We start from the raw sequence: 143,528 nt of genomic DNA on the forward strand, positions 1-143,528 counted from the left end.
CTTAAATGATCATGAAGACTCTTTATTCTTGTATCTTTTGTATTTCAGATAGGATAAAAAGAACATTCTTGGCCATGCACGGTGGCTCATGCCTGTAATCCCAGCACTTTGGGAGGCTGAGGCAGGTGTGGATCACAAGGTCAGGAGTTCCAGACCAGCCTGGCTAACATGGTGAAACCCCATTTGTACTGAAAATACAAAAAGTTAGCCCGGCATGGTGGCATGCACCTGTAATCCCAGCTATTCAGGAGGCTGAGGCAGGAGAGTCACTTGAACCCAGGAGGTGGAAGTTGCAGTGAGCCGAGATCGTGCCACTGCACTCCAGCTTGAACAACAAGAGCAAAACTCTGTCTCAAAAAAAAAAAAAAAAAAAAAAAAAGGAATATTCTTATGGCTTAAATTATCAACCACACTGAATAGTAAGATGTCAATAAGAAAATGTACATTGTCCAACTCATTGAAATATGAACATTTGTGCATATTTAAGAAGTAAAGTGATTGTGAGGATTAGGCGGCATTCAAGTGACACTTGGTATTATAGTACTTATAGCAAATACTGATATACATACATTTATTATATCTCAGGTATTGTACCAGGCCTGGGAGTACAAAGATAAACAAAATGAAGTTTCTATCCTGAAGAAGCCAACAGACTTGTGGAGGGAGGGAGGAAACAAACAGATTAACAGTCATAATATTCTGTGACAGAAAAGAATGATAGAAGAAAGCACAAAAAGCTATTGGAGGCTGGGCACAGTGGCTCACGCCGGTAATGCCAGCACTTTGGGAGGCCAAGGCAGGCAGACCACCTGAGGTCAGGAATACAGGACAAGCCTAGCCAACATGGTGAAACCCTGTCTCTAGTAAAAATACAAAAAATTAGCGGGGTGTGGTGGCAGGCACCTGCAATCATAGCTAATCAGGAGGCTCAGGCATGAGAATTGCTTAAATCTGGGAGGTGGATGTTGAAGTGAGCAGAGATCGCACCACTGCACCCCAGCAGCCTGGGCGACAGAGCAAGACCTTGTCTTACACACACACAAAAAAGGGTAGGAGAAAGCACAGTATTCACCCAAGTAATTCACTGTACTCATGGATTGTGTGTGTGTGTGGAGGAGGGGGGTGTCCTCAAAGTTAGACTGGGCAAACAGAGATTGGATAATGACTTGCTTTTCAGAAAGATGATTCTAGCAGTAATGTGAAGAATGGCATGGAGAAGAAGCTGAAGTCCTTGAAACCATTTAGGAGACTGCTATAGTTCTCCAGGTAAAAGCTGGTGAATGGGCGGTGGGAGGGAGAGGAGGGGACATTTAACAGCTACTCAGTTTAGGAGGTTGAATCAGGGAAACTTAATGATATCAAAGACAAAATGTACCAGACAATTACAGAGGTGGTTTTATTTGGGCCTTTGCAATGAAGAGCATGCTCATTACTTAATAATATCTCAGAGAAAATGAAGAGGACCTGAGGTTTTATAGAGGCACATTGGTCAGGCTGGTCTCAAACTCCTGACCTCATAATCTGCCCACCTCGGCCTCTCAAAGTGCTGGAATTACAGGCATGAGCCACTGAGCCGGGCCATGAAGATGCTTTTTGTCATGCTTGAAAAGGCGTTCTCTCTTCTGCCTGGAGGACTTACACTAGTCTTACAAGGAATGGCCTCCAAGGTGTGTTTCCTACTCTGGCAAATCTTCCCTAAGAGTTCTCTGTTCTTACATCACCTGTGCTTCCAGCGGAGGATTTACCAAGCTGGGCTCACATTTTCTGTTGACCCTCCCACCTCCCCCATCAGAATGTCAGATGTCTGGAAGCTGGGACCTGTGCTGGGTGCTTCCAACTTCCCACCACCACGCCCCATTATCTATTATCTTTATCACTGACAAAAAGTACAATTTTATGTGGAGCAGCAACGTGCCCAACTAAAATTGGCACCTTCTCAGAATTGCTTGCAGTTAGAGTTGGCCATGTGACAGAATTCCAGCCTATAAAAAGTAACCAGAAGTCCCTGGAAAGTATTTCCTTCTTGAATAAAATGACAAAGCCTCACAAAGGAAAAACTTGGTTCTTCCACCTCTTTACTGGGGCAAAGACAAGATACCTGGAGGAAGAGTAGCCATTTTGCGCCGGCGCTGGTAAAAACCATGCTGAAAGCCGGGCATGGTGGCTCGCACCTGTAATTCCAACACTTTGGGAGGCCAAGATGAAAGGGTTGCTTGAGATCTGGAGTTCGAGACCAGCCTGGGCAACGTAGCAAAACCCCATCTCTACAAAAAATAAAAAGTTAGCTGGGTGTGGTGGTGCGCTTGTGGTCCCAGTTACTCGGGAGGTTGTGTTGGGAGAATCGTTTTGAGCCTGGGAGGTTGATGCTGCAGTGAGATTGTGCCACTGCACTCCAGCCTGGGCGACAGAGCCAAACCCTGTCACGAGCAAAAAACCAAACAAACCTCCCAAGACCAAAAAAGCCATACACCAAAGATGAGAGGGCAGAGATCAGTGGAGCCTGGCTGCTTGAGGACCTCACGGATTCAGCCTGGCTGTGCACCTTTGGACATCCTGGATGACCAATGAGAAAAATAAATGGTTTACTTTTTTTTTAACCTTTTTATTGAAGTATAATAAACAGAATATATATATATATATATATACACACATTAGATTTGCCTGTACTTTTTGCCTATAAAAACAGGCATATGTAGGCCTGGCGCAGTGGCTGACACCTGTAATCGCAGCACTTTCGGAGACTAGGTGGGTAGATCACCTGAGGTCAGGAGTTCGAGACCAGCCTGATCACCATGGAGAAATCCCATCTCTACTAAAAATACAAAATTAGCCAGGCATGGTGGCGCATGCCTGTACTCTCAGCTACTCTGGAGGCTGAGGCAGGAGAACCACTTGAATCCGGGGGACAGAGGTTACAGTGAACTGAGATCATCCCATTGTACTCCAGCCTGAGTAAAACAGACAAGTTTCCAGACAAGAGTGAAATTCTGTCTCAAACAACAACAACAACAAACAGGAATATGTACAAATTTATGGTTTTACTTCTGGTTTATTTCATGCAACAATATATTTGTGATATTCATCAATATTGTGCATAATTATAGTTTATTCATTCTATTGCTACATAGTATTTCGTTGTATAAATATGCCTCAATTTATTTATCCTTATACAATTGATGGGTAGTTTGAGTGTTGCTACTGTAAAAGCAAAATAAATCTCCCCAAAATCATAGAAGTCAAGATGGGAGCTGTGTGGGGCAAACCTGCCTCCCATTCTATTCCTAAAGAAGACAGAGAAAAGGAAGAAAGAAGGAAAGAAAAAGAAAGAAAGAAAGGAAGAAAAGGAAGGGAAAGAGGGAGAGAGAAAGAGAGAAAGAGAAAGAAGCAAAGAAAGAAAAGGAAGGAAGGGAAGGGAAAGAAGGAAAGACAGAGAAAGAAAGGGAAAGAGAAAGAAAGAGAAAGAAAGAAAGAAAGAAAGAGAAAGAAAGAGAGAAAGAAAAAAAGAAAGGAGGCTATATACTCCCTCACAATTTACCCACAAGAAAATTCCCTGTGGACAAAGGACAGGCATCCCTCTGCTTACATGAGACAAATGCATATCTGATTGCTTCCTTTGCCTGTTGCTTCTATCTACCTATGATGTGGAAAAATGAGAAAACTCATAGAGATAGAAAGTAATCGATCTATTACTTACCTACCTGAGACCTGGAAGTCCCCTCCCCACTTCAAGTTGTCCTGCCTTTCCAGACTAAACCAATGTACAACTTACATATATTGATTAATGTCTCATGCCTCCCTAAAATGTTTAATTCCAAGCTGTGTCCCGACCACCCTTGGCACATGTCAGGACCTCCCGAGGAGGTCCTTGTGTCACAAGCGTATCTTTAATCTTAACAAACTTTCTTTCTTTCTTTTTTTTTTTTGAGACGGGGTTTCACCATCTTGGCCAGACTGGTCTTGAACTCCTGACCTCAGGTAATCCATCCGCCTTGGCCTCCCAAAGTGCTGGGATTACAGGTGTGAGCCACCACGCCTGGCTGACAAAACTTTCTAAATTGATTGAGACCTGTCTTAGATACCTTTTGGTTTACACTACTACAAATAGCACTGCTACGAATATTCTAATACCTGCCTTTTGGTGAACATATTATACACCTTGATGTTGGGGACAGATCTAGGAGTGTAATTGCTAGGTCATAGGGTATATATGTTGTTGTTGTTGGTTTTTTTTGTTCTCGTGGATACTACAAAATCATTTCCCAAAGTGTTTGACCAATTTACACTCTCAATAAAAATGTACAAGAAAATTCTGGTTATTCCACACCCTTGCCAACACTTTGGTAGGTTCTGAGTTGTTTAGCCATTATGTTAAGTGTGCATTGGTTAACAGAAGACTGGCTTTTAATTGTATTTTCCTGGTAAAATAAAGTTGAACGCCTTTTTAAAAGGTTTATTGGTCATTTGGATATTCTTTTTAAAGAAAAAGCTCTATTAAGATACAATTTATATGCTACACAATTCACCTATTTAAAGTGTACAACTCTGAGCAGGGCATGGTGGCTCACACTTGTAATCCCAGCACTTTGGGAGGCCGAGGCGGACAGATCACTTGAGGTCAGGAGTTCGAGACCAGCCTGGCCAACATGGTGAAACCCCGTCTCTACTAAAAATACAAAAAATTAGCGGGGCATGGTGGTGTGTGTCTATGAAAATAAACTCTATAATTCAATGGTTGGGTTTTTTTTTTTTTTTTTTTTTTTGAGATAGGGTGGAGTGTGGTGGCATGATCTCGGCTCACTGCAACCTCCGCCTCCTGGGTTCAAGCAATTCTCCTGTCTCAAACTACCGAGTAGCTAAAATTACAGGTGCGCACCATCATGCCTGGCTAATTGTTTTGTATTTTTAATAGAGACGGGGTCTCACTATTTTGCCAGGCTGGTTTCAAACCCCTGACCTCTAGTGATCCTGCCACCTGGGCCTCCCAATGTGCTGGGATTACAGACATGAGCCACTGTGCCAACCAATTCAACGGTTTTTAATAAATTCACAGATGTGTGCAACCACAGCTACAGTCAATTTCAGAGCATTTTCATTGCCTCAAAAATAAACTCCATACCCTTTCTCTATCATCCATATCTCCCCACTCCCCATGCCCAGCCCTAAGCAACCAATAACTTACTTCTGTCTCTATGAATTTTCTTACTCTGAACTTTCATATGAATGTAATCATATAATATGTGGATTTCTGGCTGGGTGTGGTAGCTCATACCTGTAATCCTAGCACTTTGGGAGGCCAAGGGGGCAGATGGCTTGAGCCCAGGAGTTTGAGACCAGCCGGGGCAGCATGATGAAACCCAACCTCTACAAAAAATGCAAAAATTAGCCAGGCCTGGTGGTGGGTACCTGTAGTCCCAGCTACTCAGGAGGCTGAGGTGAGAGGATCACCAGAGCCCAGGAGGTCAAGGCTGTGGTGAGCTATGATTATGTCACTGCACTCCAGCTTGGGTGACAGAGTGAGACCCTGTCTCAAAAAGCAACAACAACAAAAAAGTGGATTTTTGTGATGGGCTTTTTTCACTTATAATTTTCAAGTTTCACTGAACTTGTAGTATCAATATTTCATTTTTTATGGTCAGATAATATTCAATTGTGTGGATATGCTACATTTGGTTTATCCATTAGTCTGTTGATAGACATTTGGATTGTTTCCATCATTTTGCTGTCATTTTTTTTTTTTTTTTTGAGACGAAGTCTCACTTTGTTGCCCAGGCTGGAGTATAACAGGTTAGCAGCTCTTCTGCCTCAGCCTCCCGAGTAGCTGGGACTATAGGTGTGCACCACCACACCAAGCTAATTTTTGTATTTTTAGTAGAGAGGGAGTTTGTCAATGTTGGCCAGGCTGGTCTCAAGCTCCTGACCTTGGGTGATCCCCTGCCTCGGCCTCCCAAAGTGCTGCCATTACGAGCTTGAACCACTGTGCCTGGCCTGCTTTTATATTTAATGCTGCTATAAACATGCACATTGAAGTTTTTTAATTTTTTTTTTTTTTTTTTTTGAGACAGAGTCTCACTCTGTCGCCCAGACTGGAGTGCAGTGGTGCAATCTTGGCTTACTGTAACCTCTGCTTCCCAGGTTCAAGAGTTCAAGCGATTCTTTTGCCTCAGCCTCCCCAGTAGCTGGAATTACAGGTGTGAAGCACTATGCCTAGCTAATATTTTTATGGAAACAGGATCTCTCTGTGCCATCCAGGCTGGAGTGAAGTGGTATGATCTCAGCCCATTGCAACCTCTGCCTCAGCCTCTACAGTAGCTGGGCTTACAGGTGTGCACCACCATGCCTAGCTAATTTTTTTGTATTTTTGGTAGAGACGGGGTTTCACCATATTGGCCAGGCTGGTCTCAAACTCCTGAGCTAAGGCAATCCTCCCGCCTTGGCCTCCCAAAGTGCTGGGTTAACAAGCATGAGCCACCGTGCCCGAGCAGAAGTTTTTTTTTTACTTTTATTTTAGGTTCAGCGTACATGTGCAGGTTTGTTATATATGTAAGCCTGTGTCATGGGGGTTTGATGTAAAGATTATTTCATCATCCAGCTACTAAGCCTAGAACCTGCTGATGTAGAAGTTTTTAAGTGCATGTATGTTCTTCTTTTTCTTTTGTTTTTTTTTTTAACAGTCCAGAGGTCTTTTTTTCTTTTTTTTTTTAAACACCCATTACGCCATGAATTCATAGGGAAGAGGTTCCAGCAGCTCAGGCTCCTTCATTGGTTCTCACACTGTGCTTCTCTGGGTGGAGCAGGCTGGCGCTTCAGTTGAACCCAGGTACTTTTCTCTTTGGCTTCTTTCTTTTTCTGATCAGTTTCCTTCACTCCTTTCAGGAAGCTATCTCCGCTCTTAGAGTGTTTGATGTGCTCAACATGCTCGTTAATTCTCTTGGCCAGAATCTTGCCCTTAACTTGTTTGTTTACAACAATGCCAACAGCATGCTGGGGAACACTGTAGGCTCTTCCAGTTTTGCCATGATAACATTTGTGGGGCGTTCCTTTTTGAACAGTACCCATTCCCTTGATGTCTACAATATCACCTTTCTTATAGATTCGCATATGCGTGGCCAAAGGATCAACTCCATGTTTTCTAAAAGGCCTAGAGGCGGCCGGGCGCGGTGGCTCAAGCCTGTAATCCCAGCACTTTGGGAGGCCGAGGCGGGTGGATCACGAGGTCAAGATATCGAGACCATCCTGGTCAACATGGTGAAACCCTGTCTCTACTAAAAATACAAAAATCAGCTGGGCATTGTGGTGCGCGTCTGTAGTCCTGGCTACTCGGGAGGCTGAGGCAGGAGAATTGCCTGAACCCAGGGGGTGGAGGTTGCGGTGAGCCGAGATCGCGCCATTGCACTCCAGCCTGGGTAACAAGAGCGAAACTCCGTCTCAAAAAAAAAAAAAGGCCTAGAGAACATATATCCAGTGCCTCTCCTCTTTCCCTTTGTGTTCGTCATTTTGGTGAATTACTGGAAGATGGCAGTTCCAGCTGAAAGGCTTTTTTTTTTTTTTTTTAATGTTCTTATTTTTCTTGGGTGTAAATGTAGGAGTGGAACTGCTGAGTCATATGGTGACTCTGTGTTTAATCACTGGAAGAATTGCTAGAGTGTTTTCCAAAGTGACTATACCATTTTACATTTCCACCCACAGTGTATAAGCTGACTCCTCCACATCCACTTTGAAACTTGTTTTTATCTGTTTTCCCTTTAAAAAAAAATTTTTTTTTGAGACAGAGTCGCACTCTGTCACCACGCTGCAGTGTAGTGGCGTGATCTTGGCTCACTGCAACCTCTGCCTCACGGGTTCAAGCGATTCTTCTGCCTCAGCCTCTCAAGTAGCTGGAACTACAGACATGCACCACCAGATCCAGCTAGTTTTTGTATTTTTAGTAGAGACAGGGTTTCACCACATTGGCCAGGCTGGTCTAGAACTCCTGACCTTGTGATCCGCCCACCTCGGCCTCCCAAAGTGCTGGGATTACAGGCGTGAGCCACTGTGCCCAGCCTTACTTTTTAAAATTTATTATTATTATTGTTGTTATTATTTGAGATGGAGTCTTACTCTGTCACCCAGGCTGGAGTGCAGTGGCATGATCTTGGTTCATTACAACCTCTATCTCCTAAGTTCAAGCAATCCTCCTGCCTCAGCCTCCGAACAGCTGGGATTACAGCCATGTGCCATACCCAACTAATTCTTTGTATTTTTAGGATAGACAGGATTTCACTATGTTAGCCAGGCTGGTCTAGAATTACTGACCTCAGGTGATCCACCCACCTCAGCCTCCCAAAGTGCTGGAATTATAGGTGTGAGCCACTGCACCCAGCCTATTTGTTTTTCATCTTTTATTTATTTATTTTTTGATACACTAGGCTGGAGTTACAGTGGCATGATCTCAGCTTACTGCAACCTCTGCCATTGGATTCAAACAATTCTTTTTCCTCAGCCTCCCAAATAGCTGGGACTACAGGCATGCACCACCATGCCTGGCTAATTTTTGTATTTTTGTTAGAGACAGGGTTTGGCCATGTTAGTCAGGCTGGTCTTAAACTCCTGGCCTCAAGACATTTGCCCACCTTGGTCTTCCAAAGTGCTGGGATCACAGATGTAACCCATCATGTCTGGCCCTGTTTTTTTTTTTTTTTTTTTTGAGTCGGAGTTTGGCTCATTACCCAGGCTGGAGTGCAATGGCGAGATCTTGGCCCACCGCAACCTCCGCCTCCTGGGTTCAGGCAATTCTCCTGCCTCAGCCTCCCGAGTAGCTGGGATTACAGGCATGCGCCACCATGCCCAGCTAATTTTTTGTATTTTTGGTAGAGACGGGGTTTCACCATGTTGACCAGGATGGTCTCGATCTCTTGACCTCGTCCTGTTTTTTAATTCTAGTCATCCTAATGGATGTGAAGCAGTATGTCATTGCAGCTGGATATCCTCGAATGAAAACTCTATGATTCTGGGTTGACTTTCTTCTGAAATTCTTTTGTTATACATATATATATATATATATATATATATATGTTTTTTCTTTTTTTTTTTAACTTTTTTCTTTATTTTTTAACTTTTATTTTAGGTTTGGGGTACATGTGAATGTTTGTTACGTAGGTAAACAAGTGTCACAGGAGTTTGTTGTACAGATTATTTCATCACCCGGGTATTAAGCCCAGTACCCAATAGTTATCTTTTCTGCTCCCCTTCCTCCTCCCACCGTCCCGTCTCAAGTAGACCCCAGTTGTTCCCTTTGTGTTAGTAAGTTCTTACCATTTAGCTCCCATTTTTAAGTGAGAATGTGTGAGATTTGGTTTTCTGTTACTGCATTAGTTTTGCTGAGTATAATGGCCTCCAGCTCCGTCCATGTTCCTGCGAAAGTCATGGTCTCATTCTTTTTTATGGCTGCATAGTAGCCCATGGTTTATATGTACCACATTTTCTTTATTCAATCTGTCGTTGATGGACATTGAGGTTGACTCCGTGTCTTTGCTGTTGTGAACAGTGCTGCAATGAATATTTGCGTGCACGTGTCTTATGGTGGAATGATTTATATTCCTCTGGTTATATATCCAGTAATGGAATTGCTGGGTTGTAAAATTCTTTATACATCTAGATAAGAGGACTTTGTGAGATTTTCAGACTTGCCGAAAGTTCAGAACAAACTTTAGTATGGCAAATATCTTCTTCAGTCTGTGGGTTGCCTTCTCACTCTTTCAATAATGTCTTTGGTGAACAAAAGTTCTTAATTTTAATACAATTCAAGTGAGGATCTTGTCTGCATGTGATGGCTCATGTCTGTAATCCTAGCACTTTGAAAGGCTGAGGTGGGAGGATCACTTGAGGCCAGGAGTTTGAAACCAGCTGTCTCTATAAAAAATAAAAATAAAGAGAAATATTTACTTCAGGGTCAAAAAATGCTTTCCTTAAGTTTTCACATGACAGTTTTTTGTTGGCCGGGCGTGGTGGCTCACGCCTATAATCCCAGCACTTTGGGAGGCCGAGGCGGGTGGATCATGAGGTCAAGAGATCGAGACCATCCTGGTCAACAAGGTGAAACCCCGTCTCTACTTAAAATACAAAAATTAGCTGGGCATGGTGGCGCGTGCCTGTAGTCCCAGCTACTCGGGAGACTGAGGCAGGAGAATTGCTTGAACCCAGGAGATGGAGGTTGCAGTGAGCCGAGATTGCGCCATTGCACTCCAGCCTGGGTAACAAGAGTGAAACTCTGTCTCAAAAAAAAAAAAAGAAAGTTTTTGGTTTTTGTTTGTTTGTTTGTTTGTTTTGAGACAGGGTCTCAGTCTGTCACCCAGGTTGGAATGCAGTGCTGCAATCTCAGCTCATTGCAACTTCTGCCTCCCCTGCTCAAGCAATCTTCCCACTGGGCAAAGATGCCTCCTGAATAGCTGGGACCACAGGAGGCACATGCCACCATACCCTGCTAATTTCCTGTATTGTTTTGATAGAGTTGGGGTTTCACCATGTTGCCCACACTGGTCTCAAACTCCTGGACTCAAGCAATCTGCCCACCTCGGCCTCCCAAAGTGTTGACATTACAGGCGTGAGCCACTGCCCCCAGCTAAAAGCTATTTTTGTTTTAATTTTATCTGAAATTGCTTTTTGCACATGGTATGAGCTAGGTCAATAGCTTTGTTTTCCTATGTGAATATTTAATATGACTCAGATCATCTATTGAAAGACCATCCTTTCCCCACTACACCACAGCATGCTGCTTTTATCATAAATAAGGTAGCCATACATGGGAGTTTATATTTGGATTCTGTTTTGTCTCATTGTTTACTTCGCCTATCCTTGCAACAATATCTTACACACACACACACACACACACACACACACACACAATAGTTCTATTATAGTTCTTGATTTTGGGTATTGTGATCCTCTAGTTCTGTGATTCTTCTTCAAGATAGCCCTAGTTGTTCTTGGCATTTTGAATTTCCATATAAATTTAAATCAGTTTGTTAATTTCCTCAAAAAACCTGCTAGGAATTTAGGAGGATTGCTTTGAAGCTATAGAGTTGAAGATGACTGACATCTTTATAATATTAAGTTTCCAATTTATGAACATGCTCTATTCCTTAAGCATTAAGTCCATCCTCAATTTCTCTCAGCAGTGTTTTGTAGTTTTCAATGTAGTGGGTGTTGCACATCTTATATTAAATTTATTCCTAGAGAGTTGGTTCTTTTGATGTTATGTAAACAATATCAGTAATAACATCTAATTTCCTATTTATTTTGTATTTGGACTTTGAATCCAGCAACCTTGTTAAATTTGCTATTGCCTTGGTTTTCTTCTTAGGTTCTTTTTTTTTTTTTTGAGATACAGTGTCGCTCTGTCATCCAGGCTGGAGTGAAGTGGCACGATTTCAACTCACTGCAACTCTGCCTCCTGGGTTCAAGCGATTCTCCTGCCTCAGCCTCCTGAGTAGCTGGGACTACAGGCATGTGCCACCACGCCTGGCTAATTTTTTGTATTTTTAATAGAGACGGAGTTTTACTATGTTAGCCAGGATGGTCTCGATCTCCTGACCTCGTGATCCACCCACCTTGGCCTCCCAAAGTGCTGGGATTACAGGTGTGAGCCACTGCACCTGGCTCATTTTCTTAGATTCTTTTAAATTATCCTGGTACACAATTGTGTGGTCCGTGAATAATGACAGCATAGTGGACTCTGTTACACGGCACCCAGAACCACCCCCTTTCAATCAGAAGCATTTTTTCCTTCAGTTCCTTGGAGTGTTAAGGGCTGACAGCTACCAATTGTGCCACCACTGGACTTCTGCTCTCAGCTATTGTCCCCCCATTGCCAGGGACAGTCCATAATCAATAACTGGCTAATCTGGAGGATAAAGGCTTTGCCTATGTCTCATTCAGGATCACTTTGCATGACTATCTCAGCTCTGGAGCTCCTCACAGGAGTTACTGTGACTGAGTTGAAGCCCAGCTTCTCTCTCTGCCTAAAGCTGCTTCCTTCGTTTCCCCATGGATGTTGATCTGGAGAGTGTTACCTAATTTCCTGCATGCTGATCTATATCTCAAAGTCTGTTTCTTGAACAACATGACCTGTAACAGTGGTGACAGAATTGGCCTAAGAAAGCAAACCTTAAATTGTGCTTTTGGAGTGGATTCATCAACTGATCAGCTGCTGAAGAGAACCCCATCACTGCAGGCAGGTGGAGTCTTGATAGCCCCTGGCATAGTTAGCAGTGCCATTGTGGAAATTTCTGCCAGTACTGAACTGAATATCTGTGGAAGCAAATGCAGGGGGCTGGGCATTGTGTCAGGTGTTTGTGACATGCAGGGAAAATAGGATTTATTTATTTATTTATATTTTTTGAGACAAAGTCTTGTTCTGTCACCCAGGCTGGAATGCAGTGGCATGATCTCGGCTCACTGCAACCTCTGCCTCCTGGGTTCAAGCAATTCTCCTGCCTCAGACTCCTGAGCAGCTGAGACTACAAATGTGTGCCCCTATGTCTGGCTAATTTATTTGCATTTTTAGTAGAGATGGGGTTTCACCATGTTGGCCAGGCTGGTCTTGACTCCTGACCTCATGATCCACCCGCTGTGGCCTCCCAAAGTGCTGGGACTATAAGTGTAAGCCACCACACCCAGGAAAATAGGATTTATAAAAATAATGGATGGCCACTACAGGTGTGGGTGATCACATCTATAATCCCAATACTTTTTGGCTTGCAGATGGCTTCACATGGCCTTCCCCCTGTGATTACACATTCATAACTCTCTTCTTCCTCTTCTAAAGACATCAGTCCAGGCCGGGCGCTGTGGCTCACACCTGTAATCCCAGCACTTTGGGAGGCTGAGGCAGGCAGATCCCGAGGTCAGGAGATGAAGACCATCCTGGCTAACGGTGAAACCCTGTCTTCACTTAAAGTACCGAAAATTAGCCAGGCATGGTGTTACGCACCTGTAGCCCCAGCTACTTGAGAGGCTGAAACAGGAGAATCGCTTGAACCTGGGAAGTGGAGGTTGCAGTGAGCCAAGATCGCGCCACTGTACTCCAGCCTGGGCAACAGAGCAAGACTCTGTTTAAAAAAAAAAAGACATCAGTCACATTGGATTAGCCACCCTCATGGTCTCATCTGACCTTGATTACCTCTTTAAAGGCTGTTTCCAAACACAGTCACATTGGGGGTTATGGCTTCAACACATACATTTGGAGGCCAAGCATGGTGGCTCATGCCTGAGCACTTTGAGAGGCCAAGAAAGAAGGATTGCTTGAGCCCAGGAGTTAGAGATCAGCCTGGGCAACAGGGAAACCTCATCTCTACAAAAAAAAAAATTAACAAAAAAATTTAGTGGGATGTGGTGGTGCATACCTGTAGTCCCAGAAACTTGGGGGCTGAAGTGTGAGGATGACTTAAGTCGAGCAGAGATCATGCCACTGCAGCACTCCAGCCTGGGCAACAGAGCGAGATCCTGTCTCAAAGAAAACAAAAAACAAAACAAAAAACCACGTAAATTTGGGGGAACATATTCAGTTCATAACACATCCCTGAAGAGATTTGGGTTTGACCAATCAGAACTAATAATTGTGTTTTCTGTGACACAAACATCAGGAAACATATGAACTCAAACATTTTTTTATTGCCTACTTCCTATAATTTTAAAAAAACATATATTCCTGGCCAGACGAGGTGGCTCACCCCTGTAATCCCAACACTTTGGGAGTCCGAGGTGGGTGGAGAAGTTCAAGACCATCTTGACCAAGATGGTGAAATCCCTTCTCTACTAAAAATACAAAAACTAGCTGGGCATGGTGTCAGGCGCCTTTAATCCCAGCTACTTGGGAGGCTGAGGCAGGAGAATTGCTTGAACCTGGGCAGCAAAGGTTGCCGTGAGCAGAGATCTCGCCACTGCATTCCAAGCTGGGCAATAGAGTGAGACTCCATCTAAAAAAAAAAAAAGAAAACGCATACATTTCTTTGCATATTTTCAATCAACATCATTTTTTTTTTTTTAAGACAGGATCTCTGTCACCCATGCTGGAGTGCAGTGGTGCAATCACAGCTCACTGCAGCCTCAACATCCCAGGCTCAAGCAGTCCTCCTGCCTCAGCCTCCCGAGTACCTGAGACTACAAGTGTGTGCCACCACACCAGGCTAATTGTTGTATTTTTTGTAGAGACAGGGTTTTGCCATGTTGCTCAGGCTGGTCTCAAACGCCTAGGCTCAAGCAATCATCCCATGTCAACCTGTCAAAGTGTGGAATTACTGATGTGAGCCCCCACACCGAGCCTTTGTCCACTTTTATCACAGAATCTTAACATGTTTTTATGCTTAAAAGTTTTGTTGATCATCTTATCAAAGTTTCTGCCATAAAAATACATATACAACTTCAAATATCAAAGCATTTTTATTTTATAAGGGTCAAATATATTCAAGGCTTCTTGTGGATTGAGTTAACATCACAATTAGACACATAGGATCAAAACAGCACACAGTTTAAAAATAAGAAGTTAAAATAATTTTATTTTATTTATTTATTTTAATTTAATTTGATTTTATTTTTGAGACAGAATTTCGCTCTTGTTGCCCAGGCTGGAGTGCAATGGCGCGATCTCAGCTCACCGCAACCTCTGCCTCCTGGGTTCAGGCAATTCTCCTGCCTCAGCCTCCTCAGTAGCTGGGATTACAGGCACACACCACCATGCCCAGCTAATTTTTTTTGTATTTTTAGTAGAGATGGAGTTTCACCATGTTGACCAGGATGGTCTCGATGCCATCTTGACCTCGTGATCCACCCGCCTCGACCTCCCAAAGTGCTAGGATTACAGGAGTGAGAATAAATTTTTTTTTAACTATTTTTGTTTTGTTTTGAGACACAGTCTTGCTCTGTCACCAGGCTGGAGTGCAGTGGTGCAATCTTGGCTCGCTGCAACCTCCACCTCCCAGGTTCAAGCAATTCTCCTGCCTCAGCCTCCCCAGTAGTTGGGGTTATAGGTGCGCGCCGCCACACCCAGCTAAGTTTTGTTTCAGTAGAGGCAGGGTGTCACCACATTGGCCAGCTGGTCTCAAACTCCTGACTGAGCTCAAGTGGTCCTCCTGCCTTGCCTCCCAAAGTGTTGGGATTACAAGCATGAGCCACTGCACCTGGCCAGAAAATATCACATATTTTTATAAATAAATATTAGACATAATAAAAAGTAAAAATCAGAAACACATTTTCTAATGCCATGAATGTGGTCCGGATTTTTAAAATTATCCAATAATATATTAATGCATACATTCACAGATAATTATTGCTTCTTTCTTTTCTCTCTTTCTTTCCTTCCTTCCTTCTTTCCTTTTTTCTTTCTTTTTTATTTCATTCTTTCTTCTTTCATTTTTTTTCTTTTTGACATACAGTCTTGCTCTGTCCTCAAGGCTAGAGGTGCAATGGCTTGATCTCAGCTCACTACAACCTCCGCCTCCTTGGGTTCAAGTGATTCTCCTGCCTCAGCCTCCTGAGTAGCTGGGACTACAGGTGCCTGCACCACGCCTAGCTAGTTTTTGTATTTTTAGTAGAGATAGGTTTTTCTTTTCTTTCTTTTTTTTTTTTTTAGTTGGAGTCTCGCTCTGTCACCAAGGCTGGAATGCAGTGGTGCCATCTCGGCTCACTGCAACCTCTGCTTCCTGGGTTCAAGCAATTCTCCTGCCTCAGCCTCCTGAGTAGCTGGGATTACAAGCATGCACCACCATGCGTGTCTAATTTTTGCATTTTTAGTAGAGATGGGGTTTCACCATGTTGGTCAGACTGGTCTTGAACTCCTGACCTCAAGTGATCCACCTGCCTTGGCCTCCCAAAGTGCTGGGATTACACGTGCGAGTAGCCGTACCTGGCTAATAATTGCTTATTTCTAGAATGAGACCAGAATCAAGATTAATTATATTCCAATTTTTAATCTCTTTAGGTATATTATTTGAGAAATCTCACTCATATAAATAGGAATCGAAGGCATTTAGGTTTAGCAATGTCAGTGAATTTTGTGAACATTTTCAAGTTATATGCCAAAATTGTATAATAATCTTTCATCAAAAATTAGCACTCAATTTGATTAGCTGCTCCTTTAATTTGGTTGAAATAATTGTAAATCTTGACTTCTGAAAAGATTTTTCATTAAGGTACTTTATATACACAAAGTGACAATATTTCAAATTATCTTTGGTGGTCAAGAGGTTGTGTGTGTGTGTGTGTGTGTGTGTGTGTGTGTGTGTGTGTGTACCCACAACGACATACCATGGAATGAATGAGAGTTTCAGTAACCTTTTGTAAAGTGAGCAGGGAGAGGAGAAAGAAGATGCTTTGACACCTAGAGCCTGTTGTTGGTGAAGTGTCAAGATAGAGACTGCATGTGGAAGTCAAAGATCTGGAAATTTAAGCCCCAGAGATACATGTGTACTCCAGTTTGAAAATTGCTGATACAGTGTATACCTGGTGTCAATCAGCCTGTGTTCAAATAACAGCTCTATATCTTGCTAGCTGAATGACTTTGGACAAGCTTTTTAACCTAACAATACCTCAGTTTCCTCCTTGGTAAAATGGGAGTGATAGTACCTCAAAGAGTGGTAGTGAAGATAAAATTATCTATGTAAAGTTCTTAAAAACTGACAGGGAGGAAGGGAGGGATTACAGATTAGCACAAGGAAGCTTTGGAGGTGATACGTTCCATTATCTTGATTATGTTGATAGTTCCATGGTTTCATACATGTGTTAATATTTATCAAATTGCACACTAAATATATGCTGTTAATTGTACACCAATGTTACCTCAGGAATGCTGTTTTAAACCTGGATGCAGTGACTCACGCCTGTAATCCCAGCACTTTGGGAGGCCGAGGCAGGCGGATCACTTGAGGTCAGGAGATCGAGACCAGCCTGGCCAACATGGCGAAACCCTGTCTCTACAAAAATACAAAAACTAGCTTGGTGTGGTGGTACTTGCCTGTAATCTCAGCTATTCAGAAGGCAGGAGATTTGCTTGAACCTGGGAGGCAGAGGTTGCAGTGAGCCGAGATTGTGCCACTGCACTCCAGCCTCAGTGAAAGAGCCAGACTCCGTCTCAATAATAATAAAAAAAGCTATTTAAAAAATATTATTTTTATTTTTTGAGACAGTTTCACTCTTGTTGTCCAGGCCGGAGTGCAACAGCACCATCTTGGCTCACCACAACCTCCGCCTCCTTGGTTCAAGCGATTCTCCTGCCTCAGCCTCCTGAGTAGCTGGGATCACAGGCACACGCCACCATGCCCGGCTAATTTTGTATTTTTAGTAGAGATGGGGTTTCTCCATGTTGGTCAGGATGGTCTTGAACTCCCGCCCTCAGGTGATCTGCCTGCCTCGGCCTCCCAAAGTGCTGGGATTACAGGTGTGAGCCACCGTGTCTGGCAAAAATCTTTCATTTTTTATTTTTAAAAAATAGAGACAGGGTTTCACCATGTTGCTCAGGCTTTTCTTGAACCCCTGGACTTGAGTGGTCCACTGGCCTCAGCCTCCCAAAGTTCTGGGATTACAGGCATGAGCCACTGTGCCTGGCCTGCTTTAAAAATTGTAATTGGCATTTACTATGTGTTCAATAAATATTACCTATTATTGTGAAGAGAGATTCTGGACCCTTCCTTCTTGCCAGGAATTAAAATTTCCAGTCTCAATCTAGGCCCCTGCTGTTTCAGAGTGAGGCCTTTCTCGCCTCTCTTCAGCGTCCCCAGCCCAAGGAAGGGTGGAGGCTGCTTGTACCTAGGCCAGAAGGCGACACCTTCTGGTCAGAGAGGAGATTACACAATGGTGTCCTGCGTTTAAACTTTTTGTTTTATTCTGCTTTAGCATCTATTTTTGAATAGACAATACTTGCCCATGTAAAAATTCAAAGGTCTAAAAAGACACTTTCCACATTTCTTCTCTCAGTTGCCTCCTCAGATGTAACCTGTACTATTAGTTTTGCCATATGTTAGCGCCCTGAAATACCACCTGAAATCTCACCGATAGGCAAAGCTGGGTTTATTCACAGCGGAGCAAGGGAGCAATCTGCCTTGCGGAACTCTAGCAGCATCTGAGAGGGGACGGCAAAGGGAGGATATTTATGAGGTTCTAGGTTGGATTTTCTGGGAAGGGCTTTGATTAAGTTTGGGTACAGATCATGATTTAACAAGGTGAGGGCTTCAAAAAGTTTTTGAGCTCGAATAATCATTTGATAACTGTGTACTGGAATGCTAAGCAGTTTAAAATATGCTGTCTGGATACTCCTGAAATGAACAATAACATTATTTGTAACTTTTATTTTAAAACTTCTTTTTAATTAAAATAAATTTTTAAAGACGTAAGAATGATACAATGGACTTTGGGGACTCCAGGGGGAAGGGTGGAAAGGGGGTGAGGGATAAAAAACTACAAATTGAGGCTGGGTGCGGTGGCTCAAGCCTGTAATCCCACCACTGAGGCGGGCAGTCACCTGAGGTCAGGAGTTCAAGACCAGCTGGCCAACATAGTGAAACCTCGTCTCTACTAAAAATACAAAATCAGCCAGGTATGGTGTTGCATACCTATAATCCCAGCTACTCAGGAGGCTGAGGCAGGAGAATCGCTTGAACTCAGGAGGCAGAGGTTGCAGTGAGCCAAGATTGCACCACTACACTCCAGCCTGAGCAACAAGAGTGAAACTCCGTCTCAAAAACAAAAACAAACAAACAAACAAAAACTACAAATTGGGTTCAGTGTATACTGCTCAGGTGATGGGAGCACCAAAATCTCACAAATCACCACTAAAGAACTTATTCATGTAACCAAATACTACCTGTGCCCCAAAACCCTATGGAAATAAAGAATTAAAAAAATTTTTTTGAGTGCAGAGTAGGTATATGGGATAAATGAGATATTTTGATACAGGCATGAAAGGTTTACACCTTCATTAAATGCAAATAATCACACCAGGGTAAATGGGATATCCATGACTTCAAGCATTTATCCTTTGTATTAAAAACAATACGATTAGGCCAGGCACACTTTGGGAGGCTGAGGTGGGTGGATCGGTTGAGGTCAGGAGTTTGAGACCAGCCTAGACAACATGGCAAAACCCAGTCTCTACTAAAAATACAAAAATTAGCCTGGCATGGTGGTGGATGCCTGTAATCTCAGTTACTCAGGAGGCTGAGGCAGGAGAATTGCTTGAACCCAGGAGGCAGAGGTTACAGTGAGCTGAGACTGAGCCACTGCACTCCAGCCTGGGAGACAGAGCGAGACTCCGTCTCAAGAAGAAAAAAAAATCATACTTCTAGTTATTTTTAAAATGCACACTAAATTATTATTGATTAGAGTCACCCTGTTGTGCTATCAAATACCACATTTTATTCATTCTATTTTTTTTGGTACACTTTTTTGTACCCATTAACCATTCCCACTAAGCTTTTATTTTGGGGCAAGATCTTCCTGAAATACTAAAGTCATGTTGGTAAAGACAGTGGAATAGCAAAGTCAAGCTAATGTAGACAGTAAAGTGTGTGGGTGTGGGTAGTTCTGTTTCTGGTATATCTTTTTAGAGATATTCTGTGCTTATTCAGTTATACATGTATAAAAGTAAGAAATGTAATCTTCGAGGTCAGGAGTTCAAGACCAGCCTGGCCAACATGGTGAAACCCTGTCTCTACTAAAAATACAAAAATTAGCTAGGTGTGGTGACTTGCGTCTGTAGCCTCAGCTACTCAGGAGGCTGAGGCAGGAGAATCGCTTGAACTCAGGAGGCAGAGCTTGCAGTGAGCTGAGATCACGTCACTGCACTCCAGCCTGGGTGACAGAGCGAGACTCCATTTCAAAAAAAAAAAAAAAGAAAGAAAGAAAGAAAAGAAAAGAAATGTGATCTTTTTCCCTTTACCAGTTGTTACAGAAATCCAAAAACTGAGTGTGAGATAGTCCTTGAGTAATGGCAATCCAACAGCATTTGCTGTGTGGTAATATGTGATGTACTTTCCCAAAGTATGTATATTTAAGTATTTTGTGTGAATGGAATTACTGTTTGAAGTATTCTAGTGTATTCTCTCTTAGTTTATCTACCAGATTATGGTTTTGGCAGAATCTGTGGGTCACATTTTCTTCTTCCTGGTTCCTCTTCTCCATCACAAAGCAGAGTATAGGGCTGAGTGGCAGGGGACAGAAATAATTATTCCATAAGCACTAAAATCTGAAGGCCAGCAGAGGGGCCTTCATTAAATGCAAATCTGTTGGGCACCTCCTGAGTGGCAGGCCCTGCACTGGGGACAGGATGGATGTGACAACCACACTCCCTACCCTTCCCAGGCTCACAGCTTAGTGAGGGAGAGCAACACTGCCTGCCCTTCACAAGGGGATGAATGTGACAAAGGACAGTCATATTGTGGGAACCTAATCTAATCTTTGGGTTGAAGTAAGAATTCCCAGAAGTGACACTCGAGTTGCAAGCTGAAGAAGAAGCAGGAATGAGACGGTGAGGAGTGGGGTGCGGGAGGAGTGTGAGAGCCAGGGGAGATAGCCTATGCCTTCTCTGGAACTGAGATTACTTTTCTTCCTTTTCTGGTTTCTGTGTTCAGCCACTTGTTCTGTACATCTTGTGGTCTGCTTTCCAGAGATTTTGAATAGGAATGCACACGTAGAATTTCCAAATGAGCCGGGTGTAATCCCAGCACCTTGGGAGGCTGAGGCGGGTGGATCACAAGGTCAAGAGATCGAGACCATCCTGGTCAACATGGTGAAACCCCATCTCTACTAAAAATACAAAAAATTAGCTGGGCATGGTGGCACACCTGTAATCCTAGCTGCTCAGGAGGCTGAGGCAGGAGAATTACCTGAACCCAGGAGGTGGAGGTTGCAGTGAGCCGAGATCATGCCATTGCACTCCAGCCTGGGTAACAAGAACAAAACTCTGTCTCAAAAAAAAAAAAAAAGAATTTCCAAATGAGCAAGTCACCATCTTAAATACATAAGAATCCCTCCTGTGACTAAAGTCCCTCATCAGCGAGAGCCTCTCATGTTAGTCATCCTAAGGAGAAAGGACCCTGTACCTTAGTTCTCAGGAAATGGAGTGAAGACCATTTTCTGCATTCTGGATAAAGTTCAAGAAATGCCCATCATTAGCAGAAGGTAGAATTATAATTTCTTAGCATTGGAAATGTCTTTAGAAATCATGTAATCAGGTCTCTTCCACTGAAAAACGAGGAAACTAAGACCCAAAGTGCAGAAATCTTTTTTTAAAAAGTTTAATTATTTTTAAATTATTATTAATATTTTTCTATTTTTTGAGATGGAGTTTCGCTCGTTTCCCAGGCTGGAGTGCAGTGGCGTGATCTCAGCTCACTGCAACCTCTGCCTCCTGAGTTCAAATGATTCTCCTCTCTCAGCCTCCTGAGTAGCTGGGATTACAGGCGCATAGCACCATGCCTGGCTAATTTTTTGTAGTTTTAGTAGAGATGGGGTTTCACCACCTAGGCTGGTATCAAACTCCTGACGTCAGGTGATCCACCTGCCTCAGCCTCCCAAACTGCTGGGATTACAGGCGTGAGCCACTGCATCCAGCCTAAATTATTATTAATATTATTATGATTGTGATTATTTTAAGAGACAGGGAACTTGCCCTGTCTTCTGGGCTGGAGTGCAGGTGTGATTATGGCTCACTGTAGCCTCCAACTTCTGGCCTTAAGCGTTTCTTCCACCTCAGTTTCCCTAAGTATTGGCATTACAGGGGTGCATCACCTTTTTGGGCCCCACAATACAGAATTTTTTATAATATCGGGGAGACCCGAGGGTTGTAGAAACTGAACAGGTTGTAAACTTGAAGAAAATCAGATGTGCTGAGCAAACGACTCTCTCCTCATGAGCCTTCTGGGATGTGGGAGGTGGGAACGACTTGAAAGAAAGGATAAGGTAGCTGAGTGCAGAGGCCTGTAGCCCCAGCATTTTGGGAGGCTGAGGTGGGTGAATTGCTTGAGCCTAGGAGTTCAAGACCAGCCTGGGCAACATGATGAATCCCTGTCTCTACAAAAAAAAATACCAAAATTAACCATGCATGGTGGTACATTCCTGTTAATTCCAGCTATTTGGGAGGCTCAGGTAGGAGAATCACCTGAGCATGGAGAGGGTAGGGTTGCAGTGAGCCATGATCATGCCACTACACTTCAGCCTGGGTGACAAAGCAAGACCCTATTTAAAAAAAGAAGAAGAATAAGGTATCCTAGACTTTTCTTTATTTGAGATGGAGTCTCGCTCTGTTGCCCAGACTGGAGTGCAGTGGTGCAGTCTCGGCTCACTGCAACCTCCGCCTCCTGGGTTCAAACGATTCTCCTACCTCAGCCTTCTGAGTAGCTGGAAGTACAGGTACCTGCCACCACACCCGGCTAATTTTGTATTTTTAGAAGAGATGGGGTTTCACTATGTTGGGCCAGGCTGGTCTTGAACTCCTGTGTGATCCACCCACCTCAGTCTCCCAAAGTGCCGGGATTACAGGCGTGAGCCACCATGCCCAGCCGACTTTTCATTTTTAAACTGGAAAAATGATTACTTTACAAACAGAACAGTGAATTTCATACTGTCTGTATTAACAGATTTGTTATTGTCTGTATTAACATAAGTACAAAAAGACTTCCCAACAGATGAATGGGAGTATTAAATTCTTATACTGTGTTACTACTGTAATACATTCCCACAATCTTCATAGCTTTAAATAGCACACATTTATGACCTGACGGTTCTGGAGATCGGAAGTCTAAAATAGGTTTCGTGGGCAGCAGCCAAGGTGCTGGCACGCCCATGCTGCCTCTGGAAGCTTAGGGAAGAATCCTGTTCCTGTCTTTTATTATTATTATTATTATTATTTTTATCTTTTTTTTGAGACGGAGTTTCGCTCTTGTTACCCAGGCTGGAGTGCAATGGCGCGATCTCGGCTCACCGCAACCTCCGCCTCCTGGGTTCAGGCAATTCTCCTGCCTCAGCCTCCCGAGTAGCTGGGATTACAGGCATGCACCACCATGCCCAGCTAATTTTTTGTATTTTTAGTAGAGACGGGGTTTCACCATGTTGACCAGGATGGTCTCGATCTCTTGACCTCATGATCCACCCACCTCGGCCTCCCAAAGTGCTGGGATTAAAGGCTTGAGCCACCGTGCCCGGCCTCTTTTTTTTTTTTTTTTTTTTAAGAGACAGGGTTTCACCATATTGGTCAGTCTGGTCTTGAACTCCTGACCTTGTAATCCACCCTCCTCAGCCTCCCAAGGTGCTGGGATTACAGGCGTGAGCCACTGTGCCCAGCCTGTTCTTGTCTTTTCTAGTTTTCAGAGCTGCATTTCTTGCTTTCCTTGGCTCACGGCCTCCTCTTTACTCTCTGAAGGCCACAGCAGGGCATCTATAAATTCCTATGCCTCTGTCAGAACATCACATTGTGTCCCTCTGATCTCTTGCCTCCCTCAGGGTTCTGTGATTACACTGAGCCCATGCAGACAATCCAGGATAATCTCCCACCCATCTCAAGATCCTTACTTTCATCATGTAAGCAAAGTGTTTTCTGCCACATAAAGTAACATTAATGGGATTAGGATGTGGACAACTTGGGGACTATTATTCAGCCTACCACAATGGCATGGATTTTTTTTTTCTTTGACACAGAGTCTCACTCTGCCTCCTAGGCTGGAGTGCAGTGGCGAGATCTTGGCTCACTGCACACTCCACCTCCCAGGTTCAAGAGATTCTCCTGCCTCAGTCTCCCAAGTAGCTGGGATTACAGGCACTCACCACCATGCCTGGCTAATTTTTGTATTTTTGGTAGAGATGTGTTTCACCATGTTGGCCAGGTTGGTCTCAAATTCCTGACCTCAAATGATCCGCCTACCTTTGTCTCTCCGAGTGCAGGAATTACAGGCATGAGCCACTGCACCGGACCTGGCGTGGATAATTTTAAGGAAAATAATTTATAAACTCAACTTCCAAAGGCACTTTCCCAAAACTGCCCATGGGTGTGAAAAGAGTGAAGCAGCCAGATTGCTTCTTCTTTTTCACCTCCTCTTTCACAATTGCCTCCTCAACCGTTGCAGAAGAAAGGCTTACCTTCTATACTCCTCCAAATCTTACTATAAGTGCATCCCAGGGTGTGGACACGTCCCCAGAATTCAAAAACAGCCACAAATAGAAATACTGGTGTTGATATGAGAAAGTAAATTACTTTAATGACTGGATAATAAAACCTTTGGAAAAATTATGTGGTTTCAATTCCTTGTTTTCATACGACCTACTTGAGTTATTATCTAATAGATCATCATGAATAATTTTCAATGATAGATAATTATGTAACTTTTGGCCTATGACATAGGAGTTAAAAAAATTCAGTGTGACATTACTGTAACAAGACCTTTTCCCTTTCTATCTACTTTTTCTTTTCTTTCTTTTTTTTTTTTTTTGATCTTGCTCTGTTGCTCAGGCTTGAGTGTGAGGACGCAATCACAGCTCACTGCAGCCTCCATCTCCTGGGCTCAAGCTATTTTTCTGCCTCAGCCTCCCAAGTAGGGGAGACTACAGGCACCTGCCACCATGCCTGGCTAATCTTTGTATTTTTTTTTGTAGAGATGAGGTTTTGCCATGTTCCCCAGGCTGCTCTTGAACTCCTGGGCTCAAACAATCCACCTGCCTCAGCCTCCAAAAGTCCTGGGATTACAGGCCGTGAGCCACTGCACCCACTCCAATCTATCTACTTATTCATGTGTGTCACTTATACCTATCAGATGAAAAAATAGGAATATAATTGATGTGAACCCTAGCCCATTCTAGCAATAAATTCCAACTATCCAACCTTGCATATATGAACTAATTGTAAGAAGAAGAAAAAAAAGACTTCTACATGACATCCATTTAATTGAGTGGGATTGTCTTTTTTGTTTAATAATTATTTATCAAAATTTGCATTATTGTTTTCATCTAATTATAAACCACTAATAATTGTAATGATTACTAAGTCTGGAATGTACTGTCAAGACACTTCGACCTTCAGGATGACAAGTGATTTCTTTTCTTTTTTTCTTTTTTTTATTTTGAGACTAAGTTTCACTCTTGTTGCCCAGGCTGAAGTGCAATGACACCATTTCCACTCACTGCAAACTCTGCCTCACCGGTTCAAGTGATTCTCCTGCCTCAGCCTCCCAAGTAGCTGGGATTACAGGCATACGTCACCACGCCCAGCTAATTTTTGTAGTTTTAGTAGAGAGGGGGTTTTACCATGTTGGTCAGGTTGGTCTCAAACTCCTGACCTCAAGTGGTCTGCCCACCTTGGCCTCAGAAAGTGCTTGGATTACAGGTGTGAGCCGCCGCACCTGGCCATGATTTATTTTTTTAAAAAAACATATTTTAAGGATGTAGTTTCCGTTTAGCTTCTAGCTCTAGAGGTCAGAAGTCTGATTTCACTGGGCTGAAAACAAGTTGTTGGCGGGCTACGCTCCCTCCTTAGGCTGTAGGGAAAAGGTGATCAATCCAAGCATAAAATAGATCATGATAAAATCTGTGAGGAAAATGGAATGCGAATACTAGATCAAAGAGGAAAAATGGTCATTTTTTTTTTTTTTGAGACAGAGTTTTGCTCTTTTGCCCAGGCTGGAGTGAAGTGGCATGATCTCTGCTCACTGCAACCTCCGCCTCCCAGGTTCAAGCGATTCTCCTGCCTCAGCCTCCCAAGTAGCTGGGACTACAGGTGCCCACCACCATGCCTGGCTAATTTCTTGTATTTTTAGTAGAAACAGGGTTTCACCATGTTGGCCAGGCTGGTCTTGAACTCCTGACCTCAGGTGATGCACCTGCCTTGGCCTCCCAAAGTGCTAGGATTACAGGCATGAGCCACTGCACCCGGTGACAAAATTTTAATGTTAAAAACAATACTTTGATTAAAATAAAGACCTTTTCAGCTGCTGTGGTGTCTTGCAACTGTAATTCCAGCACTTTGGGACTCTTGAGGTGGGAGCATTGCTTGAGCCCAGGAGTTCAAGACCAGCCTGGACAACACAGCAAACCACTTCCCAGCCCACAAAACAAACGACCAAACAAATAAATAAAAACCTTTTCATGTATTTTTTTATTAGGTTATAGTCTCTAGCTGCTTTTACATGTATTATACTGAATGTATTTATAAGAATAATGTTTAATTTAAAATTTTTTTTTACAAATCTGCCAGAAATTATATGCTTTGCAACTATTTAAATTTGTGATGTCAAATTTTAGATGTCAACTTAAAAATATATAAGGGGCACATATAAAATATTTTAATATATACTTTAATATTTAAAAATTAATTTTGTAAATGGTGATTCTCTGAATTCTCATCTTAACTCTCTAAAATTTTATTTCCTTTAGGAAAAATACATTACAAACCACAAAACTTCATCTTAAAACATAGAGATGCTGCAGAAATGGATGACATTTACTTAGCTCTCTTTCTTTCCCATTGTGACCACAAAAATGTCAACAAATAGACAAGAGACCTATACAAATGTCTATGATAAACAGTCGACTTATCACTCACAGCCATAGTTTCTAACTCTGGCTATCTTTGCTGGAAAGTTTTTGGTTTTTGTTTTTCTTTTTTTAATTACTTTAGAAAACCATTTATTAAAGGAAGAGTGCTTAAACATTAATTTAGGTTAATACAAAGAGTGTAGTGACTCCCTAGATCGAGGCATAGATTGCCAGCAACCCAGAGCTCACATGTACCAATTCCCCATCAAACCCCTTCCCAGTCCCCAGAGGAAACCACATTGACATTGGCAGTAATAACTTCCTTGCTTTACTTTCGGGTTATAATAATACCGATGTTATGCAAACATCGAAGTTTAGTTCTGTCTGGCTTTGAACTTGATATAAATGAACAAGTATTTCAGATAGCATGTATTCTTTTGTCTGGGCTTCCAAAACTTAATATTAGGTTTTTAAGATTCATATATATTGTTGCCTGTAGCTACACTTTATTTTCACCATCAAATTCTTACCATTGTATGAACAGATCACAGTGTATCCATTGCTGCTGAACAGTTGCTGCTGTGAACATCCTTGTACATGACTCCAGGTGGACACATGCACAGGTTCCTAAGAGTGAGATGACTGGGCACAAATAGTTGAATCTTTAATTTTACTAGATAATACCAAACTCTTTTAACTCTTGGCACTACCACATTTTAAAATTTCAGCTAATTTGGAACATGTATAATGGTATTATATTTCATTATTTTTTTTCTTTTTTCTTTTTATGTTTTTTTTTTTTTTTTGGACAGAGTCCTACTCTGTCGCCCAGGATGGAGTGCAGTGGTGCGATCTTGGCTCACTGCAACCCCTGCCTCATGGGTTCAAGCGTTTCTCATGCCTCAGCCTGTAGCTGGAATTATAAGTATGTGCCACAAACACCTGGCTAATTTTTGTATTTTTAGTAGAGATGGGGTTTCACCATGTTGGCCAGGCTGGTCTCATTCCCAACCTCACGTCATCTGCCCACCTTTGCCTCCCAACGGGCTGGGATTACAGGCGTGAGCCACTGCACCTGGCCTAGGAATTCTTATATATTCTAGATATGAGCTGCTTTGGGTTACATGACTTACACAGTTTTTTTTCCCTACCTTGCAGCTTGCCACAAAGCAAAACTAAAATGTTTTCCACAGCCACTCTTCCATTTTAAATTCCTACTAGCAGTATATGAGGGTCCTGATTTCTCCACAACCTTGCCAACACTTGTTATTGTTTGTCTTTTTGATTCTAGCCATCCTAGTGGCTGTAAGGTGGTATCTCACTGAGGTTTTGATTGAAATTTGTGGTTTGTCTTTTAATGGTGCCTTAATAAATACATGTTTTCAACTTTAATGCTCAATACAACAATCTTTTCCTTTATTGTTAGTATATTTAATGACTTAAGAACTCCTTCCTAGGCCGGGCACAGTGGCTCAAGCCTGTAATCCCAGCACTTTGGGAGGCCAAGGTGGGAGGATCACGAGGTCAAAAGATCGAGACCATCCTGGTCAACATGGTGAAACACCGTCTCTACTAAATATACAAAAAATTAGCTGGGCATGGTGGCACGTGCCTGTAATCCCAGCTACTCAGAAGGCTGAGGCAGGAGAATTGCCTGAACCCAGGAGGCGGAGGTTGCGGTGAGCCGAGATCGCGCCATTGCACTCCAGCCTGGGTAACAAGAGCGAAATTCCGTCTCAAAAAAAAGAACCCCTTCCTTTTTCAAAGGTCGTGAAGATAGTTTTCTGTATTGTCTTTCAGAAATTATTTATTCTGTTATCCAGACTGGAGTGCAGTGGCACAATCTTGGCTTACAGCAACCCCTGCCTCTGGAGTCCAAGGAATTCTTGTGCCTCAGCCTCCTGAGTAGCTGGGACTACAGGCACAGGTCACCATACCAGGCTAATTTTTTTTGAATTTTTAGTAGAGATGGGGTTTCATCATGTTGACCAGGCTGGTCTTGAACTCCTGACTTCAAGTGATATGCCCACCTCGGTCTCCCAAAGTGTTGGGATTATAGGTGTGAGCCACTGCAGCTGGACTGTTTAATCACTTTCATCATTCTGATAAATATCTATCTAATATCTATTTTGTCACTTTTATCTTTTTTTTTTGGAGACGGAGTTTCACTGTTGTTACCTGGACTGGAGTGTAATGGCACGATCTCAGCTCACCGCAACCTCTGCCTTCTGGGTTCAAGCAATTTTCCTGCCTCAGCCTCCCGAGTAGCTGGGACTACAGGCGCGCACTACCATGCCCAGCTAATTTTTGTATTTTTAGTAGAGATGGGGTTTCACCATGTTGACCAGGATGGTCTCGATCTCTTGACCTCATGATCCACCCGCCTCGGCCTCCCAAAGTGCTGGGATTATAGACGTGAGCCACCGCGCGGCCCTTTTTTTTTTTTTTTTTTAAAGACTGAGTTTCACTCTTGTTGCCCGGGCTGAAGTGCAATGTCACAATCTTAGCTCACTGCAATCTCTGCCTCCTGGATTCAAGTGATTCTCTTGCCTCAGCCTCTGGAGTAGCTGGGATTACAGGTGCCTGCTACCACACCCACCTAGTTATTATACTTTTAGTAGAGACGGGGGTTTCACCATGTTGGCCAGGATAGTCTTGAACTCCTGGACCTCAAATGATTCACCTGCCTCAGACTCTCAAAGTGCTAGGATTACAGGTGTGAGCCACTGTGCCTGGCCTGGAGTTTTATATATTACTCAAATCAGTTTCCCCAAAAACTGAGACTGGAGTTAATCAAGTTTAGCCTAAAGCTGCCTCCTTACATATTTAAGTTCAGCCTAAAGGTTTTTCTGTACATCTTGAACTATAACAAGCGTAGGTGTAAACCAACCGCAGCCCACACCTGTGCCAATCACTGAGTTTTGGCCAATCAAATATAGCCAACTGTTTGAACCATGTTCAATAAGGCAAAACTGAGCTGTAACCCATCCAGTGTTTCTGTGCTTCATTTCTGATTTCTGGACATCATTTCCTTTTTTTTTGTCCGTAAATCTTCTTTCACCACATGGTTGTGCTGGAGTTTCTCTGAATCTCTTGTGATTCTGGGGCTGCCCAATATGCGAATCGTTTAGTGCTCAATTAAACTCCTTTAACTTTAATTTGGCTGAAGTTTTTCTTTTAATAGGCCTATTCTTAACACAGCAGCCACAGTGATGATGTGAAAATAAGAGTTAAATCCCATTACTACTCTACGCAAATACTTCCAACAGTTCCCAGTCACAGTAAAAGCTGTAAGGGCAAAAAAGTGTGATACCTTTCCTCACCCATCTTAAGGGTCATGGCAGGCACTCGTATAATGTAAGACAGGTTAATAAGAGAAAAGCATAACAAATTTACTTCATCAAAGTTTTAGGTGACACCTCTGTCTTCAGAAATGAACACCAAAAGACCCAGAGAAAACTGTGTTTCTGTGCTTAGGGCTGATGAAGAACGGGCAGCTGTGCAGGAACGTGATCAGACAAAAGGGTATGATCTAATGGTAATGGACCAAGTGGGGAAACGCAGCAGGCCTGTCTGTTCAGAGCCTTCTTGACCACTCTGTGCAGCATTCCTTCCTCCTGGGTTTGGGGCAGGACACTTCTGGAATGAGGGTCTTCAAGGGAGGACAGAGAGAGTGATCTTTTCAGGTTTTATGGCTTAATTGGGGGAAGAGAAGTTCTAGTTCCTCTGAACAATCTTGGGGAAGAGGAATTATGGTTTCTGTGACTCTTAGGGGAGAAAGAGAGGCAAGAGACAGGAGGGCAGAAGAAGGTCAGAGAGACTTTGCTTCTGAGGCTTTTTAATCTCTAAAGTACTTAGCATGCCAAAGCGCCATACTTTGGGGTATCATTTTCTGAGCTCCTACAAAGCTAAAGTCAGTTTCTATAATTGTTATTTGCTCTCTTCCTCCTCATCCTCCTCTCCCTGGCCCTCCCACACTTTGTTACAACTCTGACCTTTCTTCCAACTCCTCACTACCTGGCTCACTCTATTCGTCTGTTTTCATGTTGTTGATAAAGACATACCCCAGACTGGGAAGAAAAAGAGTTTTAAATGGACTTGCAGTTCCACATGGCTGGGGAGGCCTCAGAATCATGGTGGGAGGCAAAAGCCACTTCTTATATGGCAGTGGAAAAGAAAATGAGGAAGAGGCAAAGCGGAAACCCTTGATAAATTCATCAGATTTTGTCAGACTTATTCAATATCATGAGAATATCACGGGAAAGACTGGCCCCCATGATTCAACTACCTCCCCCAGGGTCCCTCCCACAACACTTGAGAATTCTGTTTTGTTTTGTTTTTTTGAGATGGAGTTTTGCTGTTGTTGCCCAGGCTAGAGTGCAATGGCACAATCTCAACTCACTACAATCTCCTCTTCCTGGGTTCAAGCAATTTCCCCTGCCTCAGCCTCTGGAGTAGTTGGGATTATAGGCACCTGCCACCCCACCTGGCTAATTTTTGTATTTTTTGTAGAGACAGAGTTTTACCATGTTGGCCAGGCTGGTCTTGAACTCCTGATCTCAGGTGATCCATCCGCCTCAGCCTCCCAAAGTGCTGGGATTACGGGTGTGAGCCCACGCCCAGCCTACAAGTAGGAATTCTGGAAGATACAGTGCAAATTGAGATTAGGGTGGGGACACAGCCAAATCAGCTCACTTACTCTGGTCCAGGGTCAGTCTGCTTGCTGTTCTAACACACTAGGCACATAATACCCTGCTTAGAGCCGGTACGCACGTGGCTCCCTCTCTTGTTGTCTTCACATCTCCATAAATGATACTTTTTCTGTGAAGTCTTCCCTGACCACCTTGTTAAAATTCTAAACCCTGGCTGGGCACCGTGGCTCAACTGTAATCCCAGGATGCTGGAGACCAAGGTGAGTGAATCACCTGAGGTCAGGAGTTCAAACCAGTCTGGCCAACATGGCAAACCCTGTCTCTACTAAAAATAAAAAAAATTTAGCTGGGCATGGTGGTGCACACCTGTAATCCCAGCTACTCGTGAGGCTGAGGCAGGAGAATTGCTCCAACCCAGAAGGCAGAGGTTGCAATAAACCGAGATTGTGCCACTGGGTAAGAGAGTGAGACTCTCTGTCTCAGAAAAAAAAAAAAAAAAAAAAAATTCTAAGCCCCATCTCCCAATTCTCCTGACATTTTTCTATGTAAAAAATTTTTCCCAGCTGGGCGCAGTGGCTCATGCCTGTAATCCCAGCACTTTGGGAGGCCAAGGCGGGTGGATCATGAGTTCAAGAGATCGAGACCATCCTGGTCAACAAGGTGAAACCCCATCTTTACTAAAAATACAAAAATTAGCTGGGCATGGTGGCACATGCCTGTAATGCCAGCTACTCGGAAGGCTGAGACAGGAGAATTGCTTGAACCCAGGAGGTGGAGGTTGCGGTGAGCCAAGATCGTGCCATTGCACTCCAGCCTAGGTAACGGGAGCAAAACTCTGTCTCAAAAAAAAAAAAAAAAATTTTCCCCTGGCAGTTGTCATCATCTGAATTCCTATGGATTTTAGATTTTACTGATATAATGTTTTCTCCCCACTACAATGTGAACTCCACAAGGTTAAATATTTTGTCTGTTTTGTCTACTAATGGCCATTCATGACAGAAAAAAAGTGACTGTCTTAGAGGAGGCCCTCAATGTGTTTTTGTTGAATATTGACTATATGGACAAATCAGAGGTAGGGGATGATCTAAAGAGAAGAGTCGGCTGGGTGCGATGGCTCACGCCTGTAATCCCAGCACTTTGGGAGGCCAAGGCAGGCTGATCATGAGCTCAGGAGTTAGAGTCTAGCCTGATCAACATGGAGAAATCCTGTCTTTACCAAAAATACAAAATTAAGACAGGCGTGGTGGTGCATGCCTGTAAAACCAGCTACTCGGGAGGCTGAGGCAGGAGAATTGCTTGAACTTGGGAGGTAGAGGTTGCAGTGAGCAGAGATTGCACCATTGCACTCCAGCCTGGGCAACGAGATCTAAATTTCATCTCAAAAATAAAAGAGAAGCATCAAGGATGACTCAAATTTCTTTTGTCTGGATAACTGGGACTGGGGCTGCCACTTTCCAAGACAGGGAAGAGCAGGTTTGCGGAAGGTGTGATGACAGGTCATCTCCAGTGTCATGAAGAGAAAGAACTGAGGCAGAGTGCACTGATGGGGCAATCCATTCTCTCCAACTCTGGCAACTCTAACAGTTCCTTAGTCAGATTTATAGCTGCCACAGATATTCTCTGAAAGTTGGAAATGGAAGGAAGAGGTTAGTAGGTCTTATTTCAGTTCAATATTGGGCTTGTGTCTTTGGTTCCCATCAATTCAGTTACTTCACAAGTCAGAAGAGGCAGAGATTAACTGATAGATGCAACTGGCCGCTGTCTGGTGGTAGAAAGAATAATCCTGAAGGTTATGGTTCATGGTCCTATAGGACATTAACCATTTTTGTATCCAACCCAGCAATCTGACTAATATTCCTTTGTTAAATTGCCTAGAAACACCCACAGTTCTCAAATGCACTTTAAACTGATTTTAATATCTTACAGATTCTTTCATTAATTAATAAGTTGTAGAAAATCTTTGACATGTATTCACTTTATATTTGCATGAGTAATGACTCTAGCATTTTGAAAATTATGTTTTAATATGACTTTTACAGAACTAAAATGCTGCCACTTAAAATGATACCTGAGCACTTACTCATTGATTAGTCCAACCTTGTGATGACATGAATCTCCCTGTCTCCAGCACACTAATGCAGTTGGGAACTGGCTAAACTTCAGGCAGCGGAGAATGTTTAGCTGCTTGCTGCTTTTTGAAAAATAAATAAAGGGCTTCAGAATACGCCACCCCAAAATATGCTGTTTTGGCATAGTCATTTGAGCTTAAGGCACAGGAGAAACAGCTGATGCAGGAAAAGCTCTCTGATTCTGTCTTTCTACCTAAAAACAGGTACAATTTTCCATGAGAATCGTGCCTTCTGTGTATGAGGAAGAGAACATTCTTATCACCGTAGAAAGGGAATTGACACTGGAATAGATCTATGCCCAGTCTTACTAAAATAACCTTTAACTTCCACTGGTTTACCCCTTTATATTTCCACAATTTAGTGCCATTACACCAAGCCCCTTTGTCTTGCCACATCTACATAATTTATAATTCTTTGTGTAAAAAGGTACATCATAGTTCCTTGGTATCTGCAGGCTATTGGTGCTATTGCCACCCCTTATATATACAAAAATCTGAGGATGCTCAAGTCTCTTATATAAAATGGCATAGTGTTAGCATATAAGCTATTACATCCTCCTGTATAGTTTATTTTTTTATTTTATTTTATTTCTTGAGAAAGATTTGCTCTGTCACTCAGGCTGGAGTGCAGTGGTGTGATCTTGGCTCACTGCAACTTCTGCCTCCTGGGTTCAAGTGATTTTTGTGCCTCAGCCCGTAGCTAGGATTACAGGCATGCACCACCACACCTAGCTAATTTTTATATTTTTAGTAGAGACAAGGTTTTGCAAGTTGGCCAGGCTGGTCTTGAACTCCTGGCCCTAAGCAATCCTCTTGTCTTGGCCTCCCAAAATACTGGGATTTTAGGCATGAGTCACTGTACCTGGCCCTCCTGTATACTTCGAATCATCTCTAAATCACTTATACCTAATACAATGTAAACGCTGTGTAAGTTGCTGTTATACTAAATTGAATTTTTATACATTTGTATTTTTTATTTATTTCTAAATATTTTTCATCTGAGGTTTGCTTAATCTATGAATGTAGAACCTGCAGATATGGAGGGCCAACTGCCTCTTTGGGTCTTTTTTTTTTTTTTCTTTTTTTCTTGAGATAGAGTCTCTCTCTGTCACCCAGGCTGGAATGCAGTGGACGGGACGGTATGCTGATAATTTTGAAGGCATTTCTATTTTTATTCCACCAATAATTTTAAAGCTAGCTGGCTAAGTTATACTTTAAGTCACATGAACTTGAAAATTGCTTAGACTTATTTACTTAATTTATAAGAGCTCTTTTACTTTTTTTTTTTTTTTTTTTTTTTTTACAGTCCAGAAGTCTTTTATTTTTTTTAACACCTATTATGCCATGAATTCATAGGGAATAGGTTCCAGCAGCTCAGGCTCCTTCCCATTGGTTCTCACAAAGTGTGCTTCTCTGGGTGGAGCAGGCTGTCGCTTCAGTTGGACCCAGGTACCTTTCTCTTTGGCTTCCTTCTTTTTCTGATCATTTTCCTTCACACGTTTTAGGAAGCTATCTCGGCTCTTAGAGTGCTTGATGTGCTCAATACGCACATTAATTCTCTTGGCAAGAATCTTGCCCTTAACTTGTTTGTTTACAACAATGCCAACAGCATGCTGGGTAACATTGTAGACTCTTCCAGTTTTGCCATGATAACATTTGTGGGGCATTCCTTTTTGAACAGTACCCATTCCCTTGATGTCTACAATATCACCTTTCTTATAGATTCGCATATATGTGGCCAAAGGAACAACTCCATGTTTTCTAAAAGGCCTAGAGAACATGTATCGAGTGCCTCTCCTCTTTCCCTTTGTGTTCGTCATTTTGGCGAATTACTGGAAGATGGCGGTTCCAGCCAAAAAGAAGCAAGAGCTCTTTTACTTATAAGCCAATTTGGTAGACACAACATATAACAATAAGTGTACCTACAAACAAACACATCTAGACATGTATATACACACTATACACACACATTAATGAAGATCCAATACCTTGTCACCTTAGCCATGAGATAGCAATACAAACTTGTGGTTTCTCTTCAACCTAATAGATAATAAAAGGAAGGCTGTGAACCAAAATTTCAGATAAAGCAGACTCCACGGCAGTTTGATATTTAAAGGCTAGGCCTCCCAGCATCCCCAGACTTCAAGAAGCACTGGGGCCAAACAGTACCAAAGGAGGGCATCTCACGTTAAACCAGCCACCCCCCTGCCCTTAGAACAGCAGCACAGAAGCCTGGACAAATGTAATGCCATTCTACATTCCGATTAGACAGTAAATTTCAGATTCTAAACAATTTTGGGGCCAAGCAGCATTGCAACTGTGAGAGAAAATTCTTTTTTTTTTTAAGACAGAGTTTGGCTCCGTCACCCAGGCTGGAGTGCAGTGGCACCTGATCTCAGCTCACTGCAACCTCCACCTCGTGGGCTTGAACAATTATTTTGCCTCAGCCTCCTGAGTAGCTGGGACTACAGGCATGCACTGCCATGCCAGGGTAATTTTTTTGTATTTTTCGTAGAGACAGGGTTTCACCATGTTGGTCAGGTTGGTCTCGAACTCCAGACCTCAAAGGATCTGCATTCCTCGGCCTCCCAAAGTGCTGGGATTACAGGTGTGAGACACCATGCCCTGTCTGCGAGAGAAAATTATAAGGAGGGTTTAATACTAGACCTCAGAACCTCGGCCAAAAGCGTCCTGTTTGGAGAGTTTAAGTTTCTCAGAACCCAGGGAGCATTCTCCTGTGGGGTCCAATCTCAGAGTTCCAGATGTCTCTTGCCTAAGGTGGGTGCACCAAATGCAGGTTTCCCCTCCAAAACATATTACGAGATTTATAAGAATAGCCATGGACTGTAATGAGAACTGGATGCCTAGTAAGCCAGTAGAGTATCACAAGGAAGAATTTAGCATATGAAAGGAAGGTTTAAATTGCCTGAAACAAGTGCCAGTTTGCTCTGCACCGCGCAGCACATAGAGATCAGGAACTATGCACCGAAAAAATTAAAAACAAAAATGTCCTAGGCAGGGCACGGTGGCTCATGCCTATAATCCCAGCACTTTGGGAGGCTGAGGCAGGCTGTTCACCTGAGGTCGGGAGCTCGAGACCAGCCTGACCAACATAGAGAAACTCCATCTCTACTAAAAATACAAAATTAGCTAGGTGTGGTGGTGCATGCCTATAATCCCAGCTACTCGGGAGGCTGAGGCATAAGAATCTGGGAGGTAGACGTTTCGATGAGTTGAGATTGCCATTGCACTCCAGCCTGAGCCACAAGAGCAAAACTCCATCTCAAAAAAAAAAAAAAAAAAAAAAAAAGTAAGCTGGGCACAGTGGCTCACATCTATAATCCCAGCACATTGGAAGGCCGAGGCGGGTGGATCACGAGGTCAAGAGATCGAGACCATCCTGGTTAACATGGTGAAACCCCGTCTCTACTAAAAATATGAAAATTAGCTGGCCATGGTGGTGCACGCCTGTAATGCCAGCTACTCAGGAGGCTGAGGCAGGAGAATTGCTTGAACCTGGGAGGTGGAGGTTGTGGTGAGCTGAGATCAATCCACTCTATTCCAGCCTGGGTAACAGCAAAACTCCGTCTAAACAAAACAAAACAAAAAAGGAGGGCAGATTGTCTGAGCTCAGGATTTTGAGACCGGTCTGGGCAACATGGTGAAACCCTGTCTCTTCTAAATTAGCTGGGTATGGCAGCATGTACGTGTAGTCCCAGCTACAAGGGAGGTAGGGGCCTGAAGCAGAAGAATCACTTGGGAGGTGGAGGTTGCAATGATCCAAGATTGTGCCACTGCACCCCAGCCTGGGTGACAGAGCAAGACTAGGTCTCCAAAAAAAAAAACCCAAAAAAAGCTTTCCAGCCCCGGCCCCGGACCCTACAGCCACCGTGATCTTGATGCCTAAGAAGAACCGGCTTGCCATTTATGAGCTCCTTTTTAAGGAGGGAGTCATGGCGGCCAAGAAAGATGTCCACATGCCTAAGCACCCGGAGCTGGCAGACAAGAACATGCCCAACCTTCATGTCATGAAAGCCATGCAGTCTCTCAAATCCCGAGGCTATGTGAAGGAACAGTTTGCCTGGAGACATTTCTACTGGTACCTTACCAATGAGGGTATCCAGTATCTCTGTGATTACCTCCATCTGCCCCCAGAGATCGCGTCTGCCACCCTACGCCGCAGCCGTCCAGAGACAGGCAGGCCTCAGCCTAAAGGTCTGGAAGGTGAGCGACCTGCAAGACTCACAAGAGGGGAAGCTGACAGAGATACCTACAGACAGAGTGCTGTGCCACCTGGTGCTGACAAGAAAGCTGAGGCGGGGGCTGGGTCTGCAACTGAATTCCAGTTTAGAGGCAGATTTGGTCGTGGACGTGGTCAGCCACCTCAGTAAAATTGGACAGGATTATTTTGCATTGAATAAACTTACAGCTAAAACAACAACAACAACAACAAACAACAACAAAAAAAAAAAACAAGAAAACAAAAAAAATTGACTGGGCAGGTGCCTATAATCCCGGCTACTTGGGAAACGGAGGCATGAGAATTGCTTGAACCTGAGAGGTTTAGGCTGCAGTGAGCTGACATCATTCTACTGCACTCCAGCATGGGAGACAGAGTAGACTTTGTCTCAAAAAGAATATAATAAAAAATAAAATAAATAAATAAAACAAGAAAGAAGTCTGACACGCCTCTCACTGGGTGAAAATCAAGGTGGCAGCAGGGCTGTGTTCTTTTCGGGGAAGCTCTGGGGAGGATCCATTTCCTTGTTTTTTCTGGCTTCTGAAGGCTTCCCACATTACGTGGTGTGCGGCTCCCTTCCAGTGTCAAAGACAGCAATGACAGGTTCAACACTTCTCACATCATTCAATCTGTCTTTCCTGCCTCCTTCGACGCTTGTGATTCCACTGGGTTTGCCCAGGTAATCCATGATAATCTCCCTATTTTATAAGGTCAACTGATTAACAACCTTAATTCCAATTGCAACTTTAATTTCTTTTTGCCATGGAGCATAACATATTCACAGGTTTCACAGATGGGGGACATCATTGGTGTGGGACATTATTCTGCTTACTACAGTTTATCAGTAGACAAGAGAGAAAACAGAGAATTTAGGGAAATAATATATACATCTCTATTTTCTGCTGAGACATCTCCACAGTGTCTTTACAGACTTATAACTAGACCTATTTCTCTTTTTTTTTTTTTTGAGGCAGAGTTTCGCTCATTACCCAGGCTGGAGTTCAATGGCGCGATCTCGGCTCACTGCAACCTCCGCCTCCTGGGTTCAAGCAATTCTCCTGCCTCAGCCTCCTGAGTAGCTGGGATTACAGGCACGCGCCACTATGCCCAGCTAATTTTTTGTATTTTTAGTAGAGATGGGGTTTTACCATGTTGACCAGGATGGTCTCGATCTCTTGAGCTCGTGATCCACCCGCCTCGGCCTCCCAAAGTGCTGAGATTACAGGCTTGAGCCACCAAGCCCGGCCAACTAGAGCTATTTCTCTAGTTAACAAAGGCAGAGTGGGCCTTCCATTGCAGGTATTTACCATGGCAAATGCCAAGCTTCTTTGTGCAAACATTTATGTATATGCTAAGCATTTTAAACAGATCTTTTGCAACACTCTATTTTCACACTGTGAAGGATGTAACGTAGTTATGAGCTTTGAAGTTGGACAGACCTGAATTTAAATTCTGACTCCGTTACTTATTACCCCTATGAACCTTCAGCAACTTACCTAATCTTTTAGAGCTCTAATTTCCTCATCTGTAAATTAAGGATTAAAAACAGCAGGCAGAAAAGGTTATTGAGTGAGTTGAATGCAATAATGTATGTGAAGCCATGAGCAGAGGCTCTAAGTATATTCTGAATTGTTTTTCCTGTAGACTTTTTCCCAGGTACCTGGCTCTCTTCGCCTAGGACACACAACCCAATAGGGTATAAATCTAGTGGTTGGTCCCCCATGGTTTTGCTCCCTAAATCCTGAAATAGGAGACTAGAAGACACATTTTAAGCCTGAAAGAGGTAAATTTAGTATACAAGGAAGGGAATACTTTTTCTTTCTTTTTTTTTTTTTTTGAGATGAAGTGTCACTCTGTCATCCAGGCTGGAGTGCAATGGCACGATCTAGGCTCATTGCAACCTCTGCTTCCTGGGTTCAAGAGATTTTCCTGTCACCCAGGCTGGAGTGCAATGGCACGATCTAGGCTCATTGCAACCTCTGCTTCCTGGATTCAAGAGATTTTCCTGTCTCAGCCTCCCAGGTAGCTGGGATTACAGGCATGCGCCACCACACCCAGCTAACTTTTTTTCTTTTTCTTTTTTTTGAGACGGAGTTTCGCTCATTACCCAGGCTGGAGTGCAATGGCACAATCTTGGCTCACTGCAACCTCCGCCTCCTGGGTTCAAGCAATTCTCCTGCCTCAGCCTCCCGAGTGGCTGGGACTACAGGCGTGCACCATCATGCCCAGCTGATTTTTTGTATTTTTAGTAGAGACGGGGTTTCACCTTATTGACCAGGATGGTCTCGATCTCTTGACCTCGTGATCCACCCGCCTCAGCCTCCCAAAGTGCTGGGATTACAGGCTTGAGCCACCGCGCCCGGCCTTACTTTTTTTGTACTTTTGTAGAGACGGGGTTTCACCATGTTAGGCACGCTGGTCTCGAACTCTTTACCTCAAGTGATCCACCTGCCTCAGCCCCCCAAAGTGCTTGGATTACAGGCATGAGCTGCCCTGCCCAGCTGGGAATACTCTTTTTCATATAAAATAATATTAAGTTCATGAACTAATTAATGCATAACTCAACTAAATTGTGAGTTAATAAGATTGTGATGTAAGCTGAATAAAACATAAAGGGTAGTTTAGTCATATTTGGTAATGACAAAAATACATTAGTTACTAAGGAAAATTAATAATAGCTTGTGCTATGCATCAGGTCCCATGTGAAGTGCTTTACACCACCTATCTCACTTATTTACACCAACCACCAACTGTTAGCCCTGTTTTACTGAAAGCAAACCAAAGTTAAGGGAAGGTGCACAGTTTGCCATCATTATAACTATCTAAACTGATGAAGCATGAATAACATTGTTAGTTAGTCTTATGCTCCTTAAGGATGTGGCGGTACATCTATATCTTTTGTGGGTAATGATGGTTGGACTATCAGGCTGACCAATTAGTATGTTAATTTTAAACTTCTGCTTGAAGAAGGGAACTATGGAAGGTATTAGTAGCAACGGATGAGAGGTATCTTTATATCTTTTAATTTCATCTTCTTTTCTATGAAAGAAGGGCAAGAATCTAGGAAATTAATTAATATTTATTGGACATCTTCTATTTGCTAGGGATTATGAAATATCCCTCTTCTACATTTATCATTTAGACTTCATAGACTTCAATTCTCTTCACTGAAAATTGAGGGGCTTCATTTTTTTGTTTGTTTGTTTGTTTAGATGGAGTTTTGCTCTTGTTGCCCAGGCTGGAGTACAATGGTGCAATCTCAGTTCACCACAACCTCCACCTCCCGGGTTCAAGTGATTCTCCTGCCTCAGCCTCCCGAGTAGCTGGGATCACAGGCATACGCCACCACGCCCAACTAATTTTGTATTTTTTGTAGAGACAGGGTTTCTCTATATTGGTCAGGTTGGTCTCGAACTCCTGACCTCAGGTGATCCACCTGCCTTGGGCTCCCAAAGTGTTGGGATTACAGGTGTGAGCCACCGTGCCCCACCTGAGGGGCTTAGTTTTAAAGTTTTTTTTTTTTTGCCTTTTTGCTTTAAATATCTAAGAGCCCATAAATCCACTCAATCTTCATTTTCTCCCAACTAGACCTTAAAGTGGCATGCAGAATTACAGTGAGATACGGGTGGGATGTGTATGGTGGTTCACAGCGACAGCTGATGGTGGGCAGAGTAAGGTCATGATTTTCTTTTTTTTTTCTACGTCTTCCTATTCATATTTGCATGAAAACACGGTCACACATTCTTACTTGATGATTTGTAGTTAGAGACACATGCCAATGATGCTAACACCTTTGGGTAAAGGACATCTCTTCCTTCACAATTTATTGCAGAATGCTGGGTTTACAGAAGCTTGAGGAATGCGTAAGCAATGCTCAGTTGATATGAGTTTTATTAGCTTACCTTCTAGTCTGTTTGCTTTAGTTGCTGCCAAACATCCTTTAAAATCAGGATCCTTCTTTATTTAGAGAAGTTTGCAGGAGGGCTTCAATTTCTATACACCAGACTAAATGCTTTTCCTTCTCACCCGTTTAGGTTAATGGCCCTCAGTGTTATGCAGAGTAAAGAAATTATGTAGCCTCCATTCAGAAGAACCATTCTGTTTGAAAAAGAAAAGACTAATTCCAGCAGAGTCATTAAATGAAAATGAGAAAGTTTAGAAAAATTAAAAAAAAAAAAGTCAGTTGAGTATTCTCTAGGAACACAAATTGTTTTGCTGTTTCGACCGAGATAAGCTCTTCAATGCCTGCTCTCAACCTGATTTAGTCTATGAAAATGATTTTCTTATGAAGGTTTTCCTGTATCTTTATTTTGTTGTTGATAAATTTCTTTTTTATACTAAATCTTTTTTGGTGGAAACTGTTTAGACCTATGACCTTAGAATACTGGACTGACTTGGAGAAAAATGAAATTGAAAAGAATACTGTGGCATATGGAACACACACCTTTACATATAAAAGTTAAACTACCGGCCCATAGTCAATTTAGCATGCCCCATGACAGATTCTTCTCAGGATAAGTTTACAACAGGCACGCAACAAAATATTTATTGCTTATCCCCTTACATTATCGAGTAGCTGTAGGAGCCGGTGACCCAGTAAGCACAAAAAAAATCTTCAGCGGTAGAATGCTAACTATCGCATTAGTAGTAATTCCGCTCCATTTGTAAGGAGGCTGAAATGCAATATGGTCATGTACCTACCCTCCTGGTATGAAAAACAAGTGCATACCTTCTGGTATCTGCATTCCTTATTCTTGGAATAGCTTATAAACCTTCTTTAGACACTTAACAGTGATCATTCTCCCAGGGAAACCAAGGAAGCACGTGTCGTGTTTCTTGATATTAACGTTGTATAATCTGAAAAATCTATAGATGCTTTTTTTTCCATTGTGCTAGAAAATTCCGCTTAGGCTCAACATCCATTTCTAAACTTCTGCAAGAAAGCTTTAACTCCTTTGACTTGCCAAAAATCCAGGTGTGAATTAAACAACTAATGCTTTATTTACCTCGTTTTCAGCACTAGTTCTCCCAGTCGGAATCTTTTCAATTCATCCTCAGCCAATGCCTGTCATCACACAGCCTGGCAACACACCCTTTCACCTCCTCTAACCCCGTGTCTTCTCTTTTCCAGTCCTTTGGCTGCCCTCCGATTTCTTCCCGCACGTACTTGTCTGATTAGTTCCTAGAAGCCTGGCAGAGATCGTTCGCTGATTTAAATCTGGCTGCCACAAATTAAGAGCTTGGAGTCCAAGTACTCCTCTCTCAAAGCAAAATCTAAATGGACATAATTTATAAGCAAAGATAATACTTTTGTTTTTTCCTTTAAAAACAAACCATACATGGGCTTTTAAAGGCGTGAAAAAGGGTGGATTGACAGGAGAAAATAACGGCTAGGACAGAGGTTAGGAAAAGACTGATAGCAAGAGAAGAAGCATCAATCCCAGTTGTTAATCCACGAGGCATCCTCCAGCCCCTCTGTAAAGGTTAATGAAGGCAGTAAGGCAGTTTTGTTTTGTGCACTGATGCAATCCAAGCTTCCATGGTTTAGCACATAGTGGGCGCTCTATAAATACTTATTGAATGTTGAAGGACTGAGAGAATAATTAAAAACCGGTAAATTGATATCATAAATACAATGACAAAGGCTCCCCCATCAAATGTTTAGTGTTCCCAGAAACAGCCCCATTGTTCTACATCTCTTTATACTCTGGCCTTTTCCCGTTTTTGTCATTCGAACTCTTATGTATATATTTAAATCGAAGCACACACAAATCCCTAAAATGACAAACTTAAATGCTATCCAAAGGAAGTTATATTAGGTTGCTGCTTTGAAAATGAAGTCAACTCCTAATGGGTTCGCTGTTTCTGCAGCATTCTTTCCCGCCTTCTTGGAGTTGAGGTGAGGGATTAAACAATCAACCTTCTCTCTCCTTTCTCTCATTCTCAAAGTTTTCCTTTCCTTTGCTTCATTTCCTTTCCCAGTCTATCGCTTCTCTAGGGTTGTTGCTTTGCTCTTCCTCCCTCTCTGCCTGTTGGTGCCTTTGATCCTTTCTTTCTACCCCTTATTCGCAGCAGCTCCAGAAAATACCTTCTTTCTCCCCTTCTCACGTCACTTCCCTCCCTTCTCCCACCTCCCTCTCTTCTCCGAGAGGTGCGTTCCCCACTAGAGGCCAGCACTTTCTTAGTTTCGTCCCTCCAACCGGCGAGCAGAACTCGGAGAGAAAGAAAGGGGGAAAAAAGAGGAGAAAGAGAGCGAGAGAGGAAAAAACCCCGGGGCCTGGAGCGCAGAGGCCCGGGAGCTGCGTCGCCATGGCAACGGGCGCCGGCAGGAAACGAGGGACGCGCGGAAGGGAGGGGGCGGAGGGCGCCAAGGGGAGGCGGAGGGACGGGGGAGGGGTCCGGCTGCCCCGGAAGCACCTCCCCGCAGCCCCCTCCTCTAGCCCGGCCCGCAGCCCCCGGCCTGCGGCCCCCACCTTCTCGGCCGGGCAGGAAGTGACAGGCCCGGAGCGAACCCCGGAGGCCTGGCTGAGCCGCGGCCGGGCCCGCACCCGGAGCGGCGGGAGGGGCGGGGAGCCGCGGCCGCGCCGGGCACCTCCCACCCCGCCCTCGGCGCCCCCGCCCCTCCAGGAAGGGGAGGAGGCGAGGGGAGCCCGCCGCGGAGGCCGAGCGAGCCCCCAGCCCAGCCTGGCGACTGGGGACCCCGGCACTTGAGGTGGACGCCCCCGGGAAGGACTTGGGTGCGGAGTCAGGCGAGAAGGTAACCGGGCGACCGAGGGCCGGGGAGGGGCAAGACCTCTGGGGGCTTGGCTGCGCGGGGATGTTTCCTCAGCCACCTCCATCTGTGTAACGCCCCAGGTACCTCCCCCAGTTGCTTTCCCTGCCTACCTCTGGCGCTGAGCTCTGCGGTCCTTCGGCTCTGCCTGTCCCAGTCTTCTGGCTATTCATTCCGCTGCGCTTCATGCTGTCTGTCCGTCACCTTAGCTGTCTCTGACTGCTTGTTTTCTTATTCATTTTTCCTTCTCTGACTTTGGTCCTTTCAGCCGAGCATGCTGTCCAGTTATCTCCCTGCTTTCGTGGTCCGCTGGGTTCCTCAGCCTCCAGTTCCTTGACTTCTGCCCGTCTCCCTGCTATCTGTATGCACATGTCCCTGCTCACTTGGGTCATTTCACTCCGGGCGCACCACTGGATCCACCCCCTTTCCCCGGTGTATTTCATTTCTCTTTGAAACATCATTTTCATCAAGGTTCTATATAGAACGAGGACCCCTGGGCGTCTACTCTCCCTGTTCTCCTGATTACTACCATGTCTTTGGCACAGTCTTCCCTGAACCACCCCCTTCTCCCGTCCGCCTTCCTATACCCCATCCTTTCTACATAAGAGTTTCGTGCTTAGGGATACTTCCTCCAACTCTCGACCCAATACCAAGTCCACCTCAGTGTCCCTTTCTAGCTCCCTTCGGTAGGTCTGTGCGCCTATCCAACCCATGTACACCTACATGCTACCTTTTAGGATGACTGTGGCTTAGCTACTCTGGGGACATCTGTGGATCAGCTTCTCACTCTCTTCCAGTTTAATTTTGAAAATTTTAATTCCTGGTGCTGCCCAAACTGTTTGTTGTCTTTATTTTTTTGTATTTAATCTTGTAATCATAATGTTGGTCACAAATGAATACATTTATATGCCCGGGATCCAGGAATCCTGGTTTTGATGGCAAATTTCTTTGATTTTATTGAGACTTTTAAGCTGGTCCCTTTACATCTCTTTCTGTTTCACAATCCCAAAACAAAACAAAACAAAACAAAAATTGTTAATAAGAATTCAGTTTTGGGGGAGACGAGGGGTCATACAGCTTGTAAGTATTTTCACATGTGAATGTAGACATTATGGTCTCTACCTAGTAAAGGGGTCTCATGTCTCTGAGTCCAGTGAACTAAATCCAGTAACCTATAAAACTATGCCGTGCTGCCTCTAATCCTTACCCACTTTTTTTCTTCACATGCTGATAATGAGGATTCATGGGTCTGTATCTGTTTAGTGCTTTGATATTTTGGCAAAAGATGTGGGGAGAAGGTAGACTAGTTGAAGCTGATATGATTTTTCCTATGTACTTTTTGGGTTATATACATGTTTGCAGTGACATTTTCTAGTCCTAAATGAAACTAAAGATTTGGGGGGATAATGGTGTGATCGGATGTTACTGGGAATGATAATAAGAAATATCCTCAGCTTTATTGCCAAGGCCAAGCAGTTTGATTTTGTTTACTTTGCTTGTTTGTTTGTTTTGGATGCAATCTTAAGACCGATCCATTCACCCTAATAAAACTGTTGACAACCTTTAGCAGAAATTCTGGTTTGATGTTTATATTCTTAAGCCAAATAGTATTTTGGTGACCTGATATTTCTAGTGGCCCAGTGCCTCAGAAGTAGAGAAAATAGTGTGTAGCATAACAAAAGAGAAAAACAAAAGAATGAGTAAAAAACCTTACTGTCATTTAGTGCTGCTTTGGAAGAATATTTCTTCTCATCTCTTTGCTTGGTTCTTAACAATGTTTTCGCATGTGTCTTTTTGCACATTTAAGTGTAGTCCCCAGTGGGTAAATTCTGACATGTTAGTAGACTAAAAAGTTGCATCTTACTTTCTTGAGGATTTTCATTGTGTATATTTCTATGTTTCATACTCTGGAGTCATTTCTTAAAATGGTATATTACATTCAGTATGAAGCCTTCTTTGCAGTGAGGGAAAGAAGGTATAAGGAGGGAAAGTGACATGCCTGAGGTGTTATTTGTAGCCTAAACTGGAACCAGGCAGCTATTTGCGCTATGTGGGCTGCAGGTGAGCTCTTCTGCCTCCTAGTTTTATGACCTTCCATGACTCAGTAAATGTGTTAGTATCTTAAGGTCCTCCTCCATAAAATGAGGATAATGAGTACTCACTATCATGAGAGACACTGCCTTAATCACAGCTTGGTTTGAAGAAGCATGTATTAGTGTAAAGACTTGATACTTACTAGGACAATTTCTTTAACCTCATAAAAACCTCATTTTCAAAATTGTAAAATCAGGATAATAGTGTTTATCTTACAGCATGGCTATGAGAGATAAAATATAGGTGAAGTGCCTAGCCCAGTGAAAGAGGAGGCAACTAGTGGCTCGCCAGTAAATGGTGACTCATTCGGATGATAAGAATGCAGATGGAGACAAAAATGAGATAACCAAAAATTTTAAGTGGGAAGATTTTAAACTGTTAAAAAGTGCTGTGGGAATATAAGGTGGCTTTGGTATTGTAAGGTACCATCTCACATTTTGGCCATTTTATTTAATGACACCCATGAGGGAATATTGTTAAGGTTGTTTCTTCTGAGACTGCATAGCTTCAAAAAGATGGTAGCATGGGGAAGACATGGTTGCAAGAGTGTATTGAAGATCTGGGAGTTCTAAGATGAGAAATCATGGCTTATGGAAGAGGAGGAAGACTCGTAGATAACTTGTGAATTTCCGGTGTTCTTGAATAGTAACATGAAATAACAGGTTGGGATCAAGATATAAATTTTAACCTTTTGCTGCTTCCATCTAGGTCTTGAGTCAGAGCATCAGCCGTGGGGACCCTGGACCACCACTATCATGGAGACTGAGAGCGAGCAGAACTCCAACTCCACCAATGGGAGTTCCAGCTCAGGGGGCAGCTCTCGGCCCCAGATAGCTCAAATGTCACTATATGAACGACAAGCAGTGCAGGTGGGCTTGCTTGGCTCTGAGGGACCGGTGGTCTGTGAGTCTTGACTTGTATAGGCAGTGATGCTGGAAAATAATTGTGCTCAGTTCTTTTTCAACAAACTGGGGAGAGTTGGGTTAGTTGATGACTAAGGTCTCTTCCAACGCTGAGACTCTTAGGAGTTTATAGAGGTTTGGGCAAGCAAACAGGGAAATCCAGTCTTTCAAATAAGGATTTAGAAAATAACTTTCAGTCCATGTAGCTAGATTCTGACTAACCTTTCTCATCCTGGATTGCCAGGTTTTTAATCTTTGGCCATTCTTATAAATCCCCTTGAGTAATAGCAGTATCATGGAACTCTTTAGAGACTTGTTTTTAAACAAATAGCAAATTCCATGTTTTATTAATTCTGTTAGGGAATGAGGTCTTTTAGCAAATATTTTGGTTACTAGAATAACTATACATACTATGCAAATAGTTCTAATTATTAAAGAATAAGAATACAGAAAAGTCCAGTTAGCATTAAAAGCAAAATACTAGTTTCATTTTATAAATATGTATTAGCATTGTACTTTAGGTGTGTGAAAATCCCAATTAGTCGAATTGGTTGAAAATTTTACCTGATGAAATCTTTTAGAAGCCACTATTTATTTTTTCATTATTTCCTACCCATTAGGGCTGTGTTATCTTTACTGTATACCTAAAATATACTTCCACATTTTATCCTTTTATTATTATTATTATTTTTAAGATAAGGTCTAACTCTGTTACCCAGGCTGGAGTGCAGTGGTGCTATCAGGGCTCACTGCAGCCTCAAACTCCCAGACCCAGGAGATTCTCCCATCTTATCCTCCTGACTAGCTGGGATGATGGGCACACGCCACCATGCCCAGCTTTTTTTCTTATTGTCTTTACATTAATCGACATCTTGTTTATTTTCAAGCTATCTAGTCTTTGCCATGGCATGTATTTCCAGCTCCCAGTTGGAGAAATAAGAGTTTGTGTAAATTGTACTGCTTTACTTTTCTTACATATGAGAATAAACCATAGAATTACAGTCACGCCTCAGTTAATGACAGGAATCCATTCTGAGAAATGTATTGTTAGGTGATATGTAGTTGTGTGACTGTCATAGAGTGTACTTACACGAACCCAGATTACATAGCTTTGTGTACACCCAGGTTATATAGTATAGCCTATTGCTCTGACCACTCTTGTATATGACTGTAATTGTTTCTCCCAGTCTTTAAAGGACTTTATAGACTTACTGAGGCAGAAGTATTTCTTTAGGCCGAGAGTTCAAGACCAGCCTGGGTAACACAGCAAGACCCCATCTCTAAAAAAATTAAAAAAAAATTAGCAGGACATGGTAGTGCACATCTGTAGTCCTAGCTACTTGGGAGGCTGAGGCAGTCAGGAGGATTATTTGATCCTAGGAGTTGGAGGTTACAGTGAGCTATGATTATGCCACTGCACTCTAACCTGGGTGATAGAGCAAGTTGACCTTGTTCTAAAAAAATAAAGGAAAATAAGCTGTTGACAATTTAGCCCAGTGTCCCATCTTTTCTGGTTTCTGTCCTTCCCATGGCCACCTTTCACACAAATACAGTGATTTACATAGAATAGGAGCTAGGAGAGATCCTTTCTAAATGTTTTATCCTCTCTCTCTTTTCCTAGGCTCTACAGGCACTGCAGCGGCAGCCCAATGCAGCTCAGTATTTCCACCAGTTCATGCTCCAGCAGCAGCTCAGTAATGCCCAGTTGCATAGCCTGGCTGCCGTCCAGCAGGTGAGAGGTCAGCAGCCAGCTGGCCCGAGAGGGAGGGGACAGGCACCACAGGTGGGTAGGGAAGATTTTTTGGGCATATTGCATCCTATACTAAGCCAGGCTGCGGACAGTCTCCTCTGCCTTCTGTTCTGTGGGAGGATGGATGCATCTTCTGGGGTTGCAGTAAGAAACTATAGAATCACTTTTTAGATATAGAGTGGCTGTGTTCTAGACCTGTACTGTCTAATATGTTAGCCACTAGCTGCATACTGCCATTGAGTGCTTGAAATGTGGCTAGTCTAAATGGAGATGTTTTATAAGATTTTATAGTTAGACTACTAAGTACAAAAAAGGTAAAATATCAGTAATTTCAAAATATTAATTACATATGAAATGATATTTTATATTGGGTTAAATAAAGTAAATTATGAAAGTTAACTTTTCCTGTTTTACTCTTTAAAAATTTGCATAGTAGAAAATTACATATGTGGTTCACATTATATTTATATTGGATGCCTTGGGACTAAATTCTGATTGACTCATGATATGACCTGACCAAAAGATCTTTTTCCAGCTGGGTGTGGTGGCTCACGCCTGTAATCCCAGCACTTTTGGAGGCCAAGGCAGATGGATCACTTGAGGTCAGGAGTTTGAAACCAGCCTGGCCAATATGGTGAAACCCCATCTCTACTAAAAATACAAAAATTAGCTGGACGTGGTGGTGTGTGCCTGTAATCCCAGCTACTCCAGAGGCAGGAGAATCACTTGAACCTGGGAATCAGAGGTTCAGTGAGCTGAGATCATGCCACTGTACTCCAGCCTGGGTGAAAGAGCAAGACTCCCATCTCAAAAAAAAAAAAAAAATCTTTTTCTACCTAAAAGAGAGTGGGAGCAGGACAGGTTGCCTCTCTGCCCCAGGAGAGTTATGTGGGGCTAACTGGTTAGCATATGTGGTAATGTGAGGATTACTGGCCTAGTGAATATACTTTTTTTTACCCTAGAGTGGAATCTCTCTGTTCATAACGTGAAATCTCTGTTTCATGCTTGTGATTTATTACTAGAAGACTGAGGGCTTTTTCCTTCACTGTCTTTGCTATTTCTTGTTTCCCTTTCCCTTTAACAGGCCACAATTGCTGCCAGTCGGCAAGCCAGCTCCCCAAACACCAGCACTACACAGCAGCAGACTACCACTACCCAGGCCTCGGTGAGTACTGCCTCTGCCACTGAGAGGCTTCTCTGCCTGCGACTTTGTCTCTGGGTTAAATTACTTTGTGTTGCTGATCTGAGAGTGTTTTTTGAGCCTTCAATGGTTACTGCGCTTAACTAGAGAATATTAGTACAAGGGAAAGTAACCAACATTAATCTATATTGGAGTCTCTAAAGAGGAAGTCTAAGGAAGAAAGAAAAGCAAATCCTGGGGAAGAAGAGGAGATAACAAAATAAAGGGACTAATTCCTGGACTCTTCACTGACAGAAGTAAAATCTGTTCTGTTTCAATATTTTGTCTTCTTAACTGTTAACATTAGCGGTTAGAGACTGTTGGGTTTTTTCACTTCGGTAATACCCTACAGTAGCTAGGATGACAGTTTCAGATAGGAAGACATTATTCATTTCCCCTGACTCCCTGAAAGTGAAAAATTCTGTTCTTGACTGTGTGACTCTGAATTTGTCAGTCATGTACATTTCCTTTTACTTCTCCTAAATCCTTAGTCTTGGTTCCTTTCTATACCACACAGATCAATCTGGCCACCACATCGGCCGCCCAGCTCATCAGCCGATCCCAGAGTGTGAGCTCTCCCAGTGCTACCACCTTGACCCAATCTGTGCTACTGGGGAACACCACCTCCCCACCCCTCAACCAGTCTCAGGCCCAGATGTATCTACGGGTAAGCCACAGATGCAGTCACCATTGCCCCAGGGGCATAATTGTCTGGCCCTGGCAAAGACTTGAGTGAAAGCCATTTTTTTTTTTTTGAGACAGAGTCTCGCTCTGTCACCCAGGCTGGAGTGCAGTGGTGCGATCTTGCTCACTGTAGCCCTGCCTCCCGGGTTCCAGCGATTCTCCTGCCTCAGCCTCCCAGGTAGCTGGGATTACAGGCACGCGCCACTACACCCAGCTAATTTTTGTATTTTTAGTAGATACAGGGTTTCACCATGTTGGCAGGCTGGTCTTGAACTCCTGACCTCAGGTGATCTGCCCACCTCAGCCTCCCAAAGTGCTAGAATACAGGCGTGAGCCACTGCACCCGGCCAAAAGCCATTTTCTTTAACCATGGTTACCCAGATGTCTTGAGACAAGCTGGGATCTGCTTCCCACACTTTACTTACCATAGAAGTGATGCTCCATGTTCACAGGTAGCCTGTAGATTAAATTAAAATCTTATGCTAGAAAATGTTGGCTTAACATTTGACTAAATTAGTGTTAGATATAATCTACCTTTAAAACTGTGGCTCAAGTATACAAATTCCGTGTTATCCTACCTACTTACTATATATAAGTACTTTTTCTAAAATCCTAATTTTCTCTACTTCTTTGATGTGTGACTCTTTGACATCAATCTGTAGTTTTCTATGCATTCTAGGTTTTTTCTGGATGGTTCATCGCATGTGGAGAGTATGAAGCTCCTGGGTTGGTGTGGAATGGGCGGGGCACGCTGTTTAATATCTTCTGTTTATTTTGTCTTGTGGTCCTTCCTTTCCATCTCTTCTGTCTCTTCTTTCCTTCTTGTCTTCTTTGCTCTTTCTCTTCCTCTTCTTGCCAGCCACAGCTGGGAAACCTATTGCAGGTAAACCGAACCCTGGGTCGGAATGTGCCTCTAGCCTCCCAACTCATCCTGATGCCTAATGGTGCAGTGGCTGCAGTCCAGCAGGAGGTGCCATCTGCTCAGTCTCCTGGAGTTCATGCAGATGCAGATCAGGTTTGTGGCAACCACTTTACCTGCAGGTGGGCACTGGTCAGGATGAAGAGAATGACCATCGACCTGGGTCCACCCTTCTGCCCCATTACACTTTTCGGAATTCTGATTTTTTTGTGTTTTTTTTTTCCTTCCTTTGATCACCATAGCACTTGAATCCCATATAACCTCTGAGTTAATTTGAGTTAGAAAGACAAGGAGATTTACCTGAAAATAGTCCTGTGGATCCGGGACATCTTAGTTTTAAGATAGGGTAAATTTTCTCACCATCCTTCTAGTCCTCTGTGAGTCAGTTTTATTCGGAGAGTGTTTTCTTCTTTTTGTTTTGCTGTTTTTGAGACAGAGTTTCACTCTTGTTGCCCAGGCTGGAGTACAATGGCATGATTTTGGCTTACTGCAACCTCCACCTCCTGGGTTTAAGTGATTCTTCTGCCTCAGCTTCCTGAGTAGCTGGGAGGGATTACAGGCATGCCCCACCACACCTGGCTAATTTTGTGTTTTTAGTAGAGATGGGGTTTCTTCATGTTGGTCAGGGTGGTCTTGAACTCCCAACCTCAGGTGATCTGCCCACCTCGTTCTCCCAAAGTGCTGGGATTACAGGTGTGAGCCACCATGCTCGGCTATTCGGAGAGTCTTAATTCTCTCACAGTACTGTCAGAAGAGAAAAGATTGTTGAGGGAGTTCTTCTGTTAGTTAGATGTAAAGCTGACCTGGCTGAGTTACTGGAGGAATGTTTGGTTGCTTCTGTTTGTGAGTTACTCTAGTTCTCAACTTTTAGTCTCCACTTCCTTTCGCTATTTTTCGCGTAAAGGTCTTCCTCACCATTACTTCCCGTGACTTATTCCCAAAATACATGTATTTTTGAGCCTGAATTTTTAGCTTCTTATGGATGGGACACAACCTAGGATCTTACAATAATTATTTCATCCCTTTAGTTTATCGGTAAGCTGGTAAAATGTTGAGTTCTTCCTGTGTGCACTTTTGGCCCTCCCTGTTTGTGGCTTCTGTACCTGCTGGTTGTGCATCTGTGGCTTCCACATCTGCAGATTCAACCAACTGCAGATTGAAAATATTTGGGGAAAAAAAAACAATACAAGAATAAAAAATAATACAAGTAAAAATACAGCAGAGTATAACTATTTACATAGTACTTAACATTGTATTAGATATAAGTAATTAAGAGATTATTTAAAGTATACAGAAAAATGTACTTTGTGCACAGATTATATGCAAATACTACTCTGTTTTATAAAAAGGACTTGAATGTATGCAGATTTTAATGTCCATGGGCCTGGAACTAATCCCCTGTGGATACCAAGGAATAACTGTATTAGATATTTTGCAGGATTGGCTGAGCGTGGTGGATCACACCTATAATCCCAGCTCTTTGGGAGTTTGAGGCAGGTGGATCATGAGGTCAGGAGATTGAGACCATCCTGGTGAAACCCCGTCTCTACTAAAAATAAAAAAATTACCTGGGCGTGGTGGCGTGTGCCTGTAGTCCCGGCTACTTGGGAGGCTGAGGCAGGAGAATTGCTTGAACCCGAGAGGCGGATTTTGACATTGCACTCCAATCTGGTAACAGAGTAAGACTCTGTCTCAAAAAAAAAAAAAAAAAAGTAAATTTTGCAGGAATAAAAAAGAAATGTGAGTTGGGTCTTTAAAGAGTTTAGAGAATGAAAGTGCTAAGCTAGGCTGGGCGTGGTGGCTCACCCTTGTAATCTCAACACTTTGGGAGGCCAAGGTGGGGTAGATCACCTGAGGTTAGGAGTTTGGGACCAGCCTGACCAGTATGGTGAAACCCCATCTCTACCAAAAACACAAAAATTAGCCGGCCGTGGTGGTGTGTGACTGTAGTCCCAGCTACTCGGAGGTTGAGACAGAAGAATTGCTTGAATTCGGGAGGTGGAGGTTACAGTGAGCTGAGATCGTGCCACCGCACTCTAGCCTGGGTGACAGAGTGAGACTTTGTCTCAAAAAAAAAAAAAAGAAAGTGCTAGAAACTAAATGGTACTAATTTTGAGAGACATGAGTTTGGAAAAGAATTGGTTTCATTACTTTTCAGTGCCTTATTGGGATACTTGAACAGAATCTTGAAGGATGACTGGATTTGATTTGGAGTGAAAAGGAAACTGAGGAGAGAACGGAAAGCGTTAAGAGTGTAGTCATATATTTAAATATAAGTATGTGTGATGGGCGTTGGAGATGAAGGATAAATTAAATAGAATCAACAGGCCCAATGATAGAATAGAGGTCATTGCTAGTGTGGGGCGTAAAAACCAAGTAAAGGAGGTTGTAGTTAACTTTATAAGTTGTAGGGACCATTGCTGGCTATTGAACAGCAGATTAACAGGATGTGGAAAGTACTTAGAAAGAACTATAGGAGAATAACTGTTCTAACAGCTTCTGAAGAAGATAAATTAGGGAATGTGCTAAGTAACTCTTGGGGTCATCTTATTATAAGGCAAGCCTTTATTTTAGACTATGGTGGTAGCAGTGGGAGCCAAGAATGAGATTGGTCCCATTTCTATATCCGCTTCTTTGATTTATCCAGCCATTCATTCACCAGATACTTGAGTGTCAATATGTGGAAGAACAGAGGGCAGTAGTTAAAAATATGCATTTGATGTTTGGGTCAGATTCTAGCTCCACTACTTAATATGTGACCTTGTGCAAATGATCTGACATCTTTCTGTTACCATTTTTTTTTTTTTGGGGGGGGGGAGGAAGGCAGGAAGGAAGGGAAGAAGGACGGTAGGGAGGAAGGAAGGGATGAAGGAAGGAAGGAAGGGAGGAAGCGGGGAGGGAGGGAGGGAGGGAGGGAAGGGAAGAAAGGAAATCAAGCAATGAAAGAGACATTGCCGACCTGGATCTAGAGGTTTACAAGTTGATTTCTCTTTTTTTGAGAGAAGGAAAGAAAAAAAAATAATAAGTAAAGGAGAGGAAGAAAGAGGAAGAGAAAGAGGGAGAGTAAATGGAAATATTGCTTTATTTTGAAAAAAATTGGGTATTAATAATGGCCAATCAATGTTTCATTTAAACTAATGGGTAGGTGTGATGTGGCATTGACAAGAATGTATATTTTGTGTATTTGAAGTGGAGAGCTCTATAAATATTTATTAAGTTTACTTGTTCTGGATCTGAGTTCGAGTCCTTGATATCCTTATTAATTTTCTGTCTCATTGTGTCTAAGTCTCTATGTATCTGGGTGTTAGGATCGTTAGCTCTTGTTGTTGCATTGATCCTTTTACCACTATATCTTTGTTGCTTTAAAATCTATTTTATCCGATACAAGAATTGCAACTCCTGCTTTTTATTTATTTATTATTTATTTTTGCTCTCCATTTGGTTGGTAAATCTTTCTCCATCCCTTTGTTTTGAGTCTTTGTGTATCCTTGCATGTGAAACGGGTCTGGATATAACATGCCGTTGGGTTTTGGCTGTGTCTTTTGATTGGGAATTTAGTCAATTTAAATTTAGGGTTACTGCCATTTGATGTTGACTGGCTGTTTTATCCATTTGTTGGTGTAAATTCTTCTTTATGTTGGTGCTCTTTACTTTTTGGTGTATTTTTAGAAAGGCTAATACTGGTTGTTTCTTTCTGTGTGTAATGCTTCTTTCAGAAGCTCTTGTAAAGCAGGCCTGGTGGTAATAAAATCTCTGAGTTCTTGCTTGTTCATAAAAGATTTTATTTTTCCTTCAGTTGTGAAGCTTAGTTTGGCTGGATATGAAATTCTGGGCTGAAGGTTCTGTTCTTTGAGGATGTTGAATATTGGCCCCCACTCTCTTCTGGCCTGTAGAGTTTCTGCCGAGAGATCTGCTGTAAGTCTGATAGGCTTGCCTTTGTGGGTTATCTGACCTTTCTCTCTGGCTGCCCTTAGTATCTTCTCCTTCGTTTCAACCCTGGTGAATCTAACGATTATGTGCCTTGGGGTTGCTCTTCTTGAGGAATATCTTTGTGGTGTTCTCTGTATTACCTGGGGTTGAATGTTGACCTGCTTTGCTAGTTTAGGAAAATTTTCCTGAATAATATCCTGAAGGGTATTTTCCAGCTTGGATTCATTCTCTCCGTCGCATTCAGGTACACCTATGAAATGTAAATTTGGTCTTTTCACATAGTCCCACATTTCTTGGAGACTTTGCTCATTCCTTTTTATCCTTTTTTCTCTAATCTTTTCTTCACGTTTTATTTCATTAAGTTGGACTTTGACCTCTGATATCCCTTCTTCTGCTTGAACAATTCGAGTGTTTAAACCTGTGCATACTTCTCGGAGTTCCTGTAATGTATTCTTCAGTTCCATTAATTCACTCATACTCCTCTCTAAGTTGTCTATTCTCAATAGGATTTCATCAAACCTTTTTTCAAAGTTCCTAGTTTCTTTACGTTGGGCTACAACATGTTCTTTTAACTCACCGAAGTTTGTTATTATCCATTCCTTGAAGAGTGATTCTGTCATCAGGAGGCGCTCGTTCTCCATCAAGCCTTGTTCCATTGTTGATGTGGAGCTGTGATCATCTTTAGAGGGAGAGGCGTTCTGACTTTGAGTATTCTCAGCTTTTTTACGCTGGTTTCTTCCCGTCATTGTAAATTTATCCTCTGTCGTCTTTGAAATTACCAACTTTCAGATTAGGTCTCTTGAGTGGACGTCCAGGTTGTTAGTCCCCAGGGCCAGAGCAGCGGCGTTAAGACTGATGGTGCTTTTCTGCCCAGGATTCTCCTGTCTGGCTTCCTTCTTGTTTCCATAGTAGGCGACTCTGCCTTCCTGGGGCTCCAAACCTCAGTCAGAAGGGGAAGCGGTCCCGTTTACTTTGCGCCAAGCGCTGCCGCGTGTAGGTGCCGGGGAAACCGCTGCGCCGACCACGAGAGTCGCGCTGGCGACTCGTGTGTTTCCACCACTGGGGGATCTTCTGCTCCATGAGCGACCAGACTTTGAAAGTGTGGCGTCCTCTAGTTCTCCGCGCCTTCCCTGAGAGCTGCAATCCCGGGATGTTAGCTATCGGCCATCTTCACCATTTTTTTTTAAATCTGTAAAATAGGTATTGTAATATAACTACCTCAGGTTGTGTTGTGAGGACTAAATGAGTTGCCGTGTTTAACTGCTTGAAGAGTGCCTGGATGTAGTGAGTGTTTAGGAGTAACTACTATTACTAATATATCAAACATTTCTTAGCCTTGGATGCCCAAGAAAGTCATGATGACTACATTTATGTAGATATATAAGAGATCATAGACCATTGAAACACCAGACATGTAGCTAATAATCATCTGAATGCGGAAATAATTGAGAAAGTACTGAGTACTCTCAGAATTTAGAAAGGGACCTAATTTAGCTTTGGCATGGGGTATAGCAGTCAAGGAGGTGACATTTAACTTGGGGTCTGTAGAAGTTAGCCAGACAAGGATGTGGAAGGACAGCGTTAGAGGCAGGAGGGCATTGTGGTCCAGAGGCCCTGAGGAGGGAAGGAACTTGATTCGTTTGAGGAATTAAAAGTCTTATATTCGACTGGGTGGTGGCTCACACCTGTAATCCCAGCACTTTGGGAGGCCAAGGTGGGTGGATCACAAGGTCAGGAGATCGAGACCATCCTGGCCAACATGGTAAAACCCCCTCCCTATTAAACATGCAAAAATTAGCTGGGCTCCGTGGTAGTAGCCTGTAATCCCAGCTATTCGGGAGGCTGATGCAGGAGAATCACTTGAACCCGGGAGGCGGAGGTTGCAGTGAGCCAAGATTGCGCCACTGCACTCCAGCCTGGCAACAGAGAGAGACTGTCTCAAAAAAAAAAAAGGTCTTGTATTCTTGAAGTTTGGCAAAGTGGGGCTAAACAGGTAGGAGGAACTTTATGTTGCAGGGCCTTGGGGGCTGTGTTAGGGATTTTGGGCTTTTTGCAAAAAGTAATTGGAAGCTGTAGAAGGATTTTAAATATGGAAGTGTCATGGAGAAATTTGAATGTATTGGGTGATTTCCTCTGTGGGGAGACTAAACGGATATGGTGTGAGTGTGACTGAAGGGAGAATAACTGTTCTAACAGTTAAAGGAAAGATGGTGTTTATATTGGGGAGTAGCAATGGCGATGGACAGAAATACATAGATTTGAGGATAACTTAGAAGAATCATTGAAGAGGGTGAACTAATTTAGTCGATACGGGTATTGAGGGAGATACCAGATACGAGATTTGATGTAGCAGTGGGGTGGCTGGTGGTGCTGTTTATGAGACGAAGAATGTAGAAGTGTATTTTAGAGTGATGCTCAGTTTTGGACATGCAGACTTAGAAGTGCCTGTGAGCCATCCCTGAGGAGATACTGAGACTGCAGTTTTATTATGTGGTTCTTGAGCTCAGAGGAGAGGTCTGGGTTGGAGATAAACGTTTGAGAGTAGTAGGCATATAGATGATAATTGAAATTCCTCATCTACTAAATTAGTTCACTCTTTTCAGTGTTTAAAATTGTGTGGGGAGGCAGGGTGCTGTGGCTCATGCCCATAATTCCAGCACTTTGGGAGGGCGAGGTGGGTGGATTATCTGAGGTCAGGAGTTTGAGGCCAACCTGGCCAACATAGTGAAATGAGACTGAGGGAGGGGAATCACTTGAATCTGGGAGGTGGCAGTTGCAGTGAGCTGCGATTGCACCACTGCACTCCAGCTTGGGTAGCAGAGGAGACTCCGTCTTTAAAAAAAAAAAAAAGGAGGCGGGGGCTGGATGCAGTGGCTCATAGCTGTAATCCTAGCACTTTGGGAGGCCGAGGCAGGTCAGGAGTTCAAGACCATCCAGCCTGATCAACATGGTGAAACCCTATCTCTACTAAAAATACAAAAATGAGCTGGGCGTGGTGGCTAATGCCTGTAATCTCAGCTACTTGGGAGGCTGGGCAGGAGAATTGCTTGAACCTGGGAGGCTTAGGTTGCAGTGAGTCGAGATCACACCATTCCACTCCAGCCTGGGCGACAAGAGGGAAACTTCGTCTTAAAAAAGAATTGCCGGGCCAGGCGCGGTGGCTCATGCCTGTAATCCCAGCACTTTGGGAGGCCGAGGTGGGTGGATCACGAGGTCAAGAGATCGAGACCATCCTGGTCAACATGGTGAAACCCCATATCTACTAAAAATACAAAAAATTAGCTGGGCATGGTGGCGCGTTCCTATAACCCCAGCTACTCAGGAGGTTGAGGCAGGAGAATTGCCTGAACCCAGGAGGCGGAGATTGCGGTTAGCCGAGATCACGCCATTGCATTCCAGCCTGGGTAACGAGCGAAACTCCATCTCAAAAAAAAAAAAAATTGCCTTGGGTGATAGTATGGATTGAAGAGAAGAATGTTTAGTATCAGACCCTGAGGTAGGATGAACCCCCCTTTGGAAGAGCTGTTCAAGATTGTAGAGGGTATTGGGCTGACAGAGGCGAATGAAGACGAGCAGCAGATAGGAAAATCTGGACTGTGTAGTTTCATGAAAGTGGAGGAACCAAATGTTACAAGATGTGCATGTGTGCATGCATATGTGTGTGTGTGGACAGGGAACATACTCTTTCTAATGTAGAGAGAGAAAGAAAGATGGTTTTATTAATACGGAGAGAGCTGTTTCAGTTGAGTTTGAGGGGTGGTGAATCTGAAGTAGTATGAGTTTGAGGGGTGTGAATGGCTTGTGGAGATGAATACAGTGACTATAAATAGCTATTGAGAGTTTAGCTGCACTAGGAAAGGAAGGTGGAACTGGAGAGGTGAATGGGCAGGTCATACATGGTGATGGGGGCCAGTGGAGAGGGAGAGGTGGAAGACAAGGCAGTGGATATTACATCCTTCTTGAGATGGCAGAAGGAGATGGGATACAGAGTGCACAGAAGGATTGATTGCCTTTTGATAGGAAGGAGAAGAGAAGGGAGAGAAAGGGGAAGTGATGGGTGTGTATGCAGATAGATGTTGGAACTGATAAAGTAATGCTTATATAATGGTTTTTGTTTTCTCTACGAGGTGAAGAGTAGGAGAAGAAAGAGAAGGTAGTCTGAGGTATGGGGAGAGAGTGGGAAAGTTTGAAATAGCCATTATGGAAATGAAGCTGATGGAAAAACTAGATATTAATAATTGCCAGATAATATTATGTGCTCTAGCACCCAATTCTGATGATTCTTGTAAATATCTCTCAAAAGCCATCAACTCAACTCTTCTTTACTGCTCCTGCCTGAATTCAGGTTTTCATTATTTTCACCTGGATTGCTATTTCTTTTTTTTTTTTTTGGAGTTAGAGTCTTGCTCTGTTGCTCAGGCTGGAGTGCAGTGATGCGATATTGGTTCATTGCAACTTCTACCTCCTACGTACAAGCAATTTTCATGGCTCAGCCTCCGGAGTAGCTGGTTTACAGGCGTGTACCACTATGTCAGCTAATTTTTTGTATTTTTAGTAGAAGATGGGGTTTCACCATGTTGCAAGTAGTCTGCCCACCTTGGCCTCCCAAAGTGCTAGGATTACAGGCATGAGCCATTGCACCCAGTCTATTGTACTGGTTTTCTAAATGATCTTCTTGACTTCAGTCTTACCTACTTGTAATTCTTTTCTGCATTACTATCAGGAAACTTTTACTAACTTCTTTTTTTTTTTTTTTGAGGCAGAGTCTTGCTCTGTCTCCAAGCACCGGGCTGGAGTGCAGTGGCTGAGTTTCGGCTCACTGCAATCTTCGTCTCCTGGGTTCAAGCAGTTCTCCTGCTTCAGCCTCCCGAGTAGCTGGGACTACAGGCGCATGCCACCATGCCCAGCCAATTTTTGTATTTTTTGGTAGAGATGGGGTTTCACTATGTTGGCCAGGATGGTCTTGATCTCTTGACCTTGTGATCTGCCCATCTTGGCCTCCCAAAGTGCTGGGTTTACAGGTGTGAGCCACTGTACCCGGCCAACTTCTTTTTTTAAAATGAGAAAATATATGTTGTTACTACTAATATTTTAATTGTACTTCTGATACACAGAATTTGATAAAATTTTAATCTTTGGGTCATGACACTTTCTCACAGTTGGTCTTGTTATAGCCTTTTAAAATTTATTTAGTAATTTTTAATAATGTAATAAGCAGTCTGCGGTTTCATCTATTGCCTTCCCTTGCCCATAGTAATGAGCTTTCTGATTTCTAAGTCTGTTCTTCCCTTGGGTCCTTTTTATATAGTTTTATTGCATCTCAATATTTCTAAAAAGCCCTTTTTATCATAAAAAATTTTAAACATATACAAAAATAGAAAAAGTATGAATTCCTATGTACTTACCATCCAGTTTCAACAATTACCGATACATGGCCAGTGCATTCAGGCCCTTCTCTACCCATGGAATATTTTGAAGGAAACCCTAGACACCATATATATATTTTAATTGCATTGAAATGTATAAGGTACTTGTGCTGTATGTATACTTCTGGAAAGTGCTTTCTTAATAACATATTGTCACAATTCATTTGTTTTGTTGCAGTCATTGTAGTTTATTAATTGTAGTTTCTATATACTGTTCCATTGTTTGAATATACTGTAGTTTATAATCTTCTCTTCTGTAGATGGCCCTTTGGGTGGATTCCATGTCATGGTTGCTATGAATAGTGCCACTGTGAACATTCCTATACATGCCTCCTGTGGTACATGGCAAGAGTTTCTCTTGTGGAATTCCTGGGTTAGAGGGTGTGTGAATGTTCAATTTTAGGATATGATAACAAGTATTTTCTAAAATAGGAAGTGTATTGATTTATACTTCCATCAGAAATGTATAAATGTATAAACGAATGTTTATTCTGATTAATAACCTTTATTGACTTCTTATAATCAGTTAAGCAGACATCATTCTTTCCTTTTATCCATATTTTGGAGTACTGACATGCCGGAACTGTGCTAGGTGCTTGGAATATAACAATGTTAAGACAGATAAACTTGCTGTTCCCAAACTAAAGTTCAGATTCCTTATTTCAGCACACCAGGCCCTTGATGGCCCAATACCTTCCTACCTCCCTAGCCACAACCTACCTTCCAAGGTTCATTTCTTTCCGTTCCTTATAACTTACCCAAACATAATGACGTATTTATAATTTCAAAAAATGCTCACAGCCTTTTTAGAAATTATACATATTTTTTATAATATTTAAAAATAATATCCTTTTTTCCACCCCCAAGACAGGGTCTCACTCGGTTACCCAGACCGGAGTGCAGTGGTGGGATCTCAGCTCACTGCAGTCTCGGCCTCCGAGGCTCAAGTGATCCTTTCACCTTGGCCTCCCTGGTAGCTGGGACTACAGGTGTTTGCCATCATTCCTGGCTAATTTTCTGTGTTTTTTGTAGAGGCAGTGTTGCTGGTCTCGAACTCCTGAGCTCAAGCGATCCGTCCACCTTGGCCCCTCAAAGTGTTGGGATTACAGGCGTGAGCCACCGTGCCCGGCCTAAATAATAATCCTTTTTGGTTGTGGTCTTGCAAATGCTGTTACCAATATCTTTAAACCCCCACCTTCACCATTACTTACTAAAGGTCAGATCAATTTCACTTGTTTTAGGAAGCCCTTCCTTGATCTCCCCAGTCTTAGTTGTTCTTCTGTACTCCTATGGTACTGGGTGCATATCTATGCATATTATTGTATCATAATTGATCATTTTTTTGTCTTCTCTAGTAGAAAGTAATCATTAAGAGCAGACTATGTTTTTCCTCGGCATTTCCAGTATCCAGTATAGTACCTGAAGCATAGTAGGTTTTTGGGAGGTGTTGAATGATTGAATGGAGAGGAGAGTGATAACTGAAGAGATAGTTTGAAGGAATAAATGACCACACGATGATAAACTTGCTAGTGAATGAAGGTGGCTGAAAAATCAGATATGGTTCCAGAGTTCCTTCCTAGGAGGTAGGAAGGCCTTAAAGTATATTGTAAAGGCAGAGATACAAGCTGAGGTAGTCTGTGGAATATGACACAATAGCTATCTTGGCTGCTTTTGAATCGTTGACCTTAATGCCTCTAGTCCTCCTTTTCTCAATCTGTTTTTTCCTGTCTTTCAGGTGCAGAACTTGGCAGTAAGGAATCAGCAGGCCTCAGCCCAAGGACCTCAAATGCAAGGCTCCACTCAGAAGGCCATTCCTCCAGGAGCCTCCCCTGTCTCTAGCCTCTCCCAGGCCTCTAGCCAGGCCCTCGCTGTGGCACAGGCTTCCTCTGGGGCCTCAAGCCAGTCCCTCAACCTTAGTCAAGCTGGTGGAGGCAGTGGGAATAGCATCCCAGGGTCCATGGGTCCCGGTGGAGGTGGCCAGGCACATGGTGGCTTGGGTCAGTTGCCTTCCTCAGGAATGGGTGGTGGGAGCTGTCCCAGGAAGGGCACAGGAGTGGTGCAGCCCTTGCCTGCAGCCCAAACAGTGACTGTGAGCCAGGGCAGCCAGACAGAGGCAGAAAGTGCAGCAGCCAAGAAGGCAGAAGCAGATGGTGGTGGTCAGCAGAATGTGGGCATGAACCTGACCCGGACAGCCACACCTGCGCCCAGCCAGACACTTATTAGCTCAGGTAAATTGTCACTCGTAATGTCATTCTCTCAGAATTCATGTGACATTTTCAGAGTATATTCTTTGCCTTCCCCCTGCCCGTTTCTGTTGGCCCCTAAATAGTGGAAGGAATGGGAATCATATCAACCTTGAACATAGGAGTTCAGGGTCAGGAAGACAAGTGACAGAAACAGATCTTATCTGTTTCTACCAGGCAGTAGTGTGCTTCCAAGTTGCCATGTCCACTTTCTTAGGCCATGAGTTCTTCAGTTTGTCACTGCCTATTCATCCTATCTTACTGGATTGCCTACTGTGTTCTAGGAATTACTAGGGATACGTTTTTGAAAAGCAGATTCCCTGTCTTCATTTAACTTAGCATTTACTATAAGGGATGAATTATCTCCTCATTGTTTAATGTGGTTACTTGGTCCACTGTAGAGCAGATACAGTACAAATGCCTTAGAGCACTTAAGACTACTAGACAAAGAGGCAGGGTGCGGTGGCTCACACCTGTAATCCTAGCACTTTGGGTGGCCGAGGTGGGTGGATCACTTGAGGTCAGAGTTCGAGATCAGCCTGGCCATCATGGTGAAACCCTGTCTCTACTAAAAATAGAAAAATTAGCTCGGTGTGGTGGTGCATGCCTGTAGTCTCAGCTACTTGGCTGAAGCAGGAGAAAGTTTGAACCTGGGAGGCAGAGGCTGCAGTGAGCCAGGATCACACCACTGCACTCCAACCTGGGCAACAGGGCAATACTCTGATACTTGCCTTCAGACTGCAGGTTAGATGTAGTTAGATGTGTATATCTTATTTGGTAATGTTGATTTTTGCCTTTTTTTGTTTCTAGCACCTTAGTTGTTGATATATTTAGGTAATTTACTCACAAAAAATTGAGTTAATTAGTTATTACTATACTTGGTATTTACATACTGTAGCAATTCTATCTCTAAAGTCCTTTCTTATCACATGCTTTGATCTTTGGACAATCTGGTATAATATGGAGAAGTAGAGATTGTCAACCCCAGTTTACAATGGAGGAAACTGAGTTAGGTCAGCGCTTACAGGTGCTGACTCTTAAGACTTCTTAGATGGTGATTTAAGCTGATGATTTGTAAAATCCAAGTCATTGATGGGAAGACATTGGTATCTTTAACTCTGGGTATCTATTCTTTCAGTGCATATTAAGTGGTTCTGAAGTGTCAGACCCTGGACTGTGTTCTAGGGATGTGAAAATGAATAAAACATGGATTTAGTCTTTGATAAATTCCAAGTCTAATGGAGGAGGGGGCTAACCATTCTTCTTTGCTGAGTATAGAGTAAAAGAATACAATATTTAAGTATGGCAAAGATAAGAGGCACAAGAAATTGCTGAAGATCCTGAAATGATTGAGCAAGGGAGTTCTTTCTTTGAGGTCTTTAAGACTAGTGGCAGTCGGTAATGTCTGATTCAGTTGGAAAGAGTATGGATGAAGTGATGTCAAAGTTTCATATGGCTAAATTAGTTTTCACTACATGATTCCAAAACTAGGTATATCTTGGAAAAATGATTTTACTTTGAATTTAGGATGATTATTATTCTCTGCTCTTTTTTCTCTTTGTTCTATTCTGGGATTGTTCCTACAGCCACCTACACACAGATCCAGCCCCATTCACTGATTCAGCAACAGCAACAAATTCACCTCCAGCAGAAACAGGTGGTGATCCAGCAGCAGATTGCCATCCACCACCAGCAGCAGTTCCAGCACCGTCAGTCCCAGCTCCTTCACACAGCTACACACCTCCAATTGGCCCAGCAGCAGCAACAGCAGCAACAGCAGCAACAGCAGCAGCCGCAAGCCACAACCCTCACTGCCCCTCAGCCACCACAGGTCCCACCCACTCAGCAGGTCCCACCTTCCCAGTCTCAGCAGCAAGCCCAAACCTTGGTCGTTCAGCCCATGCTTCAGTCTTCACCCTTGTCCCTTCCACCTGATGCAGCTCCTAAGCCACCAATTCCCATCCAGTCCAAACCACCTGTAGCACCTATCAAGCCACCTCAGTTAGGGGCTGCTAAGATGTCAGCTACCCAGCAACCACCACCCCATATCCCTGTGCAAGTTGTAGGCACTCGACAGCCAGGTACAGCCCAGGCACAGGCTTTGGGATTGGCACAGCTGGCAGCTGCTATACCCACTTCCCGGGGGATGCCAGGTACAGTGCAGTCTGGTCAGGCCCATTTGGCCTCCTCGCCGCCCTCATCCCAGGCTCCTGGTGCGCTGCAGGAGTGCCCTCCCACATTGGCCCCTGGGATGACCCTTGCTCCCGTGCAGGGGACAGCACATGTAGTAAAGGGTGGGGCTACCACCTCCTCACCTGTTGTAGCCCAGGTCCCTGCTGCCTTCTATATGCAGTCTGTGCACTTGCCGGTGAGTGATGTCTGATGGTTTTGAGGGCACTATTATGCATGAAAGTGGACCTGGGGCCGAGTGGAAGTAGAGCTTAGTTTAATAGGGGAATAAAGAGTTAAGAGGGTTAATGCCGGTATTTATCTGCTGTTTCTGTAAGAGAGTGACATTATTGTACATAATACCTGAACTTTATACTCCTAAATGTGTTACTGATATTATTCTGGATTTTCGGATATGTAATACGTTAGATCAAGATAGCCTTAACCAAATCAGTCTTTGAAAAAAATAGCAGTTCTTGGTTGGTCTGCATGAATACAGGGTCTCAAGACCTAGGTCAGGACTCAATCATGTTACATTTTCTTTTGTCCTGATGTAAAGTTATTAGGAATGACCAGGAATTTTAGTGTGCCATGGGAAGTAGACAAATTGGGAAATCTGGAACCAAGAAAATTTTCTTTAAAAGTATAGTAATAATGTGGTTCTTCATTATCCTTCATTTGTATATCTGTTTCCTTCACTATATAGGGTAAACCCCAGACATTGGCTGTCAAACGCAAGGCTGACTCTGAGGAGGAGAGAGATGATGTCTCCACATTGGGTTCAGTGTTTCCTGCCAAGGCATCTCCAGTAGCAGAGAGCCCACAAGTCATGGAGGACAAGAGCAGTCTTGGAGGTGAGTAACTGACTTCTAAAGTGCTGTTGGAGTGCACACAGTAGAGAAATATTCTGAGTGAGCTAAAAGATAAATCTGGTTGAGTAGAAAATGGGCCAGAGTTGGTAGACAGACAAATAGATCCAAAAACAGGGAATTCAGAGTGAATTGCCAAGAGTGAACATAGATTATTGTGGAAGATCATGCTGGCTCAACTAATACATGGATCAATATGTCATCTCATGTCTGTTGCTTAATCTGTGTTTGTTTTCCAGAAAAAGCTGAACCAGTGGCTAATGTGAATGCTAATACCCCAAGCAGTGAACTAGTAGCCTTGACCCCCGCCCCATCAGTACCACCTCCTACATTAGCCATGGTGTCTAGACAAATGGGTGATTCAAAACCCCCACAGGCCATCGTGAAGCCCCAGATTCTCACCCACATCATTGAAGGCTTTGTTATCCAGGAAGGAGCAGAACCTTTCCCGGTGAGGGCAGGGCCATAATGTGGGACTTTGAAGTGGGGACTTAGTCTAATTGTTGTCTTTTCAAACTCCAGTAAAAATAAAAGGCACAGGCCGGGAGCAGTGGCTCACGCCTGTAATCCCAGCACTTTGGGTGGCTGAGGTAGGTGGATCCTGAGGTTAGGAAGAGTTTGAGACCAGCCTGACCAACGTGGTGAAACCTCATCTCTACTAAATATACAAAATTTAGCCAGATGTGGTGGTATGCTCCTGTAATCCCAGCTACTTGGAGGCTGAGCCCTGAGAATCACTTGAACTCAGGAGGCGGAGCTTGCAGTGAGCTGCCATCATGCCACTGCACTCCAGCCTGAGCGACAGAGTGAAATTCCATCTCAAAAAAAGAAAAAAAAAGGCACAGAACTATTTAATTAGAGAATGATTCAATTATGCTATTTAGTTAAGGAAGGAAAGGAAAAGGAAGAATAGAAAAAAAGGAAGAAAGTAACCTTTAAAACTATAATGTTTAGTTAGATAAACTAGTTTGTTTTATAATGAATAAAATTATAATAGAGAAGGTAAGGAGCTTTCCTAGGGTTTGCAGAACCAGGAGTAGAACTGAGGTGTCTTGACTCCTAGTGCATTCTCAGCACCATAGGAAGGAAGAGGACAAAATAGGTAGCCAGTGTAGAATCCTGTTCTCCAATGGCTTATAAGCCAGTGACTTTTTTTTTCCATTTCCAAACCTTCTGTAGAGACCAGTTGCTACCCTTGATTACCATATTAAAAGTGATTCTCTCTGAACCAGACTTGGTCATTAACTCAGAGATCCAAGTAAAGAAATAATATTGATTAGGAAATGCTGAGGAAAGCTATGGAGAGGCAGAAAGGAATCAGGCTAATTTAACTCTTAACATTTTCTGGGACAGGTGGGTTGTTCTCAGTTACTAAAGGAGTCTGAAAAGCCACTGCAGACTGGCCTTCCGACAGGGCTGACTGAGAATCAGTCAGGTGGCTCTTTGGGAGTGGACAGCCCATCTGCCGGTGAGTAATTATTTAGAGACCCATTTGGGGAAGGAGGCTCATGGAGATGTGTTTGAGGACTTAGTATAAAATAGTAGTTACCTATTTATTTAAAGTAGATATAAGGCCGGACACGGTGGCTCATGCCTGTAATCCCATCACTTTGGGAGGCTGAGGTGGGTGGATCGCCTGAGGTCAGGAGTTCAAGACCAGCCTGGCCAACATGGTAAAACCCCATTTCTACTGAAACATAAAAATAAGCCTGGTGTGGTGGCATGTACCTGTAGTCCCAGCTACTTAGGAGGCTGAGGCAAGAGAATCACTTGAACCTGGGAGGCAGAGGTTGCAGTTAGCTGAGATCGTGCCGCTGCACACCAGTCTTGGTGACAGAGCAAGACTCTGTCTCAAAAAAAAAAAGAATAAAGTGAAGTCCATCTACACATAGAAACCATATTATATATCAGAGTATGTAGAATCACAGAAAAGGGGTTATATAAGATACGGGGAATTTTATCCAGCTAAAGTAACCTTTGGAATTATTCTTTAAAGATGTGTTTTTTGACCACATGTGATGACTCTCACCTATAATCCTATTACTTTGGGAGGACTGCTTGAGCTCAGGAGTTTGAGAGCAGCCTGAGCAACATAGCAAAACCTCGTCTCTACAAAAAAATATAAAAATTAGCTCTGGGTAGTGTGGTGCATGCCTGTAGTCCCAGCTACTTGGGAGGCCAAGGTGGGAGGATCGCTTGAGCCCGGGAGGTGGAGGTTGCAGTGAGCCAAGATAGTGCCACAGCACTTCAGCCTGGGTGACCCTGAGTGAGACCCTGTCTCAAAAAAAATTTTTTTTTTCAAAAGATGATCTAAAATAGAACATTTATATCCTTAAACTCCAGTTCTCCTAATTCAGGATTTTCTAATCTATCTTAAGGACTCTTATTTACATTTTCCCTTTGCTTTTGGAAATCTTTGTGGTAGAAGGATCTTATATCTTTCTAGGTATTAATAATTAGTTCCTCTCTCCTATTCAGAAATGGAATCATATCTGAAATCTGAGACTACGAATTAGGATAAAATTAGTAAGACATCTAAAATGTAAAGTTTGTCTTAAGGTTAGGAAGACTTCATAAAGTTCTCAAGGGATAAGTCTTCATGGTTTTTAGATTTTGAACTCTGTGTTTTAGGGATTCTCAACGTAGGTTGTTTAGGTTTTTTGGAATAAACCCTGAGACTAATTTTAGAATCCAGCTCTGAGCCTAATGATTTCCAGAGGGGCAGCAGAAACCTATGTTGACTGTCCAGCATGCCTTGTTTTTTAGAGTTAGATAAGAAGGCGAATCTCCTGAAGTGCGAGTACTGTGGGAAGTACGCCCCTGCAGAGCAATTTCGTGGCTCTAAGAGGTTCTGCTCCATGACTTGCGCTAAGAGGTACTTTGGGCACCCTCCTTGCCCTCAGCACTGATATCTCCATCTAATGTTACACCCCTTCCCCAGGATCACCTCATAGCTGATATTTCATGTCTCCCTCCTTGCTTTTATTCCCTTCCCCAAATCAGCTCATAAACAGCAACTCACATTTAGAGTCACATTTACCTAACTTCTGTAGCACCATTGACATCCTATATATGCCCTGTCCTGTAGGTACAATGTGAGCTGTAGCCATCAGTTCCGGCTGAAGAGGAAAAAAATGAAAGAGTTTCAAGAAGCCAACTATGCCCGAGTTCGCAGGCGTGGGCCCCGCCGCAGCTCCTCTGACATTGCCCGTGCCAAGATTCAGGGCAAGTGCCACCGGGTGAGCTGCTTGTTGCAGAGCCAGATGCCTTTAAACTGGGTCTTTTCTTTCCCTACAGGGCAGTATGTTTGCCCAGGTAAGAGGGTGTGAGATGAGAACTCTGGTTTCACATTGGTTGCATTAATCCAAATTCCAAGAGATTCTGACCCCCTTTGTCTCCTCTTACCTAACTACTGGTTCATGTATCCATTAATCCTTATACTGTACTCGAGTAGAGAAAATCTAGATCCATAGTAGGTCATGGGGAGAATCAAGGATGTGATTTCTATTTGAGAGACACTTGAGAGTAGATTTTGGGCATTTGCAAATAAAGTGCTGCTTGTTTCACATAGTTTTTCCTCTACGCCCAACCCAGGGTGGTTAGCGAAGAGAGAGAAACCAACTTATGACACTGTTGTTCCTGACCTCACTGGTCTGCTATTTTCCCTGTAGGGTCAAGAGGACTCTAGCCGGGGTTCAGATAATTCCAGTTATGATGAAGCACTCTCTCCAACATCTCCTGGGCCTTTATCAGTAAGGGCTGGGCATGGAGAACGTGACCTGGGGAACCCCAATACAGCTCCACCTACACCGGAATTACATGGCATCAACCCTGTGTTCCTGTCTAGTAATCCCAGCCGTTGGAGTGTAGAAGAGGTGTATGAGTTTATTGCTTCTCTCCAAGGTACCGACCCTCTCAGCAGAACCAAGATTGTTTTCTATGTCATCCCACAGGAGCCTTGATAAGAGGGAAAGTAATTGACTTTTAAGAAGTAGGAGTTTGAATGCTAATATAGAGGCTCTATTCCTAATAATTTATTCAACTTGACTTACTAATTTTTTTCTGGGTTGACATTATCTTCTATAGTGTCAGCAGTTTTACAGTGTTTGATTCCTCTATCTTATGATGTAGCTGCATTTCTCACTAAATTTTTGGATAAAATATCTTTTATGTATAATTAACTATGATACCTCCCATGGAGAAAATTTTTCAGTGGAGCAGGGTATTAGAAACTAAGTGGCCATTGTTGCCCCACTCTTCAAAGAGGGCTTGTTTGCTATTCTTTTAAAAAACAGAGACAGGGTCTCCCTGTGTTACCCAGGCTAGTTTTGAAGTCCTGGGCTCAAGAGACCTCTTGCCTTGGCCTCCCAAAGTGCTGGGATTATAGGCATGAGCCACTGCACTCAGCCTATATGCTATTCTTGACAGAGTTTTCTCCAGAAAAGAAAATCACCCTACCCTTCTTGATATTTGTCTGAATTCTGGGACCTTAAACAAAAATATCACAAAGAATCTTTTTGCCAGTACAAAAGAAAATATGTTTTTATTTTTGTCCTCTCTTTCCCCTGTCTCCAAGCTATTTGAAGTTATTTCTATGTTTAAACAATTTAGTTGCTTTTCCTTCCTTGATCCTGGACCTAGGTTTTTGTTGTTTTGAGACAATCTCACTCTGTTGCCTAGGCTGGAGTAATGTGGCATGAATTTTGGCACATTGCAACTTCTGCATCCTGGGCTCAAAATGATCCTCCTGCCTCAGCTTCCCAAATAGCTGGAACCGTAGGCATGCATCACCGTGCCCAGCTAATTTTTGTATGTTTTGTAGAGTCAAGGTTTTGCCATGTTTTCCAGGATGGTCTTGAACTCCTGGATTCTCAAGTAATCTGCCCATCCTGGTCTCCCAAAGTGCCGGGATTATAGATGTGAGCCTCTGCATCTGGCCATTTTTAAAAATAGCCAGTTGCTTTCTGATTTCATTTTGCTTTTAAATTTTAAAGCTTGCCATCTTCCTATTACTGAATTTAGGACAAGTACTTTGGAACTAATCATTACTAGACCTGTTTCACTTAGTTTCCCTCCGCCTATCATCTGGTGCTACCTACATGTTCTCACCATTTCTTCTAGGCTGCCAAGAGATTGCAGAGGAATTTCGTTCCCAGGAGATTGATGGACAGGCCCTTTTATTACTTAAGGAAGAACATCTTATGAGTGCCATGAACATCAAGCTGGGTCCTGCCCTCAAGATCTGCGCCAAGATAAATGTCCTCAAGGAGACCTAAGGTGGCCCTCTTGCACAAACCAGCCTAAGGCAGACACTCCCCACTGTCCAGGTTATAACCTGGTACCAGCAGACTTTGCAGGGAAGATAAGAGCTGTTCCAATCATGTAACCTTTCGTAGGGGATTATTGAGACAGGGAAGAAAAGTGCAAGAATTGGTTGCTGGTGCTACATGGCGGCAGCTTTGACATTTTCTCTGGGTTCTATTTTATTTTACATTTCTCACCATTCTACACCTTAATCCAATCTTTATGAGAGGCAGTCTAGAGAACTAGGACTGCTCGGCCTTATCCTGGAGTGGCGCATTTAGCCCAGGTCTCCATTCTCCAAGAGGAGGATTACATAGTATGGTAAGGCAAGGAAATGGGTGGAATACAGGTTGCCTCCCCAATGGGAGAGGTGGGGTTTTCTAGCTTGTGTGACACAAGTAGGAAAATCTGGTACTCCCCCACTTTCCTCTGGTTTGTCCCAGTGTAGCTGTGGCTCAGAGCTTTCTCTTTGCTGTCACTTACTTCCTTATGATTGAAGATTTTGTCCTGTATCCATGGCAGGATCTCCAGCCAGTGTAGAGACTTGGTTGGCATCTTTCTTATACTGCAGGGACTGAAAGTATTTGACTGGGACACACGTGGCTGTTGTCATTCTTTCTGCATCCCACCATTCTCCTCCAACTTAAGTGTTATTTTGTACCCTACTTTTCAGTTCCAACTCTGCTCTGTCCTATAGCTTTATAAAACCAGAGTGTGTGGGGCTGAGATCAGGAGTATAAGTACCTGCCTTAGGCGCTATTCCTTATACAACAAAAATATTTTTTCTTCCTCAGTAAAAGGATGAAAATTGGTCTCAGTTGTCTTCCTCTATTCCAGTCTCTGCCCACTTTCACACAAATGACTAGGCCAATGTGTTTTGTTTTTTTAATCATTAAGAGTTTTTGTACAAAAAGTGATATATATTTTTTTTCATTTTAAAACACCAGGGTGTTGGGGAGGGATGCTAACAAGTAACAAAAAAGATGCTTTTATAACATTATTTCCCGTTTAGAAAGAAAAGAAATCACTCCAATAGTATTGAAAAGTCCAAAGATACCATTTTCTTTTCCTAAGGCTTGTAAAAGGCCCCCTGCCTATTGATTCCATTCCTCTTTTGTGTCCAGTGGAGCCATGTTACTCTTCCGTGGCCCAGGGGTTCACTATTACAGAAAGATCAGTCCAGGTTTCTGGGCACATGGCCTAAACAGGAAGATGGAAGCATCAGAGGATTAAAAACCTTTCCCCACAGAAATGTGGGCAAGAAGACACTTCCCTGAGCCAGCAGAAGGGACAGGTGCAGCAGCATTCCACACCCAGTGCAGAGGACAGCAGAGCCCTCGATGTCCCACTTCTGCTTCCATTCCCTTTCCAGAAGATTGAAAAAAAGGTCAAAACCACATGCCTGTGAAGAAAGTGCGACATATGTTTAGAAATACTGGCATAGGGAAACAGGAGTAAGAAAAGCGTTACCAGCTTTTACTACAAACGGGAGAAGAAAGCCATCAGGATCCCACCACCACAAGGTAAACGGACTTCACTTTTCTGGAACACCTGTGGCACAGGAGTTCCAATTTTCCTTTCCAATGGACTGGATTTCTGGAGAGGCTATATATGGACAGATAAGACCACAATCCATGGCCCAGTCCCAGCTATAAAGTCACCCCAATTTCCACAAATGATGTGATGGTACCTTATGATCCTGTAATAGGGAAATTTCACATTTTTCCTGTCCTAATCCCAGAGGTGGGAGAAGCAAGTCTAGAACATCTCCAGGCTCAGACTAAACGAAAGTACTTGGACTGTAACCAAGTAATCACTGCAAAGTAGTTCCAAGCAGCAAGAAATACCAGATTCTCATGGAGACTACTATAGGGTACAGAGTAACAACATGAAAGCAATCAAACCTGTATAAATAATGTTTCTGGTGTTTTTTTTTTTTTTTTTTTAATTAAAGAAATCCAGTGTCTCAAAAACTTGTGAAAATGTGTTTAAAAAACCAAGGGCCAGTGAGCCTGTCACATCAATCTGCTGATATGCCTATTGTACCTTCTGAGTGCAAAAGCCTTTGTTTTCACAGGCCCTGTTATATTAACTCTCACAACTGTACCTCTCTAGAGAAAAAACAGAAAATTGAGAACAAAGAGAAGGCAGTTCTACTAGTGAGAAGATGCAAATTAAAAGCAAACTGGAAAGCAAGAGCAGTAGTAAGGGTGAGATGAGAGACTGGAGTTGAGACTGCTTGAGAAATCTGGCTATGTAGCTTTGGTTTGGGGGACCAAGGAAGAGGCTGGTCATAAAAAGTGCAATCTACATTGGTAATAAATGGTCATCCCTTTCTTCTGACTCCTCCCCCAGCTGGTCATCCCCCACACCACGATATGCTGCAGGCACATTTCGAGGTTTAGAACGGCAGACAAAGTCACAGCCATCCTGTAGGGAAAAAAGAAGAATAATTTGGAGCATCCAACTTAAGAGTGTGAGAAAGTGCACATAAGGTCTAGAAATGTGGCAAGAATTGATTGGTTTTCTACAGGGATAATGAGAAAACCTAAAAGATCTGATGATTGGCCTAAATTCAATTTGGGGCATCAGGAGAAAAAGTTTCTTCTAATTAGGCCTCACCTTCTTCCTACCCAGGCCCACTTAAAAGCTAAATCAGATTTAGAAGAGCCCACCTGGTCATTGTGTTGCTCTTTCAGCAATGTCTTAAGGCCAGAAACAGAGGCTATGCTACTTATTACTTTGTACTAGAGCAACTGACTGTCTTATTGGCTGGGACTTTTGTGGTTTTAGCACTCAAAGTCCTGTGTCCCAGGAACCCCCTCAGTGTGAGCAAACCAGGATGGTTGGTCACCCAACCTTGCTTGCAGGCTGCCAATTCAACCAGCTGCCCTGTTACTTACTGCTACCAGGTTGCCAAGATCCTGCCAGAAGGCTAAGTGGGGAAACTGCTCCATTCCTTTGGCTCCCACAACCAGTCGCTGGTATAGGAACCCCCCAACAACATAAACAGCAACCAGTGATGCAAACCTGTATAGAAAGAGACATCTATACTTAAGAACTGAGTAACAGTAAAACTCAAATTAACATCTATGTTTATTGTTAGCTGTTTCCTAAACTACATTCCCTGAAAAGGAAAAATAAGGAGTGATATTAAATGAAAATGGAGGCTGGTAACTTTTAGAAAATCAATTAGAGTGCCGTTAGTCCAAGGGAAGCAAAGGCCCAGACAAAATGTGAGTGTGTGACTATGGCCAAGAATAATCACCTGAAGTGTATGATTACATTTCTCTAAAAGTTCTAATCTAATGAAATAATATTAAAAATTGCCTAGTCCCACTTCCAACCCAAGAGGCATTAATAAAGGAATTAGGATCACCTGTGAATAACTAAGAGCACATATAAATAACTAATAACTACTAAAAATAAATAAATAAATAAAAGAAAATAAAAATTGCCCAGTCCTCCAGTAGGGGAAAAAAGCACCTCCAAATGCAAATCTATACTGGAAACTAAACATTAAATCTCATTTTTAAGAAACTTGCCTAGTCAGAATTTTTTTTTTGAGATGGAGTTTTGCTCTTGTTGCCCAGGCTGGAGTGCAAAGGCATAACCTCAGCTCACTGCAACCTCTACCTCCTAGGTTCAAGTGATTCTACTGCCTCAGCCTCCCAAGTATCTGGGATTACAGACATGTGCCACTGTGCCTGGCTAATACTGTATTTTTAGTAGAGATGGGGTTTCACCACATTAGGCTGGTCTTGAACTTATGACCTAAGGTGGTCTGCCCGCCTTGGCTTCCCAAAGTGCTGGGATTACAGGCATGAGCCACTGTGCCCTGGCAGAATTATTTTATAGCCAGAGGATTTAAAAAGTCATCCCGGTCAGCTGGGTGCGGTGGCTCACGCCTATAATCCCAGCACTTTAGGAGGCCGAGGCAGGCGGATCACGAGGTCAAGAGATCGAGACCATCCTGGTCAACAAGGTGAAACCCCCGTCTCTACTAAAAATACAAAAATTAGCTGGGCATGGTGGCGCACGCCTGTAGTCCCAGCTACTCGGGAGGCTGAGGCAGGAGAATTGCTTGAACCCAGAAGGCGGAGGTTGCGGTTAGCCGAGATCGTGCCATTGCACTCCAGTCTGGGTAACAACAGTGAAACTCCGTCTCAGACAAAAGAAAAAGTCATCCCCGTCAATTATAGTATAACATGCAAGTTGTGCTCATTTATCACCATATAATTACTAACCTTAAAAACAAAAAGAAGGTCTCTTCTGATAAAGGAAGGCATACTCACGTGACAAGTAAGATAGAACCCACGCTGAGGTGGGAGATCTCTGGGGAACAGGCCAGGCTGCTATCCATCTCAAAGAGGTAGAAACAATCTTGGACTTTGCCTCGCTCCTCAGACACAGGGTTAAAATTGTCCTGATGATGAAATGGCATAACACGACATTTAGGTGGTAAAATATTTTGACTCCTATTCAACAAAATAAAAATCCCAAAAACACATCTGCTCCTTCCTGGTTCAGCAGCCTATTTTCCATGGAAGATGCTTGTCTGACCCAGAAACTGAGCTCCTAGTTTTCTCATGTCCAACCCAATGTATAGTGTCCCCTCTGGATATTCTCCCCCACCTCAGGTCATTCCTTTCAATCTCCTCCCTAGGCTTATACAACCCAGGGTGCCTCACCGCTAGGGTGTGTCGATTGCAGGAGATCATCACCACTGCACGACGCTGCTCCTTGCCACAGTGGTTGTCATATTCATCACCCCCTTTATAGATCAGCATGATCCAATTACCTGAGGAGGGACAAGGAAAATGGAGCTATGGGGTCGCGGAAAAGCAGAGGCAGATCTGGGTGGTATGGCAGAGTGGTATTGAGTAATTCATTGCAATTGGTTATAAGTAAAACAACCCTCATCAGTACAAATTCGGTATACCAGAAATGCCAAGCTACAACTTATTTCCTTACAAAGCCTTGTGTTCCCTTAAGACAACCAAGAATCAGATACTCATTTAAGAATAATCTTAATTTTTAACACTAAAGGTAGGCAACTGACAATGCAAAACCATTATGATCTATACCTTAACACTGATTCATTTTCTGAATACCTGCTAAAAGCAAAAAAAGAGGTTTCATACAATTGCTGAGCACCAGAGGTAAGCCCATCTAAGATTTCAACTTAGCCCCAGATAAATTCAAAATGGTTAATATTTAAGATTGGAATGCATTTCCCTTTAGCATTTACTGTGTTCAAAGTTCTTTTGCAAAATATCATTTGATTCAATAATTGTGAGGAGAATAAAGTGAAGATTCCGCTCCTAGTTTTGCCTATGAGAAAAGGTCAAAAGGTGATATGACTTTTTAGTCACAGGATTAGGAAATAGGAGAACCTGGTCACATGACCCCCAAACCCTTCTGTTATTTTTTAATTGTATTATTTTATCAGGAGTAAATAGCTACCCTGTATAATTTAGTTATTTATCTGTATGGGAGGGAATTGGACCATAGGTGCTTACATAGTCCCCTCCAGCAGTATGACTTTTAAGAAATATCACCACCATAGCACAAAAGTCAGTGGGTAAAGTTTTGTAGACTGACTAGTTTGCGAAAATAGTTTGACCTCTTAAAATTTAACTGGTAAACTTTGATTAATTTGATGAAAAATGGTGGTGGCTGATATTTTTAAGTCTAGTGTGAAACTCATTAAAAGTATTTGGGTGAATAAAAGGACTCCAGGCTACAGAATTCTGGCTGGAGTCTTCTTTTTGCATAAAATTTTCACTTTAATGCACAAATGTCCTGAGCTGTGGCTACAGAGGAGCTGTGGAATTAGGCATCCTGTGGCATTTTATAGTCTCAGGTGTGCCGAACCACACGTGATATATTGAAGAGCCTGGAAAGGGCCAAGACATATAGGATTGTCAGAGAGATTGACTTGGCATCAATTAGTCAATCAATGGTAGGAAGGGGACTTTTCTTACTTCCATTGAAGATGTGAGTCTCGTTGAGTCTCCCTACCACTGTCTCCTTCCCATTACTTTTGTTGATTTGCACGAGGCCTGCCCCAGAAGTATGGTTGCCAGCTTCTCGGCACACCCTAAATATGTAGATGTATGTTTCTGAGCCCTGGCCCACAGTGCTCTCAAAGCTGTAAAGAAAAGTGGGAAGAAAGAAGAGGACAGTTACTAGCTATCAGCCTCAGGAATAACAGCATCCCTTTCCTTTAATTAAAATAAAATAGAAGAATGTGCTTGATTTACTTATCTGAGGTCATGGCTGAGTGAATATTTGTTTAATTGTAAGATATTCATAAGCTTGACAGATTATTGCTGATGATGAATTATTAAAATACACCACCCAAGACAGCTCGATATTCTAATTATTTTTAGAATGCCTGTTAGTAACCATGTCCCCATGAATAAAGGTCCATGTTCATGGGACACTCTCATTTCTTAGGGAGCAACTTCAGATTTATGTATCTGAAGATTCCTCACACTTATAATGACATGTATAGACCTAAATATGTTTATCTGCTGTTTCTAAAGTCCTATATGTAGATACCAAATAATGCTTAAATTTCTACAAGCTGGTCTCTTGGATCCAGTCTTGGAAGCAGCTACTCTTCTGTGAAAGATGAGAAAACTGCACATGGCAACTAAAAACTGGGCTGTGAATTTGCTCTATATTATAAAAAAGAGCACGTTATGAAATAAAATCAGTAAGAGGAAGACACTTTAATATTTTCTCAAGCTCTTTAAGGTTCTTCTCATTTACCTTTTATTAAACAGTGGTTTCAACCTCTTCACTAGAGCCAACTCTTTCTCTGATTCTTTACCCTTTTCTCCTACCAAGTCACAAGTTTTTTCTTCTGTCTGCCAGGATTCTCTCACTGCCACAGCCAGGAGTAGCAGCAGTAGCAGTCTAGTCCTCCAGGAGCTGTAGAAAGGGAACATCCTTTTGGGAGAGAGTGTGTGTTGGGGAGGGCGGGTAGGATCAGGAGAGGGGAAACAGATGAAGCATATGAATGTTAATAAATGGATGGCATTCTGATTATGCAGAAAGTACAAGATTCTCTGGCATATGCAACACAGTACATTTTAATATCTCTGTAACAAGAGCACCTGCAGCAGAAAACTCATTTATATGTAACTTTTAGTCGAATGTATAGGTGAGTCTTTCAAGGTTGAAATGAGCGTAATGAGGAAAGAACAAAAAAGAAGAATGACAGCGTGGATGGGGCCATCTTTGCCACTTTACTGTTTGATGGCTTGATGAAGTCTTCTGAAACCTCTTGGGCCTTTACAGGTCACACATCTCAAGGGTTTCTAGACTTCCAATAAGTACAGTTGTCTTTCTATACTGCAAATCAATGACAACAAAGTAGGAATCACCAAGCCACTTTACAATTTTGTAAATTCAATTCACCTGCTGCTTATACTGCTCTAGGAATAAAAACACACAGCTCTCTACCCCAAACTTACTACGTTGGTGCAAAGGTTTTTGTGGTTTTGGCAATAAAACAAAACAAAAAACCCCTAATGTTTTCTTTTCTCTTACCACTTTCATACCCGGACTGATTTACCCTTGCAAAACAGTTCACTCTGGTATCTGTTAATGATCTGTCAGGCCATTGCTATTTGTTTATTCCAACAGTATCACAAAAAATTTCCTGATTTAACTCTTCTAAACTTCTCACTTACAATAAAATGCTGCAAGTCTGGAGTTTGGTTTGAATACTCTCTTTTTTTTGAAAGAGTCTTCCTCTGTCGCCCAGGCTGGAGTGTTGTGGTGTGATCTCGGCTCACTGCAATATCCGCCTCCTGGGTTTAAGTAATTCTCCTGCCTCAGCCCCCCCCCCCCCACCCGAGTAGCTGGGACTACAGGTGCATGCCACCACACCAGGCTAATTTATATTTTATATTAATTTATGTTTTAATTAATATTTTGTTAATAAATTAATATTTTATATTTTTAGTAGTGATGCAGTTTCACCATATTGGCCAGGCTGGTCTTGAACTCCTGACCTCGTGATCTGCCCACATTGGTCTCCCAAAGTGCTGGAATTACAGGTGTGAGCCACCATGCCTGGCCTGGTTTGAATACTCTTTTAAAGTCCTCTGGTTCTTTCTCATGCTGCTCCACTGACTCCATTGCATTTATTAAAACATAAAACTTGAAATAGGCAGAATTTTCATGATTATTAGTGAGTTTAAAATGGGAAAATGGAAGCTCCAACCCTGACCCTGAATGCACTTGCCCCATTCCCCTAAACAAACTAACATCTGACCTTCTATTTCTCACACTCACTAGGGCAACAAACGCTGGGAAATTGTCTACATGACTTCCTGTACTCCAAACATCAATTCTCTACTATAATATTATGGTATTTTCCACATAATAATCATATCCAGCCAAGAGGTCCAAGGCCCTCATAATGCATTTAAAGCACTGAAACCACATCAGGAAACAACAGACTACTGCCTTGGGCCAGGTGCTGTTCCCAGCACTTAACATATATTAATTAACTAATTAATTCTCACAACAACTCTATGAGTAAATACAATTATTGTTGCTATTCTACCAATAAGAAAACTGAGACACAGCTAGTGGACTGAGCCAGAGAGTCTGGCTCCAGAACTCATGATTTATGTTTAACCACTACATGTATATTTCCACTCTGAAAATAGTAAGTTTTTGGAGATGACAGTAGGCAGCCAAAACTGTGGGTTCTTCCCCCCGCCGACTAAGAAGTGAAGGGGAAGTGATTCCTCACACAGTTGACTGAATGAGGTGAAATAAAGAACTCAGACCTCAAACTCCACCTTCCCTAGGTTAACCCACTGCTCAACACACAACTTGACCAGCTGATTCACTAAAAAGAAATAGGAGAGTCGTTTTTCTAGACTGACCTAGCCTGCCATTTTCCTTACATTCTCTCAGGATCTAATTAAAAACTGACAGTTGATGATTTCTTTTCCTAAATTAGAACAATGAATCTCACAAAATAGCGAAGAATTAAAGGTTAAACATCTCATTAGCTGAGTTGAACTATCTTTCATTTGCTTATTATTTAGAAAGTTAGGACGATAACAAATTTATACTCTATTCTTCTTTCCTGCTTAAGGGTTAGCTATAAATTTAAGCTGCTTCTCTTTGATTCAATGGCATAAGCGCTAAATGTTTTACCTAGATTATATTCATTAATCTTCACGAACCAGAAAAATAGGTATAATTTTTCATACTTCAAAGACGAGAAAACAGATGCTTTACGGAATTACTTGTTAAATTACTTGCTGTACACTACAGAGATATTAAATGTGTGTGAAGTCACTGGGGCAATTTAGATGATTCGTGGCATAAAGTTATCTGCTGGAAAACTTATAAACATGGGTGCAACGATCAGGAAAATAATGAAATGCAAGTGATGGGTAGCCCCTTTTTAATATGCTACAATTAGATCCTCAAGGTACAAGAGTTTGTCTAGATACTTTGGAAACAAGCAGGATTTTATGATCTTGAAAAATCTCTTTCAATTTTCTTATTCTCTAACAACACATCTATTTTACTTGTTAATGCTAAAAATTCTCTTTTAATAGGGTGGCCAATGCCAAAGCCAGCAATTGGGAAGCAGCTTAAATCACTGGGCCTCTGTAGTACTCACTTCCCCATCTGTTAAGACAGCCATGGCCATTTTCCAGTGCAATTGCTACCGTCTTCCCGCTGGCTCCTTTCTGATGTAGCCTTTATCCCTTTTCCTCCAGCAGCCTATACTTTTAGAAAAGCAGCCTCAACTGACTAAAAGGCCTAATGCTGAAAGAACTCAAGAGAGAAGGAGCCTCTGAGAAGTAGCGGCTATGTCCCAAGAGAGGAAGCTCCCCACAACGGAGAACACAAGATAATCCCTCCATCAGCCATTCTTATCCACACCATAGTCGCATCCCCTCAAACCTCTCCCAGGGTGCTAGAAATTATCGCTCCGTCTAGTGTCCCGACTTTCCAACTGTTTGGAGCCGTTATCTTCTCCAAATGATGCCATTTGACCTTCCACCGTGATGCAGGCTAAAATTCCTTCTATAAATAAATCCACGAACACCTCCAACGGACTCTATACTTGGGGAATCTTACTTTCCCTGCTTTCCAAATATCGTAAATCCCCTCTCTGGTCTTGGAAGTCCTTTCTCTCTCAAACCTTTCGGAACTCCGTGACTCTCAACCCTCACGCCTCCGCCTCCATTCTACCTGTTAGGGCTACTCGGCCAGATTTTTGGCTAGAACCATGGTCAAGGGAGGCTTTGCAATCCCGGCTCCTGTCATAGACGCTGAGGTGTGAGCGCACCCCAGCCCGCCTCCTTCTCCACGCCCCTCACACTCACGTGTCGCGGGAAACTGGAACAGCCAAAGCTCAGAATCCCCGGTGAATATAAGTCTGGGGATGGGAGACGGGGCCTGCTAGAGGCCGGCCGCAGACCCCGGTCCCGGAGCTAGTGTCAGAGGCCAGCGTCGCACCTAGCGCCTCGAGGTGCCCCACTCTGGGAACCGGAAACAGGAAGCGCCAAGAGGCTGCTGGGCAACCGCTCCTCCCACCAGACCCTGCAGCATGTGACCATAGAACCATTTCGCCCCTTTCCCCTTCCCGGTCTCCCTGATAATCTTAAACTCTGATTGGCCAGTGATCTGGGAGTTTAGCTCCGCCCTCGTTCAATTAGTTCCAATCACTATCGAGGTTGTCTAGTTTCGCCTTTTCTGCTCGTCTTTCTCCCAATGGGGGTCCCAGAGTTCCAGCTTCAGGGCCTCTCGGCTCGCGCGTTCCGGTCATGCAGGGTCACGCGCCGGACTGCTCCTCGGTAGGGTCCGAGAGAGGAGGGTGCGAGGGGCGACGGAAGCGGAAGTTACGCACAGCTTGCCCTCGGGCTCGGCGGGAGTTGTAGTTCTTGCCCTAGGTCCCCTCCGGACGCCTCCCTAGACCGTTGGCCGCCTGAGAGGGACGCTGTTCTGCCGCGTCCAAACTTCGAGTCTCTACTCCACTGTTGGCCCCTAGACTAGAGTAGTGCAGCGACGGGGCCATGCGCGTCCTGGCTTTGTTTTTCTTTCTTTCTTTTTTTTTTTGAGACGGAGTCTCACTCTGTCGCACGGACTGGAGTGCCGTGGCGCAATCTCGGCTTACTGCAACCTCTGCCTTCGGGGTTCAAGCAATTCTCCTGCTTCAGCCTCCGGAGTAGCTGGGACTACAGGCGTCCATCACCATGCCCAGCTAATTTTTTTCTATTTTAGTAGAGACGGGGTTTCACTGTGTTGTCCAGGCTGGTCTCGAACTCCTGAGCTCAGGCAGTCCGCCCGCCTCAGGCTCCCAAAGTGCTAGGATTACAGCCCTGAGCCCCAGCGCCTGGTTTATGTCCTGATTTTCTTAACGACACCTCTCCTGTGTACTTCCTTTTCCCAGTTGAGTACCTTGGGGTGAATTATGACTGTTACTGTTACCTCTGTCGTTCCTTACTGCCTCGTGACATTTTGCTTGATAAGCATGCTCTGAAACCACCTCTGTTCGCCAGAGGTTTCTTTTGCAAGGTAGGAAGAAACGAGCAACCCGATAGTGGTCTTTGTGCCTTTGCTAAGATCCTTGGTGGGTTCCTTGTGTCTTATTAGCCACTTGTTGAAGTCCTGCTCGTTCTTAAACACTGTTCAAAAATTATTGTTCCTGTAACTTCTTGGATTCACTCTCTTCACAATTAACTGTGGATCCCCACTTGTGGCTTGTACCTACCCAGCTTTAGCATGCTTTCATTCCACTTCCTCTCTTAACGTTGCCTTTATGTGTGCCTCACTGGCTGTATACGGATGAGTGGATTTTGATTCTTACCTCTTATTAGAGCTACTAAAGTGTTTTGAGTCTAATAATAATAAAAGCTAACGGATGCATCCCTCAGCGGTGCCCCGCACTTTTATAAGTGCTTTAAACAATAATTAATTCACTTGATCTTCACACCAACCTTATGAGAAGTATCTTATCCCAAATTTACAGATGAGTAAATTAAAGCAGATAGAAGCTGAGTAACAACCGTGGGTCCCACAGCTATTAAGTTATGGAGCCAGTATTTAAATATGGAGCACTACACTGTACCTGCCATTCTGAGTTTCTTTGCTTATTAGTAATACATTCAGTTCAGCCATTCTGTGTTTCTTTGCTTATTAGTAATACATTCAGTTCAGGCTGGGTAGTAATCATATCTAGGTTGGATGTTGCCTCAATCAAAAAATAAAATTGAAAGATTATTTTCTTTCTGAAACTAAAAGTAATTTGTGATCAGATAACACAGAAAACAACAAAACAAAAATCATACGTAAACTCACCAGGAGGGTGTGTATTTCCTTAATGAATATATGTTGTTTCCTTTTTTCAAAAATTTCATGTATCAGCCTCACACTGGCTTATGCCCATAATTCCGGCACTTTGGGATTCCGAGGCAGGAGGATCACTTGAGGCCAGGAATTCAAGACTAGCCTGGGTAACGTAGTAAGACCCCTTCTCTAAAAAAATTAGCCGGGCGTGATGGCACATACCTGTAGTCCCAGCTGCTTGGGAGCCTGAGGCTGGAAGATTGCTGCAGTTGGAGGCTGCAGTGAGCTATGATTGTGCCACTGCCCTCCAGCCTGGGTGACAGAGTGAGCACTATCTCAAAAATATATGTTTATATCAAATATTTTTCCATCTCCTTAACTTTACGAATAAACTTTTTAATAACATAATATTTAGTTCTATGCATTGCTAGTTAACCAATGCCACCAATGTTGAAAATTTAAATTATACTGACTTGCTTTTATCAAGTAATTCAACACAGCTTTACCAAGCAATTACTATGTGCCAAAACCACATAATATATAATATAGGTCTTGGGGATACAACGGAGAAGAAAGACAAAAGTCCCTGTTACAATCTATTCTAGAATTGATGTTCGTTTGTTGGTGAATTAAAGTTTCGATTTCAGAAATCTTGCCTCTTGGTCACTGCCTAGAGTAGCATTGGGCTAGAGAGGAGGAAGTGTTTTATGTTGGAAATGGGGAATGGGCCAGAAACGCAATTGAGTAGCTTGACTAACTTGTTTGCTGTCAGAGTCGAAGTAGGGTGGGTTTCCCTTTCCAACCAGAGGCAAACAACCTGGGTCACTTCCTTGCTTCTCAGACCTCAGTGCACCTTCTGGGTGCTCTCTGTGTTAAAACTCTCGTCTCTGACAACTGAGTTCGAGGTTCTTGCTGCGGCAGAAATCGAAATGAGCAGTTTGGTTGTTGTTATTTGCATTACTGGCCTGCCTCTTTTCTAGCCTCATTTTCTAGCACAGTCCCCACAATAAACCTATACCCACACTCCCTTCTCTCACACAAGGTAAATTGTTTACTTTGTTTAGAAAGCAGCTCTAGGATTGTTATCCTGAAATCAAATGGGAAGGAGGCCTCCTGTTCAGTATAATCCTAAGAGAGGAAGGTAACTAACAGACCCAGAACCTCAGATTCCTGAGTAGCTGGGCCACAGGCACAAGCTACCATGCCCAGCTAATTTTTGTATTTTTTGTAGAGACAGGGTCTCACATTTTTGCCCAGCCTGCTTTCAAACTTCTAAACTCAAATAATCTGCTTGCCTCAGCCTCCCAAAGTGCTGGGATTACAGGTATGAGCCACTAGGCCTGGATCAGATGCTTTTCAAAATGATCATGTTTACCATATTTCAAGGACTTAATTAGTTTTTGATAACTTTCAATTTTAATATAATTTATCATTTATAAAGAAGATGCAAGGATACTACAAAGAACTCTGGTAAACACTCTACTTAAAAAATTCATCTCTTTCCTTTCCGTATACATTAGTTAATTTTGAACAGGTTGAGAGTAAACTTCCCATTACAATTCTAAATATGTCAGTGTGCATTTCCTAGAAACAAGGATATCTTCTTATCAAAATTAGGAACTACAATACTAATACAAGATTATTATCAGATCCATGGTCTGTATTCAAAATTTTATCACGTTTCAATAGATCCTCTGTATAATTACTTCCCATTTCCCAACAATCACAGGAACCAAGCAAGAGTCACACATTATAATTAATTGTCATTGATCTTTACTTTGAAATTTTGATAGGTACTGGCCACTTGTTTTGTAGGATGTCTTTCATTTTGGTTTTGTCTAATATTTTCTGATGTAGGATTTTTCTTGGTCACTTTGCCAACTGGGGACCCCTTTGTGGCTAGTGACACCCCCCCTGCCCCAGGCCTCACTCAGCCCACTGCCTATGTTTAGTTTGTACCTGCGTGTTTGGTGGTTCCTGAACTCTTGTCTTGCATCCAAGAAGAATGAGGATATGCTGACAATTTGAAGGATGAGGATGAAGAATAATTTTATTGAGTGATGGAACAGCTCTCAGTGGAGAGGAATGCCTGGGTAGAGGTTGTTCCCTACCGCTGCAGTCAGGTGGTTTCTTACCCAGTGTGGCTGGGTCTGGACTTTCATGGGTTCAGAATGAGAAGTTTGTGCTGACTGGTTTGTGAGTATGCAAAAAAAAGTTAAAACGAAGACACCACTGAAAGGTGGGCACAACAGTATAGAAAACCAATTAGGAAAGGGTAGGTATATGTAAAATAGGTGAAAGGTGGGGATCAATCAGAGAAAAATGTGCCAATTGGGAAGAGAGGTTCTTATTCCAGTCCTTGGATTTGACTTGTAGCTTGGCTTTCAGGCTTTAAACTGTCTTCAGCTTAGAGATGGGGTTTCACTGCAGACCTGCCCTTATCTGCCTAGGCATTTGTCTGCCTCCTGCCACTTTAATTTCCTCACGATTATATTTAAGTAAACATTTTTTTGGATAGAAATGCAAGAGAAGTGATACATTTTTCTATCAGTCAGCGTTCATTTGGAAACAGATACCATATTGGTGATTTCAACAGGAAAAATTTAAAGAATTGTTTTCTAGTAAAAGATGATCAGTTACTAAAAGAGGATTCTATTATACAGAAGTAGTGGCTACAAAAAGGAGTCGTTACTTTTAGGGCTGAAGAAGTGTTAACAAAGGAGTTACTTAAAGGAAATGCTCCCTTACCCAACTGCAAGATTAGAGGTTCAGATCTCTGAGGGGAGGGTGTGGTTCCCACCACAGGAACATGCAGCCCACCCACTGAGGAGGCAGAGAAGTTGGTGGAGAGTGTGGGCCTGTTGAACAGCCAGTGGGAGCCTTTTACTGGTGGCTCCTTTATCCTTCTGACATATCCATATCATTTTTTGAGGAATTCTTTACTTTCAGGCACATAAGGTGTTCCATGTTTATCTTGTTGCGTTCAGCATGAATGGACCTGGAGGACATCATGCTGAATGAAATAAGCCACACACAGGAAGAAAAATACCAAATAATCTCAGTTGTATGTAGAATCTTTAAAAAAAAAAAAAAAATCACCATAGAAACAGAGTACTAAGATGGTTACCGGGGTGGGGGTAGGGAAACTGGGAAGATGTAGGTCAAAAGGTACAAAGTTGCAGTTAAATTCTAGTGCATAACATGAGAACTGTAGTTAATATTGTATTGTATACTGGTACTTTGCCAGGAGAGTACTCTTAACACCAAAACAAAACAAAACAAAACAAAACAAAAACCAGAAAACTACATGAGATGATAAATTTGTTAATTTGCTTGACTGTAATAATCACTTCACTATGTATATGTGTATCAAAATATCCTGTTGTGTACCTCAAATGTATATGAAAAAAAAGTCTTTGGTTCTCTTACCCTTATCCTAGAATCAGTTGTTTCACCAAGGGGTCCTGGTTCTTTTAGTGGAAAATGGTATTGAGAAACCAAGATGTGTTTATGAGTTGTCTGTTTGTTGCTACTTGTGTGTCACTGCTTCAGTCCTTCTCAGCAGACAGAGCTAGGAAATTGTGTATTTCCAAGAGTGAACCAAGTTCCCATTATGCTCTCTCTCTCTATATATATATTTATTGACAGATAAGAAAGCACAGGAAGTGGTTTTATAACTGATAAGCCATACAAGCCATACGATTGTGTAGAGCAAGCCTATTAGCAAGAGTTCCATATTTGTTTAAAGTTCTATTTTCTCTCATTAAGGCAAAATATATAAATCATGGAATGTACAACTCTTAAGGATACAATTCAATTAACTTCAACAAATGCATCATAGCTGTCACCCCCCTATAATCATGATTTAGAAGATTTTCATCATCCAAGAAAATTTCCTCATGTTCCTTTCCAATCATTTTCTCCTAGTCCTAGAGGCAACTATCAATCTGACTTTTATTTTTTTTGAGACAGAGTCTCTATCACTCAAGCTGGGGTGTGATGGTGCAAACATGGCTCACTGCATTAACTGCCTTCCCAGGGTCAAATTGTCCTCCCACCCTATCCTGTGAAATAGCTGGGACCACAGGCATGCGCTGCTATGCTAGGATAATTTTTTTAAGTTTTTGTGGAGATGAGGTTTCCCTATGTTGCCCAAACTGGTCTTGAATTCCTGGGCTCAAGTAATCTTTCCACCTCAGCCTCCCAAAGTGCTGAGATTATAGGCATGAGCCACCAAGCCTGGTCTTCTAAATTCTTTTTAACTGTAGATCAGTTTCACCTATTTTAGAACTTATGGACAGATACTGATAGTGGTGGAAAGCAGACAAATTCCTAGGCAAACAGGGGCAGGTCCCTGGTGAAACCCGACCTTCAAGCCAAAGACAGCCTGAAGCCTGCAAACCTGGTTGCCAGTTCTGGGTAGAATCCAAGATCCAAGTGAAAATTTCCTCAGTGCCTTTTAGCCAATCAAATGGTACTTTTTCCAGGCCACCTATGGACCAATTGGCATGCAATCCCCCATTCTGAGCCCATACTCCTCCGCCACCGACACACACACCAACTCAGCCACACAGTGGGACTACCCACCTTTGGGTCCCCTCTTCCCTGAGAGCTGTTCTGTGTCGCTCAAGGAATATTCTCTTCTCCTTGGTCACTCTGCAGTTGTCAGTGTAACCTCATTCTTCTTGGTTGTGGGACAAGAGCCTGGGACCTGCCGAACAGCAGGTGCAAAAGAAGCTATAATGCTGTAGCCATTCTGCCCTCTCCTGGCACCACATGGCCACCCCACATTGTAGGAAGTGATGGTGGGGCCAGCCCAGCCCAGGAGCTGCAGGTTGGCAGGCCTGAACAAGTTGGGACATGCTCCTGTTTGCTGAAGCTTGTGGATGGTAGGAATAAATGAACTGTAACAGAAATGAGCTGAGATTCTTCTGGGGTGCATACCTTGGGATTCCCTAAGCCAGAGCTGTAACACCCCCACCACACACACGTTTTTTTTCCAGACAGTCTTGCTTTGCCACCCAGACTAGAGTACAGTGGTATGATCGTGACCCACTGCAACCTCAAGTGATTCTCCTGCTCAGCCTCCCGAGTAGCTAGGATGACAGGCACCTGCCACCAGACCCAGCTAAATTTTTGTATTTTTGGTAGAGACAGGATTTTGCCATGTTGGCCAGGCTGGTCTCAAACTCCTGATCTCAAGTGATGTGCCCACCCCAGCCTCCAAAGGTGTAGGGATTACAGGCATGAGCCACCACACGTAGCCTTTGAGGTTCCACGGTTGCTGGTCTCTCTGAGTTTTTTTGGGCACCACTGCATTCTGCTGTCCATTTGCCAGAGCCCAAAGCAGAAGCTGCTTGCAGTATACCTGATCCAGCTACAGCTTCACATGAAGCTGGTACCCGGAGGTGCCTTCCCTGCTGTAGCAGCTAGCATTCCTGGCTTGCTCTTGGCAGGTGTGAGCTCTTGGCCAGTAGTGTGAGCCAAGTGAGCCAAGCACAGCCTGCCAAGCCCAGTGGGGGAGCCAGCCCAGTAGTCAACGAGTGAATTTTGAACAGGGTCTCTTCCCATCCCCTGCCTCAGCTGTGGAGGTCTCTAGCTGTGGAACAACATAAAAAAAATCCTGTGTCAATACCACGTTCCTTTTGCATTTGTTTGTTTGACTTCTTTCAGTGTAATATCTGTGAAATTGTACGTATCAGTAGTAGGTTTTGTTTTGTGTTTTGGTGAAGTAGCATTACATTTTATGAGTACAGTAGCCCTCCCTTCTCAGGGAACATGTCCCAAGGCCCCTGGCATGGACAGCATCTAACCCAGTTGCCTTCAATGAGAATATGTTTCTGTTTATATCTTCTAACCACAAATTCAATGCCTTTTCTGTCTTAACTAAGCATGCAATACCATAGCCCATGGCAGTAACTTTTGCACTTGAGTTGTGACAGCAAAACTGGCACACATTTCTTTTCCCTTCTTCACAATTTAACAGATAGAGGATTGATTCTTAACATAGATGTTAGCAACCTCGTAATACGGTTGCTTTTTTTTTCTTTATTTTTTAGTAAGTCAAGGACCTTCACCTTTTGATTTAAAGGAAGCACTTTACACTTCTCTTTGGCATATCTGCATAGCCAGCATTACAACTCTTGCACTTTGTGGCCATTATTAAGTAAAATGAGAGTTATTTGCACTGCAATACTGTGGCAGTCAATCTGATAATTGAGAGGGATGGTAATGGGTGGGGAGTGTCCACAGCATGGCGCCACCGGATGAAGGGGTGATGCATGTCCCAGGGGAGATGGAGCAGGACAGTGCACAATTTTATCACAGTACTCAGAACAGCATGCAATTTAAAACTTATGAGTAGTTTATTTCTGGAATTTTTCATCTGGTATTTTTAGACCATGGCTGACCACTGGTAGCTGAAGTTTTAGAAACCAAAACTACAGGCCAGGCGCAGTGGCTCACGCCTGTAATTCCAGCACTTTGGGAGGCTGAGGAGGGTTGATCACGAGGCCAAGAGATCGAGACCATTTTGTCCAACATGGCGAAACCCCATCTCTATTAAAAATACAAAAATTAGCTGGGCATGGTGGCTCGCACCTGTAGTCCCAGCTACTCATTAGGCTGAAGTAGGAGAACTGCTTGAATTGGGAGATGGAGGTTGCAGTGAGCTGAGTTTGCACCATTGTATTCCATCCAGCTTGGTGACAGAACAAGACTCCATCTCAAAAAAAAAGTGCAAAACTGCAGATAAGGGTGAGGAACTATTGTATTTCTCATCTTATTCATTCTTGTTTTGGTAGGCATTTGGGTTCTATCTATGTTTTCTTTTAAGAATCCTTATAGTTTTATGTTTATGTCTGTAATTTTTTTTTTAATTTTTTTAGAGACAGGGACTTGCTATAGTGCCCAGGCTGGTTTCAAACTCCTGGCCTCAAGTGATCCTCCCAACTTGGCTTCCCGAAGTGTTGGGATTACAAGCATGAGCCAGTGTGCCAGACCTGTCATCTATTTTGAATTAATTTTTGTGTATGGTTGAGGTAGGGCTGAGGGTTTTTTTTTCCCCATATGGATATATAGTAACTTCCTATAACATTTGTTGACTTTTTTTTCCTCCCTTAATTACCTCAGAGCTTTGTTGACAATCAATTGATTGTATAAATGTAATTCTATTTCTGGACTTAATTCTGTTTAATTGATATCTTTGTTTATTATTATGCTAATAACACACTGTCTTGATTCTTCTAGTTTTATATTAAGTCTTGAAGAAAGGTACTATAAGTCTTTCTTGTCTTTTCAAGATTGTTTTGGCTAGTCCAGGTCCTTTGCATTTCCACATATACTTTAGAGGCAACTTGTCAATTTCTGTTAGAAAATCCTGCTGGGGGAAGGAACAGTGGCTCACACTTGTAATCCCAGTGCTTTGGGAGTCTGAGATGGGAGGATCACTTGGGCTGAGGAGTTCAAGACAATCTTGGGCAACATGACGAGACTCTGTCTCTACAAAAAAACCTAAAAATTAGCAGAACATGGTGGCATGTGCCTGTGGTCCCAGTTACTTGGGAGGCTAAAGTAGGAGGATCACTTGAGTCCAGGAGGTCAAGGCTGCAGAGAGCTGTGGTTGCACCACTGCACTCCAGCCGGGCAACAGAGAGATACCCTGTATGTATTTTTTAAAAATGCTGCTGGGGTTACAATTGGGGTTGATATGAATCTGTAGATAAATTTGGGGAAAGGTGACATCTTAACATTGAGTCTTATAATTAATGAATATGAAACCACCTTTGCAGAACTATAAATAATGAGAGAAGTCTAGTATGGTTGAGTCCATCTTGCTTCTAATCTCACAGGTTAAATTGTTTTTTTTTTGCTCATTCTAATGTGGGGGCCAAGGTAACTATGAGGAATTTAGTTTACAGTTAAACTTTGAGACAAGGAAAACTCACTCCACTTCTGTTCAGAGATTGAAGCCGCATTCATTAAGACAAAGTTACAATTATGGTAGGGGCTTGAACTTTGCTAAAGAATAGGCATAGTTAAACAATGATCCGCCATTGCTTAGCTTGTTTTTGTTATGTAAGTTGCTTACTGCCCCAGAGTCATGTATCTGGGGTGGCAAGATTCAGAGCTTCTCCAACTACTCCTATAGGCAATATTACTATTGTAAAACCTAAAGAACTGGTCTTTGAGACATTTTTCAGATTTAGCATTTCAGCAGACCAAGAGACGCCACCTGGTCCTGAGACCCCTCCCAGGAAATGACTTGGCTGCGTGAATACAGTTTTAGACACCCCTGTGATTTCATTCCCAGCCAGTCAGTTGTTTCGCTTCTCTAGCCCCTTGCCTGCCAAAATAGTAGTTAAAAAGCCCTAGCCCCTGAATTCCTGGAGGGGAATGGGCTTGAAAAGTGTCCTTCTCCTGACTTGGATGGCCCTGCAATTATTGAACTCTTTGCTGCAAAACCTGCTATTCTCATTGTTTTTTTCAGGGCAGCAGGCAAGAAGAACCTGTTGGGCTGTGACAAATAGGGTACAACTCTATATATGTAGGTCTTAGTTTTTTTCAGCAATGTTTTACAGTTTTCAGTGTAGAGGACTTACCTGTCTTTTGTTACATTTGTCCCAAAGTACTTTATTTATTTATTTTTTATTAAAATTTTCTTTTTTTATCAGGTGGGGACTGAGCCTGACGAGGTTGCAGGGCTGTGAGGCCCTGCCTCCCCAAAGTACTTTATTTTTTGATGGTTTTATGAATGAAGTTATTGTGAAAAATATTTCAGGAATGTTTGCTGGTGGTATATAGAAGAAGCACAATTGGTTTTTGTATTTGTAACTGTATTCTGTTACCTTGCTACTTATTTTGGCAGTTGCTTTTTAGATTTGTTAGGCTTTTATGTATAGACAATTTCTCTGCTAGTTAATATCTGTTTTCAGACTTCTGCTTCTGTTCATGATGGTATAACTGGGACTGGATTTATTCTTCCATCTTAAAAAACTGGCAAGCTGGGGGAAATATATGGAACAATGGCTTTCTAATATTGTACAACAGTTAACACAAGACAGTGATTCCTGAGAGGAGGGGAGTTAGGTGAGAACCACAATTCCCCCTGCTTAATGCATGGAGAGACTATCTAAGGTGCAGTGCAGGAAGGGGATCCAAACAGAGCCTGGCAGTTTCACTGAGCTTCAGAGGAAGAGAGTGTGGAGTGTGAGAAGACTAAGGCAGCTAAGATTTGTGAGTCAGAGTACCAGAGAGAAGAGAGATTTGCAGAGTGAGCTCTAGGTAACTACAGAGGAATCCTCTCAAGCCTTTGGTTGAGTTCTGAGCCGAACCACTTCAAAGGAGTAGGCAGAACAACTCCTAGATCTCACACAGGGCTAGGAATAGTCAGTGTTTTCACCTACAAGAGTGGAAAGATGTTCTCAATATTTGGGGTTTTCAGCAAAGTTCTGAGAAGACTTTTGACTCACTAGCAGGTTCAAATTAGTACTAAATTTATTTATTTATTTTGTAAAGAAGACATATTTATTAAGCTAAAGAACAAATTTTATTTTTCATTTCCTCCAAACACTAAAATAGCCCATGGCATAATTCGGCACACAATATAAACTGGTATATGCAATCAGTAATCCCCAAAATGCTTAAGTCTTATTTTGGGAGTCCTTAAAAACTTATGCCCTTAAATTATCTTTATTAAAGTTATCAGCAGACAACAAAAGGATTCACCTGAAAAATCTGAGGGTACAAGATACTCTAATTCCTAGAATCTGGGAAACTTTTTAGAAGGGAAGTAATTTGATTTGCTTCTCTGTAATGGAGCTACCTTTTTCTCAAGCTCTTTTTCATTGAAGGTGACACTGCTAGGGTTCCGAGTTTGAGAAGGGACTCCTCTAAAGGTAAGCTTAATATTGCAACTTGCACCACAAGGCCTCTGTCTAAATCACATTTCACGTGGAAGGAAAGGTGTGTGAGAAGGGAAATCGAATTCTGCTGCAGACGAAAACCGTTCTACAAAATGCAGAAATGGTAACAGCTTACCACGAAGTCAGCAAGGCTTAACGCCAAGTACAGCGGTGTAAACGTCACGAATATCCACTTCCATTGGGTGATCAGACAAGCCGAAGGAACACACAGGACTTGGGACAGTAGCCCTTTAGAATGAGTGTTGGAGACAGAATTTGATGGTAAATCCGTATGCTCTAATCTGATATTTATACAGGCTATGATTAAATGTTTCCCAGTTCTTTATGTCTTTGAAAGCACAATTTAAGACATGCTAAAAAAGTTTCTTCCGCATCAACCAGCTTAGAATTTCAACTCAATTTACTTGAAGTCTGCTGAGTCGTAAAAAACCACAGCAGGAACTGAAGGGCTGCACAGTTTGCATCCAGACTTAATGGGAAAGAAATCATTCTAAGACAACTTTTAAAATTACCTGATTTTTATTGTTCTGCTTGGACCTTAACTATGGCATAATGAATTTGCTAATTCAAAAGGTAGCAGAGCCCGTAACCCCAGTGTCATCTGGAGACCATTTGAGGTGCTTTTAAGCATTTTCTTGAATTCTATTGTTTGCTTTGAAAACATGGGCTTTAAACAGGCAAGGAAAACTCATTCTGTCTCATCATTCAGGAGCACTCGGAGTGCAGGCAAGAGGGTTCCAACTCAGAGCCCAGACCTCAGGAAAAGCGCTTGGTGGGTCATCCTGACAACTTTCCATTTCCAGCAGTTTTTGATGGTGTGGCAGTCCTGACACCTGAGGCTCTCCTTTGGGGCACTGTCCTCTGTGGCCGTCGGTGGCCTCAGGCCCTCCTCCCTGCCAGTCCCACCTCAGAGCTTCAACACCACTGCAGGACACCCCAGCAAAACACTCTGTTGGAGCAGAGAACAAACCCATGGCTGCTCTCGGAGTGGCTACTGAGGCTAGATTTCTTCTTATTGATTCTTTCACATGTGGAAAAATACTGGGTCACCACTGTGAAGCCAGAGGCCAGCCTCGCTAGGATTCTTTCTCATTTCCAGTGATAATGCAGCACTCTGTGAATTTCTGTCAACCGCAGGCTTAATTGATCCAGGAGGGTGCATCTGCAGGCCAGGGGCCCTCCTTCAGCATTCTTTTCTTAAGGAGGTGTAACAGTTCGTCCAAATCACCTCCTCCGGCCCGCTGCACTGGTGCCAGGCAGGTGCCAAGGGGCCCTCTTCTGTCCCTCATGCTTCGTGTTCTTGGATGGGATGGGCCTGAGGTCACGCCTTTGTCAGTCCAGGAGGGCCTTCAATGGATCTCAATATGAACCTGCAGGCGGACGTTGCGCATCATGGAAGCCACGATGTAGAGGTAGGGGAAGTTGATGCGCAGCCGCCAGGCCAGGTCGAAGAAGATGAACAGCGTGCGAGTCAGCCCCTTGCAGAAGACCCCCTAGGAGCGGGCGGCGGCCGAGCGCGAGAGCGGGACAGCCAGGCCCGACAGAGCCGCCGCCATATAGAGACCGGCGCTCCCGCAGCCCGCCCGCCCCGCGTCGCCCCAACCGCTGACCCTCGCCTGGCGCGCTCAGGGAGCGAAGGAGGCGCCGGCTAGGCCGGCAGGCGGGCGGGCCGCGGGGGAGCGGAGTCCTCGCGTCACGCTGGGGGAAGCGCCTCCGCAAGCCGCCCAGTACTAAATTTATATAAAGCCCTGATGAAGCTTTAAGGTGGAGGGAAACAATTCTCCATGGATCACTTACATTTTTGCATGTCTTGCGAGCAGAGACACTAACTGACCTTTTGTTCCAGGCTGTCTTTTCAAGGCTATTTGAATAATGAACAGCCTTAGAATAAAGAAATAGTGTCTCCTTCTGGGGCCAAGGGCAGATTTGTTTATTGTCCATTATAATAAAGGTCATGTATCCTTTTGGGACAAAATATAATACTGCTTGTAGCACATTATAAAAAAATTCAGATTCCCTAAGCTCAAAGGAGTTTCCCTAAGGTCTCCTTTCATTTGACCCACTCAATGTTTTGAGGTAGTTTGGTTATTTGAGGGGGCAAGGTGTAGGAGATGGCAAAGAAAAGGAGGTGTGGAGAAAGAACCCAGTGTCATGGATTTGAAGGTGTTCCACCTCTGAGGTCGCTGGCTTCTCCTTGGCAGGGGGCTGCCTATGGTAGCAGTTCAAAGTGTGGAAACTGGTTGAGCTTGCTTATTCTAGAAAAACTTAAAAAGTCTCAAATCAATGATCTAAGCTTTCGCATTGAGGAATGAGAAGAAGAGGAGCAAATTACATTTAAAGTAGGCAAAAGGAAGAATCTAATAAGAGGCACAAGACATCTATGGAATAGAATATAGAAAAACGACAAAGGAAATGAAGCCATAATCTAGTTTTTTGAAGTGATCAATAAAATTGATAAAATGTTGACAAACTGATTAGAAGAAAGGCACACATTTCCATTTATCAGGAATCATAGAGGTAAAATCACTATAGATTCCAAGTCATGAAAAGAGTAATAAGGGCCGGGCACAGTGAAGCTCATGCCTGTAATCTCAACACTTTGGGAGGCCGCCAAGGCGAGTGGATTGCTTGAGCCCAGGAGTTTGAGACCAGACTGGGCAACATGGTGAAACCCCATCTCTACAAAAAATACCAAAGTTAGCCAGGTATGGGGGTGCATGCCTGTGGTCCCAGCTACTCTGGAGGCTGAGGTGGGAGGATTGCCTGAGCCTGGGAGGTCGAGGCTGCAGTGAACCATGACTGTGCCACTGCCACCCGGTCTGGGTGACAGAGGGAGAACTTGTCTCAAAAAACAAACAAAAGCCAACAGTAAGCGGTTGGTAAAGTCTGGCTTGTGTGCCAAATCTGGCTTGCCATCTCTTTTGTGAATAAAGTTTTATTGGAACACAGGCACAAGTATTTACATTTTATCGATGGCTGTTTTTGTACTATAGTGGCAAAAGTGAGTAGTTTGGGAGAACACATTGCCAGAAAAGCCTGAAATATTTACTATGTGACTTTTTACAGAAAATGTTTGCTGACCCCTGACTTAGATGAAAAGAACAAATTCATTGACAGACACTAACTACCAAAGTCACTCAAGGAAACATAGATAGCCTGTATATTCCCCATCCCCTGAAGAAACTGAATTTATAGTTAGAGTTTTCCCAAAATGAAAATTTGGGTCCAGATGGCTTCACTGGTAAATCCCACCTCTTCCTTTTCATCTTTTATTTATTTGCTTTTCTCTAAGATTTTAGTACAGTGTTACAGAGTTGCTGAAATCCGACATCCTTGCCTTGTTCTTAATCCCATTGAGATAACATTCAATATTTCACCTTAAGTGTGTTAGATTAGTTGTAGGTTTTATGTAGAAGCCATTATCAGATTGAGAAAGTTTCCTTTTGTTCTTTTGCAGATCTTATTTATTCTGAATGGATGTTGTTTTTTTTTCATGCTTCTTTCTGCTTCTAAATCTTTTTTCTTTTTCATTATGTTAATATGGAGGACTACATTGATTGCTTTTATAACATTAAACCTACATTGTACATTTCTGGGATAAACTGTACTTTGTCATGATTATTTCTTTCTTTTATATTTTTATAGATACTTTGTTAAAGGTTTTTATGTCTATAATCTTGAAGGTGGGGTGTCTGTAATTTTCTTTTCTTGCAATTTTTTTGGTCAGGTTTGGTAATGAGAGTAAGAGTGTACTTACATTTTCTATTTTTTGAAGGAGAAGTTTATTTATTTCTTAAAATTTAATATGGTATGCTATCGAAGTCACCTGAGCACGAAGTTTTCTTTGTGGGTAGATTTGTATTAATCAATTCCTTTTTTTTTTTAAGTGGTAACAGAGCTATTCAAAAATTTATTTTGTGTGTGTGTCAGTTTGTTAAATTGTGTTTTTTTTTTTTTTTAAGTTTTTGATTTACTAATCTTCTAGTGAAAAAGCCACAGTGGCCACAGATAACATCATTGCAGCACCTTTACTCCTTTGGTTGTGAGCCAATCTCCAGTTCACTCTTTGCCAGTGCCAACACTGGCCTTTGCAGTCCCCCTAACTTCCTTCATTCTGTTCCTGCGTTCCTTTTGTTGCTTTCTTGAGGTCTTTTTCTTCTCACACAGGCCACATCTTGCAAGTCCGTGTTGGGTTCATTTTTATTTGCATAATCCAGGGAATCATCAATCATGCCAAAGCCAGTTGTCTTGCCACCATCAAAATGAGTTCTGAATCCTAATTAGAAGATGACATCCAGTGTGGTCTTGTACATTTTGGCTAGTTTTTCCGAAATTTCCGTCTTAGGCACTGCTGCCTTGTCGGAGTGAAGGACATCAATGACCATTTGTTTCCTTTGAAGTAGTCAGTTGGTCATGAACTTTCTAGTGTGGATAGTTACTGTGTCATTTATGATGGTGGCCTATCCTCAGAGAGGGAGGGAGGAAAAGAGTAAATTGTATTTTTTAAAAAGAATTTGTCTACTTAATCTAACTTTTTAAATTTTTTGACATGAAGATACAATATTACCTTATTATACTTTTAATGTCTTTAAAATCTATAGGAATATATCCTCTCCATTCTTGATATTGATAGTTTGTGTTTTTTTCTCTTTGTTATTTTTATTTGTATTTATCTTTTTTTTTGAGATAGAGTCTTGCTCTGTTGCCCAGGCTGGAGTGCAGCAGCTCCATCTTGGCTCACTGCAACTTCTGCCTCCCAGGTTCAAGTGATTCTCCTGCCTCAGCCTCCCAGGTAGCTGGGACTACAGGCACGCGCCACCATAACTGACTAATTTTTGTATTTTTCGTAGAGACAGGGTTTTACCATGCTTGCCAGGCTGGCCTTGAACTCCTGATCTTAAGTGATCTGCTCGCCTCAGCCTCCCAAAGTGCCGGGATTACAAGCATGAGCCACTGCTTCCAACCTGTTTTTTCTCTTTGTTTCTTGATCAGTCCTTTACAAATGTGTGTTATCGGCCAGGCGCCGATAATACACACTTAAAATAATTATATTTTTACACATTAAACAAAATTATTTATCATTATTTTAATTTTTATTTTGTCCTTGCCAAACAGTTTAAGAAAGACTTCTTTGGTGGCTCAAGCCTGTAATCCCAGCACTTTGGGAGGCTGAGGCAGGTGGATCATGAGGTCAAGAGATCGAGACCATCTTGGTCAACATGGTGAAATCCCGTCTCTACTAAACATACAAAAAATTAGCTGGGCATGGTGGCGCGTGCTTGTAATCCCAGCTACTCAGGAGGCTGAGGCAGGAGAATTGCCTGAACCCAGGAGGTGGAGGTTGCAGTGAGTTGAGATCCTGCCATTGCACTCCAGCCTGGGTAACCAGAGCGAAACTCCATCTCAAAAAAAAAAAAAAAAAAAAAGAGAGACTTCTTTTCCAGCATTATTGAGATGTAACTGACAACTAAAAACATAGATATTTAAGGTACACAACTTGATGTTTTGATATATGCGTGCATTGAGAAATATTACAATCAAGGTAATTAACATACTCATCACATTTTTTTTCATAACGAGACACTTAAAATCTACCTTCTTAGCAAAATTTAAGGATACAATACAGATTGTAACCTGTAGTCACATAGCTATACATTAGATCTCCTTAACTTATTCATCTTGCATAACTGAAACTTTGTACTTTTTAACCAACGTTCTCCATTTCCCTCTCCCCCCACCTTCTGACAGCCAACATTTTACTCTCCGCTTCTATTAGTTTGACTATTTTATTTATTTATTTACTTATTTATTTATGGTGATGGGGTCTTGCTGTGTCACCCAGGCTGGAGTACAATGGTGTGATCATAGCTCACAGTAGCCTTAACCTCCCATGCTCAAGCGATCCTCCCACACCAGCCTCCTGGGTAGCTGGTACCACAGGTATGTGCGGCCACACCCAGACAATTAAAAAATTTTTTTTGTAGAGACAGGGTCTCCCTACATTGCCCAGGCTGGTTTTGAACTTCTGGGCTTAAGTGATCCTCCTGCCTTGGCTTTCCAAGGTGTTGGGATTATAGGCATGTGCCACCACACTTGGCTGAATTTGACTACTTTAAATACCACGTATAAGTAAGATTACACAGTATTTATATTCCTATGTCTGATTTATTTTATTTATTATAATGTCCTCCAGTTTCAGCATGTTATCACAAATGGCAAGATTTCCTTTTTAAAGGCTGAATAGGCCAGGCTTGGTGGCTCATGCTTGTAATCCCAGCACTTTGGGAGGCTGAGATGAGAGGATCACCTGAGGTTGGGAGTTTAAGACCAGCCTGACCAACATGGAGAAAACCCATCTCTACTAAAAATACAAAAAAAAAAAAAAATTATTTGGGTGTGATGGCACATGCCTGTAATCCTAGCTACTGGGGGAGCTGAGGCAGGAGAATTGCTTGAACACAGGAGGCAGAGGTTGCAGTGAGCTGAGATGGCACCCTTGCACTCCAGCCTGGGCAACAAGAGCGAAACTCCCTCTCAGAAAACAAACAAATAAGGCTGAATGATATTCCATTGTGTATACATATACTCATCTACTGACAAATGTTTAGGTGATTTTGCATATCTTAACTATTGAGAATAGTGTTTCAATAAGCAGGTGAGTGCAGGTATCTCTTTGAGATACTTATTTCATTTTGTTTGGATTATATCCAGAAATGGGAAGGCTGGATCATATGGTATACTATTTCGAATTTTTTTGTGATGTCTCCATACTGTTTTTCAAAATTACTGTACCAATTTACATTCCCACTAACAGCATACAAAGTTTTCTTTTTCTACACATCCTCTCCAACACTTATTTTATTTTATTTTATTGAGATGGAGTTTTGCTCTGTTGCCCAGGCTGGAGTGCAATGGCATGATCTGTGCTCATCACAACATTTGCCTCCCAGGTTCAAGTGATTCTCCTACCTCAGCCTTCCAAGTAGCTGGGATTACAGGCATGCACCACTATGCCCGGCTAATTTTGTATTTTTAGTAGAGATGGGGTTCCTCCATTTTGGTCAGGCTGGTATCGAACTCCTGACCTCAGGTGTTATGCCTGCCTTAGCCTTGTAAAGTGCTGGGATTACAGGCGTGAGCCACTGCACCCAACCCCCAACACTTATTTTTTGTCTTTCTAATAATAACCATTCTAGAGCCGGGCACGGTGGCTCATGCCTATAATCCCAGCACTTTGGGAGGCCGAGGCGGGTGGATCACGAGGTCAAGAGATCGAGACGATCCTGGTCAATGAGGTGAAACACCGTCTCTACTAAAAATAAAAAAATTAGCTGGGCATGGTGGTGCTGGCCTGTAGTCCCAGCTACTCGGGAGGCTGAGGCAGGAGAATTGCTTGAACCCAGGAAGTGGAGGTTGCGGTGAGTTGAGATCGTGCCATTGCACTCCAGTCTGGGTAACAACAGCGAAACTCCATTTCAAAAAAAAAAAAAAAAAAAAAATCTAATAGGTGTGAGGTGATATCCCATGATGGTTTTGACTTCCATTTCCCTGACTATTAGGGATGTTAAGTATCTTCTCCTAAACCTGTTGGCTATTCATATTTCTTCTTTTGAGAAATACTAAGATCCTTTGACTATCTATTTGAGATAGTTATTTTATATTTATGGGTTATATATACACAAAAGTGAAATTACTGTATATATATATATATGTGTGTATATATATATATATTTGGCTATTAAGTTGTATGAAACCAGGTGCAGTATCATGTGGCTGTAGTCCCAGCTACCTGGGAGACTGAAGTTGGAGGATCGCTTGAGGCCAGTAGTTTGAGACAGCCTGGTCAATATAGTGAGACCTCTGTTTAAAAAAAAAAAAGGTTTGTATCAGCCATTTACATATTTTGGACATTAACCCTTATCAGATATATGGTTTACAACTATTTTATCCCATTCTATAGATTTTCTTTTCCCTCTGTCAATTGTTTTCTTTGCAGTACAGAAGTTTGTAGTTTGATGTAATATCATTTGTCTATTTTTACTTTTGTTGTCTATGTTTTTGATGTTATATCCAAAAACTCATAGCCCAGACCAAGGTCAAGAAGCTTCCCCCCCTGTTTTCTTAGAGTAGTTGTATAGTTTCAGGCCTTATGTTTAAGCCTTTAATCCATTTTAAGTTGAATTTTTAAAATATGGTATGAGATAAAGTTCAGTTTCATTCTTCTGCAGGTAGATATCTGGTTTTCCCAACCTATTTATTGAAGAAACTATCCTTTGCCTTTTATATGCTTTTGGCATCCTTGTCAAAGATCATTTAACTGTAAATGCATGGATTTGTTACTGGGCTCCCTATTCTCATCCATTGGTTTGTATGTCTATTTTCATGTCAATATCATACTATTTTGATTGCTGTACCTTTCTGATATATCTTGAAATCAGGAAGTGTGATGCTTCCAGCTTTTTTCTTCTTGCTCAAGATTACTTTGGCTATTTGGGGTCTTTGGTGGTTCCATAGAAATTTTAGGATTATTATTCCTATTCTGTAAAGAACGCCATCGAGGGCCAGGAATGGTGGCTTATGCCTGTAATCCCAGCACTTTGGGAGGCCCAGGCAGGCAGATCACCTGAGGTCGAGAGTTTGAGACCAGCCTGACCAACATGGAGAAACCGTGTCTCTACTAAAAATACAAAATTAGCTAGGCATGGTGGTACATGCTGGTAATCCCAGCTACTCAGGAGGTGGAAGAATTGCTTGAACTCAGGAGGTGGAGGTTGTGGTGAGCTGAGATCATGCCATTGCACTCCAGCCTGGGCAACAAGTGAAACTCTGTCTCAAAAAAAAAACAACAAAAAACAGAATGCCATTGGGTGCTGGATGCAGTGGCTCATGCTTTTAATCCTGGCAATTTGGGAGGACAAAATGGGCGGATAACCTGAGACCAGCCTGGGCAACAAGGTGAAACCTTATCTCTACTAAAAATTAAAAAGTTAGCTGGGCATGGGTGGCCCACACCTGTAATCTGAGCTACTTGGGAGGCTGAGGCAGGAGAATGACTTGAACCCAGAAGGCAGAGGTTGCAGTAAGCCGAGATTGTGCCATTGCATTTCAGCCTGGGTGCGACAGAGCAAGACTCCGTCTCAAAATAAATAAATAAATAATCAGAATGCTATTGGGACTTTGATTAAGATTGCATTTAATCTGTAGATCACTTTGGGAGTGCTGTGGTTTGAATGTGTCCCCCCAAATTAATATGTTGAAACTTAATTGCCAATATGATAGTATTAAGATGTGGGACTGCTGGGCATGGTGACTGACACCTGTAATCCCTGCACTTTGGGAGGCTGAGGCAGGTGGATCACGCGGTTAGGAGTTTGAGACCAGACTGACCAACATACTGAAACCCTGTCTCTGCTAAAAATACAAAAATTAGCTGGACATGGTGGCACATGCTTGTAATCCCAGCTACTCAGGAGCCTGAGGCAGGAGAATCGCTTGAACCTGGGAGGTGGAACCCGGGAGGCTTATGTTGCTATGAGCTGAGATTGTGCCACTGCACTCCAGCCTGGGCAACAGAGCAAGACTCCATTTCAAAAAACAAACAAAAAAAAGATGTGGGACCTTTAGGAGGTGATTGGATCATGAGGGCTCTGTCCTCATGAATGGGATTCATGACCTTATAAAAGGGCTTGAGGAAACCAGGTAGACCCCTTTTGCCCTTCTGCCTTCTTCCCATACAAGAACAAGTGTTCATTCGCTCTGGTGGGCCTAGCAACAAGGTGCCATCTTGGAAGCAGAGACTGGCCTTCATCAGACATTGAACCTTGATCTTGGACTTCCAGAGAACATGACAAATAAAATTACCCAGTCTTAGGTATTTTGTTATAGAAGCACAAATGGACTAAGTCATAGTATGGACATTTTAACAGTAATAATTTTTCCAGTCCATGAGCATGTGATATTTTTCCATTTATCCATGTCTTATTTAATTTCCTTCATTAATGTTTTATAATTTTCAATGTGTAAGTTTTCCAATTCAACTCTTTGGCTAAGTTTATTTCTAAGTATTTTATTTTATTTTTCTTGCCATTATAAATGGTATTACTTTAAAATTTTCCTTTTCAAATAGTTCATTGTATATAGAAACATTAATTATTTTTGTATGTTGATTTTATATCCTCAACTTTACTAGCTCTAATACTTTTTTATTGAGTCTTTTAGTTTTCTATATAATTCTGTCTTCCGCAAATAGATATAATTTTACTTCTTTCTTTTAAATTTGGATGCCTTTATTTCATTTTCTTCTCTGATTGCTCTGTCTAGGCATCTTTTTCCTTTAACCAGATCTTGGAGGCAAAACTCTCAGTTTTTTTTCTGTATTGATTGGAATGTTAGCTGTGGGCTTTTTCTGTATGGTTTTTATTATATTGAGGTACGTTTTCTCTATACCCATTTTTGAAGAATGGTTATTATGAATGAATGTTGAATTTTGTTACATGCTTTTTCTGCATCTATTGAGATGATCAAGAGGTTTTTCTTTCACCATGTTAATGTGGTGTATTATATTAACTGATTTGCTAGTATTAAACCATTCTTACATTCCAGGGATAAATTCCACTTGGTCATGGGACATGAGCTTTTAATGTGCCATTATTATTTGGTTTATGGGTATTTTATTGAGGATTTTGCATCTGTGTTTATCAGGGATTTTCATCTGTAGTTTCCTTTTCTTGTCGTATCTTTGGTATCAGGATGTTGCTTGCCTCATAAAATGAATTAGGAGGCATTTCCTCTTTTTTTTTTTTTTTTTTTTTTGAGACAGAGTCTTGCTCTGTTGCCCAGGAAGGAGTGCAGTGGTGTGATCTAGGCTCACTGCAAACTCTGTCTCCTAAGTTCAAGCAATTCTCCTGTCTCGGCCTCCAGAGTAGCTGGGATCACAGGCACCTATCACCACGCCTGGCTAATTTTTTTTAATTTTTAGTAGAGACAGAGTTTCACAGTATTGGCCAGACTCGTCTCAAACTCCTGACCTCAAGTGGTCTGCCTGCCTCAGCCTCCCAAAGTGCTGGGATTACAGGCATGAGCCACCACACCCAGCCACCTCTTCTATTTTTTGGAAGAGCTTAAGAAGATTGGTGTTAGTTTTTCTTTAAACGTTTTGTAAAATTTATCCATTGAGTCATCTAGTCCTGGGTTTTTCTTTATTGGTAGAGTTTTGAATACTGATTTATTCTCCTCGTTATTACTGATATTTTTAGGCTTTCTAGATATTCGCAATTCAGTTTCAGTTGGCTTTATGTTTTTAGAAATTTATCTATTTCTTGTAGGTTATCCAGTTTGTTGGCATATAATTATTCTTAAGTGTTTCTTATGACTCTTTCTATTTCTGGAGCATTCATCGTAATGCCTCCTCATCCATTTTTTATTTTATTTGTGTTTTCACTTCTTTTCTCTTTTCTTTTTCTTTTGAGACAAGTTCTTGTTCTATTGCCTAGACTGGAGTGCAGTGGCGCAGCCATGGCTTACTGCAGCCTTGACTTCCCAGGCTCGAGCAATCCTCCCACCTCAGCCTCCCGAGTAGCTGAGACTACAGGCATATACCATCGCACTTGGCTAATTTTTGTATTTTGTATTTAGTAGAGAAGCCGAGGCAGGTGGATAACTTGAGGTCAGGAGTTCAAGACCAGCCTGTCGACATGGTGAAACCCTGCCTCTACTAAAAATACAAAAAATTAGCTGGGTGTGGTGGCAGGCGCCTGTAATCCCAGCTACTTGGGAGACTGAGGCAGGAGAATCTCTTGAACCTGGGAGGCAGAGGTTGCAGTGAGCCGAGATCGTGCTACATCACTCCAGCCCAGAGACAGTGTGAGACTCTGTCTCAAAAAAAATCTATCAATATTTATTTTATATGTTAGATTCTCTGACATTGGGTGCGTATGTATTTGTAATTGTTATGTATTCCTATTGAATTAACCTTTTTATTAATATAAAATTATCTTCTTTAGAGAATGTTTTTGACTCAAAGTTTACTTTTTTTTTTTTTTTTGAGATGAAGTTTCACACTTGTTGCCCAGACTGTAGTGCAATGGCCAGCATCTTGGCTCACTGCAACCTCTGCCTCCTGGGTCCAAGTGCTTCTCCTGTCTCAGCTTCCTAAGTAGCTGGGATTACAGACATGTGTCATCATGCCTGGATTATTTTTTTGTATTTTTTTAGTAGACATGGGGTTTCACCATGAGTCAGGCTGGTCTTGAACTTTTACATTCGAGCTATCCACCTGCCTTGGCCTCCCAAGTTGCTGGGATTACAGGCGTGAGTCATTGCACCTGGCCACCTTTTTTCTATTTGATGATTTTTACAGTGAATTGCTTTGATTTTTTTTCTGTAATACTTTGTGGTTACTTTGAGTCTGGAATAAAATAACTTGTAGTTAAAATAATCTATTTTGAGTTGATAATTTAATTGCATACAAATCTGTGTGGTGTTACTTTCTCTGCTTTAACTTTGTGTTTTTGAATTAAGAGTTTCATTCTCATCCTTTTGAGACAGGGTCTCACTTTGTTGCCCAGGCTGGAGTGCAGTGGCACAATTTCAGCTCACTGCAGCCTCTGCCTCCCAGGTTCAAGTGATTCTCCTGCCTCAGCCACCTGAGTAGCTGGGATTACAGGTGTGCAACACCATGTCCAGCTAATTTTTGTCTTAAGAGTTTCATTCTCTTTATAGTGTGCATTGGCTAACAAATCTTTATTTTTTAAAAACTTTTATGTTAGGATTAAAACTAATTTATGTACCACTATTTCAGTGTTATATGATTCTGTATTTGTGTATATACCTTCACCAGGAGATTTATGCTTTCACATTGCTAATTAGCATATTTCACGTTGCTGTTTAGCATGTTTCAACTTGAAGAACTTCCTTAAGTATCTCTTGTAAGGCAGGTCTAGTGGTGAGGAACTCCCTAAGTTTTGTTTATCTAGAAAAATGTAATCTGTCCTTCATTAAACATTTCTTTAAATGTTATAATAATTTTTACATTTTTAGTAGAGATGAGTTCTCACTATGTTTCCCAGATGTGGGGCTCAAATGATCCTACTGCCTCAGTCTCCCAAAGTCCTGGGATTGCAGACATGAACCACAGCACCTAGCCTGTCCTTCATTTTTAAACAATAATTTTTCTAGGTATGTCTTGGTTGGCTGTTTTCTCTTTCAGTACTTTGAATATTTAATCACTTCCTCTTGATCTATGAGGTTTTTGCTAAGAAATCTACTGATAGTCTTATATGTGATGAGCCGGACTTCCTCCCTCCCTCCCTCCCTCCCTCCCTCCCTCCCTCCCTCCCTCCCTCCCTCCCTCCCTCCCTCCCTTCCTTCCTTCCTTCCTTCCTTCCTTCCTTCCTTCCTTCCTTCCTTGATGGAGTCTCACTCTGTTGCCGAGTCTGGAGTACAGTGGCACAAACTTGGCTCTCACTGCAACCTCTGCCTCCTGGGTTCAAATGATTCTCCCATCTCAGCCTCCTGAGTAGCTGGGGCTACAGGCATGTGCCACTACACTGGGCTAATTTTTGTATTTTTAGTAGAGACAGAGTTTCACCATGTTGGCCTGGGTGCTCTTGAACTCCCAATCTCAAGTGACCCACCTACCTTGGCTTCCCAAAGTGCTAGAATTATAGGCATGAGCCACTTCACCTGGCCTGTCCTTCATATATATATCTGCCCACCCTTCCCCTCTTTTTAAAAATGATTTCTGTCACACACACACACACACACACACACACACACACACACACAGACATATATGTTTAGATGGAGTCTTGCTCTGTCACCCAGGCTGGAGTGTATTGGTGCGATCTCAGCCCACTGCAACCTCCACCTTCTGGGTTCAAATGATTCTCCTGCCTCAGCCTCTCAAGTAGCTGGGATTACAGGTGCCTGCTACCATGCCTGGCTAATTTTTTTTTGTATTTTTCATAGAGACAGAGATTCACCATGTTGGTCAGGCAGGCCTTGAACTCCTAACCTCAGGTAATCTGCCTGTCTCAGCTTCCCAAAGTGCTGAGATTACAGGTGTGAGCCACTGTGCCTGGACTGTCTTTTATTTTTAAAAGATAATTTTTCCAAGTATAGTATTCTTGGTTGGCTGTTTTTTCTTTCAGTACTTTGAATATATCATCCCATCCTCCTGGCATATAAGGTTTCTGCTGAGAAATCTACTGATAGTCTTATATGTGATGAGTCATTTTTCTTGTGCTGCTTTAAAAATTCTCTTTGACTTTTAACAATTTAATTACACTGTGTCTAGGTGTAGACTTCTTTATGTTTAACCTACTTGGAATCTTTCAGGATTTCTGAATCTGGATGTCTATGTTCTTCCCTCAATTTGAGTAGTTTTCAGTTATTATTTTGTTACATATGTTTTCTGCTTCTTTCTCTATTCTCCTTGTGGGACTTCTATAATGTGTATATTGGCTTGCACATTCATGTCCCCTAAAACTGGAGGCTTTCTTTTTCATTCTTTTTTTTTTCTCCTCTGACTGGTTAATTTCAAATAACCTGTGTTTGAGTTTTGCTGAATCTTTCTTCTGTTTCATTGAGCCTGCTGTTGAAGCTCTCTACTGTATTTTATATTTTACTCATGCATTCTTCAGCTCTATAACTTCTGTTTGTTTGTTTGTTTGAGTTAGTGTTTTCTCTGTTGCCCAGGCTGGAGTGCAGTCGTGAGATCTCAGCTCACTGCAACCTCTATCTCCCGGGTTTAAGCGATTCACCTGCCTCAGCCTTCTGAGTAGCTGGGATCACAAGCGTGTACCACCATGCCAGGCAAATTTTTGTATTTTAGTAGAGATGGAGTTTTGTGTTGGCGAGGCTAGTCTCAAACTCCTGACTTCAGGTGATTTGCTCACTTCAGCCTCCCAAAGTCCTGGGATTACTGGAATTACAGGTGTGAGCCTCCATGCCCACACTCCCCGACCTTTTTAAAAATTTCTATCTCTGTTGAAATTCTAGTTTTGTTAATATATTGTTTCCTTGATATCACTGAGTTGTCAATCTATGTTATCTTTAGCTTACTGAGCCTCTTTAAAACACTTTAACTTTGAATTGCCAGGCAATTCATACATCTCCATTTCTTTGGGGTTGGTTACTGGAAATTTATTGCATTTTTTTGATGATGTCATTAAAACAATTTTTTTTTCAATGTTCCTTGTAGCCTTGCAATGGTGTCAATGCAATTGAAAGAGCAGCCATCTCTTAATGCCTGCAAGGGTGGTGGCTGAGTGAGGTGCATGGTGCACTGGGTCAGCATTGGACTCGAGGCTGGTGGGGCACGTATGGGAACTAATTTTAAAGGGTGTGTCATGGCATTGGGTCTGATAGGTGGGGTGCACACACGCAATGCTGGGCTTGGGGTGAATAAACAACATTTGCCCTGGTTCCAGAGGGGCGAATGTGACTGAGGCTCTGGTTTTGGAGTGGGTGCAGCAGTATGAGTTCTGGGCAGCTCCATTGGCTGGTTTCAGCATTTGTGAAGACTGTGGGGATCGTTGGCAGTTAAGGTTGTATTTGTGGCAGTGGGGATGGCTGCTAGAGTCCTGAGTGGCAAAGGTTGCATGAGGTCTCCTGCTCTCCTTTTCACCTTGTGAGGAAGTCACAGCTGATGGTATTCCTCTTGGTGTTGAGCTGTGCCAGCCTGGGCAATGGGGTTGCACAGGTAAAATGCTTTCTACACTTTTCTGCATGACCATCCTCAGTTTTTGTGCTTCACTGAGTTGCATCAGCTTTTTAATTGTACTCCAGAACTCTCCCAGAGCTATTTTCATCTGGGGATAATTGTTAAATTGTTGTTGTTTTCTGGATATATAAGGACTGGTACATCCTCGTCTGCTGTCTTGCTGTTTCTTGCTCAATCTTATTAGAAGTTTATCAGTCTTAATCTTGTCAAAGAACCAACTTTTGGCTTTCTTATTTTTTCTAGTCTTTGTTTTGTAATTTTATTAATTTTGCATTTTAAAATTGTTTTCTACTTACTTTTGTTTTAATTTGCTCTTCTTTCTTTAACCATCATAAATTATAAACCTGAATTATTCATTGTGTTTCTTTTCTATTCATTTAAAGCTACAGTATTCACTCCAAGACTGTTTTAGCTGTGTTCTATACATTTTCATATTCTATTTTCATAATCATTTAATTTAAAATATTAAATTTTAAAATTATTTTTTCTTTGACCCATGGGTTATTTGAAAGTGTGTGTTTTAGTTTCCAAATATTTAGGAATTATCTAGATTTTTTTCCTTGTTATTGATTTCATTGTGGTTATAAAATATATGTGTAAGATTTTAATATTTTGAGATATATTATGGCTGAGTATGTAATATATCCTTGTGAACATTTTATTTATACCTAAAAACATGTATTCTTTAATTGGTGAATGTCATTTTATTAGGTTAATTTAGTTTGGTCAAGGTGGTTGATGATGGTGATGAGATTTTTTTATACTATTACTGAATTTTGTTTAATAGTTTTATCAGTTACCGAGAAAAGGTTATTAAAATATTCAACTATGATTATAGATGTTTATTTTTCTTTAACTCAGTTTTTGCTTCATATGTTTTGAAGTTCAAAATTAGGTGCATACTTATTTATAGTTGTTATATATGCTTGATGCAGTCAGTGACACATGTAATTATGCAATGTACCTCTTTACACTCATCTATTTTTGTCTTATATTAATATGACCACTTGTGGAAGGCTGAATAAATGTCTCTCCCCACCTCAAATATGTTAATATACGAATCCCTTGAGCCTATAAATATATTACCTTTTATGACAGATACTTTGTAGATAGGATTAAGATAAGAATCTTGAGATGGAGAGATTATGCTGGTGTGTTCATGTGGGTTCAATGTTATCATGAGGGTCCTTATAAGAGGGAAGAAGTACAGTCGAAGTCAGAAAACAGAGATGTAACAGTAAAAGCAGAGGTTGGAATTTTATACTTTGAAGGTGGCAGAAACTTCAGGACATCAGCGTTCCTGCCCCTGACCCCCTGCCCCTTGGTACCCCAGTATAGGGCAGGACCCTCTCTGGGGAAGGACTTAAGTCCTGCAATCAGAAAGGCAAGAGAAGATTAGAGTCCTGCCTTGAGGCAGATGAAAGGAGGGCAGGAGAAGGACAGAGGCCTCCCCTTTGAGCCCTGACACACTCAATATTATAAGAAAGGACTATAACGAGGGCCATAGGAGTTAAGAGCCAGGAACTGTGGATGAAAACCAATAAATAGATATATCATAATACCACCCCAGGGTTATGGATTTTGGGGAACAAACCTTAGTGGTTAGGTGCTTTTATCGTTGTATCATATTAGGGGGTACATGATATCAACAAGATTCATCACTGGTGGTTCACGTAGTCAACCCTGTTCATGTGGCTGAAGTGGTATTTGCCAAGATTCTCTACTGAATATTTACTGTTTTCTTGTATCCATACTTTATTCTTTGGAAGTGAGTCTCTTATCACTGACTACCCTCAAAGACAGGAGAGTTAAATTCCACATCTTGAATGGGGAGTATCTACATATATTATTTGGTATCTTCTGTAAGGAATATTTGTCACTTCTTCCCTATTTATTTACTTAAATTAGTATGGATTTATATATTTTTTCCCTTTGTGTTATAATTCAGTACTTTCATTTATTTTGTTCTTCATATTGCTCCATCAGGAACTTTTCCAAGTTGGTTCCTGTGTCCTGATATCCTCCTATCTTTTTTTTTTAACTTGCTTATTTTTTTAACATTAAAAGACTAGAAGATCCTCCAAGCTTATTTTGTATTTTCCCTGTCCTGGCCTTAAATTAGCTATTTCTTCAAAGAGCCCCTGATTCCTGTGTTGCTTTCTGATATTATTTGGATGTGTGTCCCCACCCAAACCTCACGTTGAATTGTAATCTCCAGTGTTGGAGATGGGCCTGGTGGGAGGTGACCGGATCATGGGGACAGTTTTTCATGAATGGTTTAGTACCATCTTCCTAGAGCTGTTCCCCTGATCTAATTGTTCTCATGAGATCTAATTGTTGTTTTTCTTGTTAGTTTTTTTTTTTTGAGATGGAGTCTCACTCTGTCCCCCAGGCTGGAGTTCAGTGGCGAAATCTTGGCTCACTACAACCTCGGCCTCCAGGGTTCAAGCAATTCTCCAGCCTCAGCCTCCCAGGTAGCTGGGACTACAGGTGCGTGCCACCACGCTTGGCTAATTTCTTTTTGTATTTTTAATAGAGATGGGGTTTCACCATGTTGGCCAGGATCGTCTCATCTTCTGACCTGGTGATCCACCTGCCTCCGCCTCTCAAAGTGCTGAGATTACAGGTGTGAGCCACCTTTCCTGGCCAATCTGATTGTTTAAAAAAAAGTATGTAGCACCTACCCCTTCTCATTCTTGTTCCTGCTCTGGCCATGTAAGACATTTCCCTTTGCCTTCCACCAAGACTGTAAGTTTCTGGGGCCTTCCCAGAAGCAGATGCCACTATGATTCATGTACATCCTGCAGAATCCAAGCCAATTAAACCTCATTTCTTTATAAATAATCCAGCCTCAGGTATTTCTTTATAGCAGTGCAAGAACACACTCATACACATTCCTTTTTTTAAATGATCTTAATCATTTTTAAGGCATACAATTTTGTAGTGTTAAGTATTACTGTGGACTAAATGCCTCCCCCAAATTCACATATTGAAGCCCTAATCCTCAGTGTGACTGTATTTGGAGATGGAGCCTTTAAGGAATTAAGGTTAAATCAGGTCACAAGGGTGGAGTCCTGATCTGATAGGATTAGTGTCCTTTTAATTAAGGTTAAATCAGGTCACAAGGGTGGGGTCCTGATCTGAGGATTAGTGTCCAGAGCCCACTCTCTTTCTCCCCTTGTGCACACACTGAGGAAGTGCCACTTGAGGATATAGTGAGAAGTCTGCAACCCACGGGGGATGCACTCTCCAAACACCAACTCTGTTGCATCTTGATCTTAGATTTTCAGTCTGTGGAATGATGAGATAATAAATAAATTTCTGTTGTTCAAGTCACCCAGTCTATGGTATGCTATTTTCTTGTGGTAGCCCAAGCAAAGGAATACAAGAATATTCACATTATCGTGCATCACATCTCCAAAACTTAATCACACTGCAAAACTGAAACTCTGTACCTATTAAGCAACTTGTTTTTCCCTCCAAACTTCTGTCAGAAACCATTCTGCTTTCTTTGTCTATGAGTTTAATGACTTTAGATACCTCATATTCTAAGTGGAATCCCACAGTATGTGTCTTTTTGTGATCAGTTTATTTCACTTAGTATCATGTTTTCAAGGTTCATCAGTGTTGTAAAGTATGACAGGATTTCCTTTCTAAGACTGAATAATATCCCATTGTAGGTATAGACAACATTTTGTTTGTTCTGCCTTCATCTTAAGGGTGTGAAAATTTGTTCTCACAGGCAGCTAAACTATTATTGGCTTTCTTTGGTGATGTTAAGTTTGGCTTTGTTTTCGGTTAGTGCTACTAAGCAATGCGTCACCTCTGTTCTCTGTTCAGCTCTTGGCCCCGCAGGAACTATCTCAGCTTGGACTTGCAGAGTTTTGTCCTGTCTCTGTGCACCCTAGCACTTAGCCACAGACATATGGGGAATTCCTACATGGTCTTCAGGGTACCCCTCTCTTGTGAATTACCCGGCTCTGCAAATTCCAGCCATTTAAGCAGCTCAAAACTCCATTAAGCAGCTCCATCTAAGCAGCTCTCTGACTCCTCCTTTTAGTAAGACTGCTGTTCTGTTAAGGATTATTTTTGTGCTCTGTACTAGAAAGTGGTCCTAGAGGCCAGGCACAGTGGCTCATGCCTGTAATCCCAGCACTTTGGGAGGCCAAGGCGGCCAGATCACCAGAGGTCAGGGGTTCAAGATCAGCCTGGCCAACATGATGAAACCCCATCCCTACTAAAAATACTAAAATTAGCTAGGTGTGGTGGCGGGCACCTGCAATCCCAGTTACTCAGGAGGCTGAGGTAGGGAGAATCGCTTGAACCTGGGAGGTGGAGGTTGCAGTGAGCCAAGATTGCGCCATTGCGTTCTAGCCTGGGCGACAGAGACTCTGTCTCAAAAAAGAAAAAGAAGAAAGAAAGAAAGAAAGAAAGAAGAAAGAAAGAAAGAAAGAAAGAAGGAAAGAAAGAAAAGAAGGAAAGAAAGAAAAGAAGGAAAGAAGGAAAGAAGGAAAGAGAAAGAGATTCTAGATAGAAAGCTGCGGTGATCGTAGCACTCACCTTTGTGTGTTCTTTCAAGGATCACAGTGCTGCCTATGTGTTCCTGAAGATAGCTGCCTCCTGTATTTTGCCATGTGTAATATTTTGATTGCAAAGTAAGTCTAATGCCATTCTGTCATGGCTGGAAGCAGAAATATATTTGTTTTTATTAATTTGTACTCCCTGTTTCTCGTCTCTTTATTTTATCCTTGTACAGTCTATCTTGATGATCTTATCCATTCTTAAGAGTTTTAATACACTATTTTCCTTACTTTAGCATTTTATTAACTTTTAACCTACTAAAAATAAATTACTAAGACGTTAGAATGTATTCGTTTACTTTGCTCTTCTTTTTAGTTATCTTTGCATGCAAAAATAAGACAACAAAGAGAAAATGTAATGGAATTTCTGACACTGTGAAGGGTAAAGACAATAGCACAATTCAGACAATGTTTTGGGGAAGGCATCGTTATGTCTTATTCACAAACTTATATCTAGGCAATAGTCAGTTTCTCCCATGATTCCAGGCATATGCACCCAACAGTCCATTTCGTTATTACTTATCACTGCCCTAAAGTTCCAAGAAATGACGAAATCAGTCTCATTTGGCATACAGCTACTTTTTCAGAAGGAAACAAAGCAGAGAAAAAAAATCGGAGATAAATTCATATCTAGTAACCACTCTCACTTTTATTCTAGCTTTTGTAACTGAAATTGCTGGACTTGCGAGCAATTTTCCCTTGCTCAACAGAATTAGGTGAGATGGGGAATCAATATATATTTAATGAGCATCTAGAGTGTCATGGAGCAAGAAATAACTTAAAATATTAATTTCTATAGGTAGCCCCAGAATTTGAATCATTTCCTGAAAAATTACTTCTGCTTTTGTCAAGTTTCCTGCTAGCAGTTTAGAGATTGGGCTGTTTCTTCACTGATACCTGTCCCTTCACACTTCTATAATTTAACTCTCTCAACTGCAGGTGAAAGATCGCTGGAGATGACTGACAGTGTTATTTATTCTGTGATAGAGTTGTCTACTGCAACCCAAGCCCAGAATGACTATGGACCACCGCAAAAATGTGAGTTAACCAAGATAGCATGGAGGATGATGAATAGTGACAGTAGGCTATGGATGAATGGGGAATAGAATAAGTTTGAAGCAGAGGGTGCAGAACAATCGAGGATAATTTGAGGAAATACTTTTGGTTCAGTTTGAAGCCCAGAGTTGGAATATGAAAAGTTGGTTTATGGTACAGGATCTGATGGTAGGTCTAAGGTAAAACTCTTTTCTAGCCATTCACTTCTTTGATCCCGTGTAAGAAACACAACCTAGGGCAATGCCATTATTCCTTCTTGCTCCTAACTAAAGCAGGAACTTTGTTGGGAGAACTTTATCTTTAGTTATATTTGGAGTAACCTTGGACCAGCTGTTTAAATTCTAGGTATGGCTGTTTTCTGACAATGGAATGAGGAGGACACCAATAGTTCTTCTGGTGGATAATAGTAAGATTTTTGTCAGGAAAGAAACTGATTTACATATCTAGATTTTTTTTTTTTGACCTCAAGGTGTTGCACTAGAATGGTGACAGGGAAGAAAGGTATCAAGAACACTGCAGATAATAGTCTCTGTGACTGAGGATTTGAAGACAAAAGAGTCATTTTTATGTAGAGCCCCAAGAGAACATTATCTGAGACAGACAGGTAATGGTGTAAATGCCAAAATTAATCCTTGATTTTGTATCTTAGGCAGTAAACTCCCACAAGGTATATTCTTTAGGGTAGTTCCCTAAGCTGTCTCTCTTTTTACTACATAGTTTTACTATTAGAGTTTGTAATGTCTTTTGAGAGTGTTGACTTAATTTGCTAAATCATTCCAGTATACTTTGTGTAATCTTTTCCTATTTTTGAATTATATCTGTGTTAATTTCTAAGGAATAGAAATACTGAGTTAGAAGTAATGTATATGTCAAAGTATATGTTCAAGGTCTCACACACAACTGGAGATAAATTGGAACCTTGTTGGAACTATTTAGAGGCTTTTAATATACATTGAAAGTAAATTTAAAAAATTTATTTTACTTTCTTGAATTGGTTTGTGGTTACACAAATACAATTATGCTTTGATACCTTTTTTAAATATAGCATAACACAAAAATGAACATTTGTGTATTTCATTAAATGTTCTTCTGTGATGCAATGTATTTTTAAAAGTTTTATTAGAAATCTAGTGTTTTTGGATTCATCAGTCCAAATATTTATCATGCAGTATTCTCTCTTTATGAAGGCATCTCTCATTATGAATTTTTTTCTTTAAGAAGTTCAGAATACTCCATTGATACCCACACATATAGAATAATTTATCTGAAATTTAAACAAGAAATTGAAGGCCAAATAGGCAAGTTTAATTCCTAACTAAAGGCTATTAACAAAGGAATCAAAATTAGAACTTCGATATCATCTTAATTTACTGAGTTTTGCTCGTTACATGTAATTTCTATGACTGTGAGATATCTTCAATTTTCAAATAAAGATTTGGTAACTTGGTTCTTTTAATAACAACAGTTTACAAAGCACTTCTGAAATGTAGATTATTTTTATTTAAATTTTGAATAGATAATATGTTTACATGGTTCAAAATTCAAAAGGTACAAAAGAAAATAAGGTAAAAGTGTTTTTCCTGTCTTGTCTCCAGTGACCTTTTCTTTTCCATTCTGGAGGCAATGTTATCAGATTCTTGGGTGTGCTCACAGAGATATTTGTATACCCTGTTCTGCAGATGTTTCTTTGTCTTGACTATATATCTTACAAAATACTCCATAGCAGTTAAAAAGAAAAGCCAGTCTTTATTAGATGCTGTATATTCACTTTATGGATATATCAAAATGTATTTGACTGGGCTTTTACTGGTAGAATTTAGATTGTATTCAGTCTTTTTCTCCTACAATTATTGCTGCCATGAATAAACATGACTTTTTGCATGTGTGCATATCTGTAGGAAAAATTTCTTAAGGAGAAATTTCTATGCCAAGGGTAAATGTCTGCCATTTTAGTAGATACTGCCAAATTGTCCTCCAAAGAGCTACCAATTTGTATTCTTGCCACTTAAGTATGAGACAGCGTAAGCCACAATTTCAAAGGAAGAAAGCATTCTTTAACTTGATAAATAGAGTATGTTCCTTGATACAGGTGTTGGTGGTTACCTTAGACTTTAGAGCAAGTCCCTGACACATCCAGGAAAAGGAGTCTTTATGGCCTGGCTCTCAGTTCCCACTAGGCCAGATTGCTTTCAGATGCGATATCCCTTCCTGACTTTCTCTTTTCTTTCAACCTCTCTTCCAACTCAGGATTGTGCTTTGACTCTGTTGTTGCAGCTTCTTCTTCCAGGCCTTCCTGTTCTTGCCTTGTGGCAATAGCTTTGGGGCTTCTAACTGCAGTTCTTACCAGTGTGCTGCTACACCAGTGGATCCTGTACCAGGGTAAGTGCAAACTTAAACCGAAATTAATCTTTCACTTTATATTATAAAAGCAGCAGAACACAGCAGGAAGTTTGAAAAATCAAAATAATCCAAACAAAATAAATCACCGTCTGTATACAGCTATTTCCTGGGTATAGTCTCCTCATCTTTGACCATGTGCCTTCAGGTAAGCATGTATTTTCTTACCTTACTCGGTGCCTCCGCCGCTCGGCGGCCCTTTGCGCCGCTCCCCACCCCACCGCCCCCGCCGCTCCCCGCAGCCTTTGCTCTTCACTTTTTGTTTTTCAAAAGCTCTCCCTCTGTCACCCAGGCCGTGGGTGACAGATTTGTGTGCTGCTATACCAGTGGATCCTGTGCCACTGTACAATCACAGCTCACCGTGGCCTTGACCTCCTGGCTCAAGTTAACCACCTCAGCCTCCTGAGTAGCTGGGACAACAGACACGTGCCACCACGCCTGGTTAATTTTTGTATTATTATTTTTTTTTGTAGAGACATTCATCATGTTGCCCAGGCTGATCTTGAACTCCTGGGCTCAAGCCATTTGCCCTTCTTGGTCTCCCAAAGTGTTGGGATTATAGGCGTGAGCCACTGCACCTGACCATATTTTCTTAGTAGAGCTGCAGTCAAGTCCTCTCAAAATTTCTCCCACCTTTCTTTCTTTTAAAGGAAGGCTGGGAATAGTTCTGATCGTAGCATACTCATAATTTTGGACATTGCTTTTTAATTTTATGTTGCCAGAAACATAAAATTTAATTCCATATTTATTGTGATATTATATTATAATTATATTATTATTATAATATTAGTGAATTATATTAGTGGTGTTTAACTTTTCATTAATAGATATGTCATAATGTAATTAAACACATTCTGTTTTTTTCTTTTTTGCCATTGAGGTGCTTTCACATTTTCTAAAATGAATTTTTCTAAGTTTAGTTCTTCTAGGCCCTCAAACCTAGTGATCTAGAGGGATCTCAGTTTATTGTTTTACAGTCTAGAGTCCTAGCTTAGGTTTGTGTTTTTAGGGAATGATAGTGACAGATTATACAAACGTGATTTATTAGGATTCTAAGAGTTCAGCTCCAGGGTTTCTATCTTAGATCCAAGTCCGACCTTTGACAAAAAGACCTAGGGAAGTTGGGAATTTCTAACCCAGACTGAGCAATGTCACAGGTGTATGGGAAAAGCACAGCTCTATAAGGTGCTGGTTTAACAGCTTGATCTTCAGAACTGATATTGCTTGCATGCCAGGCCTTCTTAGAGAATAATTATCTAATCTTTATGTATGAAAAGTACTACTTTCCCCACTTCGTAATTCCCAAATCTAGAGTAGATATATGCTCTATTCTGCAATTATATATCTACACGTGTGCTCATGGAGTATAATGGCTCATACTTGCTCACTATAGAATTATGCTTATGGTGAGTTTATGCAAATATGTGTAAGCATGGAAACTGAAGTAGCAAATCAATAGAATTTTGGAATCTTGGTTGCAATTACCTTGAAAGTGTATTCAGTTCCCTTTCATCTTTGATTGTTTGCTTTTGAGACAGTGTCTCTCTCTGTCACCCAGGCTGGAATGCAGTATTGTGATCTTGGCTCACTGCAACCTCTGCCTCCTGGGTTCAAGTGATTCTCATGCCTCATCTCCCAAGTAGCTGGGATTACAGGTGGGCACCACCACACCTGGCTGATTTTTTTGTATTTTTGGTAGATATGAGGTTTCACAGTGTTAGCCAGGCTGGTCTTGAACTCCTGGCCTCATGTGAGTCACCTGCCTTGGCCTTCCAAAGTGCTGGGATTACAGGCCTGAGCCACCGTGCCCGGCCAGTTCCCTTTCATCTTGACAGAACTATGAGCCAACTATTTTAAAGGAATGCAGATCTTCCGTATTTAAGAGCTCAGTTAGGGCATTCTATCACTTTAACACTGTTATGCTTCTCTACCAGAAAACCCTTCAAAAAATATTAGTTCTTTTTGCCGAAACATAAGAGTTTTTTTTTCAATTTTCAATGGTGAGAGACAGTTATGTCTGTGATAATAAAAAACCAAAAATTTTGATTCTGATTAAGTTTGCTTTTCCTAGTTTTTCTTTCTTTTTTTTTTTTTTTGGCATTTTTAGTTGGGCATTCTGAATAATTCTGCCTGATTTAAGCAATATACATTATGCAATTATGCAATATATACACTGAGCAAAGACAGTACACAGATACATATCATGCAAATGCACAGTTATCTGGTGTGTTTATATCACATGTGCACAGAGATCTCTAGCACGAGTACAGTACTTGCTTCAGAGTTCTCAGGCAGATTGTTCTACGTTTTCTTCTCTGTTCCTTCAGTTATAGTCACATTCTTGTGTAGTGGAATATATACTAGTAGATGATGGCGTTGGACTTTATGAGGTATTCAAATTGAGAACATGCATTGTTACACATTTCTCTAACCCTCGATCTGAAAAGTGGTGGAGCAGGGAAGACCCAGGACTGCCAGATTCCATTTTATCTCGGGAAGACCCGGGACTGCCAGATTCCATTTTATCTCGGGAAGACCCGGGACTGCCAGATTCCATTTTATCTCTCATTTAATTTTCAAGACTGAGTGGTCCATAAAGATGTGAACCAAGTCCTCTTCTTTCCTAGGCTCCAACTACTCCACTTGTGCCAGCTGTCCTAGCTGTCCAGACCTCTGGATGAGATATGGTAACCATTGTTATTATTTCTCAGTGGAGAAAAAGGACTGGAATTCTAGTCTGCAATTCTGCCTAGCCAGAGATTCACACCTCCTTATCATAACGAGCAACCAGGAAATGGTAAATGCAAACATTTAGAAAATGTAGGGTTGTGTTTTTCTTAACTACTGTTTAAATGTATCAGGTATCCTCTTTTGAGGAACAGAAGGAATCTGTGATTTGGGGGAATGCTATATTCTTCCCCTTCCCTCTTGTTCTCTTTTCTCTTCTTTCCTCCTCCTCTAATTCTGCCTTTTTCCCTCTCCTTCCCCCACTCTTTACCCTTATGCTGCCTGACCCAACAAACTTCAGTTACAGCAACCCAGATGCTTGCAGAGCATGTAAGTGTGTATGTGGGGGGAGGAGGTAGGAGGATGGTGAGTGTTTTGGAGAGGAATTAGACCTGAAATACAGGTATAGTTAAAATAAGTCTTAGGTCCGGAAACATGCAGGTCCAACAAAAAGAGGCAGCAGATTTTTATACAGTGGAACTTGGGAGGGAAGGAAAGATAGAGATCATGGGGACAGAGTGATTGTGGCAAGGTCTTAAATGCCTTCTTTAAAAATGTTTTCCCTTCATTCACTGGAATCCAGGAAGTTCCAGACTGCAACATCCAGAAAGTTAGGATATAAGGAAGGAAACGTGTGTGTGTGTGTGTGTGTGTGTGTGTGTGTGTGTGTGTGTGTTGGCCTCCACTTCCTACAGCCCCCTGAGATCCTTCCTTTCCACCCAGCAATCTCTTGGAAAACAACTTGCTATTAGTCCTAGACCATCTCAAGGCAATACAAGGAATTGACATCCTGAGGTTGCCTGGTATAAATATCAATCAAATCCTAATTTGTCAACATAAATAACATCTTTCGTGCTAATTTAATACTGATTTTTGTGTTTTGGTATTGTTCTCTGTTTTCTTTTTGGGGATAGACTCTAGTCACAGAGAACAGTTTATTGAGAATTAAACTATGTTAACTTACCTTGGGAAAAATCCAGAGGTAGTTACTCTAAAGCAGTTGGGGAGAACATATAGTTCCTAAATTTTATAACTACCTATATAGGTACACATATAGGGCATATAGATTCTTGTTGTCTGTCAAAGGAACACTTATTCCTTTGGAATTCTACATAGAATCTAAATTATTCCACATTTGTGACTTACATTTTTTTTTAATGCCTTCTCTAAGTGAGGTGGCAGAATGCATTGAGGTCTACTCATTAGACATGGGATCTTTTATGGCCTCTGGCAATATAGCCTTGCTTTCTGGACCTTGTAGAAACTTCTATTCTCATTCTGATACAGTGACTGAGGATTTGAGCTGACTAACGTCAGTAGCAGAAGTGAGCCATGACCTTGAAACCTTGTGGGCAAAACTGATAAACAGGAGTTATGAGTCATAGCACAAGACACTGCCACAGAAAATTGTGGTGTAGCGGCTACTATAAATTTCACAGTGTGATCATGAGAGGTGAGGAGGGAAAAGATGAAGGGCACAGAATATCTGGGAAAATAGCAATACTTCTGTTTCTGTGAGGTACTCAGAGGAAGGGCAGGATCATTAGAGGCGTTCCTTCCTTTGTTTCCTTACATGCCCTGGTTCCTGAGACTGTTGTTGAGTCAAACAGCAGAGTTACATTCACTGGGTTTCCAAATTGAGTTTATCTTCTCTTAAGGCTCTTTGGGGTCAAGTCAGTGCTGGAGAGGGTGGAATGTCCCTGCTAGATGTCGTAAGTTTTACTTTTGACATTCCCGTGGAATCTTACTTGATTCTCTGGTTTAATTCTTTTTCTGGCTCCAGCTTTTGTCAGATCCTATAGAACCAGATTAACTTTTATGTGACCTGCTGAGTCTCTTGTTCTAGTGTTATTATTTTTTTGTTCTCAGGGCAAGATTTCCATACTATTTTGAGGTATGTGCAATGTTTCCAGTATATACTGGGGTCTGAGCCACTACCAAAAAAGCAAAAAATAAAAATAAAAATGAGAGCTTTATGGATCTATCAAAACGGAAGTTTTTCAAACTGGCATTCCATTGGTGGAGAGTGCTGCTGGAGAATTTGGTTGCTATATGTAGAATTTACAGGCCTGTGGAAAATATCCCTCTCATGCTGTTACACAGTCATCTTTCAATGAGATACTTAAGTAGAGTTCACCTCCTATCTTAGATCACTAACGGTAAAGTGTACAATAGTAACAGAGTCTACCATGGATTGAGCACCTGCTTTTTGCCAGGTGTTTTAGGTATAGTATTCCTTTTTTTTTTTTTTTGGAGATGAAGTTTCACTCTTGTTGCTCAGGCTGAAGTGCAGTGACACGATCTCAGCTCACTGCAATCTTCACCTTCAGGGTTCCTGCCTCAGCCTTCCAAGTAGCTGGGGTTACAGTTGCCCACAACCACACCCAGCCTTTTCTTAACCATCACAGCATTCTAAAAAGTAGAGTTCAACATCCCCATTTTGTTGGTAAATGAATAAAATCCAGAGGAACTGTCTGGGTGTGGTGGCTCCTGCCTGCCATCTAGCACTTTTGAGAAGCTGAGATGGGTGGATCACTTGAGGTCAGCAGTTTGAGGCCAGCCTGGCCAACATGGTGAAACCCCGTCTCTGCTAAAAATACAAAAGTTAGCCAAGTGTGGTGTTGCACACCTGTAATCCCAGCTTCTTGGGAGGCTGAGGCACAAGAATCACCTGAACCCAGGAGGTGGAGGCTGCAGTGAGCTGAGACTGCACCACTGTACTCCAGTTTCAGCAGCAGAGTGAGACACTGTCTCAAAAAAAAAAAAAATCAGAAAATGAATGAGTATAAGTTCAAGGTTACAAATCTGGCTGAGCAAAATTTTAAATTCCACTTTGGTGGGAATGGTGGCTGACGCCCATAATCCTAGCTCTTTGGGAGGCTGAGGCGGGTGGATTGTTTGAGTCCAGAATTTGAGACCAAAAATAATATTGATCTCAGAACAGAGGATAGAAGAAGCTGGGAAGGGTTGGGGAAGGGGAAGTTAGGGAGAGTTATGTTAAAAGATACAAAATTACAACTTAAGTGATCCACCCACCTTAGCCTCCCAAAGTGCTGGGATCACAGGAGTGACCCACTGTGCTGGCTCCTCTCTCAACTTTAGAAGAGCAACTCTTTATTTGTGCTGGTGCAGAGTCCAAGTAGGCAAAGAGAGACAGTTAAGAGCAGAGCCCATAAATTCTTACTCTTCAGCAACCATCTTCTAGGAGTGGAATAAAAATGACATCAGAATGCGACATCAGGTGATATCATAATAACCACAGGCAGTTGAATTGTATTGCTTTCTTAGTAGTTTCTAGATAAAAAGAATATTTTATTCCAAAGATATTTAACTAATTAAGGTGTCATTCAAAAATATTGAAAATATAATTAGTAATTACACCAACATTAAATCCTACAACAAATTAACCTTGGATTATCTTTTTAACATGTTATTTTAATCTATTAATATTTTATTTCATTTATAGAGACAATTCTCTTAGGATATAAACTTCATTTGAATGTCAGACTTTGCAGATCAAAGCATCTTTTATCTCTGTTCTTTGGGTAACATGGCCGCAGAAGTGGTGTAGCCAATTTAACTTCACCTTAAACTGTGCCCTTAAGAACTGTTTTTTTCTTGCCATATACAAGATTGATGAGGACATGGAAAATGAGACTTTAGTGGGGGGAAAAACCAAGAATATTGCTATAGGCTTCATCATAATTTATGTATTTAATGATAATGGGAAAAATGACCACTTCTGCAGTAAATGTTTAGCTGCTGCTTCTTCTTCTTCTTCTTCTTTTAGATAATCTGAATACATATCAGGTGCTTTGCTTAATTAAGGAGAAAATTGCAATGGAAAGTAGAGATGTAATATTATCTCATTTGCTACATTCTAAGAATCCAGTTACAGATAGAGAGGTGAATTTTAAGACGCTGCTCCTCTCTATGTTAATCTTTAGAATTAGCTGTTAAATGAGAAATTAGTTATTTATAGTGAATAGTTGTCTTAGTTTGGGCTGCTGTAACAAAATACAATAGACTGGGTGGCTTAAACAACAGATGTTTATCTCTCTCAGTTCTGGAGGCTGGAAAGTCCAATATCAAGGTTCTGTGGCCCCTGGTGGGGGCCCACTGCTGGCTTGCACATGGCTGCCTTCTTGTTGTATCGTAGCTTGGCAGAGAGTGCGCTCTGGTCTCTTTCTCCTTTTATAAGGGTACTAATTGCATCATGAAGGCGCCACCCTCATGGCCTCATCTAAATGTAATTACTTCCTAAAGGCTCCACATCCAGATACCATCACACTGGGGGTTAGGGCTTCAAAATGTTGATTCTAGGAAGACACAAGCATTCAGTCCTTAAGAGTGGTGATGATGGAGGGTATAATGAATGATAGTTTGTCTTTTAATTAATTACTTAAGTTAGTATTAGGGATCCAATGTGGAAAGGAAAAATTGTTTGACTGTAACACTAGGTCCCTTTTTTGGTTTTCAACCTCTCCCTTAGAGCCTGGTCAAAGGTTTCCTCAGTGAGGCCTTTTGCTGGATTGGACTGAGGAACAATTCTGGCTGGAGGTGGGAAGATGGATCACCTCTAAACTTCTCAAGGTAAGGGGCTTCAAAGGAGTGAAAAGAGAGCGAGAGGAAAGACAAATTATGTTACTTGGGGAATAGATTAAGAATAGCAGATGGAAAGGAGAGGAAAGAGTGAAAAGGAGAAGAAATAGGGAGCAAGGAGGGGAACGAACAATGGGTAAGGACAAAAAAAAGGATGACATTTTAAAGAGAGGCTGATGAACCATTTTTATTCTTCTGCTGTTTGGGGGAACTGGGGACCTGAATAGGGGAAAAGAATTTGCTCAGTTTTTATACCTTCATGCCTTTCAACTCCTTTTCTGTGCATGTGGCCTTAAGTGATTAACTTTTCTGAATTCTTACAGGATTGCTTTTAATAGTTTAGTGCAGACATGTGGTGCCATCAACAAAAATGTTCTTCAAGCCTCAAGCTGTGAAGTTCTTTTACAGTGGGTGTGTAAGAAGGTCAGACGTTGATGGATGGCCACTGGTCCTGACCCTCGGATCTGTCATGTATCCCTAAAAGGAGGGAGCCGGCCACAGGCGGTTAGAAAGCCAGGAGCATATGGTTAGCAAATACTGGACTTTCTCAGATATGGCATTACATGCAAGACAACCTCCTAGGGATTGATGCCTAACTGATGGATTCTCTTGGAGACTATTTAGATATGTCAACAATCTAAAGACCAGATCTAAGCAAACTTTTGAAATAGATGTTTGTTTTTTGTATTTCTCAGTATGCCAACTAATGCTGCCACCCTCATCCCCTGCCCAACCATCTCTGTCAAAAATACATCTTTTTCATATTATATTCTGAGCTAATCTGATAAGATCTATGCCATATATACTATTGCTTATGTACTAGAGAAGTACATTATTACTCCTCTAGTACATTACCGATTCCTGGCGGTATGCTTTTATCCTAACGGTGATCCTTGCAGATCAAACTTTATTCTAAAGAATAAACCTAGCTGGGCATGGTGGTGTGTACCTGTAGTCCTAGTTATCTGGGAGGCTGAGGTAGGAGAATTGCTTGAGCCCAGGAGTTTGAGGCTGTGATTGTGAGCTATGTGTAGTGAGCTATGATTGTGCCACTGCACTCCAACCTGGGAGACCCAGCAAGGCTCTATCTCTTAAAAAAAATGCTAATGGTGAGAACATAAATTGTGGGAAGTGAGTGAGAGCAAAGTGGTACTTCCTCCTTCTTAGGTCTTCACACTTAATGCAAAAACCTGGTCTTGGTTGATTTTTTTTTTTTTCTGAGTATGCATAGATATGGTTGAATAAACCAATGTATAATTGTATCTTTTCTATTCTGTGAATATGTGACCTGCATATTAATTTCAAGATAGCAATGAATTCGATAAGGCATTTTCATAGAGGAAAGTTTACAGAGACAGTTTATGTGGTTGGATCACCAAATTGTCTTAGGCACTAATGCCTCAAAAATAAGAAAAACTTTATTATTTCTCCTTAGTAGACTTTAGGCATTCATAAGGAGAGAGGTGTAGTAATGAAGGAGACCATAATTCTTTTTGTCTTTATCTTTCATAGTTTTTTTTAACAAAACATGGACTATATCTTATCTACCACTGTATCCCAAATACCTATGATAGTGCTCACATTCAGTGACTATTAAATAAATAAATGGATGAATAAATAAGAATGAGAACAATTGATTCTAGTTGTTTCTGTTAGCCCATAAATTAGAGGAATGAAAGATGAGAAAAACAGTATATCCTAATCCTCCCTAACCCACCCATAAGGGTCTTTGGTAGCTAACTCTAAAGAGGCAAAGGGCCAGTTAATCTGGATATAATGCTCATAGAAGGAAGTCGTGGAAACAAGCTCCTGTCCCCGAGTGATTGGTTCTGATGCAGGAAGTGTCCCTTAGTTATGGATGTGGTGGTAGTGACTCTCACTTCATTAAGGATGTGATGATAGCAATTCCATGTGGGCCATGGCTTGGCTACTTCAGAGTGCACCATTTCATTTACTTATTGGAAGAGAAGAAAAGGAGAACTACAGCTGGGTCTTAAACTTTCACCTGAGCAGGCAGGGTGTGTGCAGTCCTCCTCTGTGACTAAGGTTCAGGCCTTTAATAAGGATTTATCCACCTATCATCAGAATTGGGTGTAGTTCTTTACTGCTTTGTCTCCCTTAAGAATGTTACAAGAGAAGTAACAGTTTACTTTCTAGTTGCTTATTTATTCCTTAGACTTATTTATGAGGGGCTGGGATCAGTTAGTAACTCAATTCTTGTGCCTTGCCTAGTGAAATAAAGTTTGGTAAAACTAGAAACTAATGTTTTTTGATTAGCACTTGCATTGCACAGTGGGCTCCTTTGGTGAACATTATACATTAAACATATCTGGAACATTCAGTGTTTGGAATAACACATTTATTAAAGATAATAACAGAGCAGTCACAAAATTGAAATGAAGAAAATCCAGGAACACACAGGAGGAGCTGGAGCAAGAAGCCTCCACTGATTGCCCCCTGCAGAAACACAAATGGAACAATTACTCGCACAAGAAAGCACCTTCATAAGAACCAAAAGTCAGATAAGCAATTATAGTACCTGGTTTTAACATCATATCAACAAAAGAGGCACTGAAGGGGGCAGGAGAGACAGTCTTGAATTGCCAGTGCCACCCCTTCCCCATCTCCCAGCAGCAGGTGTGGTGTGGAGAGAGAGTCTGTGCTTCAGGGAGGAAGAGTGCAGTGATTATGGGACTTTCCATTGGAACTAAGTGCTGCACAGTCAAAGCAGATAGCAACATGGGACAGAATTCAGCCAGTGCCCACAGAGGGAGCATTTAGACCAGCCCACAGGGGAATCGCCCATCCCAGTGGTGATTTTTCACTTGTCCCACGACTGCAGGGTAAAGCACTCTGGGGTCCTAAATAAACTTGAAAGGCAATCTAAGCCATAAGGACCAAAATTCCTGGGCGAGTCCTGGTGCTATGCTGGGCTCAGAGCCAGTGGACATGGAGGGAATGTCGGATACAATGAGCTCTAAATTTCTCTACAAAGAATCAATATGTTAGCATGTTCAGTTCTTCATCCTCCATTTTAAAATTTAAATTCCTTGTTTTAGTAAACAACCTTTTCCACCAGTTCTAATCAGTAGTTCACATCTGTTCCCCTGGTCCCCTGCTTCATCCTGACTTATCCAAATCACCTGCTTTGGTCACCTGCTCTGGTCACCTGCTCCAGTCACCTGACCTGGTCACTTGCTTTGACCTGAGTCACCCCAGTCACCTGCTCTGACTTGTCCCATAACTGTCCTTCCCACCAAACTACCCACCCTGCCACTTTGGCTCATACTGCTGCTCTCTTTAAAATAGCCAGTCAGAATTAGCTTAGGCTGTGCGGTCTAACCCTAGCCAATGACGGAATGACACAGCAGGAGGGGCTACCTGCATCAGGAATAAGAACCCCTTTCCTTCCGTTGTCAAGGTGCAGCTCACCATTGCTCCACCCTTCTATAGAAGTAAACTGCCTTGCTGAGAGGATTTATATTCGAGTGCTCTTTCTTTTGCAGCATTGAAATTTTGCATACAACAGGGAACATGACCTAGTGAGACACCAGCTGGGTGGCCAAGGGAGTGCTTGTGTAACCCCTCCTCCAACCCCAGGCAGTGGAGCTTGCAGCTCTGGGAGAGACTCCTTCCTTCCACTTGAGGAGAAAAGATGGGAGAATAAAGAGGACTTTGTCTTGGAAGGATACAGCTCAGCCACAAAAGGATAGGGCACCACCATGCAGAGTCCCAGGGTCCTTATTCTGGGACCTAGTTTCTGGATGACATTTTAAGACACACTCTGGATCAGAAGGAAACATGCTGCCTTGAAAGGAAGTACCCAGTCCAGGCAGGATTCAAAACCTGCTGACTAAAGAGCCCTTTGGCTCTGACTAATCAGCAGCAGTGCCCAGGCAGTATTTGCCATAGGTATTGGGTGAGATCCAGTGCTATGCTGGCTTCCAGTGTGACCCAGCACATTCTTAGCTATGGTATCCATGGGGAGAGACTGCTTCTGCTTGAGGAAATGAGGGGGAGATTGGACATAGATAAGGAGAGATTTAACCCGAGACTAACGGGGACTTTGTCTTGCAGCTTAAGTACCAGCTTGGCTGCAGTGGGGTAGAGCACCAAGTAAGCACCTGGAGTCTTTGATTCTAGGCTCCTGGACTGCATTTCTGGACCTGCCCTGGGTCAGAGGGGAAGGAGCCTATTGCCCTGAAGGTAGAGACCCAGGCCTGGCAGCATTCACCATAAGGTTACTGAAGAGCCCTTGGACCTTGAGGGAATATCAGTGGTAGCCAGGTAGTGGTCACCACAAGCCTTGGGTGAGACCAGTGCTGTGCTGGCTTCACATCTGACCTAGTGCACTTTCAGTGATGGTGGCCACAAGGGTACTTGTGTCACTGTTCCCCCAGCTCCAGGTAGCTCAGAATGGAGAGAGCGACTTTGTTTCCTTGGTGTAAAGTAACAGAAGATAACAAGAGTCTCTTTCTGGTAATCTAGTAAGTTTTCCTGTGTCATACCCAAGACCACCAAGGTGTGCTTCTATAAGTCTGCAGGAGTCACAGTGTTACTGGGTTTGTGGTGCTCCCTAATGCAGATATCGCTGCAGTGACCAAAGACTTAGATCACAACACTCAATTCCCTTTGACTGGATGAAAAGCTTTCCCAAGAAGGATGAGTACAAATAAGCCCAGACTGCAGACTATAATAAAAAGCTAACTCTTTAATTCCCAGACACCAGCTGGTTTCCAGTTTTATCCATGTCCCTACAAAGGACACGAACTCATCATTTTTGATGGCTGCATAGTATTCCATGGGGTATATGTGCCATATTTTCTGTGTCTAGTCTATTATCGAGGGCTTTTGGGTTGGTTCCAGGTCTTTGCTATTGTAAACAGTGCTGCGATGAACACATGTGTGCATGTGTCCTTATAATAGAATGATTTATAATCCTTTGGATATATACCCAGTAATGGGATTGCTGGGTCAAATGGTATTTCTATTTCTAGATCCTTGAGGAATCACCACACTGTCTTCCACAATGGTTGAACTGATTTACACTCCCACCAACAGTGTAAAAGTGTTCCTATTTCTCCACATCCTCTCGAGCATCTGTTGTCTCCAGATTTTTTAATGATCGCCATTCTGACTGGTGTGAGAGACCCACCAATTTAAACTCTCCAGCAATATATAAATTTGGGTGCCTATTTCTTTATTTCCTCACAAGGTGAGGAATAAGGTGAACCCCAGATTCTTCATGATTATGATGACTTCACTTCTGGTTCCATTATTGAAGGATAATGAAGGGTTTTTACTTAGAAGGAGGTCTTTCAGATTCTTCACATTTAACATCTGTAAGACATACCTTTCCCTTGAGTAACGGTCTCACACCGCAAAGTTTTGATGATCGTAAAGTCTTTATTTCTATATTAGCACTGAGAAGGGAAAGAAAATAAAGAGGAGGGAAGAAAACTCCTGGCACGGAGGAATGAGCGAAAACATGGTGTAATGAAAACTAAAGAAAAAGTGGTTTTCAAGGGGGAGGGAGCACTCTTTGAAGCAAACGCCCAAGAGTTGTAAAGTAACATAATGAGAGGAGAGTATTTAATGGAAATGGCAATATGAAGGTCACACTTATCATCCTTCATTGGTGTTGTGGTGACAGGTGAAATTTCAGCAGGCTGATAAACAATACAAGATAAGGAAGTGGAAACAATGAGTTTAGATGGTCCTCTTATGAAGTTTGGTTAAGAGAGGAAGGAAAGAGATAATATCTAAGTAGTTATGTGTAAGGTCAATATATCTTAAAATGTACATAGAAGAGAGTAGCACATTTTGTAACTTGAGGTTAAAAAAAAGGTTGAAAAGGAGAGATTAAAAATGCATATGAGTGTGGCCAGCTGCGGTGGTTCATGCCTGTAATCCCAGCACTTTGGGAGGCCAAGGCAGGCAGATTACTTGAGGCCGGGAGTTTGAGATCAGTCTGGCCAACATGGTGAAAACCTGTCTCTACTAAAAATACCAAAATTAGTCAGGTGTGATAGCACATGCCTGTAGTCCCAGCTACTCAGTAGGCTAAGGCACTAGAATCACTTGAACCCGGGTGGTAAAAGTTGCAGTGACCCGAGATCGTGCCACTGCACTTCAGCCTGGGTGACAGAGTGAGACTTCATCTCAAAAAAAAAAAAAAAAACGTGTGTGAGAGAGGACACTTTATAGACCAAGATCCTTGAGGCAGTGGATGAATATGAAACTAGCCTATGATGGTTCTGGTAGCAGCAGTGGCTAGGGCAGTTGCAGGAGATTTTAATTAGGAAACAAAGCTTAGCAGGAGAGGAGAGCCAGAGAAGTGACAGGTAAGCTACAGGAACCAACAGATTATATAGACCAAGACCCTTGAGGCAGTGGATGAATATGAACCGGGTCGGGGTTCTTTTATTGTCTTATTTATTGACTGGACATCTGGAAGAAGTAACCTTGGGTAGAAAGAGTGCCCCTTCCCCTGGAAGAAGGAAAGTGGGTGAGGATTCTGATGGGTTTATTATAAGCAATAGGAAGTAAACTGTTCTTGCCTGGTGAACTTCATTTTCTCAGTGAAATCAAATACAAGGTCATGTGCTAAGAAGGCAAGAGGAAATAATAGGGTTGGGGGGTCTGTGGACAGCAGAATATTTAAATAATCACAAAGGGGAAAAAGCGGCATCTGCCTAGAGACAAGACAGTGCTGGGCAGCCCTGCGAGCTTGGGTGAGGCAGGAGGTCATACATTTTCAGTGACTTCAGTCTGTACTATTGCATGATTTTAGGCAGTAGCCCACACGAGTTTAGTTGTAATAACAGAGAAATCAAATGGCAAGAAGGATGGAGGAAGAGGATGTTACAGTGTGGTTTCAGGGGAAGAAAAAGGTGTCAGGAAAGAGAGTTAGCCAGGAATAGGCAAGAAACCCAAATAATGAAGGCCCTAAAGAGAGGGATGTGTAGAGGGAAAGATTTGGGAGTAATAGTGTAGGAGATGAAATAAAACGCTGCCGCGAACATTTTTGTATGTGTGTGCTGTTTCTCTATAATAGATGCCTAAAAGAGCTAACACGTACGCCGAATAAAAAATGTTAATAGATACCACTGGATTACTTTTCCAAAAGGCTGAAGCAGTTTTACCCCCACTGGCAATGAATGAGGGTGCTGGTCCCAGGTCCTTCTCAGCTCCACGTGTTCTCAATGTTTTGAATTCTGGCTATTATTACTATTTTGTTGGGAAGAGGGAAGTTATAGCTTTGTCATTGTTTGTGCTTTCCAGACTAGTACTGTCTTTGAGCATCTTCTCAAGTGAGTTATTTGTGTGTCCTCTGAGTTACATCCTTTGGCTATTCACTCTATCAGAGTTCTTCCACTGTTTTTTTTCTCATCAATCTGTTGGCACTCTTTGAGGCACATGCTGCCTGCTTATTTGTCAGTCATATGTGTTGCAAATGTTTTATATTATTTGTTTTCTTAAAACATTATGAGTTTTTTTCCCTTTTCTAGTCATGCATTTTACGTTTTAAAAAAATTGTGTGTGTGTGTGTGTGTGTATGTGTGTACTTTAGAGACAAGGACTCACTTTTTTTTTGCCCAGGCTGGTGCAGTGGTGCAATCATAGCTCACTGTAGCCTCAACCTGCTGTGCTCAAGTGATGCTCCTGCCTCAACCTCCTGAGTAGCTGGGACCACAGGTGTGCATTGCTGTGCCTAGCTTGTTTTTTTTTTAATAGATAAATACAAATTATATACATTAAAATGTACAACATGTTGTTTTGAAATATATATACATTGTAGAATGGGCAAATGAGTTAATTAACATATGCGTTACCTCACATATTTGTGTGTCTGAGTGAGAACACTTAAAATCTATTTTCTTTCTTTCTTCCTTTCTTTTTCTTTCTTTCCTTCCATCCTTCCTTCCTTCTTTCTTTCTTTTTAAAAAGACATTTATTCAGCATCATGATCAGACTATTACATTTAGCAATCAACAGCATGAATGCAAAAAAAAAAAATAACTACATTAAAACCCTTTGTTGGAACGCTTTACACTTTCCACAGAACAGAAACTAAAATAACCTGTTATACAATTAGTCACAAAAACAGTCCTCGAGTTTTTTCTGCCCATACACATGAATATTTGTCTAAATCATGTCTTCTTTGTAGCAGCTACGTTCTGCCGCCACTGTGCTTGGCTGAGTTTACAAATCTGTTGCAACCTGTAGCTTCCCTGTCACTTCTCTGGCTCTCCTCTCCTGCTAAGCTTTGTTTCCTAATTAAAATCTCCTGCCACTGCCATAGCTACAGTTGCTACCAGAACCACCATAGCCGCCTTGGTTTTGTGGTTTAGCAAAGTATTGGCTGCCACCACCACAGGGGCCAGAGCTTCTGCCTCCAAAGATTCCTCCCTTCATGGGTCCAAACTTTGAAGACTGATTGTTGTAGCTGCCAAAATCATTGTACCTTCCACCCTCTCCAAAATTTGCTCCCATCATTACCAAATCCATTACAGCCATCTTCACTGCCACCACATCCACTGCTGCCGCAGATGCCACCAAAGCCACCATGACCACTGAAGTTTTCTCCATGACTAAAGTTGTCATTCCCACTGAAACCACCTCCACGACCACCACCAAAGTTTCCAGATCCACTTCGACCTCTTCGGCTGGATGAAGCACTTGCCATCTGTTGCTTTGACAGGGCTTTCCTAACTTCACAGCCGTGGCCATTCACGGTATGGTGTTTCTGAATGACAGTCTTATCCACAGTCACAGTCGCTAAAGGTTACAAAGGCAAAGCCCCTTTTCTTGCCACTGCCTTGGTCAGTCATGATTTCAATCACTTCAATTTTTCCATACTGTTCAAAAGAATCTCTTATGTGATGTTGTTCTTCAGGGTTTTCTTTAATGATGCCAACAAATATCTTTTTCACAAGTAAGTGGGCACCTGGTTTCAAAGAAAAATTGAAGTGGTGGTCGTGGAGGTGGTTTCAGTGGGAGTAATGTAATTACTGTCACTGAATTATACTCTTAAACATGGTTAAAGTGATAAACTTTTTATTATATACTCTGTATCACAATAAAAATGATAGCCCCCTGAAAAATGGCTTCTTTGAGGCACATGCCACCTGCCCATCCCACCCACTACCCCTTCTCATCACTATCATCTTCAAACCTTTTCCCTCCTTCTCAGTGATCCAAGATTTTGCCCAGGACTCAGTCCGTCTTCTCTCTTCCAAGTTACATATCACAACAGCAAAAATTAATTAAAGATCAAAATGTGAAACCAAATAATTAAAGCTGGTTTAAGAGAGGACCGGGCACAGTGTCTCACGCCTGCAATCTCAGCACTTTGGGAGGTCACAGTGGGTGGATCACCTGAGGTCAGGAGTTCGAGACCAGCCTGGCCAATATGGTGAAATTCTGTCTCTACTCAGTAGGCCAAGGCATGAGAATCACTTGAACCCAGGAGGAGGAGGTTGCAGTGAGCCGAGATCATGCCATTGCACTTCAGCCTGGGCAACGAGTGAGACTGTCTCTAATTAATTAATTAATTAAAAATATGAACTTATTAGACAAAAATTTTGGAAAAATACAAGTAAATCCCAAGCGGGTAATTCTAGGTAGAATACCAACATCCACAATAAGGGGAAACATGACAGTTTTGACTTTATTAAAACTTAAAATGAGAAGAGGGGATTGGGGAGATGTTGGTCAAAAGATACAAAATTTCACTTGGAGAGGAAGAATAAGTTCAAGAGATCTATTGGGCAACAAGGCTCACTGCAACCTCCTCCCCCTGGGTTCAAGTGATTCTCATGCCTTGGCCTACTGAGTAGCTGGGATTACAAGCATGTACCATCATGCCTGGCTAATTTTTGTATTTTTAGTCGAGGCAGGATTTCGCCATATTGGCCAGGCTGATCTCGAACTCCTGACCTCAGGTGATCCATCCACTGTGGCCTCCCAAAGTGCTGAGGTTGCAGGCGTGAGACACTGTGCCCGGTCCTCTCTTAACCCAGCTTTAATTATTTGGTTTCACATTTTGATCTTTAATTAATTTTTGCTGTTGTGATATGTAACTTGGAAGAGAGAAGATGGACTGAGTTCTGGGCAAAATCTTGGATCATTGAGAGGGAGGGAAAAGGTTTGAAGATAACAGTGATGAGAAGGGATAGTGGGTGGGATGGGCAGGTGGCATGTGCCTCAAAGAAGCCATTTTTCAGGGGGCTATCATTTTTATTGTGATGAAGTGTACGTAATAAAAAGTTTATCACTTTAACCATGTTTAAGAGTATAATTCAGTGACAGTAATTACATTCACCGTGTCATGTAGTCATCATCACTATCCATGAAAGGAACCACTTTTTTTTTTTTTTTTTTTTTGAGACAGAGTCTCACATTGTGGCCTGGGCTGGAGTGCAATAGCACAATCTTGGCTCAGTGCAGCCTCTGCCTCTCGGATTCACGCAATTCTCCTGCCTTGGCCTCCCGAGTAGCTGGGATTACAGGCATATGCCACTGCACCTGGCTAATTTTTTGCATTTTTAGTAGACACGGAGTTTCATGTGTTGGCCAGACTGGTCTAGAACTCCTGACCTTGTGATCCCCCTGCCTTGGCCTCCACAAGTGCTGGGATTAAAGGTGTGAGCCACCATGCCCGACCTAAAGGAACTATTTTTCTCTGATGAAGAAACAATGGTCTGGAGTCAGCAAGGAAAATAACAATAACAGAAATGCTGACTTTCCTCTTTTCACCACTTCCAATCTCCTTGCAACTTAGTAACGTCATTTTGAGAGGAAATATTTTTTAGAAAATGGTTGGGTTGCAGTTAAGGCAAAGAGGAGTGGAGATGATCTGTGTGAAGGTTGATACGATAGGGTAACCTGTTTTCAGTGTAACAGGGATTGCATTGAGTATACCAGATAGGATCCCTGGCACAGGATAGTGAGAGAATGGTCAAATTGTGGAGGCCTAGGTTGCCACAGCCCAAGAGTGTGGGAATTTGTTGGAATTTCCCTGCAGGGCTGCTGCACATGGCTAGGAATCAACCACCGGACACTCCTGCGAGGCCCCTGGCCACCCAGCCGTGGCTTTTGGCTGAGAGGAGCAAATGCCCTTTCTCTTCGGAGCTGAAAAACTCAGTCTCTCATTTAGCTGTGAAAACAACAGTTTAGTTTTTCATGCAAATGCACACAGACAAACCAAATCAAGATAAATTTTAGGAAAAAAAGCAATAGAGAATAAATCAAGGACCGTCAACCAAAGGGAGGTCTGCGGCTCAGGAGGACTTACCAATTTCACTGGAGGAGAAGCTTGAACTCAGTGGGGCTTCAATGGGCCCCTGCTGGTACCTTAGCTCTGGTTTGGGGCAACTCTTTCAGTGTCCTGAGTCTTCTCTGAGGCCCCATGTGTTTGGGCGCTAAAATATTGTCAACAAAAAGAGTAAAACTCTGAAATATTTTAAGAGATTTATTCTGAGCCAAATATGAGTGACCATGTCCCATGTCACAGCCCTCAGAAGGTCCTGAGAACAGGTGCCCACGGTGATTAGGGCACAACTTGGTTTTATATATTTAAGGGAGGCATGAGACATCAATTAAATACACTTAAGAAATACATTGGTTTGTGGGGCATGGTGGCTCACGCCTGTAATCCCAGCACTTTGGGAGGCTGAGGCGGGCAGATCACCTGAGGTCAGGAGTTCAAGACCAGCCTGACCAACATTGAGAAACTCCATCTGTACTACAAATACAAAATTAGTGGGGCATGGTGGCATATGCCTGTAATCCCAGCTACTCAGGAGGCCGAGGCAGGAGAATCACTTGAACCCGGGAGGCAGAGGTTGCGGTGAGCAGAGATGTCACCATTGCACTCCAGCCTGGGTAATAAGAGTCAATCTCCATCTCAAAAAAAAAAAGAAAGAAAGAAAGAAAGAAAGAAAGAAATACATTGGCTTTGTTCAAAAAGGTGGGACAACTTGAAGCAGCGGCTTCTAGGCTACAGGTAAATTTAAATATTTTCTGGTTGACAATTGGTTGAATTTGTTTGACTGGTGTTAATTTCCTAGTGCTGCCCTAACAATGTACCATAAACTTGGTGGTTAAAGACAGCAGAAATGTATTTTCTGTCATTTCTAGAGGCTCAAAGTCAAGGTGTTGGCAGGGTTTGTTCCTTCTGGGGGAGAAATCTGTTCCATTCATCTCCCCTAGCTTCCGAGAGCTCCATGTGTTCTTTGGATTGCAACCGATTACTCAAATCCTCTCTCTTCAAATGTCATTTTCCCTGTGTCTTTTTTTCACATGATCATCTTCCAATAAGGACACCAGTCGTTTTGGATTAGGGGCTCACAGTACTCTAGAATGACCTCATCTTTAACTAATTACAGCTTCAATGACCCTATTTCCAAATAAGGTCATATCTTGTGGTACTGGGGCTTAGGACTTCAACTTATCTTTTTTTTGAGAGACATAGTTCAACCTATAACAAAGACCTGGGATTGTTAGAAAGAAATGTTGAGGTTGATTGTGAGTCTAAGTTTTATTGTGCAGAGCAAGCTTTCAGATAGCAGACTTCAGAGAGAGAGCAGTTTGTAAAATGTTTCTTATCATACCTAAAAGGGTGCTGGCTCTTAGTTGATTATCTGTTGGATCTGGAAAGAAAAGAAGGAAAACAAAGGGGAAGGGGACTCTCTACAGAATGTGGATTTTTCCCACAAGAGACTTTGCAGGGCAATTTCAAGGTATGGCCAGGAAATATATTTTGGGGTTAAATATTTTTTTCCTTGTCTCATAATGTTATGCCAGAGTCAGATTGAAAAGTAATTCACGATACATAGGGTCAAATCAAACCCATCTGATGAGGACTTACGGTTTGTAGGGCATGACTCCCCAGACCCCTTAGGTAGGAATTTGGACAAGATAAAAATCAGAGCTTAGTCCTCTGTACCGAAATCTGTATTAGTCAGCGTTCTCCATAGAAACAGACTCAATAGGATATAGAAAGATATTTAACATGAGGTATTGGCTCATATGATTTTAGAAGCTGAGAAGACCCACAGTCTGGTATCTGTAAGCTGGAGACTCAGGAAAGCTGATGAGGTAGTCCAGTCTGAGCCCAGAATTCTGAGAACCAGAAGAACTGATGGTGTGAGTTCTAGTCTAAGTCCAAATTCCTGAGAACTTGAGGTCTGATGGTATAAGTTCCAGTTAAGTTTGAAGACCTGAGGATCAGGAGTGCTGATGGTGTAAGGCACAGTCCGAGGGCAGGAGAAGACTGGTACCCCAGTTCCAACAGTCAGCAGAGAGAGAGATGGGGGTGGCGAGACAGAGAAAAGAGAGAGAGAGAGAGAGAGAGAGAGAGAGAGAGAGAGAGAGAGTGAGAGAGAGAAACTGTTCCTTCCTTTGTCTTTTTGTTCTGTTCAGAGTTTCATTGAACTGAATGATGCCCAGCCACGTTGGGCAACTGCTTTACTCAGTCCACAAATTTAAATACTAATCTCTAGTGAAAACACCTGAACAGACACACTTAGAAGTAATGCTTAACCAGATATCTGGATATTTCATGGCCCAGTTAACTGACACATGAAATTAATCATCACGGAAGCTCACCTATGAATAACTGATTTTTTTGAGGGTGCAAAAAGCTACTCAGTGATGAGTACAAGAAAATATTAGAAAGAGATTTTTTTTTTTTGGTTGACTCAGAATTTTGGCTAATATCTAAAGCTGACAACATTAGGTGTTAAGAAATCCTATATTCCAAAGAAGGTTCTTAGCATGCCCTACAGGACTTTCCCAACTGGTCTAAAAACAATTATGAACAGCCCAAATCAGGAAAAGATAGAGACTGACTGAAACTACCTTTGCAAAGTTATGACAGGAAGAGAAATCTGACATAGTTGACTCCATTTTGCTTGTAACCTACAAGCTGGCTTTGGTGATTCCTCAGTGTAGGCCCAACAAACTTTGGGAGGCATTTAATTTATACTTTAATCTTATAGCAAAGATGATAACAACCCTTTCCTAAAACTAAACCACCTCTGTAAAACGAATGAAAGGCCACATGTTAGGATTAAGAGGGGCCTGAATTCTGGTAAAATATAGGTAAAGTTAAATGATAACCAGCCATTGTTCTGGAGGTCACAAGATTTGTAACTTCCTCAATTACTCCTGGAGATAATATTGGCTATTATAGAACCCAAGATTGGGCTTTGAGATTTTTTTTCCGATTTTACATTTCTCATGACCAGCTGACTCCAGCCAGAACTGCAACTCATGACTCTGTCAGTCCTGTGGCCTTATCCAAAGGCCAACTCAGTGCATGAGGACCATTTTCCACACCCCTATGATTTTAAGCCAATCAATCAATATCCCCCATTCCCTAGCCCTTTGATCACCAACTATCTTTGAAAATCCCTAAACTTGGAGCCTTCAGGGAGACTTATTTGAGTGATACCTCTGGTTCTAATACATGGGTTAGCCTCCCTTCAACCAAACTCTTTCTTTACTGCTATGCTGTAGTCTCGGTGAATTGGTTTTGCCTGTGTAGAGGGCAGGAAGAACCTGCTGGTGATTACAGGATTGCAGAGACAAATTCTTTGAAAGAAGAATTTTTTGAATTCTTTGAAAGAATTTGTGAATCAAAAGATTGCTGGGGTCTGGGTGTGGTGGCTCACATTTGTAATCCCAGCTCTTTGAGAGGCCAAGACGGGAAGATTGAGCTTAGGAGTTCAAGACCGGCCTGGGCAACATAGCAAGTCATCATCTCTACTAAAAATTAAAAAATAAAATAATTAGCTGGGCCTGTTGGTACATGTCTATAGTCCCAGCTACTAGGGAGGCTGAAGTGAAAGGATCGCTTGACCCTGGGAGATAGAGGCTACAATGAGCTATAATCACACCACTGCACTCTAGCTAGGGCAACAGAAAGAGACCATTTAATAAAAAAAAAGATTGCTGGGGTCGTTCCCCTCCCACCCTGATTCCAAGTGAGAGGCGAAACAAGAAGGCACTTTGGAGAGATTGAGCACTGCTTGCTAAAGGTGCACCGAGTCTTACTCCTTGGCTATATGCTTGCTCAGCTATGGGAGCTTGTACATTTGAAACAGCGAAGGGAACAAAAAAGTGTTTGAAAGAACCTCGCCTACGTCCCCTTCCGAAGAGGATACAGACACTTCTGTGTGACTGTTATTTAGAGAGGCTCAGTGGTGGGAAGCTAGCAGAAGTTGCTCCTGATGACAGGGTAAGGTGGGGTGGCTTCAAGGTGCAGCTTCACGATTTGGTGAGTGGGTATATGAGCTCCCCTCATCTCAGAAGAAGTAGATATGGGTCTGAGTCATCTGCAAACGGCTTTATGCAAGAGGACTCCCTATCAGTGTGAAAGCCTACAAGAAAGAAGGCATGTTGGATGCTTCACTAGAAGTTGAGGGCTAAGGTAAAGTCACAAGAGGCCTTTCAGAGAGCATCTCGAGTGTATAAGGGAATGACGCAGTGCAGAAATTCCCCAGGGATGCATCTTGGCTTAGGATCTCCTAAGACCCATAGAAGTATCCCATGAGAGACAATTTGCATTTGTGTATTGTATCAGTCATGTTTCAACCAGAGAAGCAGGACCAGTAGAAGAGATGCATACAGTCCTGCACTGCATCATGATGTTTCAGTTAACAATGGATCACATATATGATGTAATTATACCATAACATTATAATAAGGTGAAAAATTCCTAGTGACATCCTATCTCTAGGGACATCAGAGCTGTCATAACATCACAGCACAACACATTACACATTACTTGTGTGTAGTGATGCTGGTGTAAACAAACCTTCTTCATTGCCAGTCGTGTAAAAACTATAGCACATATGGTTATGTATGATACATAATACCTGATGATATACATGCCTCTGTTATTGATTTATGTACTTACTATACTATAATTTTTTTTTTTTTTTACTTTTTGAACAGCTTTATTTCATGTGCAAATAATGAACAGATGTTGTACCCATAAATTCTACCTTTTAAAAACAGGATCTTTTTAAAAGAAACCACATAACTTTTAAAAGGCACTGAGATTCGTGGCTCACACCTGTAATCTCAGCACTTTGGGAGGCTGAGGCAGGTGGATCACCTGAGGTCGGGAGTTCAAGACCAGCCTGACCAACATGCAGAAACCCTGTCCCCCCCACCCCCCGCAAAAAAAAAGGCACTGAGATTCCTCTGCTTCTAGATCATTGGTAGGCTAGAAAAATAAAATTTGTTCTACCAGGAATCACAAGTTGGAACTGAGTATTCTCCAAAGTGGAAATTCTAGAGTGTAGTGTCACTCCAGGCAAAGAGTGTTCAGTTCTCATCCCCAACATCCACAACTACCTATCAGAAGGGTTAAACCGGGTCAGAACAGTCCAGCACCATTAGGCTTCATCAAAGAATATCACTATGCTCTTCTGAGATGCAAGTAAACCAAAACAGGAAATACTAAAATCAAAATAATATTTGACACTGTCATATAAATTGTTAGTTCCTTTTTGTATCCCCCCTTCTATAACATTAATAAAGGGAATATTTTACTGCAAAGAATATTTTACTTTATACATCACTAACCATGAATTTTTGCCATTAGTTATACAAATGCTGCCCTGTGCCATTATCCAAATGGCATAGCTGTTTTACAGCCACAATTCACTTCTATAGTTAGAAGCAGAATTTTCATGATTTACATAAGTACCTCTATCAGTGAAGATTTAGCACTGAGATGCGATGTAACATCAGTAATATCTGATGCTTCATAGATGGCAATGGAGGAAAGATACATTTTAATCACTTTTCATTTAAGTGACCTTATGTAAAAAATAAACTAATAACTTAGCAGTTCCAAGTGTCCAAAGGGCATTTTCAAATGTCCATAAAAGAAATGGTTACAGAGATCATTAAGAAGCATCTTCCATGTCCACATCCTCTTGCAACTGCTGTACCATTTTCTCTTCCAACTGCTTCCTTTGCCTGCAAGAGGGGCTCGGATAAGATGATGTTTTGCTTGACTTCTTTGATATCCTGAACTTTCTGTAGCTCTTTGTTTTTCTTCGATCTGCTCATTATAAATTTAGCTTGGTGTTTCTGGTTGATCTCTGCAACTCTCTTCATTGCATCAGTAGTTTTATTCTATAGCTCTCGCTGGTATTTGATAGGTTCATTTCTATGCTTTTCAAATTCAAATGAATTATTCACTGTAAGCTCTTTACCAGCTGCTTTCTGGAATGCTTTGGTCCACCTAACTTTGCGGGGATTGCTCTTCTTTTTAAAGTTTGTGACTTTCTTTTTTGTTTTAAAGTTTTTTTGACATTTAGATTTATAAAATCTGAACACTTTGCAGTCGTGGACAAACATCATGCTGTGGCCAGGTAGATGGGCCCCGAACAGAAGTAACACTTCTCGATATGCCTGTTGAACCTGCCTGGGTCCCCACTGACCAAACGCCAATCTTGGGAGGAAGTCTAATTTTTTTTTTTTAATGAGATGGAGTTTTGCTCTAGTTGCCCAGGCTGGAGTGCAATGGCATGATCTTGGCTCACCGCAACCTCAGCCTCCCGGGTTCCAGCAATTCTCCTGCCACAGCCTCCTGAGTAGCTGGGACTACAGGCACACACCACCAAGCTCGGCTAATTTTTTTGTATTTTTAGCAGAGACTGGATTTCACCATGTTGGCCAGGCTGGTATTGAACTCCTGACCACAGGTGATCCGACTGCCTCGGCCTCCCAAAGTGCTGGGATTATAGATGTGGGCCACCACTCCTGGCTATCATACTTTTTATTGTTATTTGAGAGTACATTCTTTCTACTTACCTATAAAAAAATTCATTAATTGTAAAACAGTCTCGGGCAGGCCTTTCAGGAAGTTTTCCAAAACAAGGCATTGTTATCACAGCAGAGGACAGCTTCATGTGTGGTATTGTCCCTGAAGACCTCCCAGTGGGACAAGATGAGGAAGTAGAACAGTGATATTGATGATCCTGACCCTGTGTAGGCCTAGGCTAATGTATGTGCCTGTGTCTTAGTTTTTAACAAAGATATTTAAAAAGTAAAAAAATTAAGTAGAAAAACCTTGTAGAATAAGGATATAAAGAAAGAAAATATTTTTGTGTAGCTGTATGATACATTTGTGTTTTAAGTTGTGTGTTAATACAGAAAAGTCAAGTAGTTTTGCGATTTCTCAAAGAATGTAAAACAGAACTACTATTCAATCCAGCAATCTCATCTCTGGGTGTATACTCAAGGAAACATACATTGCTCTACCAAAAAGGCACATGCACGTGCATGTTCATTTTAGCAATATTCACAATTGCAGAGACATGGAATCAACCTAGATGCCCATCAGCGGTGAACTGGATAAAGAAAACATGGTGGCCGGGCACGGTGGCTCACACCTGTAATCC

General features: G+C 42.1%; 3 protein-coding genes and 6 pseudogenes across 17 annotated transcripts; 3 read left to right on the forward strand and 6 right to left on the reverse strand.

The window, feature by feature from the left end:
* Positions 1-34,539: 34,539 nt before the first annotated feature.
* Positions 34,540-35,090, reverse strand: LOC100407944 (ribosomal protein L21 pseudogene; annotated as a pseudogene).
* A 1,013-nt stretch (positions 35,091-36,103) lies between these two features.
* LOC100408302 (ribosomal protein S10 pseudogene) lies at positions 36,104-37,729 on the forward strand (annotated as a pseudogene).
* Positions 37,730-43,991: 6,262 nt separating this feature from the next.
* Positions 43,992-73,719, forward strand: PHC1 (polyhomeotic homolog 1). Of its 11 annotated transcripts, XM_078338790.1 has the most exons (16): positions 44,130-44,261; positions 45,515-45,527; positions 47,079-47,239; positions 48,894-49,004; positions 50,107-50,187; positions 50,720-50,869; positions 51,746-51,901; positions 62,897-63,389; positions 64,991-65,772; positions 66,280-66,427; positions 66,682-66,893; positions 67,796-67,910; positions 69,209-69,317; positions 69,531-69,681; positions 70,114-70,345; positions 71,564-72,559. In XM_078338790.1, the coding sequence occupies exons 3-16, from the start codon at positions 47,126-47,128 to the stop codon at positions 71,716-71,718; spliced, it is 3,009 nt and encodes a 1,002-aa protein (XP_078194916.1). In that variant the 5' UTR covers positions 44,130-44,261; positions 45,515-45,527; positions 47,079-47,125; the 3' UTR covers positions 71,719-72,559. The 11 variants fall into 11 exon arrangements, with proteins under 11 accessions (XP_002752369.3, XP_078194908.1, XP_078194909.1 ...); XM_002752323.6 differs by lacking the exon at positions 45,515-45,527 and having other exon boundaries at positions 43,992-44,261; XM_078338782.1 differs by lacking the exon at positions 45,515-45,527 and having other exon boundaries at positions 43,992-44,261; positions 51,752-51,901.
* On the reverse strand, positions 72,618-82,306 carry M6PR (mannose-6-phosphate receptor, cation dependent). Of its 5 annotated transcripts, XM_078338793.1 has the most exons (8): positions 82,126-82,306; positions 79,010-79,111; positions 78,527-78,688; positions 77,734-77,900; positions 76,438-76,547; positions 76,042-76,172; positions 74,650-74,776; positions 72,618-74,176 (listed from the first exon to the last, which is right to left on the reverse strand). In XM_078338793.1, the coding sequence occupies exons 5-8, from the start codon at positions 76,534-76,536 to the stop codon at positions 74,054-74,056; spliced, it is 480 nt and encodes a 159-aa protein (XP_078194919.1). In that variant the 5' UTR covers positions 76,537-76,547; positions 77,734-77,900; positions 78,527-78,688; positions 79,010-79,111; positions 82,126-82,306; the 3' UTR covers positions 72,618-74,053. The 5 variants fall into 5 exon arrangements, with proteins under 5 accessions (XP_078194919.1, XP_078194917.1, XP_002752371.1 ...); XM_078338791.1 differs by lacking the exon at positions 79,010-79,111; XM_002752325.7 differs by lacking the exon at positions 79,010-79,111 and having other exon boundaries at positions 78,527-78,706.
* Positions 82,307-94,549: 12,243 nt separating this feature from the next.
* On the reverse strand, positions 94,550-95,638 carry LOC128928532 (protein FAM220A-like; annotated as a pseudogene).
* Positions 95,361-95,638, reverse strand: LOC144577751 (small integral membrane protein 10-like protein 3 pseudogene; annotated as a pseudogene).
* Positions 95,639-115,179: 19,541 nt separating this feature from the next.
* On the forward strand, positions 115,180-133,474 carry KLRG1 (killer cell lectin like receptor G1). The gene is made up of 5 exons (XM_002752334.7): positions 115,180-115,353; positions 117,646-117,750; positions 120,396-120,565; positions 124,988-125,088; positions 125,421-133,474. Exons 1-5 carry the CDS (start codon positions 115,272-115,274, stop codon positions 125,530-125,532), a joined length of 570 nt encoding a protein of 189 aa, XP_002752380.1. The 5' UTR covers positions 115,180-115,271; the 3' UTR covers positions 125,533-133,474.
* Positions 133,378-134,087, reverse strand: LOC144577811 (heterogeneous nuclear ribonucleoprotein A1-like; annotated as a pseudogene).
* Positions 134,088-141,847: 7,760 nt separating this feature from the next.
* Positions 141,848-143,528, reverse strand: part of LOC100390041 (putative ribosome biogenesis protein RLP24 pseudogene) — a 2,511-nt pseudogene continuing 830 nt past the window's right edge.

Source organism: Callithrix jacchus, chromosome 9, assembly GCF_049354715.1.
Source record: "Callithrix jacchus isolate 240 chromosome 9, calJac240_pri, whole genome shotgun sequence".
Taxonomy (NCBI): Eukaryota; Metazoa; Chordata; class Mammalia; order Primates; family Cebidae; genus Callithrix; species Callithrix jacchus.

Coding starts and splice junctions, on each gene's coding strand:
- PHC1 (XM_002752323.6), top strand. CDS start 47,126: ATGGAGACTGAGAGCGAGCAGAACTCCAACTCCACCAATGGGAGTTCC. Junction 50,870..51,745: donor AGGCCCAGATGTATCTACGG/GTAAGCCACAGA, acceptor TCTTCTTGCCAG/CCACAGCTGGGAAACCTATT. Junction 65,773..66,279: donor TGCAGTCTGTGCACTTGCCG/GTGAGTGATGTC, acceptor TTCACTATATAG/GGTAAACCCCAGACATTGGC.
- M6PR (XM_002752325.7), bottom strand. CDS start 78,705: ATGTTCCCTTTCTACAGCTCCTGGAGGACTAGACTGCTACTGCTGCTA. Junction 74,777..76,041: donor GGTTCTATCTTACTTGTCAC/GTGAGTATGCCT, acceptor CTTTCTATACAG/GTTTGCATCACTGGTTGCTG. Junction 74,177..74,649: donor ATCTTGGCAACCTGGTAGCA/GTAAGTAACAGG, acceptor TTTTCCCTACAG/GATGGCTGTGACTTTGTCTG.
- KLRG1 (XM_002752334.7), top strand. CDS start 115,272: ATGACTGACAGTGTTATTTATTCTGTGATAGAGTTGTCTACTGCAACC. Junction 120,566..124,987: donor TAACGAGCAACCAGGAAATG/GTAAATGCAAAC, acceptor CCTCTCCCTTAG/AGCCTGGTCAAAGGTTTCCT. Junction 125,089..125,420: donor TCACCTCTAAACTTCTCAAG/GTAAGGGGCTTC, acceptor GAATTCTTACAG/GATTGCTTTTAATAGTTTAG.